Source organism: Gopherus flavomarginatus, chromosome 1, assembly GCF_025201925.1.
Source record: "Gopherus flavomarginatus isolate rGopFla2 chromosome 1, rGopFla2.mat.asm, whole genome shotgun sequence".
Lineage (NCBI taxonomy): Eukaryota > Metazoa > Chordata > Testudines > Testudinidae > Gopherus > Gopherus flavomarginatus.
The window spans coordinates 109,506,128-109,620,577 of record NC_066617.1 but is presented as its reverse complement, the minus strand read 5'-3'; the positions used below and the strand labels follow the sequence as shown (position 1 = coordinate 109,620,577).

Sequence of the window (114,450 nt, the reverse complement as noted above, 5' to 3'; positions counted from 1 at the left end):
CAGTGCTCCTGCTGTATGTGTGTGGTTTTGGAAAATAACCATCTGAACATACAAGGCAACTAAAAATACAATACATGGAGTCTGTGATGCTTTGAATCTGCCACAAAGGGATCATACTATCTCTTACTCCTCCCCAAAGATCATTTTTAATGAGAAATAATAGTTCCCCAGTTTAACTTCGTGCAATTATTAGGAGTGGTATTTCCACCCATGCGCAGAGATTAAAACTGTAGTACACCTGAAAGAACTATTTGTGATCCAAGTGTATACCCTGGTGGTAACTTGTGAAATTGCAAGTCACACTTTTATGAAGAGGTCAGCAAAACAGAGACCTGCTAATACAGTCTCCTGTGATGGGGAGAGGAGGAGTGTGAACAAACTTCTAATTAGTTAATGCTAATATACACTTTGGAGGAGAGATTAATCTTCCTGCTTCACTCTTAAGCCAATCTGTAATTAGTAGGTGTTGAGAAGTTTCTTCCACCTTCTGAAACGTCTGGTGTTGGGCACTGTCAGGATACTGGACTGGATGGCCCATGGGACTGATCCAGTATAGCAATTCCTGTTTTGCAATTAATTCTATGGGGAATGACATGCTTCAGTTCCATCATGTGACAGTTATTTTATTTATGAAAATATAGTGCCTTTTCTATGTGGAGAAAGTGCTTCTGCATTAGAAGGTTTTGAATCCTCAGAGTGGGAAGCAATCAGAAGAACATTTTCACTGCTTAAACTGAATGTTTTAAAAAGTGGTGTTAGGAGGAGCTTGGGTGGCTCAGATCAGGGTTTCTCAAACTTCATTACACCGCAACCCCCTTCTGACAACAAAAATTACGACATAACCCCAGGATGGGGGACCAAAGCCTGAGTCTGCCTGATTCTCACTGCCCTGGGTGGGGGAGCTGGAGTCAGTCAAAGCCCGAGCCCCACTGCCCTGGGTTGTGAAAGAGTCAAAGCTGAAGCCCAAGGGATTCAGCCCCAGCCAGGGGACCTGTAAGAGCCCAGCCGCCCAAGGCTGAATACCTCAGGCTTTGGCTTCGGCCTCAAGCAGTGGGATTCAGGCTTCAGCCCCAAGCCCCAGCAAGTCTAAGCCAGCCCTGGCAACCCCATTAAAATGGGGTTGCAACCCATTTTGGGGTCCCAACCCACAGTTTGAGAACCACTGGCTCAGATGTATAATAGGTAGTTTTTTGCTTCTGGTTGGTCAGTTCACATTTAGCCTGTATCAGTGGGGATCAGGTTACTATCTATCTCATGGATGTGAAATGAGTTGATCACACTCCAAATGCTAATGGACAGATTTGCACATCATAAAATGAGTGCCACAAGTGACACTGAAGTTTCCAATCTTAGCAGGGAAATAAAGCATTAAATGTGACATCAGTCTGAATTGTCATTCCCAGTAACTGTTTCTCCAGCTCTGGACTGAGGTACTAGTGGGACACTGGGGGGAAATGCAGTGTATCTAATGTACCTTTTCTTTGGCTAAATAAAATGTCAAGCTTCAACACTATTAACCCAACTTTTTTACCTATATGAAATTCACCTTTTAAAAAGTTAAATCCACAATATTTAAGCACAATGGGTAATGATTTAGGATGCGCCAGTGGGTGTCTCAGCTGCCCTGATTAGAAATCACATTTTTTAATAATGAAGTGGCTGCCGACAGAGTTTTTGTTTTTGTGGGTTTTTGTTTAAAAATTCAATCTTCGGTAGTGTTCTTGACAAACATCCATGTGTATTGCATATGTAGAATACATGTTTATAATGCCTACTGGGAGGATTCCCTGTAGTTTGTGCAGTTGCTCAAAGTGGCTGGAAAGATAACATTCTGAAGCTGAGAGCAGCCCCTCTGCAGCACTGCCAGACTCTGGATTGAGAAACCCTAACCATAGCTGTTTCTAAACTTTTTTCCAAAACTCAAATTGTCCTCAGACAGCAGCATCAAAATAATACATTCAGCATATCCTTACCCTCCACCCTCATCTTTCCCTTTCTTTCAATTTCCATTTTCTTTAAAATAGAAAGAAAAATTCTAGTTGCTAAGTACAACAGTTCTGCTGCCACTATCATTTTCCAGCATCACCTTTAAATAATCCTTTTACTCTTTGAGAATAAACTTAATGCCTAAGGGCTAGGGCTAGTAGTGACCTCCTGCACAATAATTTTATCATGAACACCGCTCCCAATCCTCTTTTGCTTGGTTGTGAAGTTTGGAAGTTTATTGATAGGAGAGTGATCTCCCACATTGTGGCTGGGTTGAACCAAATTGTTTTGAGAAGACTGTCCCTCCATACACTGAAAGACTCCATGGCTACTCTCTGCTTAGTCTATGCTGGGCAGCTTCCACGTGAAAGTTGCTCAGACATACTTAAAGGGTTTTGGAAAACGATTTCTTCTCTATAAATGATCGTATTTTCTTATTCCCTTTTCCTGTTATTACTTCATATAATATGCATTGAAGGTAGCTTTGTTCTTTGCTCCATTTATCAGAAAACGCCACCAACCAGTTTGACTTCAGATTCACCCCCACAGTAGTGAATTACTGGTGTTGGGAGTACTGGATTGTAACATCACTGAAGTAGTCTGACTCTAAAAAGAAGTGTGTTTATATGTGAGCATCTGAACAAACCAGCATTAGGTAAGGGTTCATGAAAGTGACTACGGTAATGTTAACATTAAAATAGCCTTGGGTTCCCACTTATGGTCTGATCTTATTGAAGGCCTTGTGGATCCTATTGTTTGGATTCGTTACCAGCTGCTCCCAAGAATGGGCCTTCGTGTGTTAAGTTTGAAGTCTGGACCGTGATGCAAGAGACCTTCAGTAGGTCTGGATTTCCTGTGGGATGACTTCCATCAGGACCTGTAGCTTCACCGTCATGGAATCTAAACACAAAGGAATGAAGAGGTGAGAGGAGAAAACACTGTCTGAAAAGGAAGCCCGTTGGGGGGGGGGGGGGAAAGGGGGAAGTTTATTCCATAAATGAAAACTGCTGAACTAGGGCAGTCTCTGTCCAAAGACTTCCCCAGCCTTTCTTCTGCCACACCTCTTAAACTGCACCAAGGACCAACTCCCCTGTACAACCCTCTGTCTTAAATAGCAACCTTAAAGTATTCCTATGTGGCTTCCAGTGCAGTTTTGTTTGACCTCTACTTACCAGGGGGTGCCTAGTACAATGGGGCCCTGATTTATGGCATCAAGGTGCTGCTGTACTAGAACAATACATATGACTTGTAACCTGTTGCATAAGAAAGGTCTTGTGTGTGTGCTTTTTCTGGAGAACTCTTCCTTATTTCCCAAATAGGCCTGACGGTGGGCCAGGACAAGAGATTCTCAGATGCATCGTGATAAGTTAAAGAACCTGAATTGGACAGAATATGACTAGTGGCTAAAGGGTGAAGAGATTATAATTGCAGTGCTGTCTAGCCTACTGCTATTGACTGTGGTTGGAAGGGTCATGATGCTTCTCAATCCTAGAATTGGATGTTTGTGGTGAGTCACTGCTAGTGTATGCATAATTTTGCATGGGAATATGCAAGACTCACACTTTTGCCTTAAAATATCCCTGCTTCACAAGTACAACGTGGGGCAGGGGTCACTTGCTAGTTTGAACTAGAGTAAATGGTGGATTCTCAGTAACTGGAAGTCTTTAAATCAAGATTTAAACCAAGTAACTCAGGCAGAGGTTAAGGCCTGTAACAGAAGTGGATGGGTGAGGTTTTGTGGCTTGCAATGTGCAGGTGGTCAAACTAGAGGATCATGATGATCCCTTCTGACCTTAAAGTTTGAGTCTATGAATCTCTTCCTTTTTAAAGTCAGAAGGAACTATGGTGATCATCTAAGTCTGACCACTTGCATTAATACAGGCCGTAGAACCTTGGCAGTGAGGTTCCTGTATTACACGTTTGAACAAGAGCCTATTTTTTAGAAAGACATTCAGTGTTAGATCTAAAGTTACTGCCTGTACTTACTGAACATTGCACTGCAGCTGGTTGGTATTCTTGATTTCTGGACCACCAGATAGTAGACAGGCAGACCAGTCAGAGTTATGGCACAGCTAATGCCAGTGTTCACAGGGTCCGAATAAAGGGACATTCCCACGATGAAGAAACATATTATTGTGAAAACCAGTGGGATGAATAGAGGCACCTAGAAAAGAGAGGAAATCTAAGAAATGGAAGGTCTTTCTAAGCAGTCAGCTGGCAGAGCTTGCAGTCATGTACCGAATAGATTGCTGTCATAATATCGAGCAGCAGCAAACAAGACATTTGTACAAAGCACTGAAACTGCACGGTAGTGTTTCACTTTCTAAGCTATAGTAGTCTTGAAAATATCTGAACTTCAGAGGATAGAGAGCATTATTCTGGTCTGGGATTCACTTCACTAGATTGTTTTTGTACTGAGCTTTGTGTTTTGTTGCAACGAAGCTTAACATAACTGGGCTAAGTTTCAGATTTCTGCAGTTTTACCTGCATGATTTCCATTGACTTCAATCAGTTGTTGCAGCTGAGAGAGCTGTTCTGAACATTTGACATGCAACCAGCTGAATGAAAACTGTATGCATTTTACAGTGTTGCTGTGCTTGGGGGGGGGGGAAAGCATCACACGGTCATTTTCTACACTGCAGCTGTCACTTCTTGTGTGTCAGTAGGAGCATTTGTCTGCTCAGATAAAAACATAGCTGATTTTGCTTAAGTTTTGTCATGTCTTACTACTGTCTTAACTATATCAGGACCGAACTCCTGCAAGCTACGCTAATAGCCAGGAGGCTGCAATTGTTGCTATTCTATAAGCAGAAACGAATTAGTGGCCTTACCTAACTCACTATAATTACAATAGTTTTCCATTTGGGTTCCGTGTCTCCAGATGAAACAAGTACAGAATACTGGAGGACCATTTGATCTCATGCAGCCGCTTTTGCCTATCTCTATCCTTTCACATCTAAACTCCTTTTTCAAAATCCCCACATTGTGTGGTTTTGCGTAGCTGTCGTTAGCTGGATCTCTTTGTACCTTGAAGGGCCTTGGTATCTCAGGATGTCGATAACGATGTATCATGAGCCCCAGGGTCACCAGTCCTATGAAGAGCCAGCGTGAAAAGCTAAAGAAGCTCAATAGGCCATAGAGATCGCCAATCAACACCATCAAAAAGATCAGAGGCAACTAGGACACAGACAAAAATGCGGCATTAAGCACTGCAGTAACACCTAGGGAAGATGCTTTTCCTTTCCACCCCGTGTTACTTGTGTAGGTCTTACAACAGCTATAAAGTGCTATTGTCTTATATTCTCTCTGTCTCCGCAGTGGTGCTGGTGCCTTTTCTCAACATGTGCAAATATGGTATTAACTAAATCACAGAGCCTCCTATAAGTGAAAAGAGCAGGAGATTTAAGTCCTTACTGTGCAAATTTAGTTTGCTTGGGAAACTCTTAGATCCTGTGTTCATGGGACACTATAAGAAATCCTGAGTTGAGAAGGTTTTTCAAAACAAAAACAAAAACTTAGCTTGGGAGGAGATTTTAAAGGAACAAATGGAAGTTAGGTTTCCAATTCCCACTGACTGTCAATGGGAGTTGGGTGTCAAATTGCCCTTTGAAAAATTTCTCTCTCATGTGAAATAGATGAAAAGCCAACCCTTTCCTTTGATGCAAAGTCCACCAAAGCTAGAATTTGGACCCCTCCAGGAAGCATTTTATTAGTCTCAGGTTACTTGGTGCCACAAGGCTCTTTGAAGGGCTTTATCATATTGTGGTAGCAACTGAAGACACCAGGGCTGCACTGTGCTAGATGATGTGTGGAAACAAACAGGTAACACAGCCCCTATCCTGAAGAGCTTACAATTTAATATGAAACAAGACACAACAACTTCCTGTGACCAACAAAGGAGAGGAAGGAAGTGACGTGCAGGGCTTGGAAATCAGATCACTTGTCCTATAGATTAGTTACTGCACAATTGGATTCCAAATAGGAGTTTTTTCTTCTATAAAAATGTGCTAATGTGCATTTATCACTCCTACAGAGCGGTAGGTTTGATAGTGCTGTCAACTGACATCTTCTGTCTAGGCAATGAACGGCTACACCATGGGAAGTAACAGTGCAAGTGTCCCATACGCTGTCCCACCAAAGTGTCTTGAACCCTGCTCTGAAGAAGGTACAGTAGTCAGCCAGCATATCCATTCTGTTCTTGGGCAGTGAAGGCACTGAACGGTGCCAGTTATAATGGCAGGGGCTTTATGTGGACAATGGAAAGTCCAGTTAAGAATTCCAGTCTGTGGGGGCAGACCGAACAATGCCATCTGTTAAGGGCTAGGCAGGTGGGAGCTGTGATCTCTGCTAGTGACTGGTTAAGAATGACACTCGCAGCTAGTTTGTGCAAAAATATTGGTATTGCTACTCTGTACCCTTCCCCTGTCTCATTCACCTGTGTAGTCTTGTCTTTTAGGCTACGTCAGCTCTGCACAGGGCTGCCCACAGCATGCTGGGTACATGTAGGTATGTGCCATAGTTAAAAGTGGGCTGCATCCACACCGAGGTGTGTAGCTTCATGTGTCAGGGAAAGGTTCTAGTGGGGGGAGGCAACGAGGAAACCCCTCTGACATGACCTGTCCCTGCTGCAGATATAGGCTCCAACAACAGGGAGCTGGAACAGTCTTTCCCTGCTAACTTCCCACAGCCAGTGTCTTTGTGGGGAGGCTCCAGCTGCAGGGAGGCAGTGGGACACTACAGCCCTAAAAATAGCAGTGTAGACAGAGAGACATGTCTTGGGTGAGTAGAGAGCCTGTAAAGTAGGTCCTCACACACATACCCATCACACCCTTCAGGTGTGTCTGTTCTCTACTCCCCTATGCTGTGCCTCACCAGCTACACTGCTCTTTATACCTGTGCTGGGGCAGAGGCGACACAGGTCTACACACCACCACAAAAAAGCCCCCCCAAAAATGCGTTTAGTGCAGACACACCCATAGACCATCAGCTGCTTGGGACAGGAGCCGTCACTTGTGATACATTTGTACAGTGGAGCTTTAGGAGCTACTCCATAGTAAATGACACATTCAAATTTTTTATATTATCATAGTCCATTAATGAAATGGGCTTAGTGCGGGGTGGGGAGGGCAGATGAGTTCATTCTCTAAGAATGAGAGTTAAAAAAAACCCCAAGCTTCATTCAGCATCCAGAAAGCTCTGCTCACCATTAATAAAAGGGCTGGAAAGGGGGTGTTTCTTCGCCTATGGATCATGGAGAAGAGTAGAGGCCATTGTCCTTCCCTGGAAGCTGCAAACAACATCCTGTTAGAAAGAAGCAGAACTGGATGAAAAGAAGGTAAGCATATTTTGTGAAAAACTTTCATTTTATACAAAATTTTCAGTTACGTTTTAGGTTTTTGGTTTTTTTTTTAATGAAAATATTTCTGATTGTGCTTTTTTTTGGAAAAATTTTGACCAGCTGTAGAAACAAAGATACAATATTACTCGTCACCAGCAGGGGGAGCTCATGATACAGCATGTGTTTTTGCAGCTCCCCTGGCTCTTGAGTTTCCCCTTAAGCTTCCCGTTACACAATGAAAGAAATCAAACCACACCAGCAAAAGGAAAGCCAAAAGAGGAATACAACATAGATGGCAACCTTAAGTGTGAATTGCTCTGATGGCATGATACTTTTTACAGCATTAATATAGCTTTCGCTAGTGATAGGGTGTCTTCAGTCCATTGATGGATGAATGTTTTTTAGCAGATCAAGGGCTGCAGAAAGTGTGTTTGAACTGAAGATTAGCTGGTTTTAGTGTGGAAGAGATGTTTGGCTTTAGAAAGGTCAGGCTTTTACCTTGCAGCTGCAAAGACTCCTCCATTCAGAGAACCAAAGCAGGACAAAGCAACTAGGATGGGAATTGCTGAGGAAATGCTCTTAAAAGCTCTATCTGCAAAGCTCTGTGGGGGGAAATAGAGAACCCAGTTATTCAAGGTTAGTTACCTCTGTCTCACATGTCTGTTTCTATAATTGCGCTGGTGGAAAAGCCAGGTTTTATCACCACCTCAAGGTAATCCCATCTCCATTATTACTGAGAGGGAAGAGAACCTTACAAGCAATCCAACAGGTGCATCATTTCAGAAGAATTGCTGGGAGGCAGGAGCAAAGTTATCAGTATAAAGAACTTTATATAAAATTATAGCCTGCAAGACTGGGGGCTGGGGGACAAAAAGTGGAAGGGGTAATGGATCATATAACCCCTATGAAAAACTGGGGGCAAACCCCTGCAATCCAGTGGCTGTAAGTATATTTCTTCTTGCTAAAGAGGACAGACTCCTTATGAGAGCTATACTGTTCCTAGACCATCTCCTTTATACTTCTTCCTTCTTGCCATATGTTTAAACAGACATTTGCCCCGGCATAAGAATCTGCAATCTGTTCCTTCATTTAATGAATGTCTGGCCTCTCTCCAGTAGCTCCTCTAGTCCCAGATGTGAACTATCTGTGTTACACTGAAAATATCCAATAAAAACAAAGGACCATACTCACCACAGCCACAGCCTCAGAGGCCAGCACTTCCTCTGCTGTCAGGACTGCGTAGTAGGAGACATTAATGAGAAGGTACCCTAGAGTAACAATGAGCAAGGACACTATCAAGCTCAGTGGGATATTCCTACAATAGAATAAAAACAACCCTTTTATTGCACCTCTCAACTGTCCATCAGGTTTACCTCTATCCCATGTGAAGATAGTAGATCTGGTTGGGAATTTGCAACATCACATTTTTTCACTGAAAAATGCAGATATTAAACCAGAACTTTTGTGGGAAAGGTTTGATTTGGACAAATTTTGAAATTGTAAAACCATCCCATTTTGACACTTCCAAAATGGAAAAATCTGGTTTTGGTTTGAAATGGCTTTTTTTGTTTAGAAACCTAAGCTAAGTATAGAGAAATAAAGACAAAACAGAACATTTCAAAATGGTTACATGAAATGTTTTTGACCAAAAGTGAAATTGTTTTCCCAGTTGTTAGTTCATGAAAATTTGAGATTTCAACGTTTTGTCGCGATTCAGGACAAGAAAAGCTGAAATTTTTGAATCTTTTTGACCAGGATGAGAAAAAAGGGTCCTGCCCAGCTCCAGAACCTGCATTGCATCTCCTGATTATGATTGTAGGTTGCGGATTATGTAAATACAGAATCGTGAGAATGAGGTTATAGCAAACAATTGTTAAATTCCCTGGTGGTGACATTTTTTCTTGTGGCTCTCATTTCAGACCTTTTTCCAAAATACCCATCCTTGTCTTGGGCAGAAGAGTGCTGTACCTAAAATAATACTTCCTAATCAGGAGGTGCTAAATGTGGGTAGGTCCCCTTTGTCCTCTTTTGCATCAGCAAGACATCCTATGAAGATCCAAACCTGGTAGGCTAAAGCATCTAATTTTAGGCACCCAGTTGCTGAGGGAGAAGTGCTATGGGAATTGGAGCTCATTTTAGGTCCCTTTTTAAAAACCCTATTTACAATGAGAATAAACCTCACTGTAAAGGGGAAAACCAAAGAGTCTCTTCATTCTAAATATCTCTTCTCCCCTTCTGAGAGTCACTTTTTTCATCCCTACATATCCACTGGCAATGGGATGAAATTCCTGCCTTCGTGCTCATTAGAGAGACAAGGTGGGTGAGGTAATATCTTTTATTGGATCAACTTCTGTTGGTGAGAGGGAGAAGGTTTCAACCTTACAAAGAGGTCTAATAAATGAGATTACCTCACGCACTGTCTCTCTCTAATATCCTGGGACCCACATGTCTACAACAACAACTGGTGCTCATTGTAACTTTGCTTCAAAGAGGGTTGAGTCAGGCTATGCTGTACAGCACAGCATAACAGGCATTGAGAACACTAACCAAGCCCAATTCTCAGCTAATGTGGTTATCCTGGGACTGACCCCACTGGTTAAAAACGTACGTTTTTCTTTGATGGGGTCAAGAAGAAATTCCGCCCCTCCAACACAGCCTCCTCCACTGAACCATCAGGCTTACTACCACCACGTAGGCTAGGCAACAGGCCTTAATCGGCCTGTAGTCTGCTCTAGTATGACAACAGCTGGTATGTACTTAAATGAATTGCACCCGAGTCAAATCTCAATATGAAAAATATTCAGACTTCAATGAACTGGCATGTTGTTGTGCTGAAGTGAGTTCGTGCCCTTTAACAGCTTGTATTATTACGCTGCTCCAGCGTTGGGGCACGAGAATCAACATCCTCTTCAGTGGTTTGTTTATCTACCAGATGTGAATTCAAGCAGCTGGCCATGGTACTCACCTTTCAGGGTTTATGATTTCCTCAGTTACAAAGTTGACATAGAACCTGCAATTAGAAGAGAAAAGTGTCTGGACCTGAGACTCCAAAGCCCAACATGGAAACTGAAGAGTGAGATGGAACAGGTTATGCATCTGTCACTGTTCCTGAGCTGCATCTGGGTGTTTGCTTCCTGAATAGAGGGGCATCCTTTCTTAGACCATGTGTTTTACTACATAACTATAGAAAGACTTTCTACAAAGAAAATCAAATGTTTCCTCTTAAGGGTGGTAGTTAGGGAAGCATCTTTTGGAATCGGAGTTCCCTCCATCCCCTGCCCCCCCAATATTAAGGATTTAGATGCTTTGAGTTTCACCCTGCAAAATCATTGTCTTTACTTTCTGGACATGAGCTTCCTTTGTAATATGCAAGATAGAGCAGAGGTGCTCTTTGGAGGTCCCCAACATTCAGGGCTGGCTCCAGGCCACAGTGCGCCAAGCGCGTGCTTGGTGCGGCACACCACGGTGGGTGCTCTGCCGGTTGCCGGGAGGATGGCAGGCGGCTCCGGTGGACCTCCCGCAGGCATTTCTGCGGAGGGTCCGCTGGTCCCGTGGCTTCGGTAGACCTGCCGCAGGCATTTCTGCGGACAGTTTGCTGGTCCCACGGCTCCGGTGGACCTCCCGCAGACACGCCTGCAGGAGGTCCACCAGAGCCGCGGGACCATCGGACCCTCCACAGGGACGCCTGCAGGAGGTCCACCGGAGCCGTGGGACCAGCGAGCTGCAGAGCGCCCCCCGCGGCGTGCTGCCGTGCTTGGGGCGCCGAAATTGCTAGAGCCGGCCCTGCCAACATTACTTCATTTGGCACTCGAATGATGTTTTGCCTAAGTAAAATGGTGTCTGTCCTGTCTCTAGGGGACAGGTAAACAGCCACTATGATGACTTGGCCATTGCTGATCCAGGGTGCATTTGAATCTGTAACTGCGATGAGACAGGCTCCACACAAGTTCCATACTGCAGCGATTTGAACTCTTTGGGACTTATCTGGCTTTCATCAGTGACTGGAGTAGATGTGGTCCAGTACAGATATGGAAGCCTACCATCCACTATATGCAAACATTCCAGAGTAAAAAGCCAGAGGCAGCTTGTCCAGAGCCAGCGAGCTAGTGTCAAAAGCATGCTGGAAATTCTCATAGTGACCTGAGAGGAGAGAAATACAACAAATAAATCTGATGATCTCTGAGAAGTTGGTGCTAAGAATTCAACCAGCAAAGCCACTGCCATAGCTCTGACAGCACAGTGCTAGCTCAGAGAGACTTTACAGAGCCAGTCTAAAATGACTTTTCAAATTTCAAAGATTTTTAAAGACAAAATTGATGGTTGATCTAGTCTGACCTCTTGCATAACAGAACACACAGATTTTTACCCAGTAACTAATGCAGTCCCACTAATAACTTGGGGTTGAGCTAGAGCACATCTTTTAGAAAGAGATCCCATTTGATTTTTAAGGGTGAAGAATCCATCATATCCGTTGATAATCTGTTCCAGTGATTAATTACCCTGACTGCTAAAGAGACCTTACTTCCTGTCTTAATTTAATCTAGCTTCAGCTTCCAGCTGTTGGATCTTGTTATGCCTTTGCCTGCTAGATTAAAGATGCCCCTGATCCAACATCAGTCTGCACAGAAATACTATTTTTAAATGATGTGCAATCCATCAATGTCGGAGCTCTGCTGCAACCGGAATGTGCCTCCATTTCATATTTCTCAGAAAGCAAGATAAGTTCAAACCTGCATTGAGCTGGCATGGAACATTCCAAGGCATCATCTACTGAACTAGCAGTTGATTCAAGGACATGCAGCCTTCATCGCCTTCTCCCCTGGGAATGGGTATTAGACACTGCCGCCCCCTTCCAGTAAAGGTTTTTCTCCTGGCTCAAATTCTCAAGTCCTCTTTCTTTTTCTGGTCTCTTTCTGACTCTGTTCTCCACTTTTTATCTCCCTTTTCATCTGTCTGTGCCTCTCCCTAGGACTCCCCTACCTCTGTGTCCTGCTAGTATCCCCTTCCTGTCTCGTGTTAGACACAGGCTGCACTTGTCTTACCTTCAGCTAGCACCAGCATCCCTGGGACAATAATCAGGCCAATGGTGACCATCTTGAGGACTGTGAGAACGGTCTGTGTATTTGCAGACCAGCTGATGCTCCAGCAGTTCAGAGCAATGATTAAGGCTTGGAGGGAAGGAAAAGAAGCAGAACAACAGTGTTATTCATGTAGACTTCTAAGTTGAAGGCATGAAGTCAAGAGTCTTGGCAGGGGTTGGACCAGATGACCCTGGCAGTCCCTTCTAACCCTACAGTTCTATGGTAAATGGCAAGGTATGGATGTGTGAGGAGGTATTTAGTTGAGGTTCAGTAGGAAATAAAATTGGCGCCTGTCCTGTTTAACATCTTCATGAATGATCTGGAATAAAGTGTAAGCACAGTGGCATGTTAATTATGTTTTTAGAGGATACTGAACTGTGACATGTTGAAAACACCAGTGAGGATAGTAAGACATTAGCAACTTGAGGAGGAAATAACTAAGATGAGATCTAAAATAATCCCAAACCCTGATATTCAGGGCTGAGGAGAGCTGGGAACCGGCTGCATGGGTTTTCAATATTGTTGGAGTTTCATGCATGCTGGCAATGCCCTCCAGAAGGAGGGACGTGATAGTTTCTCTCTATGGCCCCGAAAAGCCTACTTGGAATATACTGAATTCACTTCTGGGCAGGGCTAGTGTGAGGTCACTATTTTGTACTATGACCCCGCATCTTGGAAGTTCCTCTTCAGGGAGCCTGGTATTGATGTTCTCCACAATGGGAGCTTTACGTTCATGGAGAGTCCAGTATTGGGGAAGTTGTACAAATCCCATGTCTTAAATCACTGTAAACTGGTCCTCATCCTCTTGGCAAACATGAGGGGATACGCTAGTTGGCCTGACAGGTGTTTTTAGTCTCTAGTTTCTGGGAGTGAGTGCACGTGTTTAGAACTTCGTAGTGTAATATCTCACATGATCCCAGAGTTCTAAGCCTGATGCTTATGATGAGACAGATAGGGGTCCTGTTGAAACTGAACATTACATCCAAGGAGGGGTTTGACTCTTGTTCTTTATGGGAGAGATTTTCAAACTCTCAAATGTGAGTGAGATGTTCAATCTCCATTGAAACAAAGGGACTTGGGCCTGTAACTGACTTACATGCCTTTGAATATACTATACCAGCCTATGTGCTTTATGTACACAATGTGTTCTTGGTCAATACTGCGCTAGCTTTGGATTTATTTGTTTGTATGTAACATCCAGAGCCCCGGTCAGGATCGGGACCCTGTTGTACCAGGCTCTATACAAACGCATAGGAAGTAACACTTCCTGCCCAAGGAAATTAAATCCCCCCTTACTTAGCCTAATGGAGGCAAACACTGACTATTCTGAGAGGTGTGGTTGCAGGCACTCAAGCTCTGCCTGCCCCTCCCAACCCCAGCTTAGTGTCATCCACCCACACTGCTGAGTTCCTCTGTCCTGCCGATGCTGCTGTGTCTGTGCATCCTGCACCGCGTGCTGCTGCCCCACTCTCTGGTGCCCTGCTCATGCCCTGCCCAGCCCAGTCATGTGTCTAGGTGCCTGGCCTGGCCTGGCTCTGCTCTGGCCCCAGTGCTAGCCACACCCAGATCCACCCCCCCAAGGCACTCCCCCCACACCTGGGATGACTCACTCCCTCTTAGCTTGTGGATTTGGGGGGCTCCGGCCCCGCCCAGGCTCCATCCTGGATTTCAGACGCCTGAGTGATGCTCAGGTGGGCGTGGAGGCTAAGTGGGTGGGCTGCAGCCCACCCAGGCCCACCTGTGGCTATGCCCCGATTTACTATAGGGAGGTGACATTACAGATAAATATTTATAGAGCATCCCATTGCTTTGTATGGGGCTTGACAGACATGGAAAAGGGCAATTCTTGCTGACACAGGCAGAAAATGAGGTAGGGCAGAATCATACCAGGAATAGCCAGTTAATCCTGCTCTTTTCCCCTTCCCCACTTTTTTGCTTTGATTGTTTTTGAGGGTTACTCACAGATGCCAGTGATGGTGACCAGCTTCACAGCCAGGGCAGGGGCGTGGCAAGGGGCGAAGAGAGGCTCAATTAAGTAACGACCGAAAGCCAAGGACACCACGGCAACGACGGCAGGACTGGAAAGCAAAATAGAAATTCAAAGCATGTTAGACAGGGAAAAACATTTCCCGCCCCCCCCATCCACATTATATCTCCTCTTCTACCATCCTTCCTTCCTTGGCCCACTCATCTACTTCGGATGCCTTCTATGGGTGTCATCATCTCATGCCAAGGAGACTTGGATGCTATTTGACTGCAGCCGGAGTCCAAGAGTCCTTGAACGCTTTTCCCTTGGATCATCACTGGAACTGTTGTTACAACCCAATGGCCCCCTCCCCTTAGGGAGTCCCCTGGGAAGGTAGATCCACACTGTATATTGTGTGGAAATGTTCTCAACATATCTATAATGTTTTATAAGCTTATACCTTCATCTCCAGTTGAATATCCTAATCCTAATTAATCATTAAAGTGAATATTTAAACTGTCTCACTGAAGCAGAAAGCCATAAAGGTGAAAATCTACCTGCAGATTATTGAAATGTCATATCATTTTTGTGGGCATTTTTCATTAGTTTCTTTAAATGCCAGTAACCTTAGCATCTCTCCCTCCGACCCAGGGGGGTGAACACTGTAAGCCCCCACTGTAAGCCGAGGAGAGCAATGTGAAATCTCAAGTGAAGTTGTACCAACGGATTGGGTCAGCATGTTCAGGAAACAGAAGGGTACAGCTGTGGACTCGGAAGTCCTGCAGTCGTGGGTGACGGCATCAAGGAGGGGTTCAATGCTGGACGTATGGGCTTAGGGAGTGCAGACAGGGTAGTCTGGCTGCTCGGTCAGCTGGCGTCACGGGAAGCAGGTGGACCTGATGCCTGAGCCATGGGGGAGGCAGCAAAGAGGGACGGAACCCTGTTGCCTCTTTCAAAGGGGGGGAGGGGTGAAAACCTCTCCCGGCTGGAGAGGGCTCTCACCAAGGAGGGATACAATCCCTGGGGTTCTGTGATGGAGCTTCAGAGGAGAGGGCATTCTTGGCAGGATTTGTTAGATCTATATACTGAGTATGAAAAGCAGAAGGGTAAAAACCTAGGGGCAGCTGCGCAATTAATCTAGGCCGCCGCAGCCATGTGGTATCTCGTGTTATTGGGACAAAAAAGGGAGTTGGGAAGAAGGGAAGAGGTGTGTATCCAACAGCTGTGGGGGGGGAGGAACTGAGCAACTGAAAGTGCAGATTACTAACCAGGCAGCAACCCAAGCCAGTGCCCAGGACAAAGTTGCAAGCTTTGAGACAGGACTTCCAGGCAAAAAAGGCGGAACGCACCCGCCTGGAAGCACTGGCTAAGCAGATACCGATCCTTCAGGGACTCATCAAAGACTTGACCATTTGTGCCCAGCATAGGCCACAATGGCAGTGTGCTTGCCATGAAAAGAAAATAGAACAGTTAAAACATCAATTGGCTGTGCATTTGGTCCAGGCGGTGAGCCTCATGGGGGATGATTCGGGTGACCCTTGTAAGTGCTTTGATCTCTCCCTTTGTGAAGATCCTCAATTTTGAGCAGAACCTTGCACCCCTATAGTGGCCCTCATGCAGGATATGTCTACACTATGGGATTATTCCAATTTTACATAAACCGGTTTTGTAAAACAGATTGTATAAAGTCAAGTGCAAGCGGCCACACTAAGCACATTAATTCAGTGGTATGCGTCCATGATCCGAGGCGAGCATCGATTTCTGGAGCGTTGTACTGTGGGTAGCTATCACATAGTTCCTGCAGTCCCATTGGAATTCTGGGTTGAGATCTCAATGCATGATGGTGCAAAAACAGTGTCACGGGTGAATCTGGGTAAATATCGTCACTCATTCCTTCCTCCGTGAAAGCAACGGCAGACAATCATTTCTTGCCCTTTTTCCCTGGATTGCCCTGGCAGTTGCCATAGCATGGCAACCATGGAGCCCGTTTTGCCTTGTCACTGTCACTGTATGTGTACTGGATGCCGCTGACAGAGGCGATACTGCAGCTCTACACAGCAGCATTCATTTGTCTTTGCAAGACAGCAGAGATGGTTACCAGTCTTTCTGTACCGTCTGCTGTGACATTGTAAATTGACAATGAGATGATGGTTATCAGTTGTTCTATACAGTCTGCTACTGTCATGGGTGTCCCTGGCTGAGGTCAGCCAGGGGTGCAAAGACAAAAATGGGAATGACTCCCCGGGTCATTTCCTCCTTTGTTGCATCTAAAAATAGTCAGTCCTGCCTAGAATATGGGGGTGAGTGTGCTAGAGAACCAGTGTACCAGAGAGCACAGCCGCTCCATGTCAGATCCCGCAGAAATGATGAGCTACATGCCTTTCTAGGGGGTGCCCCTGCAACCACCCCACCCATTGCTTCCCTGCTCCCTCAACTCTCCTGGGCTACTGTTGCAATGTGCCCCCCATTTGTGTGATGAAGTAATAAAGAATGCAGGAATAAGAAACACTGACTTTTTTTAGTGAGATAAAATGAGGGGGAGGCAGCCTCCAGCTGCTATGATAGTCCAGGCAGTACAGAATCTTTTCTTTAGAATTGAAAAGGGCGGGGGGGCTGATGGAGCTCAGCCCCCAGTTGCTATGATGAAGACAGTTACTAGCCATTCTGTACCATCTACTGGGAATGACCGAGAGTCATTCCTATTTTTACCCAGGCGCCCCTGGCCGACCTCACCTGAGGCCAGCCAGGAGCACTCACGGGATGATGACAAGGACGGCTATCAGTCCTTTTGTACGGTACCATCTGCCACTGGGGAAGGGAGAGGAGAGGATGCTGCTGTTCACTGCCACTGCACCGTGTCTACCAGCAACATGCAGTAGACATAGGGTAACATAAAAAAGTCAAGAAACAATTTTTCCCCTTATCTTTCACGAGGGGGGATGGGGGTAAATTGACAAGCTATACCCTGAACCACCCCGGACAATATGTTTGACCCTACAGGCATTGGGAGCTCAGCCAAGAATGCAAAAGATTTTCGGAGATTGCGGGGACTGTGAGATAGCTGGAGTCCTCAGTACCCCCTCCCTCCCTCCTTGAGCCGTCCTTTTGATTCTTTGGCTTTTCGTTAGGCTTGTCACACAGCACTGTGCTGTGGAGTCTGTATCATAGCCTGGAGATTTTTTTCAAATGCTTTGGCATTTCGTCTTCTGTAACTTAGTTCTGATAGAACAGATTTGTCTCCCCATACAGCGATCAGATCCAGTATCTCCCATACAGTCCATGCTGGAGCTCTTTTTGGATTTGGGACTGCATCGCCACCCGGGGTGAACAGAGCTCCACGCTGGGCAAACAGGAAATGAAATTCAAAAGTTCACGGGGCTTTTCCTGTCTACCTGGCCAGTGCATCCGAGTTCAGTTTGCTGTCCAGAGCGGTCACAGTGGTGCACTGTGGGATACCACCCGGAGGCTAATACCGTCGATTTGTGGCCACACTAACCCTACTCCGATATGGTAATACTGATTTCAGCGCTACTCCTCTCGTCGGGGAGGAGTACAGAAACCGGTTTAAAGAGACCTTTATATCGCTATAAAAGGCATCGTTGTGTGGACAGGTGCAGTGTTAAATCGGTTTATTGCTGCTAAAATCAGTTTAAACGCGTAGTGTAGACCAGGCCTAAGACTGAGGAGAGGTCTAGCGGGTGAAGGGGGAGAAGGTGGTCATATGTTCGGCACCCTCAACTACAAGAGCAGCACCCCGTGGGGGTGATTATAAAGAGGAAAGGGACCAGGAGGGGTGGGGGCTAGGTAAGGAGCCCACCCTCCTTGCTAATTTGGTAGTGAAACAAAGCCTGTGCCCATGGAAAGAAATGGTTCAACGAGAAAAACAAAATTGGGCCCAGACAAGCAGGCAGGCAGGCAACAGTTTTAAAAAAATAATTAAAAAACAGGTTGCAAGCCCTGAGCGCATAGTGGCAAAAGTAAAAAAAGAAAGTCAGAAGTTAACTCTGGAGAGTCTGCAGGGAATTAAGCAGTACAACTTTGTAAAAATATTTAAAAAAAAAGAAAATTCTTGGTTTCTTTGCAGCCACTCTGAAGGAAAAACGGGCCCTTTTATTAAAAAAAAAAAAAAAAAATCTGTAAATAATCCAGGCAAAAAGGTTATCTAAGTAAAATCGTTATAGACTATGAACAAGTTATTCAAATTTGCTAAAAAAACAACAACCCCCCCTACTCCTGGTGTGTACAGTCTTTGTTTTGTGGATTAAAATAAATTGGTGGTGTTTTAAATAATACCACTGAAATCCCTTTGAATTTTCCATTCAAAGTTGCAAAACCAAAAAACACTTTTGCCAAACCCAGGTAACTAGTGTTGTTTAACTTTGGTATTTCGCATTTAACCCTTAAGGTAACTCAATGCTTTACACAATTTAAAATGTTTCAAATAAAGACTAAAGTCATGGCTGCAGCAGGGCAGTCAAAGCCAGAAAAATGGGGAAAAAAATGTAAATCTCTCTTTTACTACAGCTTTTACCAAAAAAACAGAGAGAGACCTTGCCCCACACGGAGCCCCACACAACAAATAACCATTTTTTTGACTTAAAGGGCTCTTTAAATCGATTTCTTTACTCCACCTCCGTGAGGAGATTAGAGCTGAAATCAGCCTTGCCGGGTTGAATTTGGGATAGTGTGGGCGCAATTCGACCGTATTGGCCTCCGGGAGCTTTCCCAGAGTGCTCCATTGTGACCGCTCTGGACAGCGCTCTCAACTCAGATGCACTGACCAGGTAGACAGGAAAAGGCCTGCAAACTTTTGAATTTCATTTCCTGTTTGGCCAGCGTGTTTGCAGAGCTCATTAGGATGATGTGCATGTTGACTGGCCTGTACTTTGTGAGAAGTCTATGACCTTGTTCCTCTCATCACCGCGTTGTCATCGCCTCCTCGCCTGGCTTTGTGCGAAACAATTGTCTGCCGTTGCTCTGATGGAGGGTGGGGTGACTGACGACATGGCTTACAGGGAATTAAAATCAACAAAAGGGGTGGCTTTGCATCAAGGAGAAACACAAACAACTATCACACAGAATGGACCCCTCAAGGATTGAACTCAAAACCCTGGGGTTTAGCAGGCCAAAACAAATTGGGTCAATTTCTTGTTTTGATCCATCTATCTTTTACATCTTAGGCTGGCAGCAGACGGTGCAGTAGGACTGCTAGCCATCATCATCTCCTGGGTGCTCGACAGAAGAGGGGAATGACCTGGCTGAGTCACTCCCACGTTTGCACAGGTGCCCCTGACCAATCTCACCGAGGTTGGCTAAACGAGCACCCAGGAATGTGACGACGATGGCTACCAATCGTAATGCACCGTCTGCTGCCAAAAAGCAATGAGCTGCTGCTGTGTAGCAATGCAGTCTCACGTCTGCCAGCATCCAGGAGACGTACGGTGACGGTCAGCCAAGCGGGCTCCATGCTTGCTATGGTATGGAGTCTGCTCAGGTAACCCAGAAAAAAAGGTGCGAAAAGATTGTCTGCAGTTGCTTGCACAGAGGGAGGGAGAGAGGGAGTGTGGGGCCGGATGACATGTACCTAGAACCACCCATGACACTGTTTTTGCCCTATCAGGCATTGGGATCTCAACCCAGAATTCCAATGGGCAGCAGAGACTGCAGGAACCGTGGAATAGCTACCACAGTGCAACACTCTGGAAGTCGACGCTAGCCTTGGTACTGTGGACGCAGTCCGCTGACTCAATGCACTTAGAGCATTTTGTGTGGGGACACATACAAATGACTGTATAAAAATGATTTAAAAAAACCCGACTTCTATAAATTTGACCTAATTTTGTGGTGTAGACTTACCCTAAGTTACACCAACCTAAGCGTTGGTGTGGACAGCGCTATGTTGGTGGGAGAGCTTCTCTCACTGACTTAGCTACCGCTGCTTGCGGAAGTGCATTTATTATGCAGATGGGAGAGCTCTCTGCAGTGATGCAGTTGCGCCAATGTAGGACTTTTAGTGTAGAGTAGCCCTGAGTCTTTCCCCTGCTTGGGCTAGCCTGAACAAGAGTCTCCCAGAACAGAGAGTTCCATTCCCCTCTCTGAGGGCAGGAAGGAACAAGGTAAGGTAAGGAAAGGAAGGGTGGGGGAAAAGGTGTTCAGTTTCTCAGTCTCTCTCTTCCTCACCCCTTTGGGTTCTGGTTTGTCTGTAGGCTTTTTATTGTCCTGATCAGGGTTGGAGTCCTTCCTTAGACTCCCTCTTTTTTTGGTAACACCTGGTCCAAGCAGTCTCAGGGATTTCTGGCTCAGTGCCTATTTTCCTTCGCTGATCTATTCCTGTAATCAGGTGCCTGCGGCACAGCAGTCTTCTCTCTTGTGTGGTAGACCTTCTCTTTTTTGCTTCTTCCCTTCACGCAGAGCAAGCATTTCAGGTGTGTCTAGTTAGGGATCACCAACCTCATTAGCTTCCTCCTTAATAGGGTGTGGACGTGCCCCCTCACAGAGAGGAAAAACATCCACAGATTTCTTTTAACGCTGGTGAAGGGTGAAGACCTGGAGACTCTCTTCCCAGAGCGCAGGTACTTCTTCAGCTTTGTCTGTTCTCTTTTTCCCCTCTGAGATTGGAGGGAATAGGATTTTTCTCGCTGTGGGAGGTTAGGGACAATCAATGTCTTTGTCCCTGCCGCAGTAAGGGTATGTATTTCTGTACTCTGAGCTGGGGGTGTGGTTCCCTGCTCGCTGAGATTTATCCATGCTCGCTCTGAGCTAGCCTACTAAAAATAGCAGTGCAAGGGGCTAGCCGCCCTGATTTCAGTCCTGTCCGAGATGCAAGGTATGTACTCGGGACAACTAGCCGCGCTCACTGCTGTGAAGACATGATTTTTTATATGCCAGCTGGATCAGAGCTAGCGCAAGTATGGCTACTCAAGCGGGGAGGTGTAATTCCCAGCTCAAAGTGTAGATGTGCCTTAATGATGACCTCTTTGCTTTCCAGCTGAGACGGGTTAGGAACCTGGGTTGAATTTCTCTCCAGCCCCATTTTTCAGAGAACTTAGTACTGCTGGAAGTTGCCAGCTGGCAGCTCTGGAAACAGAAGTGCTTTATGCTTGCTTGTTCTGGAGCTGTGTAAGCTTCCCACGCTGCCCCACCAATGTACCTGAAGGGCCCACCACAAGGTGGAGGAAGGGAATTGTCTTCATGGGCCATCCAGCATTTCTGCTGAGACTGGGGAGCCGATTGTGTGGGCAGCAGTTCTTGCAATCTATTTATTTATTGTACTTATGTCTCCCATTATCTTAGTATCCAGGTGCCTCCCAACCTGTAATGTATCTGTCCTCCTGTCACCCCTGGGAGATAGGGAAGTATGAGTATCTCCATTTGGCAGAGAGGGACTGAGACACAGTTGCACAGAAAATCTGTGATGGTGCAGGGTATGAAACCCAGGTCTCCTGAGTTGAAGGCTAGTGCCCTACCCACTGGACCATCTTTATTTTGTGTAGGAAATGGGTTGATGCTACTAACACATCACCATGAGGTCGCTGAAGAGCCATTAGAGTGGGACTGTTTTTCAGGTCCTGCTTCCCTAAGGAGGGGATTTGAACTGGTAACCTTGAGGTGAAAATCTGAGGCCTTCTCCCCAGCCCCCAACCACAGAAAGAGCTAGAGAGCACACACACACCCCCCCAGTGCTCTTCTCCCTCCCTCCCTCCCTCCAAACCTGGAGGTATCACCCAGAACTGGGGCTGCTTTGCTGATGGTGGCTTTGTAGAATCTAGACTGATGAAAGGATATTTCAGACGCCATGTCCATTCAGCCTGTGCCCTCTCATTTTTTTTTATGGCCATAAACACAGGCAAGGTTAACAGGGTAAACAATGTTGTTGTTTTTTTTGTTTTGTTTTGTCTTTTTAAATATTTATTGTACCCATTTAGTAGGGGGGTCAGTTACCTTGTCCTAGCTCTGCAGGAGTTTAGTTGTGTAAGCTGTGATCTCATTCTCCATGGGGGCAGACCTCATGGCCAAGCCCAGATGTGCTGTGGCAGACTTTTCTGTTTATCCAGCAGCTATTGGAGTGGAGGGGGGGTGGGTGGGAGAGGAGGAGGTCACATATCAAACAGATTTCTAAGAAGCATGGAGCCTTTTTCCAGAAAACCCAGCTGTGTTGGCAGATAGATGGACATTTTCCTGCAATCTCATTACCACGTTTGCTGCAAACTGTTCCTTGTTTTTAATTTTTTTTATTCATCTCACTCTTTTTTTACCTTTTACCCATTCATTTTCTCCCTCTGCCTCCTTTTCCCCCTCCATTTCCCTGTCTTAGGGTCCCACTTCCCCCCTTCTTTCCCTCTAGCCTCCCTCTAGCCATTTGAAAGTCCATGTGTTTGCTACTGTTTTGCATTCACCATCTGGCTCGTTTAGCCGCACAGCTGGAATCTGCCCCAATTAGAGTTTTAAAGAGAGGAGACTATAAATACAAATCAGCATTAACATATCATTCCTGTCCTTACACACCTATGGAAAAGCAGAACTGTTCTTACCGGATCATAACAAATTCAGCCCACAATCTTAAGAAGGCTGGCAAAGGCCCAAGGGTTTCTAGAAGGTAGATGTAATGGCCCCCAGATTTTGTGATGCTTGTTCCCAGGTCTGCATAAGACAGAGCACCTAGACACAAAATAAGGAGGGGGAATTATTTATTTATATTACAATAGTGCCTCCGGACCCTAAACATACAAACACACAGTGATAGTCCCCACCCTGAAGAACTTGGTCTATATAAACAAGATGGGAGCTCCTGGAGAGCTGTCATGGCCAAAGTGTTGATCACAGAGTACAAGGTCTTCTAGTCACAGGACAAGGACCATGATGAAGACCCAGGAAACGGTGGTTTGTGAAGCTTCATGCCCTCCTCCAGAAGGCTGGTGTCAGCATGGAAGGAGTACTTGACAGGAATGACTGGAGACCAAGAACAAGAGCTACCAACCCTGACTGACAGGAGAAGGTGAAGAAGAATGGAATATTACAATCTCCCCTCAGAGTTGGTGAACTGAGGCAGAGAGTGATTGTGACTTGCCAAGGTCACACAGGAAGTCAGTGGTTTGGAACTGAACCCAGATCTACTGCATCCTAGTCCACGAGATCACCCTTCCTCTGAGATAACAGTCGCTGCGATGGAGCACTGAGATTTAATGACTGTAAAGAGGTCATATAATATACAACCGCCTGATTATGTACTGTGGTGGCTGGTGAATTTTAGGGCAAGTGGGGCACTTTACCTGCACAGCTGAGAGGAGCAGGGTTGTAGTTGGGGGAGTTGTGAAGAAGATAGGGGCAGCAAGAGAGCTGGGAGGGCTCAGGGGTTGTCTCCCTACAGAGCCTGTCCTGTGCCCAGATCCCGCTCCCTGCAGGGGGCTGCACTGCCTGGGTGGTTCTGGCCTGTGCTCCTGGTGGCTCTGGCCCCAGCACTCCCCTGCTTGGTCCTGATTGCAATATTCCAACTCCCTCTGTGCTGACCTGCTACTTTGTGCCACCCACCCTGGCCTGGCACTGCTGGGGAAGTGGGGGATTGGGAGGGGAAGGAGGAGAGGTACTGGCTGTGACCTCTCCCACTCCCCTCACACCAGAAAGGTCAGAAATGAGTGAAACTTTTCCCTCTCTCTGCTCCCACTAGGTCTGGGGTATGGGAAGGGGGGTGTCTGACTTCCCCTTGTGATATGCCCTTGGACCTACCTGCTCCCAGGAGTCCATCCTGATGATTGGAGGGGTGTAAGCTGTAGAGCACTCTAAAGTGTTGCACTTTACCTGCCTCGTGTAGACCCTGGCAGTGTGTTCTAAATGGTACCTCTTTCACCAGCAGGGTCTATACAGGGCAGTTAAAGCCTTTACAACTTTTTACTGTTGCTACTGCCTGTGGCTTAAGCAGTGAATCTAATGCTGCAGGCCCTACTGGAAACTTTTGCTGCTCCTGTCCGACCTTGACTGTGCAGACTGAACATGTGCCACAGGACTGGTAGAGAACAACAACCTGCTGCTAAATATGAATTGCGAACAAAGGAAATATATAGCAGGTTCCTATAGATTCACTGTGTCTGTGTTTCGTTTTGAGTGACGGGCACACACACGCGTATGTATGTATGTGTGTGTGCTTATCTGCTTTGATGCCCTCTACACACCACCTGCCACTGATTACATATGAGATAGTAGTGAACTTTTCATTATACTAATAATCTAAATGTTTATCCCCGGGAAGGACAAGAGCAAACAAAGGTAGGAACACTGAGGATGCTGAAATACGAAGTCTTACAACGCACCTTTATTCTCTCAAGTCCTTAGCATTCACTATAGAAAGACCCCTTTTTCTTTTCAAATAGGGCACTTTTCCTCTGGCTTGTTTTATGGGTTCACATTTTTCACTGGATTGTTTGTCTGTGCTGTCAAGTTGACTTGAGCCATGTCCAGGCCATGGTGTTGTGTAAAGGCAGGCAAAAGGCTGGAACCCAGCAAGTTTGTGCTATGGTGATACTTAGTGCTAAGATTATTAGTGCTGAGTATTTATTATACAGTGCCTAATGTGGGCTTGGCATTGTACAGCAGCAGGACCCTGAGCCAGTGGTGGGGTTCATTAAATGTGCTGAAAAATTCTGCATTGGCCCTAGAATGCCTACGCCGTCTTCGGAGTCCTGCAGAGGACAGCTGCAGCCTGAGTACAAATAACTAGTGCTTAGTTTGTCCCCTGGCTGTGGCCTGCCATCTCAGCACTGTTACTAAAGAATATGCTACCAGACGCACTATCTTAACCTGGGACGTCAGTTCCCCAAGGGACTGGGCATCCCAGTGAGCTAATGAATAAGTATTTTGTTTCTGGAAGCGTGTGTTCCAATCCTCATTTGGTCCCAGATAAAAGTGGTAGGGTTTTTTTTGTTTTCCTGGCTTGCTCTATTCGGTGGAGAGAATTTTTGTCTAAATGAGGGGGCCTGTTCTAACATGAAAAGACACTGACTTCAATGATCTTTCAGTCAGCTTCAAAATTGCCACTTAACTGAAGGCTTCGCTTTACAGCTATGATTTTATATATATATATATATATATATATATATATATATATATATATATATGTATGTATTTACTGAAGTTTCTATTTATTTTAAAAAACTACAAACCTCTAAGCTATTCTACCACCTTGCCCCCATTAGTGTTCTCTGTACTACACAAGTGCGAGAACTTTGCCCCTTTCCTTGCACATCTTCAGTTACAGCTGGAACTTGATTCCTGTGTCCCCAATTCGTTTGGTTTTATGCCTTGTCCTTAAAACTACTGAATTCTTTAAGGTTCAACCCTCCAGTGTGGTTACACATGATTTAATTTAGTGGAGGACTATGAATGACACAATGAGTGAGACAATTATGCTTTATTTAAAATAATTAGTTAAAGCAAACAGGCGTCACAATGTGACAATACACTGCGTTGATACAAATGCTCTAAGATGAGAAGATGCATCTGGATCCTCCCCAGATGGCAAGAATGGCTAGCCTATAACCTTCTTTCTAACGGTTCCTTCCTGATAGATGAGTGCACATAATTTAAAAATAGGGTGCTACCCTTTTTATAATCACTATTAACACCCACATTAATTAGCATCAAGCCTGTCTTTTACCATATCTATATTTCCACTGCCATAATTTAAAATAGCCAATGAGGGAGTAGAAGAGGGTATTTAATATTGAACTCATCTTTAATTAACAGCTGTGTAAATGCTGCCATACTAGTAACTGTCATTATACAGAGAGCATTTTCCATAACATTTTATCTAAAACACTTGTAAAATCCAGTGAGGGCCAACAATGTTTACCCCCGACTCTAATTTATCTCTGACTTGCCTCTGAATTGTCTAACTTCACTTCACTCAGATTTTATCAGACCTCACTTGACTATTGTCAAGCCTGTTTTTAGGAAATAGGTTATTGGGCCTACTTAGGTTTCTATATAACATAACCAAGCATCATCTCTATAGGCTACAGCAGGTCTCTCCACCAACCCCATGTCAGCAAGTGTGGAAGACAGAGAGAGAGCCAGGGCTGGGGATAGAGCATGGAGCCATGGGAACTGCATATATAGAGATCTCTGCTCAAGCTAGTGAGAAGTCTGTGATCTCATCGTAATCCTTTCCACTAGGTTCCCTCTGGGGATCTCAAAACAGGCTTCAGGGGTGCAGCCTCGCTTTCCAGGTTAAGGATGCGTATTCTCATTCTGATCAAGTATCGGATTAGAAGCTGATGGGTAGGGGCTGCAGACCTGGGGGCCAGGTACAGCTAGCACCTCTGCAATGAAAATATTATGGGGGATCTGCCCCCATGTGAGTTCATGCACACTTTTGGGGAGAGGACAAAGCAAGAGCTGGATCCAGCAGGGCCTGAGAGCAGGCAGAAATCCCTGAAACCCTCCTTCCTAGCCTGGAGCTAGCTGCCCTCCACTCCTTGTGGAGTCTTATTACCTCCCCTAACTCTTTCTCTCCTTCCCTTCCCACCCCATCCCTGGAGCCTACGGGCCTGATTCTCCACTGACTGGTATCTCTGTGTAGTCTGGTTACTGAGAGATCTGGGCACAAGCAAGCAATGTGTGTTTTAATAGGGGTAAATGTATAAATCTAGGAACAAAGAATGCAGGTCATGCTTAAAGGACTGGCGCCTCTATCCTGAAAAAGAGTTGGGGCTGCTGGTGCCTAATCAGCTGAACGTGAGCACCCAGTGAGATACCATGGCCAATAGCATTAATGCAATCCTTGGATGCATAGACAGGGGAATGTCAGACCCTACAGGCATTACATTACATCTGGATTTGGACTAATGTGATGCTGCTGGAATACGGTGTTCAGTTCTGGGGCCCACAACTCAAAATGGATGTTGAGAAATTGGTGAAGGTTCAGAGAAGAGCCACAAGATTGAGTAAAGGATTGGAAAACATGACCCTCATTCCTCCCTTCCCCCTAGGCTTCAGAGCCTGAGCTGCAGCCTCTACTCAGCTATTTTTAGCATATTAGCGTGAGCCCTGCTAGCAGAAGTCTGTGAACCTGGGCTTGGAGGCTCACTTCCAGGTGCAGTGTAGACGTACTTACAGTGGTAGATTCAAGGAGCTCAGGCTATTTAGCTTCAGCAAGAGGTGATTAAGCATCACTTAGGCACAGTCTATAAATACATACACAGGGAACAAATATTTGCTAATGGTCTCTTCAGTCTGACAGGCAAAGTTCTAACATGATCTAATGGCTGGAAGTTGGAGCTAGACACATTTGTAACAGGGTAATTAACCAGTGGAATATTTTACCGAGTATTGGGGTGGATTCTCCATGACTGGCCAGTTAAGACTGGAGATTTTTCTAAAAGAGACTAATTCAAACAGAGCTGAATTCAGGGAATACTAACAAGCTGTGCTATACAGGAGGTCAGAGTAGGTGATCCCCATGGTCCCTTCTGGGTTTCAAATCTATGAATCATTCATCTCAGTGGAAAGTGAGTGTAAGACGGTACAAAATCAGACTGACGTCATTTTGCACCTCCTTTCCACTGGTGCGTCTGGCTCCAAAAGGTGTAAGGAAGTGAAGAATCAGGCTGAGTCTTTGACTTAGGATACGTCTATCCTGCAAGTGGGAGCGTGCTTCCTACCTTGAGTGGACAGACACATGCTCGCTCTGCTTGAGCTCGCATGCTAAAAATAGCAGTGTAGCCAGCAGTAGAAAGGGTTGTGGCTCGGGCTAGCCATCTGGGTAAGAAACCTGCTTGGAGCCTCTGCCTATGTACTCAGGTGGCTAGCCTGAGCTATTTTTAACACACGAGCAGAGCTAGTGTCTGGCTACCTGAGCTGGGAACCACGAGCTGCAATGTCTCCACGGCTATTTTTAGCACCATAGCATGAGTCCAAGTCTGTCAGCCCAGGTTCTGAGGCTCGCTGCTTAGACATACCCTTAAGGTAGATAAAAAGGCAATAAAAGACTTGGGGCATTGCAGCATCTGGTCTGGGGCTGGTGACTCAGGCTCATGGGGCTTGGGCTGCAGAACTATAAAATTGCAGTGTAGAGATTTGGGCTCAGTCTGGAGCCCCTGGGCTCCAGAGACCCTTCCCCTCATGAGGTCTCAGGGCCTGAGCTCCAACCTTACAGCTTTTTAATCCCACCAATTGCTTTACATTTTCCTACATGCCCTCACGAGGAAATGGGCTAGAAACATCCTTTAAAAAAAAAAGAAAAAAAGCTGAGATAAGCCCTTAGAATTCCAGCCACGTGGGGTTGCCATGGCAGCATGCTTTGTGGGTTCTGAAAGTTGGCTTTTCCCACAACTCAGAAACCCAGGGAGGCCACCTTGCCTCAGCAGGCTTTGTGCTGTGGAGCCAAAGGTTTTGAATAGGGTTTGGATTTACAGGACCGGCTCCACTGCTGCATGGAGCTTCAACTATACAGATTAACATCTGCCAAGGGTCTACCCCAGGGGTGGCCAAATTGCAGCTCTTTTTAAAGTTAAAGTGCGGCTCCCCAGCGGCTTGAGTTTCCCCTTCTTACACTCAGCAGCCTCCCCCCAGCACATTGCTTCTGGCTTGTGCCCAGCGGGGAGGGGGATCTCGGGGCTCAGAACTTCAGCAGTAGTGGGGCCCCAGGCAAGCACCTCCAGCGGGGCTGACGCCCCAAGCATTGGCAGCACATCCTGACTCTCGAACATCTGAAAATTGTTGTATGCGGCTCAGAGGGTCAGTAAGTTTGGCCACCCCTGGTCTAGTCCACATTACTCCAGGTTATTTTCTATTTGCTTTGCAGTCTTTTTACAATGTATTGCTGATAGTTCCTCTGTGTTTTCATGTGAAAATCTGCGCGTCTCTAGAACACACACAGATGTTTGCAATGTTGTAATGTTGTTGCTGTCTCACGCAGGAGAATTAGAAAAAGCAACTCACCAAATAGAGAGAGGACCCCACAAGCCAGCCAGACAACCAAGGAGAGTCCCACATTGCCGGAGTTTTGCAATACCCCTTTTGGAGCGATAAAAATGCCACTGCCAATGACTGTGCCGATAATCAGTGCGATGGCCCGCACCAGGGTGATCTTCTTTCTCAGGAACACTGCCTCCTTTCCCCTGCCTTCCTTCGCATTTGACTTTCTGCAAAATCCCATTGCTCTCTGACTGCCTTCTCTGTTTGAGCCCTGCAAGCGCAGGTCTTCCCGAGAGCTCTGTGTCTAACACCCAACTTCTAGGATTGACATACCCTCCGCAGTTTTTTTCCCCAGCCCTATGCAGGCTCCCCTCCCTCTAAGCTTTCAGGCTGCCAGAGAATGGCCTTGGCTGGAATCCTCTAGGTATAACAAGCATGAAACATACAAACAAAAACAGCAAAGTGAGAAGGTGAAAGAAGTGCTTTGTAGCCCAGGCAGAAGGGGGAGATGACATGTCACATTCTGAATTTTACACTGTAAATCCAGCTCAGTGGGACTCCAGCTTGTGGACTTGGTGGTCCCAAGCCAGTGCCTGAGCAGCCAAACCGCATTGTAAACCTGGATTCACAGTTGCTGGAGCCGGGTCTCTCAGCTGTGCTCATGCATCCACACTCCATGCTGCAGACCGTTTGACTCAGGTCTGCAGCTTGATCTGTGTTCACACTGCAAAATTACATGGCTTTGACCTACCCCCTAACAAGATCCTAGGACCTGGGGTCTGACCTGAATCAGACTGATTTGTGGGTGGTGAGAAGTGGCTTTGGGCTCAAACCTGAGTCAGAACCTTGGCTTAGTGTGCAGTTTAGATGTACCCAAAGAGCACAGTTCTGATCCCGCTTATCCTGACTTCAGAGGACTTGCTCCTGTTTTACATTAATGTAATTCAGATCAGAATCACACCCGTACATTTCCCTGTTGGCTTTATAGTGCTAATTCAAAATCCAGAAGAAACCACAAGCAGGCTCAGAGCTAAAGCTCTATTTGGTGCAAAATGTTATAGTAACATAAGGCATCTCATGGTGGATCAGAATCCTGGCCCAGCAAATCTATCTTCAACGGTGGCCAATGCCTAATACTTCAGAGGGCAGTTACCCTGCCTACAACTATCACAAGGTGTCTTGTCTATACTGAGGTTTTACCCACCAGTTTGGTGGCACTGATGCAAATCCAAGGCACTAGTGCGCTGGTCTGGTGCAGCTTATTCCAGTTTCAAACGAGACTGAAGTGCACCAGTGGGTGTCATGGCTTTCTCTGGTGCAGTTACATCAGGGTACATAAAGATCCCTATAAAAGTAACCAGCCCAGGCACTGAATCTGCTCGACCATCCATTGCTATGGTGAAAAATTTATGTTTTTACTTGCTGTACACAAGTAGAATTTTGCAAGGCTGGCCAAGCTTATTGTGCAATGCTATATGCAAAGGAAAAGTTCCTTCTGGATCCCGCACCTCCCCAGGTGATCAAATTTGCCCCTGAAACATGAGATTTGATTCCCTTTGTCTTAATATGCATACTTACAAATGCAATTACTGGTCCCTGAGTGATTTGGTTCTCTAGTAAAGCCAATTAGGGTCCAGAACCTCTGGCAGCAGTGAATCCCCTCAGCTGCCTGCAGACTGTGTGAAGCCCAGTTTGCATTTACTGCTATTTGTTCTAAATTTACCTGCCATTAATGATGCAATTATTACAAGCAAAGACAACAAAGAGGCTCAAAGTCCAGAGGTAAAATAAAGAGAAGAGAGTCTAAGGCAGGACGTGGAATGCAGGCCTAAACAGCCAAGAGAAATGGAACAAGGGAGAGCAGTGGTGAGAGTAGAGGCCTAATCTCCACAGGTAATGTCCCACCCAAGTGGTGGTAGGTACCCCTCAAGCACCTCTCTGCATCCAGTTCTATATAGCTTGATCCAAAGTGCCCCGAAGTCAGTAGGAGCCATTTCACTGACTTCAGTAGAATTTGGATCAGGCCCAAAATCACAAAGGGAAGCTTAAGGGGTTTGTAACATTCTGACTTGCTGTACAAATGCATAGGGTCGTGTAGTGTATGTGCAATGTTCAACTCACCAGGAATGGGAGGAGAGAAATTGCAGCACCTCCCACCGACTTTAACTGGAGTTGTGGGTGTTCAGGCAGTTCTGGCAACCAGCTCCTATCACTTGCATTGATTTAACTAACTGGATTTCTAAATCAGTTTAGTTAAGTCAGTGCAACCCTTTTTGTTGTCACTTTTAAACTGAACAAAGGTTTCTTTGTGTTCATAGGTGCTGACTCTGTGGGTGCTTCAGGGCTGGAGCACTCATGGGAAAAAATTAGTGGGTGCCCAGCATCCACTGGCAGCCAAGCTCCCCCTGCATTTGTCTTGCCTCCTCCTGCACCTCCTCCCCTGAGCATGCCGGGCCCCTGCTCCTCTGCCTACCTCCCAGCGCTTGCCACCACCAAATAGCTGTAGCAAGCTCTGGAGGGAGTGGGGAGGAGCGTGCTCAGGGGAGGAAGCGAGGCTGGAGCGGAGACTTGGGGAAGGGGTTTGAATGGGGATGGGAGAGGGTGGAATTGGGGGCGGGGACTTTGGGGAAGGGGTTGGAATGGGAGTGAGAGGGGGCGGGGCAGGGGTGGAGTCGAGTTGGGGCCGAGGGCATGGGGGGGTTGAGCACCCACTGGTGCCAGTAAAAGACTGTGCCTATGTTTGTACTGATTTAGCTTCATTCAGTATAGGTATAAGGCAGGCTTTATTAATGCCCTGACCCCTTGAGTATAAGCATCCCATTTAGAGGTACTGATCGAGGTGAAAATTAGAGGTGGACTAGGAATCTGTACAGGTATGTGGCTGAGCTGGGTTTGATTTGGTTCTCATCTCCCATTCCTGCAGGTGCTGGAAAGTAGCACGGTAGCATACTCAGTCCCATGGTAACAGTCTCTGGCCATGGCCAGCACCAGTGGCTTTGGAGGAAGGCACAAAAAACCCTGCAGCACACAGTGATGGGATAAACTGTTCCCAGAGAAAGAGGCCTCTGAATCCCCAGCAGTTAGAGGTTGGCTTATGCCCATAAGCAGAGGGTTTATAGTCCTTCACAAACTCTTCAGGATGTGTTTCCCTTTAGTATTTACTGTCATTATTATAACATAAGGGTGGCCAATCCAGGGATGAAGCTGATCCCTCACAGGTGGTGAGGCGGAAGGGATCATACCATAAGTCATTGGTGAAATAGCTGAAAATGGAGGACAGGGGAGCGCAGGGAATGGTTCCCACAGGAGACAATGAAAAGCAACAGATTAAAGGGTTGCTGTGAAGCTAAAATCATCTCTGAATAACTCCTTGCCAGGGAACACCCTGAATCATGAATTACAAGAACAAATAGACAATGGTTCTACTTTTTCACACCACTTACGCTATTTCTTTATCCTCTGAACTTCACTTAGCTTGGACCACGAAAGGTGGATAAGGTTCACTTTCTCTTCAGAGTTCATTTTGCTTCCTGTCTCTCATGCACTAATGTAAAATCATTGTGTGTGGCTTTACAACACTGAGTGGGAGTCTTTCCACTGGAAAAAAAACCCTGATCTGATGCTTTCAAACACAATCATGAACATGTTTTCAGTTCATATTTAATTTTAAATCAAACTTTCTTTTTTTTTTTGGTCCTTAAATAGTTGTCTCTTTTAAAATAGCCTCCAGCCTCTGCTTAAGTATTCTATAAAATGCTTTTCCAACACTGGAGGCCTCCCTTCTTCACCCACAGCTCTGACTGCATACCTTGACTTTAGTTCCAAACCACTGTTGCCAATACCCCTTAATCCTGAACCAGATCCCGCTACGCTCCTGAAATTTAGCCCCTTCCTCCTCCTTGGCACCTCAGTCCAGACCCAAGCCCCGCCTGCTGCCAATGCAGCTCAGGCCCAACCAGCAGCATATTATCGCCTAGGCTGACAAGGCCTAGGCCTAGGCCTAGGGTGGCAAATTTGCAGGGGCAGCAAATTTATAATAGCAGCATTTTTGTAATCGCGGCATCAGTGACACCACAATTCTACCAGTCATAGCACGTATTGAAACCACCAATGACAATGCAACGCCATTTAGTAAACATACTTGTGAGAATCCTAAACGTTAATAATATGGCTGGAAGGAAGAAATGAAGTGGTTCTCAGTTTTGGATCCATGTGCGGTCCCGTGCTATAAGTGAAATCACGCTGTTCAGACAGGTGTTCAAGCGAGAGTCGGCTGTACTTGTAATTTTATTTATAATAAAACTTGTAAATGTTCAGTTATTTTAATGATATTTAGATTCATTTTAGTTCAAACAAATTTGTAAAAAAACTAAAACAAGTTCATATGGGGCCGAGGGTGGCAATTATTTCAGGGCCTAGGGGCAGCAAAATCATTAATCCACTACTAATCCCAACCTGAAGCTCCCTACTACTGCTGGTTCTCTTCAAAGTTCAACTAGAAAGGCCTTCTACATTTCCTGTGGCGTCCCCACCTCAACCCTCCCCCTCCAGCTCTGTGGGTTTCCCCTCTTTTCTCAGTCTATGAGGCCACGTGGTCTAGCTCAGGGATTCTCAACCTGTGGGTTGCAACCAAAACTGGGTCACCAGAATGCGACAAAGGGTCTCATGAGAAGCCGGAGGGAAGCGAGGAGTGTTGCAGAGCCAGCCTCATGCTTGTCCTGCAGCAGTAGTCCCATAGAGCAGGCTGGGCTTGGCACTCCGCTCCGGGCATTGCGATCTGGCGTTTGTTGTTGCAGCTCTGCTCAGCTTTGGCCCAGTAGCCCCTTGGTCATGCATCAGGTTGCAATTCCGCTCACAAAAATTTGGCCCAGTTGGGGCCAAATCTGAGCAGTGCTGCTACCTCAGAGCCCAGCCCACCCTGGGGGACAGAAGCTACAGGGAGTCACTGCTCTGATACAGTGCACTTAGTACTTATTGCTTTAATGTGTAATTAATAAGACAGATTTTATTGGTACTCAAGCAATTGACTGGATCATGACAGGACACTGTTTACAAATGGGTTCTGAGCCAAAAAAGGTTTGAGAACTACTGACCTGGTTCACTGGAACTAGGACCCAGAAACTCCTAGGTTCTAATCCCAGTTTTGCCTCTGGCTGCAGTGTGACTGCGGGCAAGAAACTTTACCTCTCCTTACCTCGGTTTCACCATTTCACCTCTCTACCTTACAAGAGACTAATTAGCTGATGTTAGTGCTTTGGGTCTTCTGTGTATTGTTCAATTTATGGTATCAACAATTGCTAGTTAATTTGTCTGAGGAACGTCTTAATCCTGCTACTGTCACTTTAGCCTGGGCAAAGGACTTGAGTGGGTTGTGACAGGGAAGCTCCCCAGCACAGCTCTGCAAAACAGTGGATGAAGTTGTGTCTAGTAAATACCAACAGCTTGGGAAGTGTTGAACAAAAAAAAAAAAGCCTCAATGGGTTAAAAAGAAACTGTGCTAGCTTGGTTATAGTTGTGTTTAGCTTGTGTTGTAATAAATCAATAACAGCTGAACTGTGAGGCCAGCAGCACAGAGGAACTCCAGAGATCGGGGCTGAGGAGGAGTTTGGGCTGAGGAGGAGCTAGGTACAGTATTGAGTGAATTAGTACGTATATGCGGTAGAGTAATTATGAATTAGGTGTTTGCACTGAAGCTGAGTCAGCGACTAAAGGTGAGTGGCTAAGAGGTTAGAGTCAAAAGGAATTATCTATAGGCACGGGGAAAACAGCCAGGCTCTGAGTTAGAACCTAGAGGGTCTTGGAGAAACCTCAGCTCAGGAAGGTAGATCCAGAGTAGATGCTTAACTCTTGATGGTGGGGGCACGTGATCACCCCACGCGTCACCTCTGGGTTGAGGAGCAGCAGCAAAGCCAGCTAGACCACCTGGGCAGCGGCAAGAGAACATCTCAGAGACTATCTCATGGCAGTCAGGCTCTGCAGGCATGGACCAGGTCCTGGTGGTGTCACCAGCTGGAGCCTGGCTCCTTTAGGGGAGAGGCAAGAGCGTGTCAGGAGCGCAGCTTGGAACTGTGCCACCTGTCCTGCCTGGGGAGCCTCTGGCCGTGCAGAGAAATCTTGGCTCGGGCAGCGGAGCAGGGAGGGCTGCCAGGCAGGCAGCCGGTGCCCCAGCTCCCAAAGCACAGAGAGTCAGGGGCTGCAGTGAGCTGGGCAGCTCCCACCAACTTCCGATCCTCTGGCTCCTGGCATGAGCTGATGGTTTTAAAATTGTGGGACTGAAAACCTCTGCGCTAAATGGAAGGCAGAAATCGGGGTGGGGGGGACACACACATGCATTGCCTCTTTTTGTAGATCAACAGCAGTTGAGTTAGATTAAGGGTACACTTACTGTAAATATGAGGGGACCCAGAAAAATACCATTCCAGTACCAGCAACTCTGGGCTCTGAGTGGATAAATGAAAGAATGAAGCAACACAGAGCTAAAACAGAGTGAGAGTAGACGGATGATTTTCATTAGAGGTGACCCATCTTCCAATAACAGGATAGTGCAGTAGAGGTGGGGAATGATTTCTCTCATAAAAAGAAAAAGTTTCTTCTGGAAAAAATGGGCCCTGGGGAATGCACTAAGTAGCCGGGTAAGATAGTTGACAGTGGCAGGGAGTTCTGTCTTTAAGTGTATAGGAGGCAGGGTGTGTGGCCACTTTAGAGCCCCACTGGAGTAATGTTGGGTCTCACAAGACAGACATTGCTGGAAATCTTTTATTTACTTTAGGAATTAAGTTGCTGGTAAAAAGTGTCAGCGAGATCTAAAGGCTGGAGTCCTTTATCTAAACAACAGGTACAGCGTGATCGTTGACAGTGCAAGCTTCCCTGTGCTGCCCTGCCACTGTGCCTCAACTTGGAGAAAACTGCTTCTGGAGGTGGGGGGAAGGTAGTTCAGCCTCCATGCCCATTCAGCCCTTGGCCTCTGGGGGTGCTAATGGTAATGCATGTATTTGTGAGGTGGGCGCATGACCCCTGGGAATTGGACTGAAACCACCAAGGCACTTCCCGTAAGCCATCAGGCATTAACACCTGTTATCACTGCCACCCTGGGTCAGATCTGAACCAAAGAACTAGCTGCGGAAAGAGTTTCTCTATCAGGATTTAGCCCTGATAGGCCTTAGCATTGCTCAGCGCTAGGTCAAAGTTTTAAGCAAACAATCTTCTAATTGTACATAGGAGTGCTGTGATTGAGGTCTCGTTTTGCACTGACGTGTTTAAGGGACCGAGAATTTCAGGAAGGGTTTGCTCTGCTTTGAAGGAGGATCAGACCCCTCTGTGGGATCTTGCTGCTGGGAATGTTTAGATTGTTTGTTTTTTTATTTTGTCCTTTGCAGCTGAGAAAACAATTTAAAAACTGGACAAATAGTCTCAGTGCCTGCATGTGGCCTGTTCCTGAGAATGGAAGGAGGACAAGTCACAGGGGAAAGTGTAGCACGTTCATGGTAGCATCCCATAATAAATATTGTCAAACCGGAATGCTAATCTCTTGAAGTTTTTATCTATATTAGCTGGCTTGCCTTCCAGTTGGCTGTGTATCTGGGACTGGGTACCAGGAATCCTGGGTTCTACTCCCCACTCATCCCATTGTGACAAGTCACTTAACCTTTTCAGTCTCAGTTTTCCCCACTGTAAAAACAGAGAAAATATTTAGCTACTTCACAGGGAAGCTGTACGGCTTAATATTTGTAAAATGCATTGAGATTCTTTAGCAGCAGGTGGTATAGAAGGGGGAAGTATTCTGTTTTAATCTGACACGCTCTTCTTTTGTGTTGCCTTTTTGCTAATATAATGAAAGAATTTAGGGGCTGGCACATTTGTGAAAAGAATCAATATTAAGCAAATATTGCAGAATATTAATGGGATATGAATTATTAGATTACCAAAGTAAGTTCTCTCTGCCATGAATTTAAAACTCACCATTACACTCAGCCAACTGAGGATCAGAAACAATACCATGTGATCTATATAGCCAGTGAAAGCTAATCAATACAGCTAGAATTAAAATAGTGAATACTTGCAATGACCTATTTGACAGATTGGCTTTAATCAAAAATGTTATATTTGGTGAAGAATAGAAATTCTGGTAAGAGGCAACTATATGAAAATGTGGTTTTAAGGACAACCTTAGTTTACTTCAATCTCTCACCAAGGGAGGTGGGTGAGTGGAGCCTGCTCCATCCTGGGTTCTTCATTAAAAGATCATAGACTAAGATGTCTTCTTGCAGAAGATGTGATGTGCCAGGCTGTGGTATGATGGACCAGGAAATGCTTAAGGACCAAGGTCAAGGGGATAAATGTGACCCAGCCCAAGGATAATTTCCCATAATTACTTGGCAAGTAATTTTAATTAAAGAAATTTGAGAAAATTCCAATCTGAGCATGGACAATTCATAAACAGAAAGAGGTGAAAATTCCTTAAATAAAGCATTCATTAAGAATTATTCAGTTTGCTCTCATATTGAACCTTGGGATCACATTGGCTTTATTTCCAGCATCTGGCACTGCAAATTCACGTCTGATTTTACCAGCTACTATTCCTCCAGGTTTTTTTAAATCTAGGACAGTAAGCTAGTGAGTCTGATGTAGATAAAGAAAGCCAAAAGTAAGTCTATTCAGACTTCTCTTCTTTAGCCTGGTTTCTTGTGTTAATTACAGTTTCATAAACAAATGACTCTCAGTTTTCCTAAATAGATTGTCCAGTCAGGTGCGCAGACCACAATGCCACCAGTCCAATTTATCCACATTATTTTAATACATGAATGAACAAGCTTATATTCACAGTTGGCTTTTAGTTGGACCCAGCATCTTCTAATGGGCATTGAAACAGAGCGCTGATTTGTGGCAGAAAAAAGGAAGAAGTAGGTCTGGTTAGCACAGCTCAGTGACTACATCTTTTATTGTATGAAAAGGAAGGGGATGTAGTTAAAAATTTCTTGGTGGTGTCATTTTAACTGAGGTCTGTACAAAGAAAATATAGGTGAAAATAGTTAGGAATAGTCCTCAGAAACGATAAATTAGGTTTGTGGACATAATTGGATACATATTTATACAGTTTGTGGTAGAGAGGAAAGACAGTCTGGAGGTTAAGACACTGGACTGGGACTTAGGAGATCTAGGTTATGTTTCAGCTGTGCCACACGTTTCCTGTGTAGTATTAGGCTAGTTGGTCTTTGACTCAGGTCCCTAGCAATAAAATGGAGATAAGAATATTCCCTGGATCTGTCTTGCATGGTTAGATTGTAAGCCCTTCAGGACAGGAATGGTCTCTTATTGTGTGTGTGTGTAGGGTGGCGGGGGCTGGAGACTCTAGCACAATGGGGTCCCCATCTCAGCTTGGGCCTCTATTGGCACTATGGTAATACAACGTTTTTCCCCTTACTCTCAGTTGCTTTTTCTCCATCTCCACCCCATGCCAGGCTTCGGGTCCTGCTAGGTAAGATGAGTAGTGCTTTATTCTGTTTTGAAATGTTGGTAAAAATTGCTTGAAACACTGGGTTGAAGTGCAACCTGAGGGGCTGTAATTTTAAGCAATGCTGTTGGTAGATGCAAAGGTACTGTATGAGAAGCATTTGAGCCAGTAGTCAACTAAAAAGGTGAACAAAAAGCAGCTTTGTACATTTTTTTTAATACTAAAGTGCATATTAAGCATTGCCACAAGGATTAACATAGCTGTATTTTAATGCGTCAGGCACAGAAATTCAACTAGAAAGCAGAGCTGGAACAATTTGTTCTGCTCATTGCTAGGTGTCTGTTTGAAGTGGTATGCAATAGCTCTCTGTTTCTCCTCTAGGGTGACCAGATGTCTTTTTGGGTCTTTTTCTTATATAGGCTCCTATTACCCCTCCCCCATCCTGATTTTTCACACTTGCTGTCTGATCACCCTATTCTTCTACTCTCACTCCCTCCCCACAATAGCTTGTAGAACAAATCTCAGTTGATTTTACATTCCTGAAATCTGTGGTGTTTGTCCATTATGTTTCCAGATATTCCTGGCTGGCATTGGTGTCTCAGACCATGTGGCTAAACATGTAGAGTTCAAGAGTTACTTCAAAACCTTAACTTGGTCTATATATTTGGTTTTACATCCTGTTTCTTTTATTTTTACTATGAAAGTTCACAGCCAACTAAAAGAAGCTACTGGCTACTGTACATCAAACTGCACTGAGACTCCAGCAAGGGATGACCGTCTGGGACAGACTGTAAACGTCTCTGCTTTGTTCAAAATCAACCAACCAGATAAGTGCACTTTTTAAGTTTTAGCAATAATATTTGTGCTCAAAAGAACTCCTTAGTTTAGATTGATTCTATAGATCTTTAAGCAATCCTACATTTGAATATCGGACCCACTTGCTTTGTAGTTCTACTTTCAGAGATATGACACGTACCAGACTGTAGCTGTTTCACACATATTAGTTAGATACCGAGTAAGACCATCCACTTGTAACATCAGTCGTATGTTGCAATTCACAGCTCAGGAGCCTTGGTGGTTGCTACTGTCCACCCCTCAACCCATAGACTCATCAGTTCCAGCAACCTGTCTGAGCCTTAGAAGACTTATGAAGTTACTCCCTGCCCTGATGAGTGATAGCAGATAATCTGGCACATCAGAGACCCAAAGAGCTTATTTTGACTTTTTAAAGCAGTGGTGGGCAACCTGCAGCCCACGGACTGCACATGATCCATCAGGGTAATCTGCTGGCAGGCTGCCAGACAGTTTGTTTACATTTGCATGGTCACCCACAGCTCCCAGTGGCTGCGGTTCACTGTTCCCGGCCAATGGGAGCCGTGGGAAGCAGTGCGGACTGCAGAGACTTGCTGGCTGCTGCTTTCTACAGCTCCCATTGGCCAGGAACGGTGAACCATGGCCACAGGGAGCTGCGGGTGGCTGTGCAAATATAACAAACTGTCTTGCAGACCGCCAGCAGATTACCCTGATGGGCCACAGGTGGCCCACCACTGTTTAAAAAGACTCAGCAGCCAATTTTGGCTCAAGACCAGATGCCCTGGACATGTTTATACAAAATGTCTATTAAACTAAACCCTTTGCTCTGCTGTTGCCAAAGAAAAAACAGTTTTAAGGCCAAAAATTTCAAAAGTGACTAGTGATTTGGCTTGGCCTAAACTTATAGGTGCCCAACTTGAAGCATCTTAAAGAGACCTGATTTTCAGAGTGTGGGTGCTCAGCCATTTATGAAAATTGGGTCCCTTGAGGGCAACTCAGGTTGGATACTGAACTATAGTGGCACCCCAAATCACTCATCACTTTTGAAAATCTTGACCTAAAGGACTGTTTATATACAGCCTACAGTGTGTTATGCTCTACTGCAGCAGGAGGTGCAAAAGTTAATTAGCAAACCTGATACCCAGAGGTGTTCTGACATAAGAGATTGCATGGTTACATAGCATGTTTTATGCACCTGGGGTTTCTTTGTCGAGTGATATCCAATGGGTGAGGAGAGTAGATCCAGCAGATTTTGATGGTTTATTGGTAAAATGGCTTTAACAGTCATTCCCCAAAGAAGCCCCACAAATCCCTGATTTTCTGTTCCCCTATCACAGGTAAGCTCTGTTGACTGTGGGACTGGGAAGGACCCATAAGGAAACTTTAACTTGTGAATGCCCACCCTTGCCCTGAAATTGTAGAGGCCATGGGAAAAGCCAAGAAAGAAGAGGAGGCTGTTTTTCTAAGGAAAAAGATCACTTTGCTGAGGGCTTTTTCACTCCTCGTTGGCAGCATGGTGGGCAGTGGCATCTTTATCTCTCCAAAAGGGGTGTTGAAACACTCCGGCAACGTGGGTGTCTCCTTAATCGTTTGGTTTGCCTGTGGGATTCTCTCTCTATTTGGTGGGTGGTGAGTTTTTTTACCCTTCTTGTTAAATTCTTGGTAGATGGGGAAACTAGCAAATGATATATATCTACAACAAAGGCCTAACTTTACTTCTCCAAGAAAAATAAGCTGGGAACACAATGGACCATAACTCCTATCTCCTAATGCCATAGAATTGAAGCCGTAATAAGCTCCCATGTCCAGAGGGTTCCAAGGATCCATTGTGTAACTGGTTTATCTGAGGGACTTGGGGGAAAACCCAAGACTTAAGATCTATAAATGTGGTGCCACATGTGGGCACAGACATGGGAGTAGTTCTCTTATCTGTGGAATTTCTAGATGCATGGGGGCTGGGGGAGGTTAGGCCTCTAGCTAGGGGCACTAGATGGAGAACCACAGAATTCTGGGGACCTAGGAGACATGTGTTTATTTCAGAATGTGACTTTAAAATTTTTTTTCTTCCTTAACAGTTAATTTTCCTGCTTTGTGTGTGCAAAAAACTGCTTCGTTATAGTTCTGTGGTTGAGAGTTTTAAAAAGCCACAAGAGTCAGGAAATTCAATCATAGATCCCACAACAATTGTCACTCTTCCTTCTAGTGTTTCTCGTATGTAATATTTTGTATTACTGGAGATGTTGTCACACTTATACTTACTATATATGTATAATGTGGCTTAGTTGAGGTTACTGTGCAAACATCAGCTTTAAAATGTTATTCTTTTGCATATGTAAAATCTCAAACCATAACATCACAAATGTAGGTTTCTTTTTAACTGAGCAGGATAATAAATGATAAAGTGTTTATTGGTCAGCTAGCCAAGCCATATGTACTTTGAAGGATTATTCTCTCCACTAAACACATAGTGTATCTTGTGTATTCTTGAAAACCTGTCTTGGTGGCACCCAAATGGCTTCCCTTGTCAAGTTATTAAATTTTCTAACTGACTTCACTCTTCAACTATTTTCCCCAAATGTCCAGCTTGAAGACTTCCTTTTATTAATGTCACATTATTAATCTTTGATATAGTGCCTTAAATAATGCTTACTCCCTTTTTATGTTTTCCCTTGAAATGCAAGATTGATACATGGTTATGGCCCCAATTCAGCAAAACTCTTAAGCATATGCTTGAAATCAATGGGACCACATGTGCTTCAAATTAAACATGTGTTTGAGTGCTTTGGTGAATCAGGGCCTATATTCCTTCCATTGCATGTAGGTACGTTCTGAGGGGTTTACAGCTGGGACAGAAATGGCCAGTTTTAAAATCTATCTTTACATAGATACAGGAGGGGAAATAGAGAGTATTTGAACCACTTGATTAGAAATTCTCAATATTCTTCTGTACCAAGTTTTTCTTCTTCTTATGTAGCTGCTTCATGGATCTGATCAGAGAGATGTTTCCACGTCCTTGGTTCACCTATATTTGAGGGAGAAGGTGTGTGTGTTTGAGACTTAGAGCTAGGTAAATGGGGGAAATGAAGAGTTTTAAAGTAAATCTCTAAGGCAAAGACAAACTTCCTTCTATGGACTTTTCCACATAAGGTCAGCGGAGAAGTTTTGCCATTAAACTGACAAGCAGGTCTTATCAGATGAAAATAGATCTCCCCTGGAAACAGCATTATTGCAAATAAATGGATTTGCACCAAGAACGTAACAAGAACATAAGAACGGCTGTACTGGGTCAGACCAAAGGTCCATCCAGCCCAGTATCCTGTCTATGGACAGTGACCAATGCCAGGTGCCCCAGGGGGAGTGAACCTAAGAGGTAATGATCAAGTGATCTCTCTCCTTCCATCCATCACCACCCTCTGACAAATAGAGGCTAGGGAGACCATTTCTTACCCATCTTGGCTAATAGCCATTAATGGACTTAACCTCCAAGAATTTATCCAGTTCTCTTTTAAACCCTGTTATACTCCTAGCCTTCACAACCTCTTCAGGCAAGGAGTTCCACAATTTGACTGTGCACTGTGTGAAGAAGAACTTCCTTTTATTTGTTTTAAACCTGGTGCCTGTTAATTTCATTTGGTGGCCCCTAGTTCTTATATTATGGGAACAAGTAAATAACTTTTCCTTATTCACTTTCTTCACATCACTTATGATTTTATAAACCTCTATCATATATTCCTTAGTTTCCTCTGTTTCAAGTTGAAAAGTTCTAGCCTTTTTAATCTCTCCTCATATGGAACCTGCTCCAAACCCCTAATGATTTCAGTTACCCTTCTCTGAACTTTTTCTAATGCCTGTCAGTATATCTTTTTTGAGGTGAGGAGACCATAACTGTACGCAGTTGTAATAACCTCAGTCCCAGATTTGGACCTTAGCGTCCAAAATATGGGGGTTAGCATGAAAACCTCCAAGCTTAGTTACCAGCTTGGACCTGGTACCTGCTGCCACCACCCAAAAAATTAGAGTGTTTTGGGGCACTCTGGTCCCTCTGAAAAACCTTCCCTGGGGACCCCAAGACCCAAATCCCTTGAGTCTTACAACAAAGGGAAATAATCCTTTTTCCCTTCCCCCCTCCAGGTGCTCCTGGAGAGATACACAGACACAAGCTCTGTGAATCCAAACAGAGTGAATCTCCCTCTCTGTTCCCAATCCTGGAAACAAAAAGTACTTTCCTATTCCCCCAGAGGGAATGCAAAATCAGGCTAGCGATCCAACCCACAAATCTCCCCTTGATTTCTTCCTCCCACCAATTCCCTGGTGAGTACAGACTCAATTTCCCATTACTTTACATTTATCTACATTAAATTTCATTTGCCATTTTGTTGCCCAATCACTTCGTTTTGTGAGATCTTTTTGAAGTTCGCTTTGGTCTTAACTATCTTGAGCAGTTTAGTATCATCTGAAACTTTGCCACCTCACTTTTTACCCCTTTCTCCAGAACATTTATGAATAAGTTGAATAGGATTGGTCCTGGGACTGACCCTTGGGGAACACCACTAGTTACCCCTCTCCATTCTGAAAATTTACCATTTATTCCTACTCTTTGTTCCCTGTCTTTTAACAAGTTCTCAATATATGAAAGGATCTTCCCTCTTATCCCATGACAACATAATTTACTTAAGAGCCTTTGGTGAGGGACCTTGTCAAAGGCTTTCTGGAAATCTAAGTACACTATGTCCACCGGATCCTCTTGTCCACATGTTTGTTGACCCCTTCAAAGAACTCTAATAGATTAGTAAGACACAATTTCCCTTTACAGAAACCGTGTTGACTTTTGCCCAACAATTTATATTCTTTTATGTGTCTGATAATTTTATTCTTTACTATTGTTTCAACTAATTTGCCCGGTACTGACATTAGACTTACCAGTCTGTAATTGCTGGGATCACCTCTAGAGCCCTTTTTAAATATTGGTGTTACATTAACTATCTTCCAGTCATTGAGTGCAGAAGCTGATTTAAAGGACAGGTTACAAACCATAGTTAATAGTTCTGCAATTTCACATTTGAGTTCTTCCAGAACTCTTGGGTGAATGCAATCTGGTTCCAGTGACTTGTTACTGTTATCAGTTAATTCTAAAACCTCTCTAGTGACACCTCAATCTTTGACAATTACTCAGATTTGTCACCTACAAAAGCTGGCTCAGGTTTGGGAATCTCCCTAACATCCTCAGCCGTGAAGACTGAAGCAAAGAATTCATTTAGTTCTCTGCAATGACTTTATCGTCTTTAAGTGCTCCTTTTGTATCTCGATCGTCCAGGCCCCACCCCCCCCAGTTGTTTAGCAGGCTTCCTACTTCTGATGTACTTAAAAAAACATTTTGTTGTTATCTTTGGAGTTTTTTGCTAGCTGTTCTCCAAACTCCTTTTTGGCTTTTCTTCTTACATTTTTACACTTAATTTGTTTATGCTCCTTTCTATTTACCTCACTAGGATTTGACTTCCACTTTTTAAAAGATGCCTTTTTATCTCTCGCTGCTTCTTTTACATGGTTGTTAAGCCATGGTGGCCCTTTTTTAGTTCTTTTACTGTGTTTTTTAATTTGGGGTACACAATTAAGTTGGGCGTATATTATCTTTGAAAAGGGTCCATGCAGCTTGCAGAGATTTCACTCTAGTCATCATACCTTTTAATTTCTGTTTAACTAACTCCTTCATTTTTGCATAGTTCCCCTTTCTGAAATTAAATGCCACAGTGTTGGGCTGTTGAGGTGTTCTTCCCACCACAGGAATGTTAAAAGTTGTTATATTGTGGTCACTATTTCAAAGCAGTCCTGTTATATTTACCTCTTGTGCCAGATCCTGCGCTCCACTCAGAACTAAATTGAGAATTGCCTCTTCCCTTGTGAGTTCCCATACCAGCTGCTCCAAGAAGCAGTTATTTAATGAAATTTTGTCTCTGCATTTCGTCCTGAGGTGACATGTTCCCAGTCAATATGGGAATAATTGAAATTCCCCACTATTATTGGGTTCTTAATTTTGATAGCCTCTCTAATCTCCCTTAACATTTCATCGTCACTATCACTGTCCTGGTCAGATGGTTGATAACAGATCCCTAATGTTATAGTCTTATTAGAGCATGAAATTACTATCCATAGAGATTCTATGGAACATTTGGATTCACGTAAGATTTTTACTTCATTTGGTTCTACATTTTCTTTCACATATCGTGCCACTCCCCCCCCCCCACGACCTGTTCTGCCCTTCCGATATATTTTGTACCCCGGAATGATTGTGTCTCATTGATTGTTCTCAGTCCACCAGGTTTCTGTGATGTCTAATATATCAATATCCTCATTTAATACTAGGCACTCTAGTTCACCCATCTTATTATTTAGACTTCTAGCATTTGTGTATAAGCACTTTAAAAACTTGTCACTGTTTATTTGTCTGCCCTTTTCTGATGTGTCAGATTCTTTTTTATGTGAATGTTTCTTGTCTGATCTGGCCACTACTTTATCCTCTTCCATCCTCTCCTCCTGACAAAAACCTAGAGAATCTCTATCAATAGACTCTCCTCTAAGAGAAGTCTCTGTCCGATCCACCTGCTCCTCTGCAGCAATCAGCTTTCCCCCATCTCTTAGTTTAAAAACTGCTCTGCAACCTTTTTAATGTTAAGTGCCAGCAGTATGGACCCAATTTGGTTTAGGTGGAGCCCATTCTTCCTGTATAGGCTCCCCCATCCCAAAAGTTTCCTCAGTTCCTAATAAAGCTAAACCCCTCCTTTCTGCACCAACATCTCATCCAGGCATTGAGACTCTGAAGCTCTGCCTGCCTCCTTGGCCCTGCATATGGAACTCGAAGACTTTCTGAGAATGCCACCATAGAGGTCCTGGATCTCAGCCTCTTCCCTAACAGCCTAAATTTGGCCCCCAGGACGTCTCTCCTACCCTTCATTTTCTAAAAGCTTTCTCCTAAAAGCCTTTATTTCCTCTATTATGGATAGTTCTCTGAGAACCTCCACCCAATGTGCACCAGCAGTCAAAAGGTTAACAGCGTGTTAGGAACTATTAGGAAAAGAATAGAAAATAAGACGGAAAATATCATAATGCCACTATATAAATCCATAGCGCAGATCTGGTCAGCCCATCTCAATAAACGATATAGTAGATCTGAAAAGGTTCAGTGATGGGCAATAAAGATGATCAAGGGTTTGGGATAACTTCTGTATGAGGAGAGGCTAAAAAGATTAGAGCTGTTCAGCTTAGAAAAGAGGCAATGAAGGGGAGATATGATAGAGGTTTATAAAATCATAACTGATGGGAGAAAGTGAATACAGAAGTGTTATTTACCCTTTCATACAATACTAAACCTAAGGGTCACCCAGTTAAGTTAATGGGCAGCAGGTTTAATACAAACAAAGCTCTACCATTTTTGCTGCCCCAAGCAAAAAAAATTAAAAAAATAAAAAGGAAAATAAAAAAACCTGCTCAGACTGGGCTGCCCCAAGAATGGACGGAATGCTGCCCCTTAGCATGTGCTGCCCTGGGCACGTGCTTACTCCGCTGGTGTCTGGATCCGTCTCTGACAACTAACCTGTGGAACTCATTGCCATGGGATGTTGTGAATGCTAAATGTATAACTGGGTTCAAAAAAGAACTAGATAAGTTCATGGAGGATGGGTCCATCAATAGCTATTAGCCAAAGATAAGGGATGCAACCCCATGCTTGGGCAACCCTAAACCTCTGACTATCAGAAGCTGGAACTGGAAGACAGAAGTGGATCATTCCAAAATTGTCTGTTTTGTACTCTCCCTTTGAAGCTCTGGTCAGAGACAGGATACTGGGTAAGATGGACCATGGTCTCACCCAGTATGGCAGCTCTTAGATTCTGTGTTCTTAGCTCATTTTAAACAGATTCCTTTAATTCTCAATAAATTCTATGTGCAGTGGTAATTGCATGGGACAATTTACTAAATGCATTTTTACTTCATCTGTTCCAGGTGCCTTGTGCTATGCAGAACTTGGAACAAGAATCACAAAGTCTGGAGGACATTATATCTATGTACTGGAGACACTGGGGCCTTTGCCAAGTTTCTTGTATCTGTGGGCCGAGTACTTTGCTATCAGGTAAGATTTTTTTCTGCTACCTGAAATGAGGTGTTAGTGAGACCTGGGAAAGCCATGCAAATGGATAACCAGTTCGTATTATTTAAAAAAATGCATAAAGTGAGAAACCATACACATTACCTCGAAAGTCTTCTAAAATAAAAAGAAGGCAGAAGAGGTAAATAGCCACATATGCACATTAGACCAGCATGTCCAAAAAACCCTCTTCTCCAGGATATTTGGTACCCTCATTATAGCACTGTGATAACAATGTTATAATTGAAGTTAGAGGCTAGTTTTATTTTAAGCCTTCTATTTTCAGTCACTTTGAGCTTTCTCTTGTTTCTCTTGTGCTGAAAATTCTCTGGATTGGTCCAGTCCTAGGAATAAATAATAATTCTGGAAAGTGTAAAACAAATCACTTTCACCCATATTTTATTTATGACTAGGAAAAAATCTCACATGGACGGTAAGGTAAACATGACACATGAGAGAGCAAAAACTGAACTTTAATACTGTCCCCTGTGATGTTGTGCTCCATATGATGTTATGAAAATATGCTAATGAGTGTGAATATAATGTAACTGGAATATGCTTCATGCAAAAGGTCTCTTGTACGGTATTATTACAAAGCTTATAACCTACTGAGTGTGTTCATCCTATTTGTATGAATGTATCATTCTTGCATCTGAAACTAGGAATATAAAATATAACTCTTAGGTCCTACTGTAGTTATGCAAAGTGTGGGTTTAGAATCTTGATGGCTCCCATCAGCTAGGACAATTGACTGTAGATGGCTCTGTTTAGTTGTATGCCTTCCTGTGAGTCATCCTGGGAAGAATGGAGGCTGGGGTCCCATAGGACATGTAGCCATGTCACCTGGTACTGGAATTCATCTTAAACCTGGGTCTTTCCCATTTAGGAGGGGTGGGGACCCAAAGAGACAAAAGATTCCTGCTTTGTGCCAAAGCTATATAAGGGGGTGGAAAGGGGGCTGCAGTCATGAGAAATCCCCTCGCTACCACCAGAGCTGGAACAAGGACTGTACCAGGGGAAAGGATTGTGCGCAGACTAGAAAGAAGTCTAGTCTGTGAAAGAAGCTTATTCAAACATCTCTGAGGGTAAGATTTCATCTGTAATCAGTTTCTTAATGTATTAGGCTTTGACTTGTGTGTTTTTGTTTTATTTTGCTTGGTATTGACTTTTTTCTGTCTGTTATTACTTGGAACCACTTAAATCCTACTCTTTGTATTTAATAAAATCACTTTTTGCTTATTAATTAACCCAGAGCAAGTATTAATACCTGGGGGAGCAATCAGCTGTGCATATCTCTCTGTCGGTGTTATAGAGGGCAGGGGTGGAGTCAGGGTGGGGCCAGAGGCCGACGGGGGTTGAGCTAGGGTGACCAGACAGCAAGTATGAAAAATCAGAATGGGGGTGGGGAGTAATAGGAGCCTATATAAGAAAAAGACCCTAAAATCAGGACTGTCTCTATAAAGTTGGGACATCTGGTCACCCTAGGTCGATTACCCACCAGCGCCAGTAGAAGTGGGCGCCTATGAGTGGAAGGGGGGTGTCTAGCACCTCCAGGTAGAGAGGAAGTCAGCGCCTATGGTTCACTCATATTTAGCTTGTGATACAGAAGGGGTCAGCAACCTTTCAGAAGTGGTGTGCCAAGTCTTCATTTATTCACTCTAATTTAAGGTTTCACATGGCAGTAATACATTTTTACATTTTTAGACTGTCTCTCTCTACAATATATAGCTAAACTATTGTTGTATGTAAAGTAAATAAGGTTTTTAAAATGTTTAAGAAGCGTCATTTAAAATTAAATTAAAATGCAGATCTTACCAGTTTAGTGTGATCGTTGCCCTTACTTTTCCTTGCTGATGAGTTTTCCAATGTCTGGCACGTATTTGGATACTTTAAGCTACACACAGGCTTCTGAATGATCAGTTAACCAGCTCTGAGAGGGACAGAGGGCAGATTTCATGTGTGAAAATACCTGTTCACACGAGTATGTGGATCCAAATGCTGAAAGCATTGCAAATGCAATTTTCTTCAAACAGTTAAATTTCACTGGTAGGGACATCCAGCAGGTCAGAATAGAGGCCTCATGATCTCTAGCGGTAGCTTTAAGTGCACTCTGCAGATCTCCAAACTTTGATGCCCACAGTTCTGAGCTTTTTAACTGAATGAGCTGCATTTCAAAATCTTCAACACCCGTCCACTGAAATACAGACAAATCTAAGTCGCTTTCATTGAACTTTTCAGGTTTAATTAGAAAAGAAAGCATTGGGCCAAATCACAGGAAATCTTGAAATATGTGAGAAAATTCTGGTTCCAGTTCTTGCATGTACATTCCAATCTCATCGACACTGACAGTGCAACATGTCAATAGCTCTTTTATGTGTTGGAAGTAGCGGAAAGTTTAAGTTTGAATATCCCGAGAAAAAACTGCTAGTTTTACAACAAATGCCTTCCAGGCTTCATAAAGATTCAGAACCGTTTGCCCTGCACCCTGGAGACGGAGGTTGAGTTAGTTTAGGTGAGTGGTTGTAGCAGGGTGGTTATCCTACCCCTGCCCTAAAGGGCTTAAACCAGCCCTGGGAGGGGGCTGTGGCTGGAGAAAGCAGCTCTAAAAGGCTGGGCTGATTGAGGGAAGTGGCTGCAGCTGGGGCCATGCCCCAAACAGACTCAGCTGGCCCTATAAAGGCAGAGAAGCCAGGGGTAGACAACAGTCTCCCTCTGCCTGTAGAGGGAGAAGGGTCTGACTGCAGGGAGCTAGTGACAGGGTACCTGTGTGAAGCAGGGCTGGGAAAAGGCAGAGGAGCTGGGGAGTTCCAGCCTGGAAAGGCCCAGGCTGCGGCCTAGGACAAGGCCAACAGAGGGAAGCCCAGGGGAGGCAAAGGCAGCAGGTCCAAACCCAACCTTGCCAGTGATGAGTAGGCTGATACTGCAGTCTGCCCCAGGGCATGGGGGCTAGACGATGACTGGCAGTAGCCTGATACTGAGGTGAGGTGGGGATAGTGGGTGGGGGTTCCCCAGGGAGGGGAGGTCCTGAGAGAAAGAGATTACTACCAGGGGGCAGCACCTCAGCGAACAGGGCACCGGGTCCTGAGAGGGACATGAGGGGCCAAGACGCAGCAGATCACTGGCCTGCAGAGGGCGCTGCAGAGGCTGGAAATTGAACCAATTCCCTGAGAGACCGGCAAGAGGTGCCGCAAGAGTGAGTCTGCTCCTCTACAGTGGTGGTATCAGTTAGAAACATGAGCTTACACAGCCATTTGTCCTCATCCAGTTTGGGGTAGTTTTGTCCTTTTTCCAACACAAAGGCCTTGATTGCATCAAAACAGTTTACAAAGCGCACAAAACCTTGCCACGACTTAGCCACCAAATGTTGCTGTGAAGTGGAATGTCATTATAAGAACAGTCCATCTCTTCTAGCAGTGCTTGAAACTATCTGTGTGTCAAAGCAGATTGAGCAACAAGGACATTCACAATTTGCACTACTGTATTCATCACATTTTTAAGCTCTGAATTAGAAATTTTAGCATACAGGTTTTCTTGATGGATGATACAGTGAAATTTGACTGTTGGGCGGCCAATTTGATCTGGGGGCAGCTGCAGAGCCCTGGGCTGAGGCCAGCAGCAGAGCTCCGAGCTGGAGATAGAACCCTAGGCCAGCAGCAGAGCCCTCGGGACCAGTGGCCGGGACCTGGGGCTGGCAGCAGGCTGAGCGGGACTTGTGGACAGGACTGGGTGGCTGGCATCCAGGATTCCAGGATGACAGCAGAAGCCCCAGGACCGGTGGCTGGGACCTGGGCACTATGAGTGCCACTCAAAATCATCTCACATGCTGCCTTTGGCATGCATGCCATAGGTTGCTGACCCCTGTGATACACTCTGACCCCCAGATCCCTTTCTACAGTACTCCTTCCTAGGCAGTCATTTTCCATTTTGTATGTGTGCAACTGATTGTTCCTTCCTAAGTGGAGTACTTTGCGTTTGTCTTTATTGAATTTCATCCTATTTACTTCAGACCATTTCTCCAGTTTGTCCAGATCATTTTGAATTTTAATCCTATCCTGCAAAGCTCTTGCAACCCCTCCCAGCTTGGTATTGTCTGCAAACTTTATATACATACTCTCTATGCCAGGGGTAGGCAAACGTTTTGGCCCAAGGGCCGCATCTGGATATGGAAATTGTATGGCAGGCCATGAATGCTCATGAAATCGGGGGCTGGGGTGTGGGAGGGCATGAGGGCTCCAGCTGGGGGCGGGGCTCTGGGGTGGGGGTGGGGATGAGGGGGTAGAGGTGCAGGAGGGTGCTCTGGGCTGGAACCGAGACATTTGGAAGGTGGGAAGGGGGATCAGGGCTGGGGTAGGGGGTTGGGGCATAGGAGGAGGTTGGGGAGGGCAGGCTCTGGACAGCACTTACCTCAAGCAGCTTCCAGAAACAGTGGCATGTTCCCCCTCCAGCTCCTGTGTGGAGGTGAAGCCAGGCAGCTCTGCACACTGCCCTGTCCTTAGGAGCTGCCCCTGCAGCTCCCATTGGCTGCAGTTCCCGGCCAATGGGAGCTGCGGGGGCAGCCCCTGGGGCAGGGGCAGCATGTGGAGCCCCATGGCTGCCCCTACACGCAAGGCCAGCTCCAGGCACCAGCCGACCAAGAACATGCTTGGGGCGGTACCTTGGAGTGGGGCGGCACTCGGGTTTGTTTGTTTGTGTAACCCTTCTGCCCCTCTGAGTTGGCAGCAACAAGGGCCAGGTTCAGTATCCAGGGGTTCCGTTTCAGTAACCAATGCATAACCGGCTCGAGCCCCCACCCAGTGACCTGGGACCTCACATACCACACCCCCCTGGGCGCCTCTAGGAGGCAATACTTCCCCTCTCGCAAGCACGGAGTCTGAGTGTAGCAAAATCTTTTTAATAAAGGAAGGAATCACTGCGGCATCCCATTGGAGAAACACCACAAACAGGGTTATAACACAAACCATAAACAAAAACCACCTCCAAGTACGTTTGGCATTGTCCTTTTTCCCCTTAGGGTTTTAAGTCCAATCACCCCAAAGTCCAACAACCCAAAAGTCTCTGGTCAATGCCACCCCAGAGTTCGAGAGTTTATCTGTAGAGGTCCCTCCCCCCAGCCTGGGTAGAAAGGGGCACCTTACGTGGTCCGGGGCCAACTGTCCTGCCTCTCCGTGGGTTCTGCTTCTGCCTTCTCCACGAACTGCTCCGCTTTACCAGCTGCTCCACTCTGCTCCTCCAGCAGTCCTCAGAAACTGCTCCGCTCCATGAGCTGCTCCAGTTCTCTTTGCAAACTGCTTGGCTCCGCTCGCTCTGTGGGCCGCTCCACCCATCCCACAGCTACTCCGCTCTGCCAGCCGCTTTGCTGCCACCAGCTGTCTTGTGATCCGCTCCAGCCATCCCCCGCAACTGCTCCACTCCACCAGCTGCTCTGTTCCACAGTATAGCTTCAGGCTCCCCCACTAGTTAGCACAGTACTCAGTGCTCTCAGCTCAGTCATTTCAGCTCTTTAGTGATTTCAACTCTTAGTGATCTCAGCTCTTAGTAGGGGAGCCCCAGTGCTAGTGCACCATTAGCCCAAAGTGAGTTCAGCTCAGTAACCTGTATTTAGATTCTTGAGGGAATAAAAAAAAATCAACTCTGACATTCCACAGTGGAGAGAGGAGGGGGTGGAACTGGTGCTTCTGGCTCCACAAGGAGACTGCACCACCAGGCACAGATCCCTGTCCCCAACCTCTCTCAATTCACTGGGTTTTGGAACCCATGTCCCTTGTCTAGCAAGTACCACCCAACTGAGGGTGAGTCATTTGTCACCAAGCAGTCCCACAGCTCGGCAGTCTGGGATAGGGTAGGCGTGCCTATGCAAATACACTCTCTGACATTCTTTCCACCAGATGTCAGGGTAGAGCTTATCCTGACTCTGCTTACATTTGTTTGTTTTGGCTGGGCGGCGCTCGGAGCAGGGAGTGTTTCGGCGCTGCTCGGGGTGGGGCGGGGGCTTCGGGTGGCATGGCGCTCAGCGGGGAGAGGGGTTCGGGCAGCGCGGCGCTCAGCGGGGAGAGGGGTTCGGGCAGCGCAGCGCTCGACGGGGCGGGGGCCTCAGGCGGCACGGTGCTCAGGAGGGCGGGGGCTTCAGGTGGCACGGTGCTCAGGAGGTGGGGGTTTCCGCGGTGCTATATGGTGCTGGCGGGGGGGTTCGGTGGCACGGCGCTCGAGGGGGTGTGTGTGTTACAGCAGGGTGGCACTCTTTTTTTTTTTTTTGCTTGGGGTGGTAAAAAAGTTAGATCTGGCCCTGTCTACATGTAGGAACTGGTGGGGGGACATGATGCTGCTTCTGGGAGCCCTGCAGAGTGGGGCAAGACCTTGACCCCACTCCCTGGCTGGAGCGTTGGAGTGGGACAAGCCCCAGACCCCGCTTCCTGGCGGGAACTCAGGACTGGATAAAATGTCTGGAGGACCAGATGTGGCTCCCGGGCCGTAGTTTACCCAAACCTGCACTATACCATTATCTAAATCATTGATGAAGATATTGAACAGAACTGGACCCAGAACTGATCCCACCCCAATCGATATGCCCTTCCAGCTTGATTTAAGTCTAAATTTCCTGATTTTATTGTCCAGTTTAAATTTTCAAATGTTAACATTCTTTTAATGTAGCCGTTTGCATATAAAATAGCTTAACACCAGAAAGTCAGTTTCTAACTCCATGAATCCGTCCCTCCTGATAGGCCAGCCAACAGTGCAGTGATTTCTCTGGCATTTGGAAACTACATATTGGAACCATTTTTTGCCCCCTGTGCAGCCCCACTTCCTGCTGTGAAGCTCGTTGCTCTCCTGGGGTACTGTAAGTATAAAGCAGATATAGGTCTAAGCCACAAAATTTCAATTCAGATTTTGAAATCTTTCTCCACAAATTCACAGGTGTTTACATCCAGGGTTTGGGCTTGTCCCATTACAAATAAAATGGTGAAACTTGGATTGCATAGTAAATGCTGAGCCACCCAAAGTTCAGGGTCTGCAGTTCTGGGTTGGGCCCATCTCTGGAAAAAAGCAGGGAGGAAATGAAGTGACACAGCTGATGTAAATGGGTCTGTGGATTGCGAAGCTGGGTGGAGAGTAGAAATCATCACTGGCCATGCATTGCTATCAGATTGGCTGGGAAATGAAAACAGAGTTGTAGCCAGCAAGTTTCAAGGTCTGTTTTTACTTATGGTCTAGTAGTGGCTAGATGCTGCGTCAGGCTGATGACATTTTGGAAGAAAGGAATTGGAGATGTCTGGGTTTTGCACAGTGATGCTGGGAGCAGAGATTCTGTATATGGTGCAAGCTCCATCAAAACGTAGCAGCGTATGGCTCAGACTTGGGAATGCCAACTAGTGCAGTTGACAGTTGAAAGCTTCCATGCTTTTCCAGTCCCAGTAGATTCAAATTCAAGAACTGCTCTGAGGCAGAGAAGCAAAAATGAAATTGCACTTATGGATTATTTCATCAGCCAAGCACAGATTACACAACAGGAAATGTGAGGGAAGTGAACTAGATTGTTCTCCACTCTCAAGGTTGTAACCTTATTTTCCCCTTGAAATGTCATGCTCTGGGTCATTTATATGGTCTTAAAATATCTGTCACTCTGAACATTCTGATCTCTAAGAATTCTTCCCAGCACCAAGGGCAGGGAGTGTTGCTGTCTCTATTCAGTGTACTCAGGGCAATAGGCTGAGACAATGGGAAAAGCACGAGAGTAAAATTTGTCTAATTTATTCTGAGCCCCAGCTATATATGGTGTTCTTTGCCTTCTCCTCCAGACATAGTCCTCATCCTGAACTCTTGGAGTGTCAGCTGGAGTGCCAGGCTTCAGAATGTCCTATCTGTCATCAAACTCCTGGCTCTCACACTCATCATTGTGCCAGGGATGATGCTTCTGGCCCAAGGTGGGTCTGCTCAACTGTGATCTGTGGGAGGGCATTCATTAAGGGCTTGTCCACATGGGAAGGTCTTACCTTTTCAATGTATAATTCTACTGGCTTAGGCCTGCTCTACACTATGAGTTTATCTTGAATTTAGCAGCGTTAAACTGAATTAACCCTGCACCTGTCCACACAATGAAGCCTTTTATTTCTATATAAAGGGCTCTTAATATTGATATCTGTAATACTCCACGATGAGGGGAGTAGCGCTCAAATCAGTATTGCCATTTCTAATTAGGGTTAGTGTGGCCGCAATTCGACAGTATTAGCCTCCAGGAGCTTTCCCACAGTGCACCATTGTGTCCGCTCTGGACAGCAATCTGAACTCGGATGCACTGGCCAGGTAGACAGGAAAAGCCCCACAAACTTTTGAATTTCATTTCCTATTTGCCCAGCGTGGAGAGCTGATCAGCACAGGTGACCATGCAGTTCCAGAATCAAAAAAAAGCTCCAGAATGGACCGTATGGGAGATACTGAATCTGATCGCTGTATGGGGAGATGAATCTGTTCTATCAGAACTCTCTTCCAATAGATGAAATGCCAAAACATTTGAAAAAATCTCCAAGGCTATGATGGACAGAGGCCACAATAGGGACTCAACACAGTGCTGTGTGAAACTTAAGGAGCTGAGACAAGGCTCTCAGAAAGCCAAAGAATCAAATGGATGCTCACGGAGGGAGGGGCGACTGACGACTGTAGCTATCCCACAGTTCCCGCACTCTCCGAAAACCATTTGAATTCTTGGCTGAGCTCTCAAAGCCTGAAGGGTTAAAAACATTGTCACGGGTGGTTCAGGGTATATATCATCATCCCCCACACCCCCTCCATGAAAGCAAAGGGAAAAAAATCCTTTCTCGCCTTTTTTCAATGTCACCGTATGTCTACTGGATGCTGCTGGCAGACGCGGTGCTGCAGCGCTACAGAGCAACATCCCCTTCTCTTCCCTTCCCTTCCCTTTTGGACAGCAGACGGTGCAGTATGACTGATATCCGTCATTGTTATCCTGTGAGTGCTCCTGGCCGGCCTTGGTGAGGTTGGCCGGGGGGGCCTGGGCAAAAATGGGAATGACTCCCAGGTCATTCTCTTCTTTAAGTTTTGTCTAATGGAGATTCACTCCTGCCTGGAATATCATGGCAGCTGGAGGCTGCCCTCCTCTCCCCACTTTGATCTCTGCTTGCAGAGGCAATAAGGTCAGTGTTGTTTCTTATTTATGCATTCTTTGTTACTTCATCACACAAATGTGGGGGACACTGCCATGGTAGCCCAGGAGGGGTGGGGGAGGAGGGAAGCAACGGGTGGGGTTGTTGCAGGGGCACCCCCCGTGAATGGCATGCAGCTCATCATTTTTGCGGGATGTCTGGGGCTCTGACCCGGAACAGCCGTTTGCCTCTCTGGTTCTTTAGTAGGCTTGCCTGATAGTCTAGGCAGGACCGACTCTTCATCAGACAAAACATAAAGAAGGGAATGACCTGGGGAGTCATTCTCATTTTTGCCCATGCGCCCCCAGCCAACCTCACCGAGGCCAGCCAGGAGCACCCATGACAGCCGCAGATGGTACAGTATAACTGGTAACCGTCACTGTCAACTTGCAAAGCAGTAGACGGTACAGTATGACTGGTAACCATCTTTGCTAACTTGCAAAGGCAAGGGAATGCTGCTGTGTAGCGCTGCAGTACTGGCTTTGGCTACAATGAAGCTTTACAGGCTGCAACTTTCTCACTCAGGGGTGTGTGAGTGAGAAAGTGAGAAAGTGAGAAAAAACACCCCCCTGAGCTCAACAAGTTACAGAGCTGTAAAGCGCCAGTGTAAACAGTGCCCCAGCACTGGAAACACGGCTCCCAGCGCTGCAAGTTAATCCCCACGGGGAGGTGGAGTACGTGCAGTGCTGGGAGAGCTCTCTTCCAGCGCTGGCGCTGCGACCACACTCGCACTTCAAAGTGCTGCCATGGGAGCGCTCCCGCAGCAGCGCTATACAGCTGCAAGTGTAGCCATACCCACAGTGTCTGTTAGCAACATCCAGTAGACATACAGTGACAGTGAAAACTGGCTGAAAGGGCTCCATGGTTGCTGTGCTATGGCGTCTACTCAGGCAATCCAGGGAAAATGGCGCGAAATGATTGTCTGCCATTGCTTTCACGGAGGGAGGATTGAGTTACCCATAACCACCCGGGACAAATTTTTGGCTCCATCAGGCATTGGGATCTCAACCCAGAATTCCAATGGGCGGGGGAGACTGCGGGAACTATGGGATAGCTATGGGACAGCTACCCACAGTGCAACACTCTGAAAGTCGACGCTAGCCTTGGTACATGGACGCACACCACCGAATTAATGTGCTTAGTGTGGCCGCGTGCACTCGACTTTATACAATCTGTTTCCAAAAATCGGTTTCTGTAAAATCGGAATAATCCCCTAGTGTAGACATACCCTTAGTTTAACAGATATAGTTACACTGGTATAGCTCCCAGTGTAGATGCTCATATTCTTAAATGTGTGTCATTTTTTTTGTTTTGTTTAGCTTAAACCCCTTCCAAAGCACATAAGCTAAACTGAAAAAGGGCACTCATATCAGAACAATAGTGGGCACATTGGGAGTTACACTGGTTATATATAAAACTATATTGGTTTAAATTCACACCTTAGCTTATATTGGTATACCTTTCCTTTGTAGACCAGTCCTCCACAGTGTATAAAGTTGGGATAATAAATCTTGTGTCCTCATTTTATATCTTCCACTGAGAGAATAAGGGGATTGGGGTGAACGTTCATATTTCTGGATGTCATCTGGAACCAGCTTCATGGGACATGCAAAAAGCCCATCAGGCTGGCTGTGCTTCTGACCTGAACCCAGAAAATCCTCAGCAATTTATTGCTCAGCATGCCCTCAAATGACACTCTGGATGCCTGGCACCACCCCCGTGGTAGAAGGAGTCACGCTAGTGATGTCTGAGAAGTGTGGTCAGAGACCTCAGAATTACAGGTTGTACTTAATGTAACTATATAGGGATTGTAAATCATCACAAACAATAAATCAGGGGTGGCCAACCTGTGCCTGAGAAGGAGCCAGAATTTGCTAATGTACATGGCCAAAGAGAGAGAATAATACATCAGCCGCCCCCTCATCAGCTCCCCGACCCTGCCTGCCAGCTGCCCTGCCAATCAGCGCATCCCCTCCCTCCCTGTGCCTCATGCAGGAGGCTCTAGGGGGTGAGGAGAAGAGCAAGGGCACAGCAGGCTTGGGGAAGGGGGAGGGACAGGCAGGGCCTTGGGCGAAGGAGTGAAGTGGGAGCAGGGCCTGTGGCAGAGGCAGGGGTTAAACAGTTAGCATTGAAAAGTTGGCAACTGCAGCTCCAACCCCAGTGTCGGTGCCTATACAAGGAGCTGCATATTAACTTCTGAAGAGCCGCATGTGATTCCGGAGCCACAGGTTGGCCACCCCTGCAATAAATCGTTTTATTATGTATTTATTAATCAGCAAATATGTTAGAAGATACATAACCTCCCCCAAACATAGGCAGCTTTCTCCATTGTACCCCTCACCTTTCCATTGATCCCAGCAGAGAATTTTGTCCTATCTTCTCTCTTCCTTTCCTTCTTGCCTTTCTTTTTGTCCTTCTATTGTAGTTACCATTTCTTATGTGTTTTAAAGAACACTGTCCCTTCTTTCTAGGCTCTTTAATATCTAGGCTGCTTAGTTTTCTTCAACCTCAGCTTTCTTTTGATTCCACGAGCTTTGTTTTCTCAATCACCTAATAAAATGGGATCCCCATCCAAACCATCTTTGTTTCTTTCCATCTCGACCATCTCTTCAATTTTTCTTCCCTCTCCAGCAGTCAGCGGAGAGAGAGCAGGGCAGTGTAGGCAGGGAAGTGTGCTTTCATGAAGTTGCTCCAAAGGACCACTAACTCCACTCTTTGTGCTAGCTCCTAGAGCTCTTCGTTTTGTGGTTCTCATCATGAGGCTGGGGTCGGTGCTTGTGCTGAGGAGTCAGGGTAGCACAGTTTGAGCAGCGTTAGCTGGCTGCGAAACCTCGAAGTAGAGCACACATCCAGAGTTGGGGGTCAGGGAGTTCATTTCAGGTCTAGAAAGAGGTTTTCTACAAGTACAGACTCTCTCAGGCCATGTTTGGCCTCCTCAGCTCTATGATCTGCTTTCTCCAGAGCAGACTGTGTGTGAGAGAGGGAACCAATCACTATCACTCCTCTTTCAAAAATCTCTTCTATAGCAGAGCTTGTATTGTGCACTAACAAGTCAACTGAGCTCTGTGAATTAAAGTAACAAAACAAATCTGAAATTCATTATAAATAATTGAAGATCCTGCAACCACAAACTCTTGGGGTTGTATGAGAAACAGAGAGAAATTGAACCTCTTCTGCAAATGTTTTTTTGCAACACTAGAGGGGAAGTCTCTGTCTCCAGTGCTCTCTAACCCTGCGTTTCTCTCCTTTTTTTTTTAGGCCACACTGAAAATTTCCAGGATGCTTTCAGTAGTCAATCGCTGGCTTTGGACAAGCTGCCCTTGGCTTTTTATGCTGGGATGTTTGCGTATTCAGGCTGGTATGTGCAGTCAGGGTCCTTTAACAAATGGCACCATCTACTCCTAAGTCTACGGTGCTTCTCCTGAGCCATAATTTAAACTCTGCCATAACCTGTCTTCTTTTGCTCTGCAGGTTTCAAACTAGCTTTGTGCGAGAAGAACTGGTCCGACCGGAACGGTAAGAATAGGAGAGGGGCCTTTAAGATCAGCCACTGGAGACAGCATTATTTCAAAATAAGCTGCCTTTTAAATGGAAAGAGAAATAAGTGCTAGTTCTTCTAAGTGCCTAGCATGGTAGTAGTGATCTGTGAGTTAAAAAAAACCCAACAGCTTTGTTCATTAGCGCTTTGTCTCTCTCCTGCTTTTGTAGAAATAACCCACTGGCTGTGATAGTGTCTGTGGTCGCTGTAATTGTGGGGTACATGCTCACCAACGTTTCCTATTATACAGTCTTGACAGCAGAGGATGTGCTGGCTTCCCAGGCTGTGGCTGTGGTGAGTTGTAAGCCCATTATTAGTTTACTTTGGAGGGATCAATTTACATTAAGTGGGTGGGGATGGGGAGGCTTCTAGGATATGGACAATAATAATGGATTTTATAGCGGAAAGGCCTTCAGCTTTGTCACTTTTCAAGAGTATCACCAAGCAATAACAGCTTGAGGTCTTCAAACCACAATTTGAAGACTTCAGTAACTCAGACATAGGTTAGGGGTTTGTTATAGAAGAGGATGGGTAGGGTTCTGTGGCCTGCTTTGTGCAGGTCAGACTAGATGATCATGTTGGTCCCTTCTGACCCTAAAGTCTATGAGTCTATGAACATCTCTTAGCTTTGCCTGAGGAGATGGAATAACAAATAGAGACAAGATGGCAGTGGGGGAAGAGGAATAGGTAATACAGACTTGGGAGTAAGTGGTGTTCTGTTTTAAGCCTTTCAGTGGAAGGCCATCCAGCTCTTTCCATTAATTCTGATGCCATTCAGGGATTACTAGGTTGTTTCTGAATTGAAGCGTGTCTTTCCTCCAGAGTTTTGCACAAAAAGCTTTCCAAAGACTTGTCTCCGTGATTCCCATCCTGGTTGCCCTGTCCTGCTTTGGAACCATGAATGGGGGGATCTTTACATTTTCAAGGTCAGATTCTTTTAAATCTTGCTGACTGATTCGTAGTATAAATAGGAGGAGAACACTGGCACCAAGTCTGTTGACAACTCACAAGTAGATATCACTCATCAGCTAGTTGACACACAAGCAATCCTGGGAATTGCTGGTTATCCAAGGCAGTGCCAGAACATCCTGGCCTCTAACATGAGAAATGAACTTGGAAACGTGGCCACTTCTTGGGGACTTATGGGAAGTTCCCAGAGAATAAAGGGAGTTTGACTTTGTTTTTCAAAATCTCCCACAAACTACTGTTTCAGGAAGCTGTGCCAGGAACTGTGGGATAGATTAGCAGAGGATGGTGCAGCTACAAGGATGTAGTCAAGTACAAGTGTGGACTTGGGGCAAAACTGCACCCTAATGAGCATGGTTAGTGTGGACAGCCTGTATTGTCGGTACTTATGCTGGCTTTATGTCACTCATTCAACTACCAGTGATTCAGTTCTCTAGTGCAGATGCAGGAGACTCGAACTCAGGTTTTTGTACTGCTCCATGTCTTCCCTCAGGACCCTATTTGTGGCTTCAAGGGAGGGTCAATGGCCTCCTCTCTTCTCCATGATCCACATCCGAAGGCACACTCCCCTTCCAGCCGTCATGTTAATGGTGAGGCGATCCGATTTTACAATGGGAATTTCTACTGTCCTGCAGTTCTGATTGGCTTCTTATTTTACGTGTCACTATGCAGAGTCTGGATAGGTGTGTGAGATTTTAAAGAGAATCAAGTTACTCTCAGGTCTCTAAAGAGTAAAAAGGAGAGAATACTGCAGACAGGTTTCTGTGGATATTCATTGACACCTGCAAACAAGTTTACATTGACTGCATATTGCAAAGTATTATCAAAGTTGCTTAGTGACAGAAGTGGGATTTGAACTCAAGACCTCCTGGCTCCTTGTCCTGAGTTTAAAATCCATTTAACATGTGGCTTAAACTAAGAGGGTTGTTGCTGCCTCCACCTTCCACAACAATTTCTCAGAAATATCCCACAAAAATGTCTCTTCCAGGCTTTGTCTGCTTTCTTTGTCAATAATTGAGTCCTTCAAATGTTACAAACACTGACATTTCGGGGATGGAGTGAAATCACATGGAATGAATTTTTGTGCAAAATGTTTCACCAATTTTGCCTGGCCATGATTAGGTACCTTCTAACACCAGCAGTGTTTTCTTTGATTGAAGCAGTGAAAACTCCTATATTTAAAAATGCAGCCTTTTACCTACCATGCTTTCTCACCGGAAACCTCATATAAAGAGAATATAGTGGTCTCAGCTCAGCATTAAAACCAGAGAGTGCCAGCTTTATCTTACTGCAGCTGACTGTAAACGTGAGTTTCTGACCCAGCCATGTTTAAATTGCTAAAGGCTGGGATGAGGATTTAATGAATGTGTTTCATTTCTACAACCCCCAGTTGCCACTGGTTACCGCCATGGTGTGCGTTGGAGACATCTATCACCTCCTGAATTTCTTCAGCTTTTCCCGATGGCTCTTCATAGGATTAGCCACACTGGGGCTCATCATCCATCGTTACCGTCACCCGGAGCTGCCCAGGCCATTCAAGGTAACACATAACTGGTTTCAAAGCCAGGCCCATCGTTTTTATAACTGGCTTCTCTCTGCATCATTCACTGAGAGCTAGAACATGCAGCACATTGCCTCAGTTCCATTTAGACTTAGGAGAGGTAATCCGGTATATGGGACCTTTTGTCTGCCTTAAGTAAAGCAGTGTTCTACCCAGGTGTGAACAGTCAGGTTTAATTAAGAAGGTAGTATAGTCTAGTGGGTACGGGGTCAGACTGGGAGTCAGAGGGCCTGATAAGACTAGACAGCCCCCACCCCACTTTCTGATACGCACACAAGAAGGGTAGTGGGGTTTGCCGCAACAAAGCACAAGCCTCAGCTAAAGCTTCCTCCTGAGCTTAGTTTGTTCCCAGATCTTCTCCCCGCAAGACCCCTCTATCCCAGCCCCTAGTTTCCTCTCCCCAGAGTGGTCCTCCAACAGCTTTTCCATCCCACCTCCAAATATTGTGCTGTAAGTTTGCTCAAGTACAGCCACCACCAATACAGGCTTTAGAGGAGTAAGAAATGCACAGCAATCAACCAACAGCAGCTTACAGAAGGCGAAATTTTGATCTAGCCCATTCAACTCAGGTGCATCGTCCGTCTCTTTGGGGTCAGGAGAGACATACTCTGGCAGATGAAAGCAACAAAGTTTGGGCTGCATCCTGAGCCCATAGTCCTGTATGTGCGAGCATTTCCTATTTCCAGCTGTATTAGGGACCACCTTAGGAGCAGGAAGGGAAGGTAGGTTACAACTTGCCTACCATTTTCCCTGCTGCATCATGTTTGCAGTGGGGAATCAAAGTGGATTCTGGATTATGCAGTTTTCCTGGCTCCCACAATGCCTCTCTTCTCTGCCCCATGCCATTCTTGTCAGGTCTACCCTCCAGCCCCAGGTTGAGTGTCATGGATGGACAGTCTCCTGAGCTCTAAGTGCATGGATGAGGTTTTATCTAGATTGGGATGGGCAAACTGGCCCACAGGGTGAATCTGGCCCACCAGCCATTTTAATCCAGCCCTTGAACTCCTGCTGGGAAGCAGGGTCTGGGGCTTGCCCTGCTCTGGTGCTCCACCTGCGAGTGGGGTCAGGAGCCGCTCCATGTGGCTCCTGGAAGCAGCGACATGGCCCTTCTCCAGCTCCTATGTGTAGGGGCAGCCAGGGAACTCTGCTCTGCACACTGCCCCTGCCCTAAGCTCTGGCCCCGAAGCTCACATTGGCCGGGAACTGCAGCCAATGGAAGCTGCAGGGGCAGTGCCTGTGGACAGGGCAGTGCACAGAACTGCCTGGCCATGCCTCTGCATAGGAGCCGGAGATGGGATATGTCACTACTTCCAGGAGCCGCTCGAGGTAAGCGCCACCCAGAGCCTGCACCTCTGAGCCTCCCCTGCGCCCCAAACCCCTGCCCCAGCCCTGAACTCCCTCCTGCCCTCCAAATCCCTTAATCCCAGCGTGGAGCACCCTCCTGTACTCCAAACCCCTCAGCCCCACCCCAGAACCTGCATCCTCAGCTGGAGCCTGCACACTCCCATGCCCACAAACCCTGCCCCAGTCCTGATTCCCCCCACCTCCGAACCCCTCGGTCCCAGCCTAGAGCCCCCTCCTACCCCCCAAACGCCTCATCCCCAGTCAGAGCCTTCACCCCCGACCCCATCCACCAGTCGAGAACTCCCTCGTGCACCCTGAACTCATTTCCAGCCCCACCCCGGAGCCTGCACCCCCAACCAGAATTTTCTTTCCATCCCAGCCTGCCACCCCACTCCAAGTCCCTGCTAAAGGAACGTATTAAAAGACACCCTCAACTTTCCCAGACAGCATGCTGGCTGCACCCACAAATTCACCCAGAACCACCTTTTAAAATATATTTTCTTGAACTAGAATCATTTGATAAAGTGTGAGCGCTTAACAAAGAAATCAGCAACGTACTGATTTCCCCCCTCCCAAGCTTTTTACCTCATTCTATTGGGTCCAAATTTGGGCTTTAAACCACTTCTGAGAGTTTGAAAAGAGATAAATTGAATAGAACAGATAACAGTTCTTCTGCCTGAGGAACTGCCTTTCTGAAAGAGGAAAGACCAGTTTAAGTGTGATACGTACAGATGCTGCTCTCTAGTGGCCATAGAGGAAAATCCTTACGGTCGATACTGTTCCATTTATTTGTATAGTTATTATGATTGCTGATTTTTTCTGTAATATTTTATGCTTAATAATAATAGAAAACTAACAAAAGCAAGAAGCTTCATCCCTTACACACCCCTGATCAGAGGAGCAGTACTATTGGTAGTTGCATGGGAATGAGATCCTTGAACTGCAATTTGAATCCCGAGTTGGTTTGGCTACCATAGTCTCCATTACTAGGGGTTCAGAACATATGGAAGATGCAGGAGGCTAGTTAGTTTCTTTTACTAACTCCCAACCAGTTATTTAATTTCTTCCTAGGTGATTACTTTGGCTTTTTTCATTACTTAGTTAACTAACTGCTATCTGTGCTAAAGTGTGCTGACCCTGAGGAACACAGACTAGGAAAGAGAACCGAACTAGTCTGTGGGTTGTTTGTTAATTTATAGCAGTCATGGCATAAACAGCAGATCACCTTTGACTACAAAAGACTAGAGTCTAAAAGAGCTTGAAGGGAGATTTTTATTTTTAGGTGAACTCTCAGATTTCTCCAGAGATTAGGATCACATTTTTTCAATTGGATTGTATGGAAACTGAGTGAGATTGGATCCACAGTCCAAAAAAATCACTTTGTAGTTCTATTAGGGTCTGCTAATTTATCCTGAACTTTAAACAGCACAGGTCATTTGGCTTCCCAGAGAGCTAAGTTACGGTGGTAGCTACTCTAAACTGTACACTGAAGTATGGTGCTGTTAGCATGAAACAGTCTCTCAAGCTTATTTGGCCTTCCTTGAGGCAAACTAGAGACTGCTGAAAATGAATTACACCGCTACATAAGCACATTGAAAATCATTTATTTGAAAGGGCACACGCTACTCATGGTAGCACATGATACTGCCGGTGAAAAATCATGAGCAACAGATGAGAGCTAAGACCAGTCCGTAATAAACTCAGAAAGAAGCTTGGGGCATGGTTGATTTCTACCTTCTGCTAAATTCCTGGCTGCATAAGGTGTTAAATTTTATATATGGCGACTCCTGAGATAGTCACTAATGTCTGCTTCTATGCCTCAAGAGAGGTGAGAGTATGCGCTGGTGGTGTTACTGTAATGTAGTAGATGGCAAATTTGACAATATCAAAGAGATCATGCATCCCACTTGTTGGAGACAGACTGTACAGAAAGATTGAACTGGCCAGGTTTCTTGTCTTCTGGACACAGGAGTCTACCTATTGATAAATATTTGGGTACAAGCTAACACATAATGTGTTTGGACAAATTAAGACAAATTACAATGGTCATATATGATTAGAAAGGTCTGTGCTCTTTTCCCCAGGTTCCCCTCTTCATTCCTCTCTCCTTCACCGTCATCTGCCTCTTTGCAGTGGGAATGTCTTTCTGCTCAGACCCAGTGTATGTCAGCATTGGCTGTGCCATGGTTTTGAGTGGTTTTCCAGTCTACTTCTTGATGATCAGCAGGCCCATACCTGACTGTTGCCGTACCACATTCTGTGAGTATAAATTTGTTAAAAGGGATAACCTTAAACATAATGTAGCATTAGGTTCTACTCAGGATTCATAAATTACCACCTATGAGAGGCTGTGTATTCTAAGTCTGGGTTTAATACAAGGAACTATAGAAATTAAAATTAAGAGGATGACCCAAGCTGCAGTGATTGGCTCCAGATCTGAATGTCACCACATTTCAGGGGTTTGGTTCTTGGGTTGCAATTTGGCCCCGTCTCTAATAAAAATGTATTGTGATAAGGGGTCTACTTAACTCACAGAGAAATCACACCATTTTCATGGGTTGGCCATGGCATAAATAGCAAATTTCTTGGATGTGTTGCACACCCATGAAATTTGCTATTTATGCCATGACCAACCCATGAAAATGGTGTGGTTTCTCTGCAGTGTTTCTCAGACTAGGGGCCTGGACCCAAAAGGGGATCGCACACCTATTGGGGGGTGATGGTATTGCCACCCTCACTTCTCTGCTGTGGCTGGCGGGTGGCACTGCCTTCAGAGTTGGGCACCAGGGCAGCAGCCACAACTTTCTCCTCTGCCTTCACAGCTGGGTGGGCAGAGACCAGATTTCATAGGGGAGACGAGATTTCACGATCCATGATGTGATTTTCACACCCGTGAATTTGGTAGATGCCAATGATGCTGTACATACTGATTTCTGCTGAAAGCCTGGGGAAAGCATTGATAGGAAGAGAAGGGAAACACTGTATTTGTTTTCTCTAGTTCCCCAGATATACTTGTAAACAGGCAAAATATACATGTTGGTCATGGAACACCAAAAGTTCGGGCTGGAAGGAGGTCACCAGTGGAGTCCCTCAAGGATCGGTTTTGGGACCGATCTTATTTAACCTTTTTATTACTGACCTTGGCACAAAGAGCGGGAATGTGCTACTAAAGTTTGCGGATGACACGAAGCTGGGGGGTATTGCTAACACGGAGAAGGACAGGGATACTATTCAGGAAGATCTGAACCACCTTGTAAACTGGAGTAATAGAAATAGGATGAAATACAACAGTGAAAAGTGCAAGGTCATGCATTTAGGAATTAATAATAAGAATTTTGGATATACGTTGGGGGCGCATCAGTTGGAAGCGACGGAGGAGGAGAAGGACCTTGGGGTACTGGTTGATAGCAGGATGACTATGAGTCGCCAATGCGATACGGCTGTTAAAAAAGCAAATGCGATTTTGGGATGCATCAGGCGGGGTATTTCCTGCAAGGACAAGGAGGTGTTAGTACCGTTATATAAGGCGTTGGTGAGACCCCATCTGGAATACTGTGTGCAGTTCTGGTGTCCCATGTTCAAGAAGGATGAATTCAAACTGGAACAGGTTCAGAGACGGGCTACGAGGATGATCCGAGGAATGGAAAAACTGCCTTATGAAAGGAGACTCAAAGAGCTTGGCTTGTTTAGCCTGGCCAAAAGAAGGCTGAGGGGGGATATGCTCGCTCTATATAAATATATCAAGGGGGTTAACGTTAGGGAGGGAGAGGAATTATTTAAGTTTAGTTACTAATGTAGGCACGAGGACGAATGGGTATAAACTGGATATTAGGAAGTTTAGACTTGAAATTAGACGAAGGTTTCTGACCATTAGGGGAGTGAAGTTCTGGAATAGCCTTCCGAGGGAAGTAGTAGGAGCAAAAGACTTTCCTGGCTTTAAGACAAAGCTTGATAAGTATATGGAGGGGATGTTATGATAGGATCGTTAATTTGGGCAATTGATCTTGAATTACCACCAGACAGGTCTGCTCAATGGTCTGCGGGGAGATGTTGGATGCGATGGGTACTGAGTTGCTGCAGAGAACTCCTTCTTGGGTGCTGGCTGGTGACTCTTGCCCACATGCTCAGGGTTTAGCTGATCGCCATATTTGGGGTCGGGAAGGAATTTTCCTCCAGGGCGGATTGGCAGGTGCCCTGGAGGTTTTTCGCCTTCCCCTGCAGCGTGGGGCACGGGTCGCTTGCTGGTGGTTTCCCTGCAGCTTGAGGTCTTCAAACCATTTTTGAGGATTTCAATAACTCGGTCCTGGGATAGGGGTTGTTATAAAATTGGATGGGTGGGGTTCTGTGGCCTGCCTTGTGCAGGAGGTCAGACTAGATGATCAGATTGGTCCCTTCTGACCTATGAGTCTATGAGTCTATAAGTTTTATCCTGTCTTTAGAAAAATCTTAGGAAGTATGTACAGACAATGGATCTGGAATACAAGTAAGATATATTTTGAGAGGATTTCCCCATGTGGTATCAAGCACAAAGTTTCAGGGGTAGCTCTGCCACCTTTAATACAATGTTTGTCTCTCAGATAAAGCATTGATCACATCTGTGTTTTATCCTGCACCCTGACTTCTTTAGACTTGGTGCATTAGTAAATTGCCCCTGGGTTCTGTACTGTCAACAACCATTGAAAATGTCTAAGAAGACACAGAAGGAAAGGTAGCAGAGATACCTTTTGCTAAAGAATGGGCTGTATTAGACATAGTTTCAATTGTATTGAAATAAATTGTTTCTCCACACAAACTACTCGACCCAAATACCAGTTTTAACATAGTTCAAAAACCAAATTAAGCATTCCTCTCTCCCTTTTTTCTTGTGGCAGATTATCTTACAGTCAAACTTCAGGTGCTGCTGGAAGTAGTTAGACAGGAAATCAGGACTTATTGAAGACCACATCTTATTGGAGAAGACACATAGTGGCTTGTCCAATGAAAGCCACTAGTCCCATTTCTGATCCTTTTGGTCTGCTAAGAGACCAGGAGGCACTCTTACTTTTGCAGTGAGTGCGGTGCAACTAGAGATGTCCAGAACAAATAACTTAGATCCAAACACCTCCAAGCTTTGATGATCTGGATTTTGCATCTGCTTCTATCTTTCTAAACCCAAACTTCACATCAGACCAGCTGACGTTTGGATGTGTTCAAAATCAGGATTCAAATTTTGTAGGTTGGTTCATCTCTCAGTGATGCACATGATTTTTGACTTACTAGACCTTGAGAAAAGACAAGGTGAAGAAGAGTGCCTCTTTCACAATCCAAATATCATTTAAATTGACAGCTATGGAAGACAAGTTCAGCTTTCAGATAGAAGGTTATGGAGATCTGAAATGATGTGCTGAGTATGGTCAAATGCTTTTAAGGTAAAATCGGAGAGCGGGAAAATCAATAAGAGAACTACTTAAGAGAAGCAGAGTGGTAGGTGAACTCCCATTCTCCTTCCATTGGACAAAATGATCTTTGGGACTTAGAGTTCAGCTCTACTTTGAAAAATGACTCAAAAATGCCTTGCTATGTCTCAGTGATTTCCCAATCAAATTTGCTTGGTTTACAAGAACAAAACCTATTCATTTTTTGATGTACCAGCCCTGCCCAAAATTTGAAAGTCGACCTTTTTTCTCCTCCTTAAGCATCATTAGTAGTAAAGATTCTCCAGGCTAAATTCTGACCTCACATCTGTGCAGCCCCACAGAAGTGAGGTTGCACAGGTATAATCAAGTAGCATAGTAGAATTTGGCTCTGCAAAGGTTTAGTTAACAATTCCTGTAGATGATGCATGAGTTAAACTAGAACACACCTCACTTTCTTGGAGTTCCTCACAGCCAATGCACCTAAGAGGAGTAAATACTAGAGGACCCTGAATACACATAGGGAGCAGGTCTGAATAAGAAGGTGCAATTTTTATATCGTCACTTTCAGGATATAACTGCATCTTAAAGGAATCTCAACCAGAAGTTGTCGGTGAGTTGAGAGCAGGGATTTTAACAAACAATCCTTCAATGCAATAAGAATGCACAGATATTAAAGTCTTGATTCAGTAGAGCACTGAAGCATGTGCTTTAATTGTTAGCACATGCTCAGATGCTTTGGTGAATCAGGATCTAAAGGCTTATTTGAACAAAGTTTCTGTTAAGTTAATATTTTTGGTTTACAGTGTAATATTGATGTTGCAAAATTCTGTCCAGGTGCCACAGTAATCAGTTATTTACAACAACTTTTAAAAGTGTGACTCAAATTTTAAAAGATGAGAATCAGTATATCAGGAATTGTCCATCTAGCTCTCTGAAGAGGGGAAGGCCAGAACGTGAAGATTTTAAGTACTTCATGTTAAGCCTCTAAATATTTAGATCAAAACCAAAGTAGCATTTACAGAATTGTAATATAATCAATCAAAACCCTATTCAATGTACTATCAAGACTTTTTTAAATAAAGTTTTCAAATGTTGATTGAGAGTCATTCCTTTTGTTGAGGTCTGTCTGTTTTCATGCTAAAGTGGAACTGGATCAGACTATCTCAGTTGCAGGGTTAGCTGCACCTCTGACCCATCTGGTCTCTGAGTGCCTCCCTTCGGTATCAGGCCTCACACCTTTCTCTCTCTTGGAGCGGAACTGCATGATTCTACCACTCTTAGAATGTACCCTGGGCTACAGCACCCTGTGTATTGACTGGGGTCAGTACCTGTGGGTCTTCCCTTCAGGAGCTTGTGACCAGGCAGCTTTCTTAAACCAAAGTATTACAGTATGAAGACAGCATGACATCAGAGAGGATTTTAAAATAACAAAAGGTCTATCTGCATGTCTATTTTACTTAGAGTCCTGCCATCCTTTGGTAGGAACCCTATGCAGGCCTCACTTTCCCAGTGTCCCTTAACCTCTGACATCTGGGTGTCAGTCTGAATCTGGTTCTCATTAACTCTCTCTCCATGGAGGGAGTCTCTTTTTAAATCCAGTCAGGTCTTCTCTTGTGTACACAGATTTGGACTCCTCCTTGACGAAGAAGGTCTGCTGATTTCAGGATGGGGGCAGAGGTAGAACTTCAGAGTGAATGACTCTTGTATTGTCCTGTAAGTGTTGGTAGATGGTGGCTTTTAAGCCATTGCTCTGCTTCCTGCCTGTTTTTCCGACAGTCTGCTATTAAATTAAACCAACATTCATACAGTAACTATCCCAGTAACCAGGTCAACACTCCTAAACTACTACAGAGCAGTTCCACCTCCCCCATACAGAGGAATCCCTAAGTGAATGAAATAAAACTTTTTCTCCATTATAGGGAAAAATGAATGAGTGTGTGAAATAGGCACATCTTGTGTGTTTAAGTCAAGTTTCTTCTTATGGAACATCATTTACCGATGATAAATTAGTTGCTAAATAAAGGAAAACCCCATTTCAATTCAATGGCTAACAGTCTGATAGTGCTCCAGAAATTCTCCTACAACATATGAGGCAGGTTATCAGTCCTTATCTGCTGCATTACAAAAGAAAATAGTTCAAGCAGCTGTTTTATACACTGGAAATTTTAAAACTGTTGCAGTCTCTGTGCACTTTTGACGCTAGAAATCCATAGGTGCAAGGGTCTACCACCATCAATCTTATGGCAGGATGGAGGCTTCTGTTTTGATTAAAAGCATCAAATCACTTAATGTTCAACAGAAAATTAACACCAGTATTGGATGAGCTCAGTGATTTCAATTTGTGGCCACTTGCTTGTTCTAGAAAGTGAGTTGGGCTGTTCCTGGCAAGGAATGAAAAATTTTTTCCATCGAGTCAGAAATTGCTAGAATTGAGACCTGGCATCTAACTGTTGCTCTTGGTCTCAGTTCAGGAGAATCTTTTGCCAATAGCTTCACTTTTTGAAAATGAAGCTGCAGCATCTTATTACCTCACCAGCTTTGTGTTTCTATCTTTTATTGGACCAAATTCTGTTGGTGAGAGAGAAGCTTTCAAGCTTACACAGAGCTCTTCCTCACAGGTTTCCCCATAGACCAGGACACACCAATTCAAAGCAGCACCAGACCCTGCCCAAACAACAGATGCAAAATCTACAAATATAACTCCACTGCTACAATGATCAACACCCCCACAACGCACATTTCAAGATCTATTGGTCCTACACGTATGGTGTACCTCATCCAGGGCACTAAATGTGACCACTCTATGTCTGACCTATCCGTCCTCAGCCGCAAATGCAGCCTGCACAACACTTTCAAAACATGAGCCCGGGAGCTTAAATTCATAACTTTGCTAGACACTAAAAATCATGGTTTTAATAAGGACATTGGATTTATAGCTTATTACAACAATCTGTAACCCACTAACAACCTCCTCCAATTCCCAGTTGCTTCTCTCCCCCGCCCCCCGTTTCCTCCCTATGACTAGAGGGGTGTTAACTGGCCATTTCACCTTGAATTGTCCCTTGAAACGTGTGTTAACTACTTATGCTAAACAATCTGTTCTATCTTGTATTTAGCTGTGGCACTCTGAGTAGATTTCCCAGACCTGTCACCTGAAGAAGAGCTCTGTGTGGCTCGAAAGCTTGTCTCTCTCACCAACAGAAGTTGGTCCAATAAAAGATATTATTGCATCCACCATGTCTCTCTCATATCCTGGCACCAATTCACCTACAATAACATTGCAGCATCTGACACTTCATAGCTCATGGATTAAATAAAAAGCTAGAGTTTGGGAAATCAAGGAAGTGATTGAGCAGTGCTATGGGAAAGGTCATGAGTTACTGGAAAAGGTTAGACGGAGATGAACTAGAAAAGTCTGTACGCTGACATGCCTTGTAAACTAGTTTACTTGATCCTTATATTGGCTTTATCAAACTGTGCCCACAAGATGCATTCATAACACAAACTAACATTCCCAGAAAGTCAGACTAGGGCTGAATAAACCTCAGTGGTTACTGGTTTGGTCTGAACAGCTTACTTACAACAAATTTTAATTCAGTCAAACTTACTTGCGAAAAACCTATTTGTATCTGAGTGGGTATGTATAACTGAACTGTTGGTGTGGTTTGTACATGGGACTTTTACCACTAAAAACATGGATCTCTACTAACCTGAAGTCCTCAAGCTGAAGAAGACTCATTGACCTTTTATATAGCTCAGTCACAAGAGGGGGAGACATTTTCCTAGAATGAGCTATATTTGCCCAGGTAACTCATAGGGTCAGCATTTATCGTAAAATTTGGGGGTGGTAGATAGGGTGACCAGATGTCCCGATTTTATAGGAACAGTCCCAATTTTTGAGTCTTTTTCTTATATAGGGTCCTATTACCCCCCACCCCTTGTCCTGATTTTTCACATCTGTTGTCTGGTCACACTAGTGGTAGAAGACAACTCAATGACAATCTGCCGATTCTTTCTCCTCTACTAAGTTGCTGCCGTGAACACAACCCAGGCCTGTACTATCACCAAATCAATACCATCTGATGGCCTTTCTACAGCCTAGAAAATCAATTGGTGGTTTCAATGCAGATTTTAGCATATAGTGCCCAGATCACAAACATTTCCATGAGAGTTGGTCTCCTTTTAGCCAGTTTTAGCAGAGAAACCAACAATGGAATGAGTGTGGGAACTGAAATACTGTCACAGAGTTCAGTTTGGGGTAGGTGGTGGTGGCTGGGGGGTGAAATCTAGACCATTGAGGGGTTGGTCACTGCCTGCTCTATAACCTTGGGCGTCTCACAATGCTTTGCTGTTGTAGTTTCCAACCTGGGCTGCTCACAACCAGCCTTTAGGCAAGCAGGTCACACCCTATGTGTCTGTGTGCTAGACAGCGCTGGTTCAGCAGCTCTGACCCCAGCAGCCTTGGTTACAACCAGAAAGTGACTGCAACACACTCCCCGTGCTGAATTTTCCCAGTATTGTGTGCATCTCCTTGACAGTTCAGAGAAATAATAAGGTTCACTTGTTCTCAGATGACCCAGACCTGCTGATAGTGCGGGGACACAATTTAAAGGTTCAGCTGCCTCCAGAACAGCTCGAGTAACATCCACCCCCCCCACACAGGCAGGCCCCCCTTCCCCTCAGTCTCCTCTCTCAGAAAGCAGCGGCCCCTCCTTGCAGCTCTCAGCTGTTGTTCCTGCTTCTCCCTGCAGGGCGCAGCTTGCCAGCTCCAGTAGCTGCCGTGCAGGGAGGAGTTCCAGCTGCACTCAGTGACTGAGCAGCCTGGCAAACTCTGACAGAAATCGGGGGAGGCAGGGCTGTGACCCCTCATATACCTCTCTTGTCTTGACTCTGTTTCTTCTTGAAAAGCCCCAAATGCTCCAGCTTATTAACGTAACGGGGGGTTAATAGATGCTTTCATTTTAACACTGCACTGAGTTGGTTTATAGTTAAAATAAAACAAACTAATTAACAATAGGCCATAAGTGAAGTGATGCCAAGTAAAAGGAATAATGTTGGAAAAGGTTACAAGCAAATAAATGTGAAAACATGCATCTAAAACTTAATCTAGAAAGATAAAGGTATTGTTCGAGATGGTTTCTCTCAAGATCTTCCACAAAAGCACAAGGACCTGGTTTCCCTTGTCTTCCTAGGTGAAAGATCTCTGCCTAAGCAGGTTTCTCACCTATATTCAGATCCCAGAGATTTCAATCCCCGCCCTCAGTTGAAGAATCCATCGTTCTCAGCTTGCAAAAGCTCTGTTCTCTTATGTCTGTCTAGTGATGGATACCAAACATGGCTTCTCTTCCTGGCTATGACTTCCATAGTTCAATGACTTTGCTTCAAGAAGCAGCAAGACGATATGCTGTTCTTCCCTTCTTGTGGGCTTCCCATCCCCTTGTATGTAAATAGGGCTTCCATTGTTTTGATTCAACCATGCTTAATTTACATAAGAGACAGGTATAGCTGCCTTCTCTCTTGTCTGGGAGGCAGCCGGTAGTTCCCTGTTTGGCCATTGACCAGGGATCTCAAACTCAATTTACCTTAGGGCCAGGGCCAGTCCTCAAATCCTCCCAGTAGGCCAATAATGTGACTGAAGATGGTGTTCAGAAAAGAAAATATTTATATTGTATTTTTTATTTTGAATTTCTTAGAAATAATAAAACTGTCATACAACTTTATAGTCATGGTGGAAAAACGTGATGCTGCCTCCATGGCTGACTCTGCCCGGCAACTAGTGATGGTATTCTGTCCTTCTTGTCCAGCCAATGGGAGGTGGGGGGGCTGTGCCTGCAGTAGACATTGCCGGCAGCGTGGCTGAAAGCATCTCTCCTCTGCGGGCTGCAGTGGGGAGGGTCTTGGGCTGCAGCTGGCCCACGGGCCGGGACTTTGAGACCCCTGCCATAGACTGTATGGCCTAATATTAATGAGTAGCCATAATTCCTTATGTAGTGTTAATGCATAAAATTAATCATTATATTAATTACTAGCATCGTTAGGTTTCAGAAAAGACCATGTTCTATACACTTTTATAATACAGTAAATTTTATACAATCAGTGGCTTCAATTGCTTATCACTTGAGAATCAACCCCCTGCCCCCTCTCAGTCTTTATAGACCAGTAAACCTTTGCAGTATATGCTTTGAAAAGTAAAACCCAGACCAAGCTTCTCTCTCCTGCAGGGTGTAGATTCTATGCTGTCATCTTCTGTTTGTCAGTGTGAAATTTGCCTCCACCCTTCGCTAGCTCGGTGGATCTGTTTATGTGCTTTGTAAATACATTCTCTGCCTTTCAAAGTACTTTGCAGGTAACTCCCATTTGGAGAAGACACATTCCATTGTATAGTGCAGACCTGGCATGCCTGGTTTCAACACGCTTTAGTTATAATTCCAGCATACGTCCATAACTCTTAATACCCATTGTGTACACACATCATGCAAGAATATTAATGCTCAGTGAGCTATTAGTTATTAAATGATACCTCACAAGGCTTAGTTTGTACAAGATTATTGCAATAGTGCGTAGGATGTGAAGACAGGGGGCTCGGTGTCACAATTATCTTGCCACCACAGCAGATGGTTTTGTAAGTTAGGACAGTGGCACTCTGATGGGAGGTAATTGTGATGCTTTGGGCTTCAAGCCAGCGTAGGAAGGATTGCATTACCACCTGCCCTGAAGCTCTGGATGTCTTAAATGCTATGCTGCTGTGTCTCAAATCTCTGACACCAACAGCCAGCAGACAAGCATATAAGTCACACCCTGGCTTCCACTGCCCAGTGACTTTCTGCAGAGTGATCCCCAACATCCCCCAGTCCTGAATTTCCCTCACACCATCAGCCCTGTAGTGTCCAGCCCTGTCCTGGAATACTCACAGAAGTTTGCTGCCCCTTTAAAGAGATACTAAACAGCAGGAATCATTAAAAAGGGGATAGAGAATAAGACTGAGAATATATTATTGCCCTTATATAAATCCATGGTACGCCCACATCTCAAATACAGTGTACAGATGTGGTCTCCTCATCTCAGAAAAGATATATTGGCATTAGAAAAGGTTCAGAAAAGGGCAACTAAAATGATTAGGGATTTGCAGCGCACAGTCAACTTGTGGAACTCCTTACCTGAGGAGGTTGTGAAGGCTGGGACTATAACACCGTTTAAAAGAGAACTGGATAAATTCATGGTGGTTATGTCCATAAATGGCTATTACCCAGGATGGGGTAAGGAATGGTGTCCCTAGCCTCTGTTTGTCAGATGATGGAGATGGATGGCGAGAGAGATCACTTGATCATTGTCTGTTAAGTTCACTCCCTCTGAGGCACCTGGCATTGGCCACTGTCGGTAGACAGGATACTGGGCTAGATGGACCTTTGGTCTGACCCGGTACGGCCGTTCTTATGTTCTTATGTAGCTGATTAATTTAACTGCGGTTTAACAAACACTCTTATTTCAATCACTGTACACTGTTAGTTTATATTAAAAATAAAGGAAGTTTATTAATCAAAAAGGCATGGATTCAAGTGATATCAAGTAAAGAGATTAAAGATACAAAGGGTTACACGCAAACAAAAACAAGATTAAAACCTGATTTAACAAACTAGAGTCCAGGAGTGAAAGTAACGCCAAAGATTTACTGGTACAGGGGCTGGCTCTGGCCCCTGGACAAGGCAGGGCCTCAGGTGGAAGGGGCGGAGGTGGGGGTGTCAGTGTCCCCGCAGCCAGTCCTTCCAAGCTGCCTGGTCCCTGCGGGTAGCAGTAGCGGCAGCGGAAGCCAGAGCCCTGGGATCTTTTAAATCGCTGGACTTGGGGCAGCTGCTCCTTTTGACCTCGCCCCCATTGGCAGCCAGGGGGGTGGCAAAAGGGGCAATGATGTTAAAGTGGCAGCACTTTAAGCAGGGTCCTTTGCCATGGCAGCACTTTAAAGTCAGCTATCGGGGCCGGTACCGGTGGCCACTTTTTACCAGTATGCCGTACCAGCTTACTTTCACCTCTGCTGGAGTCTGTTGTTCTTGAAAAGTTGTGTTTCGCAGTGACTCTCTTTTCCAGCAATAGCTGAGCAGCCTTTCTGGGCAGGATCCTGTATGGCATCCAAAGTGCTCAGTTTCTTTGAGTCTCCAGGTAAAAGAATCCCAAAATGGCTTTTTTCCTCTCTCCTTATTTCTTCCCATATTTCACTGACTGTGCTTCAAGAGGCAAGAACCCTTGTGGGGTTGGAGGGTGGAGACGGGGCAGTCTCCACACTCTGTGGAGATTGTGGTCATCTTTCCCCATTTGCTGTCCTGATGGCTTTGTTCATCTTGCATGTAAATGTGCCTTCATTGTCTGTGCCTGATGACCAGGCAGGTCAGACAAGCAAATGTACATTCCTTTGCCTAGGGCAGACTGGGCTTATACATTTCTTGCCAAACCCATTTTAAGCACCTATTTCTAGCCCATAACTCCTTGGACACACACCTACATACATCATACAATGATTGTTTGGACCAGGGTGTTACCTGTTTGTATCCGATACCCTAAATGACTCCTTTTAGATACAGATTATGACAACAGTATGTGAGGTGTAGTAGGTCAGACATGACAAGAGTCGCTGGCAGAGAACCACCAATGGGTCTCTGTATCATTATACTATCTTTAGGGAAACTTGCTGGTGTTGCTGGTTGTACCTGTTCCATGGATTCACAGAGGGCTTCAGGCTTAGTACTGACAATTTTGCATCTCACTTGCAATCCATGATATTTGGAAAAAAAAAAAAAAGAAAGTTAAGTAATTGTGGTTGTAGTCTCAACACTCTGAGCCAAATGAGGGAGTGTTCCCTAAAGCTGAAGCTGGCCCCGTCTTTACTCTGGCTAAGAGCCACAGTCAGAATGTTCAGGTTTCCCATGATTTATGGTATCCCTGGATTAGAATCCTCTCTCTTTCCTACGCTGCGATTCCCTTGGTAGGTACAGGAAGGGAATCTAAATTGGTGCTCTGATGGGAGGCGTGTTGAGCAGACAGCAAGGGAAGGGAAGTAAAAGGACTCATAACTGCTGTCCCAGTAACTTTACAACCATCGGCTACATCCTGTTCAGCCCCTCTCTTCCCTTCATGGAGACAAAATATTGGGGAGATCCAGACTATTGTGGAGAGGGCAGTGTTGGAAGGAAAGGGGGATGCAGTGGGGAAAGCTGGGTGAAGTGGGCTTAAACCTCAAGGTAAAGGAATAAAAAATACACAGGACACTAGATAAAGAGCTATAATAAAGGTAGGCTAAATTCTGGAGGTCTTTACTCAGTCTAACTCCTAATGAGGTGGATTGAGCCCAGCAAAAGGGAAACAAAAGTGAACTCAAAAGACAACACATACCTCCAGGAGGGAAAAGCTGTAATAGAGAACAGAAGGACGGAGTTAGACTGAAACAAGCAGAAACAAAGATTTTAATTTAGAGAAAACACATTGAGGGAACTATTCATCCCAGGAAGAAAAAGATACCAAAATCAAGCCAACAGAACAAATTCTAAAAAATATTTTATGAATCCAGTTGTTGTAGGATGAGGCCATGGAACATAAATCCTTATATCAAAGACCTGGTATGAAACTTAAGTCCTGAACTAAAGTAATGGTCAAGACTTTGCTGACATAAAGCAAAATTAAGCTGTGAGCAAGAGGCAGGCCCTGCTCACAGAATCTGGTATGAAGAGGGCTAATGCTGCAAAAACACACATATCTAAAGGGTACTGGGCACAAGTGATGTAAACACATGCCAGGATGGTACCAGAACACTCCAGCATGAGCACATTCCAGATAGATAACAAGGAAAAGGCTGACCCATCCTAAAGACGGGCAGGAAGGTAATCTGATAGAATTGTTTTGTTCAAACCAACATGTACAAGGTGAGAGGCTGCACCCTAACACGAAGAGGGGTTGTACCTCAATACATCAGGAGTGATGTGTAACTTGTTTGTACCTGTGTATAAAAGTGTACCCCTGAGGTATTGTCTTTGTTTGGCCTAGGGGGCAGTGGAGAGTCCCGCCACTGACTGAGCCGGTCCATTGGCAGGGAGCACATATTCGTAGTCTATCCTGAAGAGTCTGCAGGAAACTATTACTGTGCTTCGTTTGATAATAAACCTGGCCAGGTACCTTCGTACCTTATCAGAGTCTATGGTCATTGGGGGTTCTTTCAGGGTCTGTGGTGTCCATGTCTGCTATCTGTGCAGAACCAGGGTAGCACACAGAGGGAATGCATGCATGCAGCCAACTGTTATCAACATTGAACAGAGCAGAGCACCACATTGTTAAAGTCTGACAAAATTGGTGACCTCGACGGCTCATCTGGTGAGTAAACGAGCTGTCCGCTGTAGGAATCACAATTTAACATGACGGAAAACCACGAACTAGGGAACCCCCTTATCCCCTCCCTTCAAATCCCCACAGAGTTTGATAATTCGTGGACACGCTGGGTTGCTAGCAAAAGACGTCAATATGAAGTTAAAAAAACAGGGACGAAACATGGAATGAAATTTGTAAGGCTAGGGAAGAAACTGTAGTCTTGAAATATAAAATATTGCAAACTATAACCACTGCTGTTAAATGGTTAAGACAACATGCCACAAAATCGGTCGGGCAAGTAACAGAAACAAAGGAAGTGTTAAAAGAATCAGAAGACTCTACAAAGTCCTGGTCTGCTCTCACTCTCCTTGCAGGGCGGCAAGCAGTCCACAGACAGCAAGCAGGGTCCGAGCCTCTTTTTATAGTTTGAGCACATTGTAGGAGATACAGGAATCCAATAATAAAGGTAAAAATACTGACTTATGCATGGAGACTGGAATCCGCACACCTGCCAAAGCCATCTGTCCCATCTGCACTTCCTTCTAACACCAGCGTGTTACTGTATGTGACAGTAAGTGCAAGGGAGCTTTGCGAACAGGGGCTCTGTCATGGTATAAACCCCCACTCTGAACCTTAGTGTCCAAAAGATGGGGTACCAGCATGAATTCCTCTAAACTCAATTACCAGCTTAGTACTTGTAGCACTGCCACCAACCAGGAATTCCAGTGCCTGGTACACTCTGGTCCCCCCAAAACCTTGCCCGGGGACCCCCAAGACCCAGACCCTCTGGATCTTAACGCAAGGAAAGTAAACCCTTTCCCTCACCATTGCCTCTCTCAGGCTTCCCCTCCCTGGGTTACCCTGGAAGATCACTGTGATTCAAACTCCTTGAATCTTAAAACAGAGAGGAAAATCCACCTTCCCCACTCCTTCTCTCTCTCCCTCCTAGACTCTCCCTGAGAGAGAAAGTAATCCTAACATAGAGAGAAATTAACCTCTCTCTCCCCCTTCCTTCCTTTCTCCCCACCAATTCCCTGGTGAATCCAGACCCAGTCCCCTGGGGTCTCACCAGAATAAAAAAACAATCAGGTTCTTAAACAAGAAAAGCTTTTAATTAAAGAAGGAAAAACAGTAAAAATTATCTTTGTAAATTTAAGATGGAATATGTTACAGGGTCTTTCAGCTATAGACACTGGGAATACCCTCCGAGCCTAAGTATACAAGTACAAAGTAAAATCCTTTCAGCAAAATACAAATTTGAACTCCTTCCAGCCAAATACACATTTGTAAATAAAGAAAACAAACATAAGCCTAACTTGCCTTATCTACCTAGTACTTACTATTCTGGACACATAAGAGACTGTATCAGAGAGATTGGAGAGAAACTTGGTTGCACATCTGGTCACTCTCAGAACCCAGAGAGAACAACCACCAAAAACTAACAGCATACACACAACTTCCCTCCCTCAAGATTTGAAAGTATCCTGTCCCCTGATTGGTCCTCTGGTCAGATGACAGCCAGGCTCACTGGACTTGTTAACCCTTTACAGGCAAAAGAGACATGAAGTACTCCTGTTCTATTAACCCTTAACTATCTGTTTATGACAGGCTGCTAACAGGGAGTTTCGCAAGGGAGTTCTCCAGGTGAAGGAGGAGCGAATACAGCATCTGTGGGGTAAGTGACTGTCTGTAGTGTGTGTGTTTGTGTTTGGGGGTTACTTGCTGTGTGCTGAGCTTGTGTTTGTCACTCTGTTTGTTTGTTTGGTTGTTTGAAGGACCGTGTGCTGTGGCTGGCAGTTGGAGGCTGTGAGCTTCAAAGGAAGGTTTGAAAGTTGGAAGCCTCTGGTAATTGGCTGAGCCTTAATCAGGGGGTGGGGCATTCACACAGGCCAGGGCTTTATAAAGCCGTGCACAAGCAACCAGGGGCTGGAAACAGGGAGTTTCGCAAGGGAGTTTGGCAGGTGAGTGGGAAGGGACTAGGGGTCCCTTGTTGGTTCTACCTGTTCCCCTTTCGTCCCCTTAAAACCTATAAACCAAACTACATTTAAAACTTCTTGCCTTAAACAACCCTTCCATTAACTAGGAGACAATGCAGGCAGAAGCCCAGCTGCAGAGTGGGGCCTATCCGGTTTATTGCACTGAGTGTAGCCAGGGGTAGCTCCAGGCACCAGCACTCCAAGCGCATGCCTGGGGCGGCAAGCAGTGGGGGCCGCTCTGCCAGTCGCCGCTAGGGTGGCAGGCAGGGTGCCTTCGGTGGCTTGCCTGCGGAGGGTCCACTGGTCCCGTGGCTTCGGCGGACCCTCCGTGCTTGGGGCGGCAAAATGTCTAGAGCTGCCCCTGAGTGTAGCATGTATGATTACCTGCCCTGTGGGCGGGTGGCGTATGTGTGCAGTCGGTGCAAGGAGCTCCTGGCCCTCAGAGACCATGTACGGACTTTGGAGGCCAGGGTGGCAGAACTGGAGGAGCTAAGGGAGGCAGAGAGGTATGTTGACGAGGCTTTTCGGGACACTGTAGAATTGTCCCACCTCCGGTCAGACAGCCCCTGTGCTGTTGAGGAGGATGAAAGGCCCAGGGAAGCAGAACAGTCAATGGGAGCAGAGGGAAACCTTCCCATAGTTGGGACCCTCCTTCCAGATGGTGCTGGGGTTGCCTCTCACACTGAGGTTAGCTCTCCGGGGGAGGGAACTCCAGTTGCTAGGAAAAGGCAGGTGTTAGTAATGAGAGATTCGATCATTAGAAACATAGATAGCTGGGTTTTTGATGACCGGGAGAACCATATGGTGACTTGCCTGCCTGGTGCGAAGGTTGCAGATCTCTCGAGGCATCTAGACAGACTTATGTGCAGTTCTGGGGAGGAGCCGGTGGTCGTGGTACACGTAGGTACCAATGACATAGGGAGGGGTAGGAGAGGTGTCCTGGAAGCCAAATTTAGGCTGCTAGGGAAGACTGAAATCCAGGACCTCTATGGTGGCAGTTTCAGAAATGCTCCCAGTTCCACGGGGAGGGTCAGGTAGTCAGGCAGAGCTTCAGAGTCTCAATGCCTGGATGAGACAATGGTGTAGAAAGGAGGGGTTTACGTTCATTAGGAACTGGGGAAACTTTTGGGATGGGAGGAGCCTATACAGGAAAGATGGGCTCCACCTAAACCAAAGTGGAACCAGACTGATGGCACTAAACATTAAAAAGGTTGTAGAACAGTTTTTAAACTAGGAGATGGGGGAAAGCCGACTGCTGCAGAGAAGCATGTGGATCGGACACAGACTTCTCTTAGGAGAGAGTCTAATGATAGAGAATTTCCAGGTTATAGTCAGGAGCAGAGGATGGAAGAGGATAATGTAAGGGCCAGATCAGATGATAAACAGTCACATAAAAAAGAATCTGACACATCAGAAAAGGGCAGACAAATAAACAGTGACAAGTTTTTAAAGTGCTTATACACAAATGCTAGAAGTCTAAATAATAAGATGGGTGAACTAGAGTGCCTAGTATTAAATGAGGATATTGATATAATAGACATCACAGAAACCTGATGAACTGAGAGCAATCAATGAGACACAATCATTTCGGGATACAAAATATATCGGAAGGACAGAACAGGTGTGCGGGGGGGAGTGGCACTATATGTGAAAGAAAATGTAGATTCAAATAAAGTAGAAATCTTAAGCGAATCCACATGTTCCATAGAATCTCTATGGATAGAATTTTCATGCTCTAATAAAAATATAACATTAGGGATCTATTATCAACCACATGACCAGGACAGTAATAGTGATGATGAAACGCTTAGGGAAATTAGAGAGGCTATCAAAATTAAGAAACCAATAATAGTGGGGAATTTCAATTATCCCCATATTGACTGGGAACATTTCACTTCAAGACGAAATGCAGAGATAAAATTTCTCGATACTTTAAATGACTGCTTCATGGAGCAGCTGGTACAGGAACCCACAAGGGGAGAGGCAACTCTAAATTTAATCCTGAGTGGAGCGCAGGAGCTGGTCCAAGAGGTAACTATAGCAGGACCACTTGGAAATAGTGACCATAATACAATAGTATTCAACATCCCTGTGGGGGGAAGAACATCTCAACAGCCCAACACTGTGGCATTTAATTTCAAAAGGGGGTAATATGCAAAAATGAGGGGGTTAGTTAAACAGAAGTTAAAAGGTACAGTGACTAAAGTGAATTCCCTGCAAGCTACATGGGTGCTTTTTAAAGACACTACAATAGAGGCCCAACTTCAATGTATACCCCCAATTAAGAAACACAGTAAAAGAACTAAAAAAAGAGCCACCGTGGCTTAACAACCACGTAAAAGAAGCAGTGACAGATAAAAAGACTTTAAAAAGTGGAAGTCAAATCCTAGTGAGGCAAATAGAAAGGAAAATAAACACTGCCAAATTAAGTGCAAGAGTATAATAAGAAAAGCCAAAGAGCAGTTTGAAGAACGGCTAGCCAAAAACTCCAAAGATAATAACAAAATGTTTTTTAACTACATCAGAAGCAGGAAGCCTGCTAAACAACCAGTGGGGCCCCTTGATGATCAAGATATAAAAGGAGCGCTTAAAGATGATAAAGTCATTGCGGAGAAACTAAATGGATTCTTTGCTTCAGTCTTCACAGTTGAGGATGTTAGGGAGATTCCCAAACCTGAGCTGGCTTTTGTAGGTGACAAATCTGAGGAACTGTCACAGATTAAAGTGTCACTAGAGGAGGTTTTGGAATTAATTGATAAACTCAACATTAACAAGTCACTGGGACCAGATGGCATTCACCCAAGGGTTCTGAAAGAACTCAAATGTGAAGTTGCGGAACTATTAACTAAGATTTGTAACCTGTCCTTTAAATTGGCTTTGGTACCCAATGACTGGAAGTTAGCTAATGTAACACCAATATTTAAAAAGGGCTCTAGAGGTGATCCCGGCAATTACAGACTGGTAAGTCTAACGTCAGTACCAGGCAAATTAGTTGAAACAATAGTTAAGAATAAAATTGTCAGACACATAGAAAAACATAAACTGTTGAGCAAAAGTCAACATGGTTTCTGTAAAGGGAAACCATGTCTTACTAATCTATTAGAGTTCTTTGAAGGGGTCAACAAACATGTGGACAAGGGGGATCCGGTGGACATAGTGTACTTAGATTTCCAGAAAGCCTTTGACAAGGTCCCTCACCAAAGGCTGTTACGTAAATTAAGCTGTCATGGGATAAAAGGGAAGGTCCTTTCATGGATTGAGAACTGGTTAAAAGACAGGGAACAAAGGGTAGGAATTAATGATAAATTCTGATAATGGAGAGGGGTAACTAGTGATGTTCCCCAAGGGTCAGTCCTAGACCAATCCTATTCAATTTGTTTATAAATGATCTGGAGAAAGGGGTAAACAGTGAGGTGGCAAAGTTTGCAGATGATACTAAACTGCTCAAAATAGTTAAGACCAAAGCAGACTGTGAAGAACTTCAAAAATCTCACAAAGCTAAGTGATTGGGCAACAAAATGGCAAATGAAATTTAATGTGGATAAATGTAAAGTAATACACATTGGAAAAAATAACCCCAACTATACATACAATATGATGGGGGCTAATTTAGCTACAACGAGTCAGGAAAAAGATCTTAGAGTCATCGTGGACAGTCCTCTGAAGATGTCCATGCAGTGTGTGGAGGTGGTCAAAAAAGCAAACAGGATGTTAGGAATCATTAAAAAGGGGACAGAGAATAAGACTGAGAATATATTATTGCCCTTCTATAAATCCATCTCAAATACTGTGTACAATGTGGTCTCCTCACCTCAAAAAAGATATACTGGCACTAGAGAAGGTTCAGAAAAGGGCAACTAAAATGATTAGGGATTTGGAGAGGGTCCCATATGAGGAAAGATTAAAGAGAGTAGGACTCTTCAGCTTGGAAAAGAGGAGACTAAGGAGGATATGATAGAGGTATATAAAATCATGAGTGATGTGGAGAAAGTGGTTAAGGAAAAGTTATTTACTTATTCCCATAATACAAGAACTAGGAGCCACCAAATGAAAGCAATAGGCAGCAGGTTTAAAAGAAATAAAAGGAAGTTCTTCTTCACGCAGCGCACAGTCAACTTGTTGAACTTCTTACCTGAGGAGGTTGTGAAGGCTAGGACTATAACAGGGTTTAAAAGAGAACTGGATAAATTCATGGTGGTTAAGTCCATAAATGGCTATTACCCAGGATGGGTAAGGAATGGTGTCCCTAGCCTCTGTTTGTCAGAGGATGGAGGTGGATGGCAGGAGAGAGATCACTTGATCATTACCTGTTAGCTTCACTCCCTCTGAGGCACCTGGCATTGGCCACTGTCAGTAGACAGATACTGGGCTAGATGGACCTTTGGTCTGACCTGGTACAGCCGTTCTTATGTTCTTATGAAATGTTATTGGCTTCAGTTTTCTAAGGAATACTACTTTAAATATAAAGGATAGCCTAGCACCTCAGAAAGGGAAATACTTGAGAAAAGGTGACAGCATGCAGAGGTGTAGTTAGATTGTGTGTAACACAATGACAGTGTTTTTCTAAAACATCTTTCCCAGGCTGAAGGTCTTAATTCTGCTGAGAAGGGGTTAAGTGGGTTCTTCTGACTCAGAGGCAGGTGACTAACTACCCCACCTGTGTATAAGGGTGGAGGGAGGGGCTCCCTACCTGCAGAGGATTATGACAGGATAGTGCTCAGGTAAGAACCCTGTGAACACTCAAGTCTAGAGAAAATAGCTTGTTCTGGGCTTTGTTAGTAAAGCCAATCCAGGGAGAAGGGGAGTGAGTGTGTTTAGACAGCATGTGGATTTTGTTTTAAATATAGTTTGGGAAGAATGCCTGCTTGCAGTGAGTAACATAATGATGTGTCTGTTAAGAAACTGTATTTTCCTTAATTGCTTGCCTCTCACTCCTCTATCTGAAATCTACTGTCAGTAAGAAATGCACTGTAATATTGCTTTTGATGTGCACAATATATGATAGCACAAAAACCAACTATATTTAAGGGAGAACTTGGCTTTCTGATTTAAGAAGACCCCTTTATTTGGCTGCTTTTAGGCTCTACTACAAGGTGAGGGATGTCTATCCATTGAAGTGCTTCCAAAATGAAAGGTTTTTTTATGAGCTTAAAAAAAAATTAGAACTGTTAATTTTGGCATGATCTTATAGTAAATTAAAGATCTGAGAAACTTTAGTGACAGGCACAACTTTGGAAAGTGCAAATAACAGGCACAAGTGCCACCCTGAAAGGCTTTGAAAAAGAAACTGGTGCTAATATAAGCCTAGCAAATCCACTGCAGTGCGGTTTGAATGAGAACAAACAGGGTTCATCTTTATAGGAATGGACCTTGCACATATTACTATAGATTAAGGAGGAATAACAATGCAGGGGAAAGAATCTGAATAAAGGATTTTGTCAAGGCAATCAAAAGACGAGAACTCTGATCATTTCACAGGCCTTTTAGTTCCTGGAATTACTCAGACTGGACCTTTGTGCTCTAATCTTTGTACTCAGATAAACTTAGACCGGGGGCTTTCTTTTAATATGTTTTTTAAATTGAGTGATTGGGTTTCTTCTTGCTAATCAGGTACTTGGGTCTTGAAAGTTGCTCTTTTCAGAGCTAGAAGCAGGTTTGGTGGGATTTTCAAAGCCTACTAAGAGAGATGGAAACCCAAATCCTCCTGGAATTGGGTATGCAGACTTGTTAGGCAGCTTTGAAAAATCTCAGCCACAGCCTCTTGTAAACTTGCATTCTAAGCAGATAGGCACTTCTTGAATGTGTGTGCAACTAGTTACAAGCAAAAGTTGTACACGGGATAGCAAAGCATTTAAGTACAGAGAGGAAATTGTTTGGATTCGAAAATTGAGATGGTCAAGTTTAAAAAAAAACAAAAGAAAAACCCACATTCTCCAAATAGTAGGATTATTAATATTTGGCTGATGGATAGCAATGTTGCTCATCATTGGCCTTCTGCTACTAGCCTCGAGATATGGGCCAAACAAAATCCCTGGAGCCAAACATGAACTTTATGGAAGTCTGATTCAAATCCAAACTGAAGAGCTGGTCTTTACGGAAGGGATTAAGCCTAACCCTGCCTCTCTACCACCCCTACCCCCTCCAAAATGGCTTTCTCTCAAAATACATTTTGGACCTGTAAATGCATAGATGACAGTTCCTTTGTTCTGTGGAATCCTGTATTCTTAACTGGCTTAGCAGGCACTTTGAGAGAGAGAGAGAGAGGACTAATCACTGGATCTGAATCCTCAAGCCACTATTGTGGGATGTACTTTGACTTAAGCCAGTTTTTCCTTAGGAGGACTCCTGAGGATAAGTATACTCATTACATTGCATGGATATACTGACCGGTATACTCATCCAGGGCACCCCAGAAAAGGTCTGCAACCTGATTCCCACAGAGATCCATCACTGCCTAATTAGAGCCTTTTTTTTTTTTTCAAGCACTGTACAGATTCTGCTATTGTTGTTGAAAGAGCTCTTGCCAAGCATAGAATGAGCCTTGCTCCTACATCAAAAATGGCCAATGTTCTTATGCTTAAAGAAGATAAGATACCATCTGAACAGTTCTGTTAAGGCTTGTGTTAAGTTGAGATTTCTCTTTCAATATTAGAGTTCAGGAAGTTACCTGAAGCCAATCTGCTGTTTTACCCCACTTTGACATCTCTCTGCACCATCTGTCATGCATGTGCAATCTATTGTCAGAATGGAATACATCTGGTACTGGTTGGATGGATCTGGGCAGTGGATTGAATATGGGAAACAGGTGAGCTTGTGTTCGACTGACACCCAACACTCTGAGCCAGCCAGCTCTGAGCCATTCTAGATGTCACACAGATGTTCTCTCACTGCTCTCTGTGTGCACAAGTGTATTACTGTATTATCAGGTGTGCCTCTGTGTTTTAGTTGTTCCTCAATATTTCATTAATACTCCGTAGAAGTTTCTGAGAAATAGCACTAAAAATTGGTGTATTTGTCTAGGGCTGGTCATATAATTTTGGTCAAAAACTGTTTTTCAGCTAAACAAATTGGGCCATGAAAGATATTGGGTTTCGAAGGAAAATGTAGATATTTCACAGACAGCCGAAAGCACGAAAACCAAAATACTGCACTCCGATTCAAAATGGCACCTTGGGAGTTATCATTTGAGTGTTCCCATTCTCACTGTGGGTTGGGCTTTCTGGATCTACTACATCTCCTATGTTGCGCTCTTTCCTCCCTACCAAAAGAGGAGAGAACAGAGCATCACCAGTGATGTAGTCTGACCAGACAGCCTAATCCATAGAACAAAATGGGAGTATAAGGCACCCAAACTACAACTCCCAAGAGGCACAGCAACACCCCTTGGAATCAAAATATTTTGGGTTTTGATATCTTGCTGAAAAGTCAAAAACTTCTGCAGAAAATTAAGGAAAATAAACAAACTATTTTTGTGAAAGGTTTCTTCCCTCTGGAAAATTATCTTTTGACCCGCTCTAGTATTTTCTGTTACACAGCCCCACTTCCAGTTACTGCATTCAGAAAAGATCCTGCCTTCTCGTATCCTTTCACCTTTGTTTTGCACTGTAGCTCTATAGAAATCCTAGCAGCTTAACTGCCCTTTCTTCTGTAGAGTGCTGTCAATCTCCTCTGAAGATGGTGGATCTATAGCTGTGCTATATCTACTAATCTGTCACAGTGGATTTATAGTTGATCCTATTGGAGCTCTGTGCAGGACCAAAGAAAGGGAGTTTAATGCTGTTTCTCAGGAATAGCGTTGGCATTTGTAAGCACCGTTTCAATCAAAATCTGTAACAGATCTTCAGCTGATGCCTCTTCGAGTGAGTCCTAGTTGGCTCCTCTTGAGTAAATCCTTTCTATCTCTTGTGCACTAACTCAACCTTAAACCAGACTAATAGGCATTGGAAGAAGAGTATTTAGCTCTGTTCAGTGGTAGGAGGAAGCATGCCAAACTGACCTAATTTAACACTATCATTGACTTAAAAAAAAACGAATAGATTATAGGCTAACCTCTGCTCTGTTGCATGCATATAATACCATTGAAACCAAAGGTCCATTTGTAATGGGTGCAATTCTCCCATGCTCTCATTCTATAGCATGCAAATTATTGTGCTGCCACGGTGACTTCTGCGGATCTGGAGGCAGCATTTCTAGCGGACCGAAAAGGCACTGTATTGTTTCAAGCCGGTTCTTGGCAGTATGAGATAAACTTTCAAGGTAAGATACCTGCTTGTTTAAAGTTTAACACATTACAACATGATTGACTTAAACATAGCTTCCTTCGTACAAAGTCTCTCCAGATGCTCTCTGCTGATAAATACACTAGTGAGTGAACTCTCTATGAACTCTGGGACAGCCACTCTCATGCAAGAACAAAGGGGAAAGCAAAAGAGGAGAACTGAACCTTAAAACATGGTGAAGATGCAAAGACCAGTGGATATTCTTGCAAACTGATTATGGTGAGGGAAGGCATAAAGGATGCAGCCAGGGTAGGAGTCAGTTGCTTGGACTAAGGCGAAAATGAACAGTAGATCCAGAGATCTTTTTGTTTGTGACATAGATATAATATTGTGAAATAAATTAAAAGTTCAACTAGCTTTCCAACGTCTCAAAAGTACTTGGTATCTGACACATGAATAAAAAAGTATCAGAGGGGTAGCCGTGTTATTCTGGATCTGTAAAAGCAGCAAAAAATCCTGTGGCACCTTATAGACTAACAGATGTTTTGGAGCATGAGCTTTCGTGGGTGAATACCCACTTCCTCAGATGCATCAGATGTATTCACCCACGAAAGCTCATGCTCCAAAACGTCTGTTAGTCTATAAGGTGCCACAGGATTCTTTGCCTCTTTTACATGAATAAAAAAGGGAGTGTGGCTCCCAAAAAATGCATGTGCACCAGGGCCGGCTCTAGCAATTTCGCCGCCCCAAGCACGGCGGCACACCATGGGGGGCGCTCTGCCGCTCGCCGGTCCCGCAGCTCTGGTGGACCTCCCGCAGGTGTGCCTGTAGATGCTCCACCGGAGCTGCGGGACCAGCGGACCCTCCCCAGGGACACCTGAGGGAGGTCCACCGAAGCCACTTGCCGCCCTCCCGGCAACCTGCAGAGCGCCCCCCACAACATGCCTCCCCAAGCACGCGCTTGGCGAGCTGTGGTCTGGAGCCGGCCCTGATGTGCACATAGAATACCACAAGTGGCATAGTCTGTGTTTCACTACGAAGGTGGTAGTGGTGTTATAATGCTTGATCTGTGAGATCAGTACAGGATAAAAAAAACAGCAAACAAGGGGGAACCTTTTGTTTAAACCTTAAGGAACGATCCCATATGGCCAGGAAAAATGCACTGGCTAGATGACCTAATGCATCTTCCTCTTTTAGTCTGTATAATTCCATAAACAGAAACCCAGATGGTAAGAGGAACTGCAGGAAAACTGATGATGGTGATATAGCACTACATCTAGTCCGATTTCCCCCATAAAGTCCTAATGACAGTGAGACAGAAGAACTGGAAATGGGTCAGAATAACAAAAAGGGCTTCAAGTAGGAGTAGAACAGGTGAACGAGTGACCCCAACCTGTGAAGCATTGAAGGCCAGAGTAGGAGCAATACATAGTTGTACTATATCTTTATTTAAATAAACAGAGTTACCGGGTAGTGAAGGTTCTTTAACTCCTGCCATGTTAAGTGTGTTTTTCTTTCAAGATATGGTCCAGATAAACTTGCACTATCAAACTCGGAGAAAAGTCTGTAGGTGGCCAAAGTTTGTGTTCTTCGGCGGGGGAGACAAGAGCGAGAGAAGGTACTGGCGAGTGTGTTCACTACTTACTTTTTCATTTTATTGCCGAACAGTGCCCTACACAGAGTGTCAGTTCATAGGGAAGCCTCTGGCATATGCTAGTTTGGGTTAACACTAGGCTGTGTTGTGGATGAGATGGTGAGCGTAGGTTCCCCAGCACCTCCAGGATGTAGGCTTTGATGGTACTCTGTGGCGACTGATGGCTTGCAGATAGCTGGAGCAGTTGTGTACTCTTTGCTACTATTGGTAACCCTATCTCTCTGTTGCTTGAGCAAGCATCTATTTGTTCTTTAACGTATGGGACCACAGGAATAAAATTATTTGCTTCATACAAAAAATAGGAGCTGGGGAATGCCACTCTGGAGAGGTAGGAGGGAGCCGGAGAATGTTTTCCCTGGAGGCTCAGGGATGCTGTGATGTGCAGACAGTGAATCATACATTTGGATTTAAGGAACTTCAGTTAATTTGAGGAAGTTCCAGCATATGGCTCAATAAAATTAGCAATAGGGAATTTAAAGCATGATTTGGTTCAACAAATTTCAGACCCAGCTGGGAAAACAAGTGTTACAGTATCAGAGGGGTAGCTGTGTTAGTCTGGATTTGAAAAAGCAGCAAAGAGTCCTGTGGCATCTTATAGACTAACAGACGTTTTGGAGCATGTGCTTTCGTGGGTGAATACCCACTTCGTCTACATGCATCTGATGAAGTGGGTATTCACCCATGAAAGCTCATGCTCCAAAACATCTGTTAGTCTATAAGGTGCCACAAGACTCTTTGCTGCTTTTACAAGTGTTACAGTGCCTCTTTTCTCTTTACACAAAACAACCAGCTTTTGGAACTCACTGCCACGGGATATCTTTGTAGCCAAAAGTTCAGCAGGATTTAAAAAAAGGATTTATATGGATAAGAATAGCCACGGTCATATTATCGAACATAAAATAATTGTATTTTGGAAGGACTATTTAACACCCTGAATCAGGAGAGTTTCACAATTATTTGATGGAGGTTAGAATAAACTTTCCTTATAGACTCGTTATGCTGTAACTGTCCACTTCAGTTTCTTGTACCTCCTTCTGAAGGGTCTGGTACAGGGTAGTGGGCTAGACAGACCACTAATCTGATCTGGCACGCCACTTTGTGTGTGCATAGCCCAGGCGAAGAGAAAGGGGTAACATCCTAATTTCCCAGGGGTTCAAGCAGCTATTGGAACTCGCTCTGGAAGCATTATGTGAAGTGTCCTTAAGATTAAGTTTCAACAGCTTTCTTACACATTCTACCTCCTCTTAATTGTGCTGCCTGACTCTTACAGTACCCTTTATTCTCTCTGGCAACAAGTTACCTCTTGTCCCTATTATAGCTGGTCACTGTAATATGCATGAATTGGCAACTAGTGTTACCAAGATAAAATAGTTAATGTGGCTTGTGTCTTCAAGACAGCGTTTAGAGCTGATTGAAGCTCCAGGGCAGGATAATCCGTGTGGAAGTGCCGTATGCTCACTCCTGTTCATTTCTTTTGTTTGCAAACAGCCAATTGGAAACTACTTATCCATTTCATCTGTTTCCTCCAAATTGGGACCAATCGGCACTGCCTGAAATAGGGTACAAGGTACTCTTTGACTGGTTATCTCTACTCAGGAAGAGATCTTTCCTATACCAGTTCTTGTGGAAGGTAGACTACTTAAAATTCAACCCTCAAACTCAAGAGATGAGGTTCATGTGGTGTTTCCAGTGACATGTGCAAGCAGGAAATATACAGTTGGCATGTTTGACATAGACATGTCACTGGGAAGCGAATTAAGACCACCAGCTCATTCCACAAGAGCGCATGACTGAACAGCCATCAGATCATAATGACTTTTTGGTCACTACTGACTTGATCTGGACTCCAACTAATGACTTAGAGTGTGACGCTCCATAGCTCAATGCAGATTTTTTTTTAATACTCAGCAGTATTTTTCTTTAAAAAATGAACACACTGAAGAATTCATAGTGAGAGGAATTCTGAAGATTATCAAGTCATGTAAAAAAAATATTGTGGAGACACTTACATTGCTTTCCTCATTAAAATGTCTGCCACTACGGTTACAAAGCTATTTTAAAATAATTTGCTTCAGTACAGTTAGTATTACTTTTCAAGTGTGAAAAGACCTCTAATAAGTAAGGGTGGGCTCTGGGAGAGTTTGGAGTATAGTACAGCTTGCTTGCTTTTTTGAAATTTGATGAATTTAAAAAACACACTTGCACACATGGGTGAAACGTACTCAAAAATGACTAGAACTAAATGAAAAACTCGAAGACAATTCATTTTGAGTAGACTCAAACATTTTGATTCAAAACTTGAGAAAAAAATGGTCTCAATTTGATGAAATAAAAAAATTGATTTCTTTGGTTCAAATCAAAAACTATTCACGCCACTTGAATTGTGAGTGTAGTTGCAGGGTAGTTCCATCTTTAATGCAGTGTGGTTGGGTGCTTCCTTTGTCAAAGGCCTGGGGAAAGCTCATTGAAAACATGTTAACATCTTGATTTCTGTTATACTTATCGTTTTTAGTTGGTGGAGCTGAGTGATACTACCAGTGAATACAAGGAAGTCAAGGACCTATTTGAGAAGACAATGAAAAATTATAGAATCTGCAGATTACAGAGGATTCAGAACCCATCACTTTGGCAAGTTTTCCAGTGGTTTGTATCCATTTTATTTAATTAAAAAACCTCAGTCTTCTAGACTGAGCTCAATAAATTTATGGAGGGGCTGGTATGATGAGACTGCCAATGATGGCATGTGGCCCATTGGTGACTGCCAGTAGCAAAAATCCTCAACTGCTGGAGAGAGGACACTAGATGGGGAGGGCTCTGAGTTACTACAGATAATTCTCTCCCAGAGTTACTACAGATAATTTTCTCCCAGGTATCTGCCTGGTGGGTCTTGCCCACATGCTCAGGGTCTAACTGATTGCCATATTTTGGGTTGGGAAGGAAGTTTCTCCCAGGTCAGATTGGCAGAGACCCTGGGGGGTTTTAACCTTCCTCTGCAGCATTGGACATTGGTCACTTGCAGGTTTTAAACTAGTGTAAATGGTGAATTCTTTGTAACTGGAAGTCTTTAAACCAGGATTTGATGACTCCAGTAACTCAGCCAGAGGTTAGGGGTCTATTTCAGGAGTGGGTGAGATTTTGTGGCCTGCAGCGTGCAGAAGGTCAAACTAGATAATCATGGTGGTCCCTTTTGACCTTAAAGTCTATGAATCTAACTGGGTGCAGCAGAGTAATTCTGATAACTCTAGAATTTGTTCTCTTTCTCATTATGTGCTGATGAGTCTCGCTAACTCTAACCAAGAAGAAACTATCCTTCCTAAATACCATAACTGAAGTAGCTCAAGACTGTTTTTTCCAGGGGTGCTGGAACAATTTGTATAGTGGGGGTGCTGAGGGCCATTGAACTAAACTGTAAACCCTGGATATGATGGAAACCATGTCAAGCCAGGGGGTGAAGTGGCACCTCTAGTTCCAGCATGTATGCTGATTTCTCTTGAATGTGCAGTTCTGGGTCCCTTTTATTAAGGCTATGGGTTGGTGAGGTTTTCTACTGAAACTTTGCAAACCATTCCTAGCTTGATTTAAAATGTGTCTGTAGATCTTCTTGTCAGAATACAGTTTACGTGGCTTTGCAGGATATAAAAAGGATCATGCTCCTATGAGCCTGTTACTTTTATGGTTGAATCTTGTGGCTAGATAGGTTTGTACTGACCCAGTGGAACTAGAACTGGGGTTAATAGAAAACACTATGACTCCCTCCATGTGCCTTTCCCAAAGAAACCTAATTTGATCTTGAAATTTCCTTGTGGACAGCAACCCAGTGCCCAGAGAGAGAGAGAGAGAGATCACATTAAGGTTTGATTTTAGAGGCCACTAGGGAGCGTAGTATTGATTAGACTCATTTTGTCTCACTTCTTCTCCTTCTTGCTGAAAGCCACAGCATAAATCTGGACAAGTTGTTTCAACTTTAAAAAACAATAACAAAAACACTCTGCACTTAGGTACACTGATGGGGTTGCATGGGTATATCTGTGGGCAGAACTTGGCCTTTAAACATCAGAACCCTAAGACAGGAGAAGTAATCTGTGCTAAGTCCAAACACTTTTGCTCAAAGAGATGTTTTCTTGGAGTACCCTGGCTGAATCAAAGAGCAGCAGCCATGAAGAGGAGAAGGTGGCACAGAGGCTGGACCAGGAAGACAAGATTGATCTGGCAAAATCTACCAGCAGCAAAACCTAATGACAGCAGGGTTGGATGATGTGAAAATCTTTGTGGAAAGCACTAATCTGAAATTGCAGAGTTTTCAAGGAAGATTTGATGCAGTCAAGGTTTGCACTAGTGCTTCAGAGGCTCTTGATCTGCTTATTAACCTGCACATGAACATTAAAGCAAATGTGACAGTTATATTAGGAAAAAAATGAAGATTTGGAGAACAGCAGTTGGTAACCTGCAGCTATCATAACCTAGTCCCAGATTTGGACCTTAGCGTCCAAAATATGAGGGTTAGCATGAAAACCTCCAAGCTTAGTTACCAGCTTGGACCTGGTAAAGCTGCCACCACCCAAAAAATTAGAGTGTTTTGGGGCACTCTGGTCCCCCCAAACCTTCCCTGGGGACCCCAAGACCCAAATCCCTTGAGTCTCACAACAAAGGGAAATAAACCTTTTCCTTTCCCCCCTCCAGGTGTTGCTGGAGGGACACACAGAAGCAAGCTTCGTGAATCTAAACAGAGGGATTCCACCCTCCCCGTTTCCAGCCTTGGAAAACAGAAGTACCGAGAGCTAATCTCTCTTCCTCCCTCACCCAGAGGGAATGCAAAGTCAGGCTAGTAAATCTAACACACACAGATTTCCCCCGACTTCTTCCTCCCACCAATTCCCTGGTGAGCACAGACTCAATTCCCTGGAGTTCCCCACTAAAGGAAAAACTCCAACAGGTCTTAAAAAGAAAGAAAAATATATAAAAAATGGTCTCTCTGTATTAAGGTGACAAATACAGGGTCAATTGCTTAAAAGAAATATGAATAAACAGCCTTATTCAAAAAGAATACAATTCAAAACACTCCAGCAACTACACACATGTAAAATACAAAAAAACATATAACTCACTATCTGATCTTTTGTACTTACAACTGGGAAACAGAAGATTAGAAAGCAAGAGACAGAAATCCTCCCATAGCCGAGAGAGACAGGTACAAGACAAAGAACTCAGACACAAACTTCCCTCCACCCAGACCTGAAAAAGTCTGGTTTCCTGATTGGTCCTCTGGTCAGGTTGCTTCAGGTTACCTCTTTCCAGGTGTAAGAGACATTAACCCTTAGCTATTTGTTTATGACAGCAGCTCTTGGGGAAGAGTGAGGGTGTAGAAAACACAACTGCAAAAGCATGTGTGCAACAGTGTTCCTATTTGGGAGCAAGGCCACACTTTGCCCTTTAGTCTATTGTCCCTATCCCTGTAAGAGAGAGAGGTGTGTGTGTGTGTGAGAGTGAGAGAGAGATGGAGTGGCTGTAGCTTGCTTGCTTCCCCTTATAACCTGGATTTTTTTTCTCTTTAATTCTCCCATTTCCCACACCAGAATGAACCCATCTTCCTGAAACATTGCATGTTATGCTATCATTCCAGGGACAAGTTTCTTGGCTCATTGGACCTGAGAACTTAGTGAACATGACATTGTACCCGTTCATCAGTACTTGTTAGGATTCCAGAAGTGACCACCTCAGACGGAAAAAGTTAGAGGAAAGCAGGAAAGTTAGGATTTCAAGTAGCTGGATGGAGAATGAGAAGAACTACAAAAAGAGAGGCTATTGTGTTTCTAGCTAGCAAGTCATGTGGAAAAAAAAACGGGTAACCCTTGATGTGCCAGATGAAAAGTCTGAAGATAACTAAAATGAGACAGTTATACTTTCCTCACTCATTTGATTGCCACTCAAAGAAGATATAGGGCAGGTCTCGACTACTGCTTAAGTTGATCCCTGAGCAATGTATGTTAGGTGTGGACCTCCCTCCTCCACTGAGCAACACAAGTTTCATGCTGTCCATGCCGGCGCTATGTCAGCAGGAGGCACTCTCATGCCAACATAGCTTATGCTTCTCCCATCGACATAGCGCTTCTCCACCAGACACTCTACAGCAGCAGAGCTGCATCAGTGCAGCTGCGCCAATGTAGTGCTGTAGTGTAGACTTGCCCATAGAGTGGGGTATTAGAACTTCTTCAGGACTGGAACTGTCTTCCTGTATGTGTATTTATGCATTTTCAGAGCTATCGTAGTGTAACTAACTAAAAGGAAGGATCTCTACTAGTGTGAAGCTGTGCGTGTGTGATACAACTGTTCCTTTAATATGCGCCACTCCAAGCTAAAGGGACTTTTTAGCCAGGAGGGACCACTGTGATCCTCTAGTCTGACATTCTGTAGAACTTCAGGTGATAGCCTACCCCCTGCAAAAAAATAATCCCATTTGAACTAGAGCATATCTTGTTTTTTTTAAAAAATCCAATCTTGATCTAAAAATGACCAGCGATGGAAAATCCACCACAACACTTGCTACAGTGTTCCAAAGGCTAAACATCCTCGTCGATAAATTTACACCCCGTCTCCAGTCTGAATTTGTTTAGCTTTGACTTCCAGCTGTTGGATCCTGTAATACCTTTCTCCATTAGACTGAAGAGCTGATTATCAATTCCCCCCATGTAGGTACTCATAGATTGTAGTAAAGTCAAGTCATCCCTTAAGCTTCTCTTGGGAAACTAAGCAGACTGAGCTCCTTGAACCTATCACTATAAGGGCATGTTTTCTAATCTTTTAATCATTCTTGTGGCTCTTCTCTGAACCCCCTCCAATTAATCCACATCCTTTTTGAATTCTGGACACCAAAAGTGGATACAGTCTTCCAGCAGTGGTCACTCCAATGCCAGATAGAGGCAACATAACTTCTCTACTCTACTGGAGATTCCCTAGTTTATTCAGCCAAAGATTTCATTAACTTTTTTGGCCATGTCATTAAGCTTTGAACTCCTGTTTAGCTGATTGTCCATCATGACTCCCAAATCTTTTACATTGTCACTGCTTTCCAGGATAGAGTCCCCATTCTGTAAGTATGGCCTACATTCTTTGTTCCTAGATGTATTCATTTACATTTAGCTTAATTAAAATGCATATTATTTGCTTGCACCCAGCTCACCAAGTTATCCAGATTGCTCTGTATCAGTCCTCTTCATCATTTAGCACTCCCTGAAACTTAATTTGCAAACTTTATCAGAAATAATGTTGTTTTCTTCCAGCTCACTGATAAAAATGTTAACTAGCAAAGGGCTGTGATCAGTTTCCTTGAGAGATCCCACTAGAAATACACCTACTTGATGATTCCGTGTTTTACAATTACATCTTGAGACCTCTCAGTTAGTCAGCTTTTAATCCATGTAGTATCTGCCATGTTAGTTTTGTATCATTCTAGTTTTTTAATCAAAATGTTTTGCAATATGCCTTACAAAAATTTATTACATAGTGCTTTACTTTTTATCAACAAACTTGTAATTTCATTCCAAAAAAAAAAATCTATCTAGTTTGACAGGATTTATTTTCCATAAACCTGTGTTGGTTTGTATTAGTTATATTATCCTCCTCTAATTCTTTATTAATTGAATCCTGTATCCCTGAAGCTGAACTGAATGGATACCAGGAGGATTGGCATTAGTAGCGGAGCTGAGAAAGGTTGATCTATGGGCACCATGCTATATGCCATAGCTGAACAGAAGCTGTATTCAGCTGAGTAGGTTCCCTGTTACCATTCCTCTAATGTGTGTGAGATGAAGTCTTGGGTTCAGAAAGAGAGTTCTGACCTGAATTTGCTATTCTGGTTTCAAATGCCACTGTAACTAGTTCAGTCAGGGTACCGGTGGTGGCATTCCTTCCCTCCTCCATTAGGAAACTGAAAAAGCTAGATATCTGGTATTAAGAAGTTGCTCTGACTCCTGTTGTGCCATGGGTCGTTTCATTTGTCAGGAAGTCCTGCAGACCTTTTTACTTTATTGCCATACTTCTTAGTTCAAAATAGGAGACCGATTTAGAGGACTGGAATGCCTCAGGTGGGCTTAAACCCTTCCTCAGAATACCCTGACATTGGGGATCTTAATTGCACTGTAATGGTGTGCTCACACATGCTGGTTTTAAAGAAACTCTCTCTTCTTAGCTTATTGCTACATATCTTTAGTATAAGGAGCTTGGGCTAAGGATGAGGAGACTTACAACAAGAGCTCTTACCAGCAATTGTGTGTCATGGTCTCTCCTATATCCTCTTGAGGTTCGTTCTTCCATGGTGGCATTTCTTTCTTTGTACTCAGTGTGTTCTCATACTTCTGTTCTTGCTGTAGAAGTTTCTAGACTGAAGTGAACCTGGCAGCCTCCTTGCCTTATATTGTCTTGACCGGTGGCCTCCTTGCTTTCTGGTAGGTAGAGCCATAACACGTAGCATAAGGGATTTATTGCATAACGTGGGAAGAGGAAAACCAAGGTAAACCCACTTACCCTTCTGTGTTTCTTTTGTTCTGCTTTCTAAGTTTAAGGTTTAACTGGAATATGGTTGAAGCAGAGAGGAAGATTGTAAACCTTGTTTTGCCCTAGCATAAATGTTTTGGGTTTTTTTGCTTTCCGCTGACACATTTCTATCACTAGGCAAAAGGAACAGATGAGGAAGACAAACAGAGGAAGAGATGTGGATGAGAGGCTCTTATTCCATGGAACAAGTACATCCCATCTGCATGCCATCTGCGGGCAGAACTTTGACTGGAGAATCTGTGGGACCCATGGAACATTATACGGAAAAGGTATAGAGGTAGTGTGTGTACATGCACCATGAACACACACACTCTCTCTCTCTCTCTCTCTCTTTTCCTGGAATGTAATGAAATGGACTCAAATTAATACTGCAGAAGTCAGCTTCCTACAGACTAGGCCTGATTCTCTGTTGCCTTGCATTTTTAGTGGCCACTTACACCAATGCAGAGTGAGCGCAAAGGCTATTGAACTGGCATTTTACATCTACTTTTTACAGGTGTAAATGATTACTCTGAGTGCAGAGCAGCATGGTTTCAAATTTAAAAGATCTGTTCTATCCTTCTGAACTCAGTTGTGCTATTTTGCTCAGTTTAAAAACGCTCACTGATTTTAACGGGATTGTGTTCTAATATTAACGGAAGGTAGTCAGGCATGTCAAAGGGCACGTAGAATGTGTGCTTGCTTTCTAGCAACACATTTGGTCTGTTTGACTAGTTTCTGTGTTTTGGTATTTAGAAATATTGAAGGGATCCTCTCTCAGGTAGGGGTTCAGTGAATAGTTAACCGCAGAAGGGTTTGTCTTTTTCTGTATAATTTCAGAGCAACCTTATCTGTTGGAAACTTCTGATTTGAATCCATCATTTCTTAAGGGCTTTTCTTGTGCATCACTTTAAGACTCTAGCTTTGTCTTCATGGTTCATGATGTCTCAAGATTCCATTGTAGGAATATTAACTGCAGAATTTGTAGCCAACTACTGTCTGCTAGCTTGTAAAAAAATGGATTGAGAACTCTCTTGCAGAAGCTCTTTTTCTTAAATCCAAAGGAATAGAAGTTTGACACACACTCCTGAGGCAACCATGTGCTTTAGAGTAGTGTTTCTCAATGAATGGTCTGTGGACCGGTGCCAGTCCCGGAGATCTCCCTGATACAGTTTAGGAATGCAGCAAATCAGTCCTTGGTATCAAAAAAGCTGAGAAACATTGCTTTAGAGGCTGTTGAAAAGGCTGCCTCCTTCTCCAACTGTAGTCACTAGGAACTTGAATATTGACTGGGGCTGGTCAAAATTTTTTGCTTTTTCTCTATGGAAAATTGGGGTTTTGACAAAACGAGAACTTTTTGCAGAAAGCGACTTCTTCTTTTCTTTGAGGCTGTGTCTATGCTAATGGAGCCTGTGTTGACTCTGCCAATGTAGCTGTGCACCTTTAGTGTAGACACACCATCCATGAACAGTTTTTTTGCTGGTACTGGAACACCACCTCCCTGTGCAAGGTTAGCGATGCCAACAGAAACACTCTTCTGTCAGCACAGTTGCATCTACACTGATGATTTTGTCAGCATAGCTATGTTACGAGATGGGGGTTGTTGTTTCTTTCACACCCCTGACCAACACAGATGTGCTAGTACACATTTTTAAGTATAGGCCATGCCAAAGTTTTGCTTTGTTTGTTTTAATCTGAAAAGCAAAAGGTTTTCCCAGAGGGGAGAGAACTACTTCCTGACCAGCTAAGGTCTGATCTACACTGATTTAGTGGCATAACTATGTCAGTCAGGGGAGTGACTTCATTTCCAAAATAACAGCCCAGCCCTTAGTGTGGACACAGTTATATAAGATAGTATTATACCTATTTACATGCGTCCATACTAGGAGTTCTACTGGTATTTGAGGGGGAAAAAGTCACATCCCTGATTAACACAATTTACTAGTATCTTATACTGGTACAGTTTGTTCCTCTTCTAGTACAGAAATAAGCTATATTGGAATAAGGTACTGTTGTACTCTAAGTGCAACCATGCTAGGGGCTGGTGCTGGTTTAAGTATACTAGTATAGTTAAAGTGGTTCAGCTTCTATGTGTAGACAAGCCCCAGTGTTGACTTAACTAGGCGCAGGATGCAGTCCATGAAGTAAAACACGCATTAAAAAGCCAAAATAGTTGCACTAGTTAGTTAACTAACTTACTGACTATGGGTGATCGAGGATGTCTTAAAGCATGATTACATATTGACCTTATTCATAATAAACATAATATATGAGTATGATTTAGGAGATATCTATAGTTACCTGGAGGTACATACAGTATTAAGGGCACTTGTTGAAATGCTATAAGCTAGAGCATCAACTGTTATGGCAGCAGTAGATACAATCATAAAACAAAGCCTACAGAAATAATTCTTATCTTGGCTTTTTCTTGTTCTTAGGAAGCTACTTTGCCAGAGATGCTCATTATTCCCATCTATATTGTCAGACTGGTTCCGGTTCCAAGACCATGATCGTAGCTCGAGTGCTAGTTGGAGACTTTGTTCAAGGAAGCAATAACTACCTTCGCCCTCCACTCAGACCTAACAATTCCAACAGCTTTTATGACAGCTGTGTGGACAGCCCAGTGAATCCCTCCATTTTTGTCATCTTTGAGAAGCACCAGATTTACCCAGAATATATAATAGAATATGCAGAAGGGTACAGCTGTGTGATCTTGTAATGGACAGCAATATCACTTTCCTACACTGAGACAGTCAAATGATTTTACATATTTATTATTTTAAAAATATATTTATTGGAACTACTGTCTGTGTATCTGTGTTATGAAACAGTTTTTGAAATGCAACAAAACAGAAGTAGCCAGTCCCATCATGGATTATTGGCACTTCGGTATATTAACTGTCTATACATTAAAAATACAGAACCCTAAGGGTTACTCCTGCACAAAAGGGAGAGGAGCTGGGGTCTGGAGAAGAAGGGAGTCTGTTTCCCATAATGCATAGGAATGCTGGAAGAGGTGTAGAGGCCTCAGTTTAGTCAGGCCCCATTTTCACAACCTGCACTTTGGAGAAGTATCGCTGTTCCCTGCCCCCTTGAGACTAGCACCTATTAGCACCCAGCTACAGCTGGCATCTACTGGCATACATGTAGCACTGCATGCCACAGTCCAGTATCTCCGCTTTCAGATGAAATCCTTTATCAGCTATTTCTCATAACAGGTTGTCTCTGCTCTCCTTACTCCAGGGGCTAGGCCTGGATTTACCCATAAGAAAAAACACAAAGTATAGAACTTGCAGCATCCCCTGAGCAAATGTTTAAGGCACATTCTATACTCTGGAACAAGGATCATAATACTGGAGTGGCTTTATATTACACTATGATAGCCAGAAACAATCATTAAAAGTTGGTTAGTATCTCCTTGGACTGAGGGACTTGCAAAAGACAGTGCACCAGGGTTGGAATTGTCATATTTGGGGTGATTGTGTCTGAAGGATAGAAGCAGAATTGTCATTTCCTTGAAATCTTCACTCTTAGTCATCAGAGAAGGTATCGTATAAAGAAATGTGTCCACAGACTGCACAATCTTCTCTTGTATAGGGAGAAGTTCAGCTGTCTAGCAAAGAGTTTTGTCAAAGAGTAGCTAAACACACACTACACTTTGCATGAATAACTCTAAAATGATCAAATATAAACTTTCCTTTACAGGATTATATAGACTAAGGTCTCATGGGAGTCCTGATTTGATACTGTTTCAATATTCTCTTACTGAAAGATTAATTTTGAGAAGGTAACAGATCTTTTAGACCAGGCCTGCACAACTCATAAAGCAGCGAGGGCCACATTACTCCAAAGAAAACAGCTGAGGGCCGAAACCCCTCGGCCCCGCGGAAACACACCCCCCCTGCACCCTGGCCCAGCGGAAACACTCCGTCCCAGCACTGCCCAGCCCTGCAGAAACAAACTCTCCTTTCCCAGTGCCACCCCACCAAAACAGCTGTGGGCCAAAAAGGAAGGTTGGGGGTGGGGAGGTGATACTTGATTTTAAATCAACCAGGGGCTCCCAGCTGAAGAGCTAGCTGGGAGCCCTCAGGGTCAAATTAAAGGGCCCGGGGCTCTGGCAGCTGCGGGAACCCAGAGCTTTGTGGGGCTGGGGCTGGGATTTAAAGGGCCCAGAGCTCCTGCTGCTGAGGGGAGCCCGCGCCCTTTAAATCCCAGCCCCAGCACATCCGCTGGAACCATCGCCGGGATTCAAAGGGCTCTGGGCTGCCCGTGGTGGCGGGGAGCCCTGAGCCCTTTAAATCTCAGCCAAGGCTGAGAATCTCTGCAGGGAGCCCTGAGCCCTCTGAATCCCGGCCATGGCTGAGATTTAAAGGGCTCTGGGCTCCCCACGGCTGTGGGGAGCCCAGAGCCTTTGAATCCCATCTGCAGCTGGCAGGGCTGGCTTTAGGAAGTGCGGGGCCCAATTCAAACATTTTCGGCTGGGCCCCGGCAGGGATGACTGAAAGAAAAAAAAAATGTAAAAAAAAAAAAGCCTTTCATTTCTTAGCAACCGGTTCCTTATAAAAAGTTCTGCCACAGTATGTATTTTTTGTACCAACAGGGTTACCATACGTCCGTATTATCCTCCTGGATGGCGCTTTAAGATCCAAAAAGCCTGACATGTCCGGGAAAGTACAGATGTATGTTAACCCTACCTAAAGTTCTTTTTTAAAAAGATGTGTCTGAACTAGAAATGAGCTCCGCCACTCCCTGAGGGTGTGCTAGGGTGCACTGTGGGTCCCAGCTGCTCCCTGCCCACCTCATTGAATATGTACTTCTCTGGGAACTACAAGGCACCAGTGGACATGGGGCTGGCTGGAGGTGGTGGGGAGGTGGCTGGAGGTAGGATCTGGCTGCAGGCTGGGCAAGGGGTGTGGGGCAGGATGGAGACGGCATGTGGGATGGGCTGGCTGGCTTCAGGCAGGGCCACAGGGGGTGTGCGGCATAGGTTGGAACGGCTGGAGACAAAGGAGTGCAGGACTGGCTGACTTCAGGCATGGGGGTGCGGCAGGGGTTGGCTGGAGACAGGGAAGGGGGTGCAGGGCTGGCTGCAGACAGGAACTGGTGCAGGCAGGGCAGGAGGCACGGCAGGGGTTGGCTGTGGGCAACTGGTGCAGGTACAGGGGGTACAGCCCATCCTGTATGGTGAGTGCCCCCTCTTCCTGCCTCCCCCACCAGGGTAGCAGTAGCAGCCCGTGGCTCAGGAGCTATTTAAAGGGCCTGGGGCTCCCCTGCTTCCACTGTCCCAGCCCTGTAAATAGCTGCAGGAGCCCTGGGGACGTGGTGAGGCTCCAGGGGCTATTTAAAGGACCAGGGCAGCAAAGGCATCTGGAGACACATCCCCCCCCACTACCCCAGGGCTCTGGGGGCTATTTAAAGAGCCCGCGGCTCCCCTGCTTCTACCGCCCCAGCCCTGTAAATAGCCAAGGGAGCCCTGGGGAAGCGGAGTGGCTTCAGCGACTATTTAAGGACCGGGGCGGCAGAGGCAGCGGGAGCCCTGGCCCTTTAAATAGCCCTCAGAGCCCCCCGCAACCCCAGGGCTCTGGGGGTATTTAAAGGGCCCAGGGCTCCCCTTCTTCTACCACCCCAGCCCTTTAAATAGCCATGGGAACCCTGGGGAAGTGGTGGGGCTCCGGTGGCTATTTAAAGGGCCGGGGCGGTAGAAGTGACGGGAACCTCGGACTTTTTAAATAGCCCCCAGAGCCCCACAGCCCTACCCCAGGGCTCCAGCAGTGGCGCTCTGGTGGCAAATTAAAGGGCCTGGGAGCCACAGGCCTTTTAAATTGCCCCCTGGGGAAGCTGGGCCACCCCGCTACAGCGCACTGGCTTTTGCTGGTACACCGTACTGGGGCTTGGGCATGTGGCCCTCTTAGGGGCGGGCTGATTCAGGGGAATTGGTTGAATTGGCCTAAAGCCAGCCCTGGCGGCTGAGATTTAAAGGTCTCTGGGCTCTCTGCGGCTGCGGGCAGCCCAGAGCCCTTTGAATTCCGGCTGTGGCTGAGATTTAAAGAGCTCTGAGCTCCCCGGCCCTGCGGGCAGCCCAGAGCCCTATGAATCCTGGCCGCGGCTGAGATTTAAATGGCTCTGGGCTCCCCATTGCTGCAGGCATCCCAGAGCCCTATGAAGCCCGGCTGCATTGAAATTTAAATGGCTCTGGACTCCTCACCGCTGCAGGCAGCGCAGAGCCTTTTGAATCCTGGCCGCGGCTGAGATTTAAAGAGATCTGGGCTCCCCACCGCTGCGGGCAGCCCAGAGCCCTATGAATCCCGGCCGCGGCTGGGATTTAAAGAGCTCTGAGCTCCCCATCGCTGCGAGCAGCCCAGAGCCCTTTGAATCCCGGCCGCAGCTGAGATTTAAAGAGCTCTGAGCTCCCCATCGCTGCGAGCAGCCCAGAGCCTTTTGAATCCCGCCGCGGGCTGCACAGTGAGCCTCTGTGGACCGCATGTTGTGCAGGCCTGTTTTAGACAAAGGAAATGCATGGATCCAATTTACCTTGATTTCAATGAGGCATTTGATACATTTCCACATGGGGAATTATTAGTTATATTGACCCCCATCTTTTCCAATTTGAAAATTGAAAGGTGGATAAGAAACTGTTTAAAGGGGAGATTACAACGATCATACTGAAAGGTGAACTGTCAGGCTGGAGGGAGGTTGCTAGTGGAGTTCCTCAGGGATCGGTTTTAGGACCTATCTTATTTAATCTTTCTATTATTGATCTTGGCACAAAAAGTGGGAATGTGCTAATAAAGTTTGCGGATGACACAAAGCTGGGAGGTATTGCTAATACAGAGAAGGACCGGGATATCATACAGGAAGATCTGGATGACCTTGTAAACTGGAGTGATAGCGAAAAGTGCCAGGTTATGCATTTAGAGATTAATAACAAGAATTTTGGTTATAAATTGGGGATGCATCAGTTGGAAGCAACAGAGGAGGAGAAGGACCTCGGAGTATTGGTTGATCACAGGATGAATATGAGCCGCCAATGTGATATGGCTGTTAAAAAAGCTTAATACGGTCTTGGGATGCATCAAGCGAGGTATTTCCAGTCAAGACAAGGAGGTGTTAGTACCATTATACAAGGCACGGGTGAGACCTCATCTGGAATACTGTGTGCAGTTCTGGTCTCCCATGTTAAGAAGAATGAATTCAAACTGGAACAGGTACAGAGAAGGGTTACTAGGATGATCTGAGGAATGGAAAACCTGTCTTATGAAAGGAGACTCAAAGAGCTTGGCTTGTTTAGCCTAACCAAAAGAAGGCTGAGGGGAGATATGATTGTTATCTCTAAATATATCAGAGGGATAAATATTAGGGAGGGAGAGGAATTATTTAAGCTCAGTACCAATGTGGACACAAGAACAAATGGATATAAACTGGCCATCAGGAAGTTTAGACTTGAAATTAGATGGTTTCTAACCATCAGAGGAGTGAAGTTCTGGAACATCCTTCCAAGGGGAGCAGTGGGGGCAAAAGATATCTGGCTCCAAGACTAAGCTTGATAAGTTTATGGAGGAGATGGTATGTTGGGATAGCCTAATTTTGGCAATTAATTGATCTTTGACTATTAGCAGTAAATATGCTCGATGGGATGTTAGATGGGGTGGGATCTGAGTTACTACAGAGAATTCTTTCCTGGGTGTCTGGCTGGTGAGTCTTGCCCACATGCTCAGGGTTTAGCTGATCGCCATATTTGGGGTCGGAAAGGAATTTTCCTCCAAGGCAGATTGGCAGAGGCCCTGCGGGGGTTTCACCTTCCTCTGCAGCGTGGGGCACGGGTAGTTGCTGGAGGACTCTCTGCACCTTGAGGTCTTTAAACCACAATTTGAGGACTTCAACAACTCAGACATAGATTAGGGGTTTGTTACTGCCTGTTGCAGTGCTGCTAGAGCCTCTCTCACCCAAAAAAAAAAATGTTAATAGGTGGCATGCCATTAGCAATATCTAAACCCCACTAACATTAAAGTCAATGGGACAGAATTGGTTCCCAGCCAAGTGCTGTTAAACAAAAAGTTGTCAATAGTTGTCAATAGTTGCTATTAAGCAGAATCCACTGTATATGAAGTGTTCTTTACAGTATTCTTAAGTACTGTAACTTAGAAAGTTTTAACAAATTTATAAATCATTGTCATACTAGCATCAGCAATATAGTATTTACCAACACAGAAATGTGTCAAACTGGAGTAAAGGAGCACCTTCTTCAATTGTGAAAAAAACCTCATGTGGAACATGTAGCATCCCCTTTCCACCTGGTTATCTTCTTTAATGCCAATTTGCTTACAGGTTTTGATGGACAGGTCTGAGTTCTTCTGGATCCTGCCACCCACTCAGCAGGTCTTCTTTATTTTTCCTATGAATTTATTTGATGGTGCCTCTACCCCCCTCACTCCTTTCTGGCAGGGTCACCAGGGCAGCTTGGGAGGAAAATTTTAACCACAGGATAATCCCCACTTACTTGCCAGATAGTTGGAGACTTCCAAGAAATAACACAAACACATACAACATATTCAACACAACAATTATATTGAACAGGAGACAAATATAACATAACAGGGTAAAACAGATCCCACTGAGGGATATACTAAGAAACTGCACCATCTACTCTGGACCCTCCCTACACTAACACAGGAACAAATCAACACACCCTTAGAGCCCCAGCTGGGGTATTCTATCTACTACCCAAGATTCACAAACCTGGAAATCCTGGATGCCCCATCATCTCTGGAATTGGCACTCTCACTGATGTACTATCCGGATATGTGGACAATCTACTCAGACCCTATGCCACCAGCACTCCCAGCTATCTCCGTGACATCACTGATTTCCAGCGAAAACTACAATGCATTGGTGATCTTCCAGAGAACACCATCCTAGCCACCATGGATGTGGAGGATCTCTACACAAACATCCCCCACACAGATGGAATACAAGCTGTCAGGAACAGTATCCCTGATGATGACACAGAACAATTTGTTGCTGAGCTCTGTGACTTTATCCTCACGCACAATTATTTCAAATTTGGTGACAATATATACCTCCAGACCAGCGGCACCACCATGGGCATCCGCATGGCCCCACAATATGCCAACATTTTTATGGGTGACTTGTAACAGTGCTTCCTCAGCTCTCGTCCACTCATACCTCTTCTCTATCTATACTACATTGACGGCATCTTCTTCCAGAGTCTCCTTCCCATTGGTCCAGATGATGAATTCCACCACGATTTCAACAGCTTCCACCCCACCAACCTCAGCCTGGATCAATCTACACAGGAGGTCCACTTCCTAGACACCACAGTACAAATAAGTGATGGTCACGTTAACACCACCCTATACTTAAAACCCACTGACCGCTATGCCTACCTTCATGCCTCCAGCTTCCACCCCAGACACACTACATGATCCATCGTCTACAGCCAAGTGCTGAGGTACAACCACATTTGCTCCAACCCCTCAGACAGAGACCAACACCTACAAGATCTTCACCAAGCATTCTCTAAACTACGATACCCACATGAGGAAATAAGGAAACAAATCAACAGAGCCAGATGTGTACCCAGAAGCCTCCTGCTACAAGACAAGCCCAAGAAAGAAACCAACAGAACTCCACTGGCCATCACCTACAGTTCTCAGCTTAAACCTCTCCAACGCATCATCAGGGATCTACGTCCACCAATGTTATATACGCCATCATGTGCCAGCAATGGCCCTCTGTTTTGTACATCGGCCATAATGGATAGCTCCTACGTAAAAGGATAAATGGACATAAGTCAGATATTAGGAATGGCAATATACAGAAACCTGTAGGAGAACACTTCAACCTTCCTGGCCACACAATAGCAGATGTAAAGGTAGCCATCTTACAGCAAAAAAACTTCAGGACCAGACTTTAAAGAGAAACTGCTGAGCTTCAGTTCATTTGAAAATTTGACACCATCAGCTCAGGATTAAACAAAGACTGTGAATGGCTTGCCAACTACAAAAGCAGTTTCTCCTCCCTTGGTGTTCACACTTCAACTGCTAGAAGAGGACCTCACCCTCCCTGACTGAACTAACTTCATTATCTCTAGACTGATTCTTGCCTGCATATTTATACCTGACTCGGGAAATTTCCATTACATGTGTCTGACAAAGTAGGTATTGACCCACAAAAGTTTATGCTCCAATACACTTGTTAGTCTTTAAGGTGCCACAGGACTCATTGCTGCTTTTTACAGATCCAGACTAACACGGCTACCCCTCTGATACTATTGTTAGGGTCACTGGTGCCCATGCTGCTAATACCTATAACTTTCCCCAGTCACGTGACTTGATGTAGCAAATGTATCAATGGGACACTAATCTTACATGTACTTTGTTGGGGCCCTTGATGACCTATGACCACAAAATTCTTCTCTGCAATGGTTTAGCTGCGTGGCTGACTGGGTTCAGTACAGCCCAAAGGACTCACAAGTAGGAGAAGGTGGTAAATCCCTCCACAAGTTTAATATGCAGCAGGTTATAAAATCCCCAAACCCTTACTCCCTGACTTGGGGACACAGTTCTGGGAGTAGGGAGTCCCCAAAACAAATTCCCCAACTGACTAACAGATGGTGCACTCACAAACTCCATGAATGAGCCTCAGGTTCAGAGATTACTCTGAACTCATTGGTCACTGCAGAGGGGCTGATCTCTGTTGGCAGGAATCCTCTTCAGGCAGGAATCAGGGTGCTTCGGTCCCAGGATTTCCCCTCACCACAAAGGGGTGCAGGGCTCAAAGTGCAGATTACACTAATGTACTAAAATCCACTGTCGTCTCCTAGCCCAGTACCCCCCCACCCCCACACACACAGCAGGCAGCAGCCCTGCACTAGCAGCCAGAGCAGAGCTGACCATGTGGTGACTGGTCTCACCTAGGGAGCTGGAGGGCTAACTCAGCCTGGCTGGGGGAGTTTCCCAGCAACTCTACAAACTGGGAATCATCAGTGGAGAGGAAAAAGCCCAGCTGAGGGATCTTGCTTTCAGGTCCCTAGAGGCCAGTTCTCAGGGGAAACCCTGCATGCAGGCCTGGGACTTATTAGCTCCCCACACAGCCAGTCCAGCCCTTGCCTTGGCTGGCTCCAAACTGACTCAGAAATGGCTTCTTCCCTTTCCTGAACTCCCTGGGAGGGGATCTCACTCTCTATTGATTGCTGGGCAGACTCCAAGTTTGCCTTGGCTCCCCCTCCCTACCAGGGACCAGGGCCAGCTCCAGGCACCAGCAAAGGAAGCAGGTGCCTGGAGCGGCCAACAAGAAAAGGGTAGCACGCCCTCCGTTAGTGAGGCGGCACGTTTGGGTCCATGGCGGCAATTCGGCAGCGGACCCTTCAGTCCCTTTCATCCTCTTCGGCAGCAGCTCAATCGCTCCGCTTCAGTCTTCTGCGGCAATTTGGTGACGGGTTGTTTTTTTTACTTCGCCGCTTGGGGCAGCAAAAAAGCTGGAGCAGGCCCTGCCAGGGACAGTGTGCCTCACCCCTGAGCTGTCAGCAGACAGAGCCCCAGGAATCTTGGTAATCTCCTTGTGGGGGTTACAGAAGGTATAAGACATAAATGGTGAGGAAGGGTGTAAAAACCCATAATTAACACTGACACTGGCTTGATGCAAGTATACCTCTTTAATATCCTTATCTTATTAATGTCTGAATCACATGCCCACTTTTTTCCAGCATTTGGATTCATAATAGTACAGTAATGCCCTTGCAAAGGCTGAAGGACTATTCCCTTACTGAACTCTATTTTTAATCTTTTCATAACAGAAGCCTTCTTTTGGTCTCCATCTGAGGCTAGAGATGGAAAAACACCTATTCTATTTCCTTGACAATACAGGATGGTTCCCTAAACTATGCACTTCTGATCTATCTATCTATCTATCTATCTAGATAGACAGATAGATAGATCGATCTATCTAGATAGATCGATCTATCTAGATAGATCGATCTATCTAGATAGATCGATCTATCTAGATAGATAGATAGATAGATAGATAGATCGATCTAGATAGATAGATAGATAGATAGATAGATCGATCTAGATAGATAGATAGATCGATCTAGATAGATAGATAGATCGATCTAGATAGATAGATAGATCGATCTAGATAGATAGATCTCGATCTAGATAGATAGATAGATCTCGATCTAGATAGATAGATAGATCTCTATCTAGATAGATATCTATCTAGATCTAGAGATATCTAGATAAATCTAGATAGATCTATCTAGATATCTATCTAGATCTAGAGATATCTAGATTTATCTAGATAGATCTATCTAGATATCTATCTAGATCTAGAGATATCTAGATATCTATCTAGATCTAGAGATATCTAGATATCTATCTAGATAGATAGAGATAGATCTCTCTAGATCTATCTAGATATCTATCTAGATCTAGAGATATCGAGATCTCTCTAGATCTCTCTAGATCTATCTATCTAGATCTAGAGATATCGAGATCTCTCTAGATCTATCTATCTAGATCTAGAGATATCGAGATCTCTCTAGATCTATCTATCTAGATATCTATCTAGATCTAGAGATATCTAGATCTCTCTAGATCTATCTATCTAGATCTAGAGATAGATATCTAGATAAATCTAGATATATCGATCTATCTAGATATATTTATCTAGAGATAGATAGATAGATAGCTATAGTTAATAATGTAGAGGGTTTTTTTGTTTATTTAAATAGGGAAGTCCAATGATAAGTTAAATTAGATGCAATATTATTTAGATTACTTCAACTTTAGGAAATGCCAGAATTAAAGTTGTCCATGTAACCAGACTCTTAGCAACCAAATTTTGTGAAGTTCCATGTTCTGCTGCTGTTAGGAGTAGCGTCTATTGACCATAAGCTGAATTTTATGTTCAGATGCAAATAGCTTATTAACTGATGTGTATAAAATATAACACGCAGACCCAACCCCACTTGGCAGCTATGAACAGGAGTTGGCACTTTCCATGTAGCCAGGAGGGAAAGGAGAACTTAGGAAAACTGACTTTTTTAATTGATAAAGTGTATGATTATTTTTTTAAATGTCTCTGCACCTCACCTTATGTAATAGCCAAAATATCAGTGTCCAAAAATAAACCTGCAAATATCCCTGCTCCAAACCCAGTACACTCACACATTAAATCTGATCCAATACAACTCTTATTCCAGCATTTGCCAATTTCACTAATTCCTGTTCCTGAAAATGGATCAATGTGGGCATAGGAGTCTGCCTGTGTGAATACAGTTATAGGACTGGGACCTTAGAGCCCAACTCTGCAAGTAAAGTTACACCTGTGCATAATTGCTCACATGTGTGCATAATTGATCAGCACTATTGCTTTCAGTGGAGCTACTCAGGTAAGATACAGGGATGTATAAATTAAAAGAATGGATCCTTAGGCCCTGAGCCTACAAACACACATGCATGTGGTTAACTCTACAATCTAGAGTAATGATCTCAATGGGGCTACTCATGGTAGTAAAGCTAAGCATGCATGGAAGCGTTTGCAGACTCAGGGACTGGGAGGCTGTAATTGGTGTGTAACTACATATTTCAGATGCTCCGTAACAAACATTAGAACTCAGGTTTATCTAAATTTTCCCATGTGTGACAGAGCGCCAAGAGCCGCTCTGCTTACTTAAGCATTAATTAGTTCTACCAGGAAAGGCCTGATGGAGGAGGAAAGTACTTAATTGCTTAAGTAGATTGGAGTTTGGTGAGCTAATTATTCCCCCTACACCCTCTTCCCAGCTAGGGATGCTAGTTAAAAGCACAAGAAGGAAGTGCATAGGGGGAAGGTTAGTATAGCCTAGAGGAAGAAAGGTCTCAGGGTGGTGAGAGCTCACCCTCTCCCTGGAGAAAGGGCTGAGGATTAGAAAAAACTGCAAATAGACTTGCTGCTGTGCACCAGATGGTGATGGTGTTTGGGGAAAGGTAACAAATAATACTCACAGAGGTGAGAACAAATCACAAGGTGTCCAAAGCTGTTTGGGAGGGATCTTAGGTCAGGATACCTGCCATGTTACACTGTG

The 114,450-nt window shown here is 44.7% G+C and overlaps 3 protein-coding genes across 9 annotated transcripts; 2 read left to right on the top strand and 1 right to left on the bottom strand.

Moving 5' to 3' along the window:
- Positions 1 to 251: 251 nt before the first annotated feature.
- LOC127047505 (cystine/glutamate transporter-like) lies at positions 252 to 29,681 on the bottom strand. Of its 2 annotated transcripts, XM_050945859.1 has the most exons (12): positions 29,303 to 29,681; positions 22,903 to 23,029; positions 14,368 to 14,483; positions 12,367 to 12,492; positions 11,365 to 11,464; positions 10,290 to 10,334; positions 8,516 to 8,639; positions 7,823 to 7,926; positions 7,191 to 7,287; positions 5,014 to 5,163; positions 3,973 to 4,150; positions 252 to 2,886 (listed from the first exon to the last, which is right to left on the bottom strand). In XM_050945859.1, the coding sequence occupies exons 1-12, from the start codon at positions 29,517 to 29,519 to the stop codon at positions 2,822 to 2,824; spliced, it is 1,449 nt and encodes a 482-aa protein (XP_050801816.1). In that variant the 5' UTR covers positions 29,520 to 29,681; the 3' UTR covers positions 252 to 2,821. The 2 variants fall into 2 exon arrangements, with proteins under 2 accessions (XP_050801816.1, XP_050801826.1); XM_050945869.1 differs by lacking the exons at positions 3,973 to 4,150; positions 5,014 to 5,163.
- Positions 29,682 to 34,828: 5,147 nt separating this feature from the next.
- LOC127047511 (cystine/glutamate transporter-like) lies at positions 34,829 to 70,134 on the top strand. Of its 5 annotated transcripts, none has more exons than XR_007773395.1 (13): positions 34,829 to 34,903; positions 39,434 to 41,164; positions 47,538 to 47,664; positions 54,399 to 54,514; positions 55,473 to 55,598; positions 60,093 to 60,192; positions 60,306 to 60,350; positions 60,543 to 60,666; positions 61,195 to 61,298; positions 61,832 to 61,928; positions 62,729 to 62,878; positions 66,377 to 66,502; positions 69,115 to 70,134. XR_007773395.1 is itself a non-coding variant. In XM_050945882.1 (13 exons), the coding sequence occupies exons 2-13, from the start codon at positions 40,969 to 40,971 to the stop codon at positions 69,177 to 69,179; spliced, it is 1,425 nt and encodes a 474-aa protein (XP_050801839.1). In that variant the 5' UTR covers positions 34,829 to 34,903; positions 39,434 to 40,968; the 3' UTR covers positions 69,180 to 70,134. The 5 variants fall into 5 exon arrangements, 4 of the variants coding, with proteins under 4 accessions (XP_050801839.1, XP_050801867.1, XP_050801848.1 ...); XM_050945882.1 differs by having other exon boundaries at positions 66,328 to 66,502; XM_050945891.1 differs by lacking the exon at positions 34,829 to 34,903 and adding an exon at positions 34,952 to 34,989 and having other exon boundaries at positions 66,328 to 66,502.
- A 10,244-nt stretch (positions 70,135 to 80,378) lies between these two features.
- LOC127047609 (protein mono-ADP-ribosyltransferase PARP12-like) lies at positions 80,379 to 103,093 on the top strand. Of its 2 annotated transcripts, none has more exons than XM_050946069.1 (9): positions 80,379 to 80,452; positions 81,595 to 81,661; positions 88,615 to 88,767; positions 90,098 to 90,218; positions 91,703 to 91,799; positions 93,324 to 93,402; positions 94,348 to 94,478; positions 100,503 to 100,654; positions 102,803 to 103,093. In XM_050946069.1, exons 3-9 carry the CDS (start codon positions 88,684 to 88,686, stop codon positions 103,081 to 103,083), a joined length of 945 nt encoding a protein of 314 aa, XP_050802026.1. In that variant the 5' UTR covers positions 80,379 to 80,452; positions 81,595 to 81,661; positions 88,615 to 88,683; the 3' UTR covers positions 103,084 to 103,093. The 2 variants fall into 2 exon arrangements, with proteins under 2 accessions (XP_050802026.1, XP_050802025.1); XM_050946068.1 differs by having other exon boundaries at positions 93,324 to 93,465.
- The last annotated feature ends 11,357 nt before the right edge of the window (positions 103,094 to 114,450 follow it).

Coding starts and splice junctions, on each gene's coding strand:
- LOC127047511 (XM_050945882.1), top strand. CDS start 40,969: ATGGGAAAAGCCAAGAAAGAAGAGGAGGCTGTTTTTCTAAGGAAAAAG. Junction 61,929..62,728: donor TTCCAGCCGTCATGTTAATG/GTGAGGCGATCC, acceptor TACAACCCCCAG/TTGCCACTGGTTACCGCCAT. Junction 62,879..66,327: donor AGCTGCCCAGGCCATTCAAG/GTAACACATAAC, acceptor TCTTTTCCCCAG/GTTCCCCTCTTCATTCCTCT.
- LOC127047609 (XM_050946068.1), top strand. CDS start 88,684: ATGCATGTGCAATCTATTGTCAGAATGGAATACATCTGGTACTGGTTG. Junction 93,466..94,347: donor TATACCAGTTCTTGTGGAAG/GTAGACTACTTA, acceptor TATCGTTTTTAG/TTGGTGGAGCTGAGTGATAC. Junction 100,655..102,802: donor TGGAACATTATACGGAAAAG/GTATAGAGGTAG, acceptor TCTTGTTCTTAG/GAAGCTACTTTGCCAGAGAT.
- LOC127047505 (XM_050945859.1), bottom strand. CDS start 29,519: ATGGGATTTTGCAGAAAGTCAAATGCGAAGGAAGGCAGGGGAAAGGAG. Junction 7,927..8,515: donor CCTCTGAGGCTGTGGCTGTG/GTGAGTATGGTC, acceptor TTCCCCCCACAG/AGCTTTGCAGATAGAGCTTT. Junction 7,288..7,822: donor GGAGTCTTTGCAGCTGCAAG/GTAAAAGCCTGA, acceptor TCTTTCTAACAG/GATGTTGTTTGCAGCTTCCA.